Source organism: Pinus tabuliformis, chromosome 2_1, assembly GCF_031772625.1.
Source record: "Pinus tabuliformis cultivar Carrire ecotype Pingquan chromosome 2_1, CPIR1, whole genome shotgun sequence".
NCBI classification, from domain to species: Eukaryota; Viridiplantae; Streptophyta; class Pinopsida; order Pinales; family Pinaceae; genus Pinus; species Pinus tabuliformis.
Genome location: NC_142299.1, coordinates 112,756,119 through 112,900,297, shown reverse-complemented (window position 1 = coordinate 112,900,297; position 144,179 = coordinate 112,756,119). Strand labels below are relative to the sequence as shown.

General features: G+C 37.8%; 1 pseudogene; it reads left to right on the top strand.

Annotated features, from left to right (window-relative positions):
* The first annotated feature begins 89,374 nt into the window (after nt 1–89,374).
* Nucleotides 89,375–90,319, top strand: LOC149199036 (pentatricopeptide repeat-containing protein CRR2, chloroplastic pseudogene; annotated as a pseudogene).
* Nucleotides 90,320–144,179: the final 53,860 nt, after the last annotated feature.

The following is a 144,179-nucleotide window of genomic DNA, read 5'->3' as shown; positions in this document are numbered from 1 at the left end:
GAATAAAGATGAGGTATGTATGCATCAAAGTTTAGTCATGTTATCATTTGTATATTATTGAGTCATGGGAATAGTTCTATAACATGATCAAGTAGGAAATAATCTCTTTCACCAATGACAGGCTCGAAGGCATGTACTACAATGTAATAAAGGTCAACAAAAGGATATGCTCACATAAGGAGTATAAGTTGCTGACTAAGAAGCAAGAAGAAATGATGACTAGTCCAGGAAGCAAGCAATTAATAAGTGCTCTCACAAGGAGCATAAGGTGGTTGACCAATTTATCCAAAGAGAAGCAATTGAAGAAAGAGATCAAGCATGTGAAGAACACCATGATCACCAAGAATCACTATCTGACAAGATACTTTGAAGATAAGTCCTGAAAGAAGGCAAGACAACTCTGACAAAGGAAGGAAGGACCCTTGACACCTATGAAGGCCTTGGAGTTATGAAAGATGTAGATAACTAATTCTACTCTACTAAGATGTCATGATGAAGAGGCCATCCAACAAAAGCACCATCTACTGTTGAAGCAATATGAATATGAATTCATGATGGGCTACTAGGTCGAAGCATGTAAACAAGAAAGTATGACAAAGCATCCATGAGAAGGGTATTCTGAAGCATGGACAAATGACAAAGGAGTAGCTAGATGACAAGAAAACTTGATGTATGACAAGAAAGCCACTTTCCACGAAGGAAGAAATGACATGAGAAACCAGGAAGGAAAGTGATCGATGGATGGTGCCCTACCTAGAATAAGTTCAAACACAGACTTCATGACATCAAAGAAAGGAAGGAGATCAAGCAGTTGAAGGACCCACGAAGAAGAATTTTATGATGAATGAAAGAGTCCCTAGTTAAGAGGGATCTCTGACAAGTCCCTGATCAAGAGGGAGTTTTGGATCACCCCTGATTACAAATGAGTGACAATTGTGTTTTTCCATTTCATGTATAATGCACCAGACCAGGACTAACAACCGTAAGTCCAGATGAAGGCCATGAATGGAAATGTAGACACAAGATAGACACAACAGTCTTGCTTCACTTGGGAAGAAAGAATGGGAGGATTGGGTAATAATCTGGCATCTGATACTCTTTGAGGATGTGTAGGGCATCCAAGACAAGAGTAGGCAAGAGGATCGATATTGTTTGAGGGCTGGGAACCCAAGACAAGAATAGTCCTAGAAGGTCATACTTAGTGAACACCCGGGTGGGTATGTACCTTGAGAGACAATGACTAAGGTGTCTATAAGTCATTGGTCTTGCCAACATTGTGCTCTGGTCTATGAGAGATAGAGATGTCAGTCAAGGCTTTGTTGTGGAAACAAAGCCCTCCAAGAGATATGAGATGACATTAGCTCCGCAACTTACACTTCAAACTTTTGATAAATGGGTAGTATACTTTCTAGGTCTTATTACCCCATTAGAAAGGATATTCAACGCAAGATATATAATTAATTCAATATATTTTTGAGATGGGTCGAAGCAGCATCAATGAGGGATTGTTGTATAGAGACTGCTGCAATTTTTTTTTGATAATGTGGTGACTAGATTTGGTTGTCATTGAATCTTGATGAGCGACCAGGGTACACATTTCTTAAATAGGACAACTAAAGCATTGACCCGGGAGTTTGAGATTTATCACCAGAAGAGTGCACCATATCATCCTCGATCCAATGGTAGAGTGGAGGATTTTAATAAAATATTTGAGAATGCTCTAACAAAGGTTTGTAATGAAAATAGAGATGATTGGGACCTTAGAATACCTATAGTACTTTGGGCCTACAGGGAAACTTGTAAATGATTGTCTAGGTAGACACCATTTAGACTGGTGCACAGGAAGGAAGTCATGATGCATATGGAGTTTTTGATACCTAGCCTACAGAAAGATTCTTTTACATAGATGAATAAATTAGGTGCCTTGGAGTGTTGACTTGAAGAATTGATGTAGTTAAAGGAGGATCAAATGGTTGCAGGTTTTCATTAAAATGTGCAGAAGACTGGAGACAAATATTTCCATGATCGACGTATCAAGCAAAAACAATTTCAACTGGGGGACCTAGTTTTATTTATGACAATAAGTTTCTAAAGCACCTAGGAAAGCTTTAAATGCATTGGCTTTGCACATATATGATCAAAGAATATATAATATGTGGGCGCAATGCAAATGGATAAACTCAATGGTGAACCCTTATAAGGCTATGTAAATAGGAGTTAACTAAAATCATATAAGGACAACCAGTATTCCACACAATATTGAGTAGGAATATTTCAAACTTCTTATGTGTATATAAATGAAATGGTAGGAGTGTTAAATTTTATTTATGTTGCATATTATAACAACTTAACAGTTTGATGCAGAAGTAGTAGTTGGGTGTATAGTTTCCACCATTACATGAAGGATATTGTTGCGTACAAGGGGAGTGTAATGTGAAAGTATGGCGTAGTGGTGAACAAAACATAGTGTTAGGAGCGAATGTCATATCAAAATCTAGGTGCAAAGTACAAGGATGACTAAGGATTGGACCTAGAAAAATCATAAATTGAATTCATTGGCTATTGTAGCAGTTCATAGTGACCCACTAGTAGAAGTACAAGAAAGTAATAGTGTAAAATGTGTCACGAAGGTTTCCACGCTTGCTCGAGAAGGACACATCAATTCCTTATCCTTTCAATGAATGGATTTACAAATTGGTGGTATTTTGGGAGTGTGGATATGATAGTTATGAGCTTGGATGGGATGACTACCGAATCTAGGCACGCACTAATCAAACCATCACCCAGTGCCACTAATTCTCGTGCTAATATGTATCCAAGGTTATGTGATCGTGTCATGTTGCAGTCAGTTGGACCATCCATAGAGAAGGTATTATGGGATGCTATAGTGCATTGACTTATCTATATAATGTAGAAAAGTTGGTATCACTATTATATTATAACAATGAGCAATGGAGTGTGGTGTTAGTAGGAAGAGAGTTAGTGCTATCGAGTGATGATGTGTCAAGCATCACTAGAGGTTTCAAAGGCCTATAGTTGGGATATTGTGTCTAGGGATGTTAGGAGTTCTAATAAAAGGGTTTTTGTTTCACAAGGATTGTATGAATATGTTGGGCGAAGGTGAGACAAATCTGAGAGATATTCTGGATGGGAAGGTATCTTTGAGTTAAAAAATTTATCATGAGTTAGAAAATTTATCGTGGTGTTGCCTATAGCATATGTCTAAGAAAATAATTTGGACAACAATTCTACATTGAATGATTATATTTGGACAACAAAATCCGAAAGGAATTAACCCTACATGTTCTTAGAAGTGGCATGGATATCTTTGTGTAGGAGCAGGGGCTTCAGCCTCCGAAAAGGACCGTGTCATAGGAAGAATCAACAACAACAAATGTCTAAGGATGTGACATAGTCACAAGAGTTCAATTCACTAAGGGATGGGACTTTCTGAGACCACAACAATAACAAAAGGTTTGAGTGGCTCAGGACAAGCGACGAGTGTGTGTTGGGGTCTTTTTGGGGCAAGTTTTGGGTTGATGAGATTGAATACATTCTAAGGTAGTTTTGGGAGTGTCCACAATAGGATGGAGTAGAAACTCCACACTAGAGTAATGCATAATTATGTCAGAGTGCACAAAGATAGCATAGAATGGAGAACAACACAGTTAGAAATGATGTGGAATCATAAAGGCATGAATTCTTGAGTTTGACTGTGTCATCGAGTTAGTGTTTCGATTTGGTCTAGCTTAGAAAATGGCATGTATTCCCATGCTAATGCCCATGGTAATTGTATACTTGGATATTGCCCATGGTATTTCACTTTATGTAATCATGTATAAATTGACACAAGTTGAAGGGATTGAGGTTGGTTCATAGTTGGTTGGTTGGCTGGTTAGTTTTTAGTTAGTTTGGTAGTGATTAGTGGGTTTAATGGTGTTTTTATGTATCTATGTAATATTGAATTTAAACTGGTGATTCAAGCAGAAATATTGTGGTACAGTTGTACTTGGCACTCTTTTAGAAATAAAAAAATATGGTTGGAGTTCTCTTCATTCGTGTTTCCTATGATCCATAAAATAATTGTTTGATGTTTAGTTATATTTCTCCCTAAATATTTTAATGTGTGAATATATTGATTTTAGTAGTCTAAGAAAATGAGATGCCCATTTTAAATTTTGTTTCTATCTAGCGATGTCACTGCAAATGTTATCAATGTATGTTTTCAGGGTTAGTGTCTAAATCGAAAGTTGACTGTCATAGAATTCTTTCTCGTTGCAAATTCCCTCTCCCCTCACCGCTACAAACACTTGGTTCTCATAGCTCCCATCAGTGCCTTAGGTAAGACTTCACATTTTTTTGCAGGTGATATTGAATGGGTGAGTACTAGATGGGGTTTTGTTTGTCACAAGTTGTGTTATTATTTAGATCAGATCAAAAACAATGCCAACAAATGTGCTAGGGTAAAAAGTTGCAAAGATTTTTCATTTGTTGTTAGGAATTTGAAATGAAAAAATTTAGTAAATTTTAGATGAAGGCAACAGGCTGTGTTGAAAGAAACCAAGATTGACCTTTGGAAATCATGGTAACTATGTCAAACCATTTCTTGATGAGGTGACAGAGGCTCACAATCTGGCAGAGAGAATAATGCATTACAAGAGGGAACACTGAAGGAGAATAACACAGAGATAATAGTGTGTTAGAATAGGGCACATATTGTAGATTTTTACTATAGATTCAACAAATTATGTGATTTTCTAAAACACAAGACAAGAATCTACTCTACTTTTCTCAAAGGAAACCAAAATTGATCAATGAAAATAATAAGCAGAAAAGGAAGAACATCAATCGCACATAACATAATATTTCTTTGGGGGAAGCAACTTCTAAGAACCCTGACTATCTAAATTTCATTAACCAGAATATCTAAGAAGAAAATACAATGCTTGTTCATCCTAAACAATTCTTGCACTAGTACAATCTAACTCTCTGCCTCACAAGCCAGCTCAAGCCAACACTTAGCCAATTCTGCTACCTTCCAAGCCCCTACTTCCTTGCACAATTCTTAGATGAATCAACCATATTTAATTGGGAAATGCACTCTCCATAACTGTGCAATCCAAACATAGGTCCTCAACTAATTGGATGGACCATCTATACAACTCGGAAAATTATACAACTGATAGTACACTGTCCCTGAACTCTAATCTCAATTGGGTCTTCATCTAAACTAACATGCATGAATTATTTGTGATTGAATCTTCAGTTAACTGGTGTGGTACTGATGATGCATTGGTGCACTACTCCTGATCCGGATCTTGTGGGGAGTGCCCCAAGGTCTGAAAAATTGAAATACCGGAAGAAAAGAGGAGAACAAACAATAACAAAACCACAAAGAAACCTTTTTATTAAAACATATAATAATTATAAAGGTTGCATTGTGGTGGACAATCTCTCCTTTTACAATATGTGACTTGTTACTTATAGCCTTTTTTGGTCACAATACCATAGGTAAATTCCATGGGTGAGTAAATACCATGGGTGAATAAATACCATGGGTGGATGTCACTTATAATAACATGTGTAAATTCCATGAGTGGATAAATACCATGGGAGGATGAATATTGTAGGTTTTAACCCCGTATAGAAATTACCTGCATACGATTCTAGAACACAGAAAATAAACAATGCGAGAGCATAACACATACAACACATATACACAGAGATTTTCCCCTGGATCCCAAAACCAAGACTACCAACTTGCTTTTTCATTATGTTCCTTTCAATGTTACAATACATATTTATACATGCCGAAGCATCCAATACCATGGTCTGAAAAACCATCGCGTCCAAAACCATCAACGAAAATCCATCGCGTCCAAAACCATGTTCGAAAATCATGCACAAAACCATAGGTAGGTCTGCCCAACCTAACATAGGGTCCAAAAAACAAAATTATCCGGGGCGCTGCCCTGGACCCCATAGAGGGGGGTTACCTGCACCCCTCAAACCACCTGCGACCACCCCCCCCCCACCGCTACGCAATCGACAGAACGAAGCGGGGGCTCCACCCCCCCTCTAACCCCCCAGTTAACTACGTGGGCTAGTCGTGGAAAGAATATAACAGAACCCAACATTCTCCCACTTGTTGTTTTCTTTCCACAAGGGGCCACAAGAGAGCTTAGTCATTTATCCAGCCCTGCAATGCCCATTGTTTCTCTACACCAAGAGAACTTCTCAGAGCTCACAGATTTTGTCAATGCATCTGAAGTATTCTTCAAAGTGTCCACCTTTACTAGCAACACCTTTTTGTCTTCTATCATATCCCTCACAAAGTGATACTAAACATCAATGTGCTTTGTCTTTGAATGATATGCAAGGTTCTTTACCAAGAAAATTGCACTTTAGCTGTCACAATCTATCCTTATAGCTCCCTGTAATAACCCCATACTTGAACACAATCTCTGAAACCAAACTGCTTCCTTGCTTGCATGAGTGGCTGCCATGTATTCTATCTTTGTAGTTGATAGTGCCACTACAGATTGTTTCTTACTCATCCAATTGACTCCACCTCCAAATAGGTTAAACACATACCCACTTGTAGATATTCTCTGATCCAGATCTCCAACCCAGTCTGCATCAACAAAGCCACAATATCCAACACTCTATCCAATCCTGGTCTTCCTTGGTAGCACAAACCATAATCACTAGTGCCACACAAATACTTGAAAACTTGCTTCACTGTTGTCCAATGCTCCTTCCCTGGTTTTGACATAAACTTGCTCAATACTCCCACTACATGTGCAATGTCTAATCTAGTACATACCATTGCATACATCAGGCTACCAACTACACTTGCATATGGAACACGGGACATGTCCTCTTACTCTTCTTGTATCTTGGGACACTGTTCATTAGATAACTTCACACCTACAGGAATAGGAACCTTCACCAGTTTACTATCCTGCATATTAAACCTCTGCAGTATTGTTTCGACATATTTCCTCTGGTTTAACCAGAGCTTCCCCTTTGTCCAATCTCTTTTAATTTCCATGCCCAAAATATAGTTTGCAGCACCAAGATCTTTCATGTCGAATTTGGAGGACAATTGGGTCTTCAAATCCTGGATAATTTCTTTGTTATTTCCAACTAGCCACATATCATCCTGATAAAAGACCAAATAAATAACATGGTCACCAATTAATTTAAAATACACACAGTGATCTGCTTTGCTTCTGGTGAAGCCAAGTCCCCATATAAATGTATCAAATTTCAGATACCACATCCTTGGTGACTATTTTAACCCATACAAAGACTTCTTTAACTTGCATACTATCGAGCGATAAAAAGGTGTTTTTTTAACTCCTAATTCCCTTCACATTAATTGTCAACCCAAGGACGACTTTTTATTTCAAGAGTGTACATAGTCTAAGGCAGCTATTTACTCAAGAGTAATGTTTTGCAATATAGTGCTCAAAATACAAAAGTAAATGAATGCTTGAAAGAAAATCTACTTACAACAAAATACTTCAAAATATTAAACCACACATTCGGAAAACTAAGCAATTTATCAGTCAAGGGTTCAGTAGCAGTAACTCATCCCTTTGTAAACTGATGGAACTAAAGTAAATCAGAGAACAAATCGTGGATCTGGGAGCTGGACAGTAAATGTCAATGCTCACTACAACCTTGGATCGTTCTTCACACCAAAATAACAAATGACAGGAAATGGAACGGCAGATAAGAAATGGAACAACGAAATAAGAAATAGAACAACAAATTCGAAATGGAACAGCAAACAGGAAACTGTAACAGCAACCAAGTCTAACAAGCAGTAACACCTTAATCTACAAGATCAAATGCACGAATCGTGACCTACAGGAATCAAATGGCAATCCTTCACTCTTAAGGACGAATTGAACAACACACCAAAATGGAACAACACTAATTAATGATGAATTATAGAACAGCGCTTGAAAACCATATATACATGCACACGGCACACCTTAATAGTAATCTGATCTTGGTAATCCAGTTATCAATCTTAGTTATAAAGATTACGACTGTATTCAGAATGGAACAACAATGTCTATAAATTCAACAATCGCTAAGATGAATTCTGTAATACAAATGAAATAAGTGTACAGCAAAAATACTCTGTAATTAAACAGCAACAATATTCTGTAGAGACCGGCAGTATTAGATCAACACTTAAAAGAACAGCGATACGTTGCAGAGTTAATACAATAGTTCTGTCTTTAGAAACCTCAGTAAATTAAACATAACAGAGCGTGTGATGTAAACTAACAAAACATATCAGATTACCAAATAACGCTGATAAACAAACCACGCATAAACCAAACGTAATATACAGCAGCAGCAGTGTACTCCACCAGAGGCTGGGCCCTTAGCCACCAGCAGATGCTGCTGGGTTACTTCAGATGAACAGAATGAACAGCAACTCCCAAATCAGGTATTAACCATTAAATGGTGAAATCATTACAACAGCTGAAGCTTTGAGACTCACAGCATGAAACAATCCTTTCTCCCTCCTATCCTATCATGAATTCTTAATTCTAAATCTCTAATTCTAAATCCTCAATTCTCCATTCTCTTAGCCATCATTTTTCCATCCCCAAATCATCCCCATCTCTGATCTCTATTTTCATTTAAATAGAGAGAGATCAAAGAGAAGTTACAATAAAGATAAGTACAACATGATTCCTATTACAAAATTGAATTGTTTCCATCCAACTGATCAACAAGAAGATATATTTCCATCCATCTCTCAACAAGAGCAAGACGACTTTGGCTTTGCAGCTGAGATTTGGAGGACGGCCGCAACAACAAATCTGAGAAAATCATGCTCAAAGAACCCTGCGTCTCTCTCGATACAAGCCGAATTTGGGAAAACTGTTCTTCATTAAAGTTAATTGGGTCCGTTCTGGACAAAACCCATGTTCCAGATTTTCCATATTCATCTTCATTTACTCAGAATCTAAACTACAAAATTGTCACTTCTTATTCCAGCGAATTTCTGAGTTGGCACTTTTAATAGTCAAATCTTCAATCTAGAAATTATCTTGGAGGCTAAAAATGGTGAATAATGTTACAACCACTTTATTAAACTATCATTGATAAAATCATGCATAATCATCAATTTATTAGAAATAAAGGAAGATAAATAATATTCATCCATAAGAGCATAAATCATTTATAAAATGGATTTAACTGATAAATTATAACAAATGATATAATAGAGAAGAGTAAAAATGGATGAAATAAGTGTTACAAAGTGGTCGTATTCATGGCCCAACATACCCCCACATCGAATATATTGCATGTCCTCATGCAACAAAAACTGAATATGTTGCATGTCCTCATGCAACCCAAAGACAAAACCCATGTGTAAACCAAGCAATAAAAAATTTGTTCATCTCAGCTCATGAAATGGATAGAACAAATGAATGCTTCCTTAATTAATGAATATTCAATTTTGGCAATCTTGATGAAGGCATAACAATTTTTACATTGACGTTCAAGTTATGTGCATATGAAGTTGCAGCAAAATATGATATAGATAACAGCAAACTTCATTAACCATTTTCTCAAAACTACAAACCAGATTTTATTGAAATGTTGCAAGTAAATTTACAATATATGAATGCCTCTATGATCCAAAAATCAGATGGTTTTGATGCACGGATCACAAAATGGCTGTAGGTGAGAGTGCATGATTTCCAAAATTTTATGAACCAATATTACTTGAAATTGTCTGGGTTTGTATTAATGATACGTCTGTGTTTTCCAAAAATCACAAGAATTGAGTTCATAGTTTTAAAAATATTATGGAAATCAATTTCTTCACTGTGTAAAAATGAAATTGTATGCCTTAAATGAGGAAGAAAGTAGAAAACATCCATCATGCGTAGCAATTCCTCTCCCTCTCTGAAAAATTAGCATGGCCTCATGCGATGCTAGAAAACAAATTGAGGTGGTTGTTACCATATGTTGAATTCTATGCTTGGTGTAAAACAACATGGAATAAGGGAGGTGTTGAGAATGAATAAGAATAGCAATGGATGATAAAGACTATGAATGACATGGTTATAAGAAAGAAATGAACGAAAGCAGCACTCCCCCAAGATGATAGGCTGCTGAAAAAATGGGAAGTGGTAAAGATGTGGACTGAAGGATGATAAAGAATGCTCAATGGATTTTCATTAAATTCTCCTATATTCGTAATAAATCAGAAAACTATGCTATTTTACCTCAAGTTTTACCTCCAAAAAGAAAAATGTGGAAGGACATATATGTACTGGCATATGTTGAAGCTGGTGTAGGAAGAGTTGGTGCTGAAAGTGATGCAAAAGGTGGAATCCAGGTAAGCACATCATGTCTGAACAATTGTTCACATTCGTGAGCCTCTTCTATTAGTGGAAATAGTGTGGTCATGCTGCAAATAGAGTTCTGTCCATACTTGTTGTTCTCCTGTAAACAAATCACTATGTTGCATACAATGTTCTTGAATCCATAGTGTTAGTTTAGATAATATGCATGCAAAAATTTCAATCAGAAAAACTTATGTATACATGCAATACTAATATTTTGTCAGATCAACAAGTTATGGCAGAGTGTAGTAATCATATCGCATGCTATTCCATAATGCATGCATTCCCCCTCTAATTGGAAAAGGAATTCCATGACCATAACGCATATGAGAGGTGTTATGCTAACAACAAGGCAAGGGAATGAACAATATAGCAGTAAATGAAGCAGAATACACATATCAATGATAGGACGGCGAGAGTTATGGTTATAATGAGAGCAGAGTGTGTAAAGATAGTTATGAATAAGAGATAGGATGCTTTGGATTGATGATAGTTTATGCAAAATGAAAAAGGACAACAATATAAAAAGATGCTTTGCTGACAGTATTCTAGCTGAAAATGATGTGATTGATATGAAAACAATTTCTCATGCGTAAAGGTTCAAAACAGGGGAAAAAAATTAAGGAAATAACTTCTCCGATAAAAAAAAAGGGTATTACAGTAATAATTGACGATAAAATATAACTTCAATACCATAAGCAGAGCCTCTGCTGCCAGCAGGCGTCCATAGCCTCGGCAGGGTTTCTTTTTAACCCGTATGAGCCAGGATCCTTAATTTATAAATAGAGAGTTCCAATGTTGTTCTACAGAAGAGATCAGTGTGCTGGCATGGTAACCAGATAACCACATTGCCATTCACTGGGATGTAGCAAAAGTGATCAGGTCAGCTCGTGATGAGACCTCCTGTTCCAAGGATAATTTGGCTATCCAATGGATTACAACCCTGGTGTGGTGGCCATAATGGGAATGTCACTCTGTTACAACCTTATGAACATGGTAGGTTGGCTCGTAATGAGACCCCCTATCCTCCATCTGCGAACAAAATTTTGTTGATATTACACATTTTTATGATAAAAAGAGGGAGGCTCAGTACTCCTTAAGAGCAGGGATGGTGGAAGAAGTTGAACATGTTAATAGAAAAATATACCCATAATCTCATTTATTACAGACAGAGAAGATTATAACGAGGAATGGTGGAACCAACATGGTATTAAGATGATCAATCAATATCATGTACAATAGAAAATAATGCAGTAAAGTAGTATATAAATAATTGTGTCCCTTTTTAAAAGAATCTATCATCAAGGAGCTGTCCTGTTAAAGATCATAACGTGAATGATATTAACTCGCTTCAATAGAATCCATAATTCTTGTCCTCATAAAAGTAGTGTACTTCATGCCATGAAGGGGAATCAGTAAAGTGTGGTTGAGATGAACTAGGAATAAGCCCACAAGAGAAAGGAAGGGTTGCTCTCTAAAATACTCCCAAAGTGTTATTTCTTTGAAGGAACAGCAAAAACACTCAAAAATTGGTGTTCCGTTTAGGGAACAACAAAGGAAATGCACACCAAAAAGAAAAAATACACATAAAAAAGTGTGAAAACACAAATGTCGTTCCTTTGGAAAAAGAAACAGGAAAAATTAAAAGTGACGTTCCTTTGGAAAAGGAACAGCAAAAACGCAAGTGTCGTTCCTTTGGAAAAGGAACAACAAAAATGAAAAGTGTCATTCCTTTGGAAAAGGAACAGCAAAAATGCAAGTGTCGTTCCTTTGGAAAAGGAACAGCAAAATGAAAAGTGTCGTTCTTTTGGAAAAAGAACAGCAAAAACGCAAGTTCCGCAAAAATGAAAAGTGTCGTTCCTTTGGAAAAGGAACAGCAAAAACGCAAGTGCCGTTCCTTTGGAAAAGGAACAGCAAAATGAAAAGTGTCGTTCCTTTGGAAAATGAACAACAAAAACGCAAGTGTCTTTCCTTTGGAAAAGGAACAGCAAAAATGCAAGGTGTCGTTCCTTTGGAAAAGGAACAACAAAAATGCAAGTTTCGTTCCTTTGGAAAAGGAACTTCAAAAATGAAAAGTGTCGTTCCTTTGGAAAAGGAACAGTAAAAATGCAAGTGTCGTTCCTTTGGAAAAGGAACAGCAAAAATGAAAAGTGTCATTCCTTTGGAAAAGGAACAGCAAAAACGCAAGTGTCGTTCATTTGGAAAAGGAATAGCAAAATGAACTGTGGAAAGGGAACAACAAAATGAAAGTGAAAAAGGGATGGCTGACACAAAAGGTGTTGTTATTTTGAAAAAGGAACACCAGAAACAACAAAAGTGCACACAAATTTTGTCCCTTCAGAAAAAGGAACAGCAAAATGCACAAGCATAAAATGCAAGCATGCAAAGAATGAATTAGTTGTTCACTGTATTGATGCTGAGGATGTGTTACCGTTTGAATGAAGCAACACCTGAAACACAAAATATAAGAAAGATCCGAAAAGAAACAACATTTTATTTAAGAACAATATGTAATTAAGTTACAACAGCTATGATGTTATGTCAAAAGAAATGATCTCCTCGAAAAATGTTTTGGCAGCAAAGACATGACATGAATCTTCAAATGGAAATCAATTCTTCATTTCTTCTATTATGAATCCATTGGGTAATGAGTTGGATGAAATTCTTTTGTTGCATAAAATTTCTCTGAAAAATCACTCGTCCATAAATTGACCTTCTTTATTTTCCCAAGACCTGCAAAAAATGAGTGTCTACCTGCAATAAAACATTAAATCATGGAGAAAGAGAGGTGATCGAGCTCCCCTAATCCAAGAATTATGAAAAAAACAACAAGTAGTTACTCTGTATAACAAATCCACTGAGAAAGTAACAAAGTAAAAGTTATTTGTCATCTGCGGGAGAGCAGTGGTCGACCATACTAACCAGCAGTGTTTTAATCACAAGTTCTTTGTTTTTTGTTGAAATTGAGTGATTCCAAAGCCAAATGAGAGCTAATTCAAAGTTTTATCTCCAGTAGAAACAGGTTTTAAAGATTCAATGATATGATATGTCAATTTTAGTTAGAACAACCTGCATAACAAAGTCATTTTCGATTACCCAGCTTAAACCAAAGGTTGATATTTCAAGCATAAATTTTTCGTTTGATGTCGGATTCAAATTATTCAAATTGGAAATGAAAGTATATTCATTATTTTATATCCAATAGAAACATTTTTTGAAGACAAGAAGAATTGATAGGTAAAATACTCTAAGGAACAGCCAGAAAGACATAGTTTTAAGGGTGTTGATTTACGATAGACAGTCAGTATTTTGATCATAACTTCCCCATAGGATATCAAAAATGAGTGATTCAAATTTCATTGTAAACTATATTCATAGGGGAATCTACCATAGAAATACGTTTTAAAAATTCATTCATTTAGGCCTCCAAAAACGGACTGTCCCAACTCTGTTTCTGAGCTGCCCACTAGACACCCTGTCAATGTTTTGTTTCTAACTTTTTCGTTTCAAATCAAAATTGAGTGATTAAAATTGGGTTAGAAATTAGAAATAAAGGGCTACTTAAGGTAGAAACAGGTTTTAAAAATATTCACTTTTGGTCCCTCAAAACATGACTGTCCCGACTATTTTTCCAGAAAGTTCATCAAGCCCGCAAGCCAAAAAAAATGATATTCAAGCATTTTTTCAAATTGGTGATAAAAATGAAAATGAGTGTTTGTAGAACTATTTTTTCCATTATAATTCACCTTCATACAAAAATTAATTGAAACATTTATCACTGATGTTGATTTCGATAGCGTGTTGTAACAAAAAAACAACTAATTTTACAAAAATAAAAAATAAAATGTGTTTGTTTTATTTATTTATTTATTTTATTTTCTCCACTATCCTATTCTTCTTTGATAATCGAATATGTTTATGTATAAGAGTATTTCCAGTGGAACCATTTTAGAAATAAGGCCTCTAGTATGTACATACCCAAATTTGAAAAATGCATGTTGATAAAAATTAGGGTATGAGAAGCCAACTTCCCTTGAAAAGATGTTGTCAAAAATTGTTGAAGTATGGAGTGATGCTGCAAACAAGTGATGGAGTGAAACCAATCTTCAATATATCCTTTAATTTCTTGATTTCCCATAGCCATCATACCATGAAGTTCTTGAGCTTTTAAAATGGCTTGTTGATGCAAAAAAGAAACCTCATTTTCTTCCATAGCTTCTACAATTTTTGAATTTGAAACATTCTGAATCTCATTGTAAGTTTTCTCTAATGGCACATGTGAGATAGAATGGGTGGAAAGGGTGGGTGAATTTTGTAGTTCAACACTGTAAGCATGTTGTATTAGTTTATTGTGGTGAAGGTGTGGAATTAGTTGAGCAGGAAATCGTGTATAGAATGGAGCATTTTGATGATGTGGTTGGTTGGGTTGAGTGGATGAATTTGATATGCAAGCAGGATGTTGTGGAAGAGCTGGTGGAGAATATGGAGAATGTGTTTGTGCTACAAGGTGAGGGAGAGTAGTCATGCAATCATAAGGTGAACCATGCCCAACTTGTAGACAAGATTGGTGGTTATATTGAAATTGACATGGCTGCCCTAACACATTAGTATTCCATAATGGATTATGCAAGTAAGAGAATGAAGAGGAAGTGTTTTGAACCATACCTGTAGGCCATGTTGCAGCTTCCCCATCTCTTTGATATGCCACTTCCAAATTGGATAAGGAAGAACAACCATCTATGGTATGCTCCTTTCGGTCATGAGTAAAAAACACTTCATCAAATTCTTGATTTTTCTGAGCCTGCAAAACATCCAATTTTACATTTAGAGAGCTAATAAAATCAACTTTAAAATTTTCAAATAAAGCATTGATTTCAGCTCTTATGTCTCCTATTCTTGTAGCAGATTTGGAAAAGAAAGAACAAACATCTTTAGAATTCTTACCAACCTTGGAGATTCCTCTTGAATACCTTATGCACAATTTACAAACATAATCATATGACAACTGAAAAACATCACCTTTTCCTATCATATTTAAGAGTTCTAAAAATTCATCTTCGATTCCTTTAAGAAGAAGTGTTTTTAAGATTTCTTTTTCCAAATGCTTATATTTTGATTTTTGAAGGTTGTAATGAAATCAATCTACATAGTCCTCCAAGCTTTCATCTTCCCCTTGTATCATATTGAAAATATCTTCATTGGCCTTGCAATAGTCTTGGTACTTCTTCAAGAATATGTTCTTCATGTCCTCCCATGTTTGGATGCAATTCCCACCTAGACTCATAAACCATCGAAGAGCTGCTCCTTTTAGAGTAAGAGGAAACACTTTCAACCTTTGATCGTTAGTGTAATAATCATATCCTCTACAAAGTATTTCGAACTCAAATAAGAATGTATCTGGATCTTCATTTGTCAAGCCATGAAAATTTGGTAGAGAAGATGGGGGAATTATGTGCATTTGTGTCACTCCTCCTAGATCTTTGATAGGAAATTCAAAAGTAGAAATGTAAGCCATTTCTTACCATACTAGAAGATGTTCTTCATGTGTTTCTTTGAGGCTCCTTCTTCAAATGTTCCTATAAATTGGTTAGTGAAATGGGTGGTTCTTACATCACCACTTAAGTGAAATCATGAGATTTGTTCTTCAAAGTTTCTATTTTATTTCTAGTCATTCACACAAAAATTCAAACATCTATTTCTACCCCAAGTTCTTTAACAGTCCTGCTAGAAAGCGGGCGGGGGAGCAGGGCTTCTACATGCTCCGTACGCAGGTTCTTACCTTCCATTTTTAATACCCAATTCTTTCCTAACAGGCACTCATCAAATGCACACTACTCTTTTAAAAATGGCTACACTCTCCCCGGCAATGGCGCCAAAATGTCGAGCAATAAAAAGGTGTTTTTTTAACTCCTAATTACCTTCACATTAATTTTCAACCCAGGGACAACTTTTTATTTCAAGAGTGTACTCAGTCTGAGGCGGCTATTTACTCAAGAGTAATGTTTTGCAATATAGTGCTCAAAATACAAAAGTAAATGAATGCTTGAAAGAAAATCTACTTACAGCGAAATACTTCAAAAGATTAAACCACACATTCAGAAAACTAAGCAATTTATCAGTCAAGGTTTCAGTAGCAGTAACTCATCCCTTTGTAAACTGATGAAACTAAAGTAAATCAGAGAACAGATCGTGGATCTGGGAGCTAGACAGTAAATGCTTGTGCTCACTACAGCCTTGGATCGTTCTTCACACCAAAATAACAAATGACAGGAAATGGAATGGCAGATAAGAAATGGAACAGCGAAATAAGAAATAGAACAACAAATCTGAAATGGAACAGCAAACAGGAAACTGTAACAGCAACCAAGTCTAACAATCAGTAACACCTTAATCTACAAGATCAAATGCACGAATCGTGACCTGCAGGAATCAAATGGCAATCCTTCACTCTTAAGGACGAATTGAACAACACACCAAAATGGAACAACACTAATTAATGATGAATTATAGAACAACGCTTGAAAACCATATATACATGCACACGGCACACCTTAATAGTAATCTGATCTTGGTAATCCAGTTATCAATATTAGTTATAAAGTTTACAACTGTATTTCAGAATGGAACAACAATGTCTATAAATTCAACAATCGCAAAGACATAATCGCTAAGATGAATTCCGTAATACCAATGAAATAAGTGTACAACACAAATACTCTGTAATTAAACAGCAACAATATTCTGTAGAGACCAGCAGTATTAGATCAACACTTAAAAGAACAGTGATACGTTGCAGAGTTAATACAATAGTTCTGTCTTTAGAAACCTCAGTAAATTAAACATAACAGAGCATGTGATGTAAACTAACAAAACATATCAGATTACCAAATAACGCTGATAAACAAACCACGCATAAACCAAACGTAATATACAGCAGCAGCAGCATACTCCACCAGAGGCTGGGCCCTTAGCCGCTAGCGGATGCTGCTGGGTTACTTCAGATGAACAGAATGAACAGCAACTCCCAAATCAGGTATTAATCATTAAATGGTGAAATCATTACAACAGCTGAAGCTTTGAGACTCATAGCATGAAACAATCCTTTCTCCCTCCTGTTCTGTCATGAATTCTTAATTCTAAATCCTCAATTCTCCATTCTCTTAGCCATCATTTTTCCATCCCCAAATCATCCCCATCTCTGATCTCTGTTTTCATTTAAATAGAGAGAGATCAGAGAGAAGTTACAATAAAGATAAGTACAACATGATTCCTATTACAAAATTGGATTGTTTCCAACCAATTGATCAACAAGAAAATATATTTCCATCCATCTCTCAACAAGAGCAAGACGAATTTGGCTTTGAAGCTGAGATTTGGAGGATGACTGCAACAACAAATCTGAGAAAATTGTGCTCAAAGAACCCTGCGTTTCTCTTAATACAAGCCGAATTTGGGTAAACTGTTCTTTCCTACATTTAATTGGGTCCGTTCTGGACAAAACCCATGTTCCATATTTTCCATATTCATCTTCATTTGCTCAGAATCTCAACCGCAAAACTGTCACTTCTTATTCCAGCGAATTTCTGAATAGTCAAATCTTCAATCTAGAAATTATCTTGGAGTAAAAATGGTGGATAATGTTACAACCACTTTATTAAACTATCATTGATAAAATCATGCATAATCATCAATTTATTAGAAATAAAGGAAGATAAATAATATTCATTCATAAGAGCATAAATGATTTATAAAATGGATTTAAATGATAAATTATAACAAATGATATAATAGAGAAGAGTAAAAATGGATGAAATAAGTGTTACAAAGTGGTCATATTCATGGCCCAACACATACCAGTTCTTTCTTACCCTTCACTGCAAAGCCTTCAAGTTGCTTCATGTAGATCTCCTCTTCCTGATCCCCGTGAACAAATGTTGTCTTCACATCCATCTATTCTACCTCAAAATCAAAAGCAACAACAATAGATAAAAGTAATCTAATAGAAGTCACCTTGGTAACAGGAGAAAAAATATCACCAAAATCAATTCCTGACACCTGGGAATAACCTTTTGCTACAAACCGAGCTTTGTATTTATCCACCTTTCCTTCTGCATGTGTCTTCTTCTTGAACATGCATTTTCTGCCAATGGGTTTCCTTCCATCCGGCAACTCCACCAGATCCCAAGCCTCATTTTTGTGCAAAAATGTCATTTCATCAACCATGGCCTCTTTCCAGACTTTTCCATCCTCTAAATCTACTGCTTCCTTCACAGTTCTGGGATCATAATCAGTAACAGATAAAGAAAAATTTGAACAGAAAGCAGATAGACTATACCTTTCCGGCCGCCTTCTTTCTTGAACTGATCTTCTCACACCCAGAGTTTGTGGCTCTTCATCTTCTGATTCCTCCTCTGTTGTAGAGTTTGATTCTTCCCCCTTAAGCTCAAACTCTATCTTCTCAGGTTCCTTTGGATGGAATTCATGTTTAATAACATCTTTTACCTCTCTGAACACCACATCTCGGCTGTACACAACCTTCCTTGTTACTGGGTTCCAAAGCTTATAACCCTTTAAACCATCCTTATACCCAATAAAGATGCACTTTTCAGATTTACTATCCAACTTGGTTCGTTTCTCCTTTGGAACATGTACATATGCATCACATCTAAATACCCTCAGATGTGAAAGAGATGGTTTCTTACCAGTCCATATCTCTTGTGGAGTCTTATCCTCCAACGCTGATGAAGGTGATCTGTTGACCAAGTAACATGTTGTCTCCACCGCCACTGCCCAGAATTCCTATCTTAACCCGGCACCACTGAGCATGCTTCTTGCCATTTCCATCAACATCTTGTTCATTCTTTCTACAACTCCATTTTGTTCAGGTGTGTATGGAGTAGTCTTCTGCCATGCTATACCACACTTCTTACAGAATTCTTCAAATTCCTTACTAAAAAACTCTCCACCATTATCTGTCCTCAACAACTTTATCTTCTTCTCTGTCTGGTTTTCCACCAGAGCCTTAAATTCTTTAAAACTGTCAAAGACTTTAGATTTCTTCTTAAGGAAATATATCCATGTATTCCTTGAGAAGTCATCTATAAATGATACATAGTACATAGACTTACCCAGTGATGGAACCTTCACAGGTCCAAACACATCATTGTGCACAAGTTCTAATATTTGTTTCGCCCTCTTACCACTAGAGGGGAAACTCACCCGATTCTGCTTCCCATATACACAATTTTCACAGAAATCAAAATCCATAGAGCTATTACTCATACCTTCTACCATACATTTACCATGAAGTATTTGAAGGCCCTTCTCTCCAATATGTCCAAGCCTTTGATGCCACAACATGGTCTTCTCTCTAGAGACCACTAGATTTTCTGCTCCACTTTCAAGAACCACAGAGCTGTTGCACCCATCAATAACAGTGCTATCTTGCAGCTTGTACAGAGTTCCAATCTGAACTCCCCACATCAATACCAGTGCTCCCCAAACCATCTTGCAGGTATCCTTCTCGAACACTGTTTTTACATTTGCATCATCCAGCTTGGTTATGGAAATCAGATTTCTAGCCAATGCAGGAATATGCAGAACACCCGGAAGTGTTCTAACCCTTCCACCTTGCAACTTAACCTTTACTTTTCCACGACCAACGATTCTAGCCTTCCTGTCATCCCCTAAGAAGACATCACCACCATCATATTTCTCATACTCGCAGAACCACTCTCTATGGGGAGTGAAGTGAAAGGATGCACCTGAGTCAATCAACCATGCCTCATGATCTACATGTGTACTTGAAGAAGCCAAGTACACATCCCCACCTTCATCTGAGGTGGTTTTCGCCTCTGCAGAAGGAGCATCATCAGATCCCTTTCCTTTATCAGGAGCTTTATATTTACAGTCCCTTTTGTAATGCCCTTCCTTTCCGCATTTCCAGCAAACCACCTTTACAAGTTTTCCTGGAGATTTCGATCTCCCTCTAGATTTAGATCTCCCACTCGATGACTTATTTTTGTTTCTGTTCTGGGACTGTCCTTGTATAGACAAGGCATCACCATTCTGGCTCTCCATATTTTTCCGTCTCATCTCCTCTGTCAGCAAGGATGATTCTATTTCATCAAAATTCAAGGCAGGTGTATTGCTACCTATTTCAATAACTAGACTATCCCACGAATCTGGTAGAGAACACAACAAACTGATGCACTTATCTTCATATGAAATTTTAATATCAACAGATAATAACTAACTTACCACAGTATTAAATGCATTTAGATGCTTTTTCACCAAGTCTCCATCTTTCATCCTCATGTTATACAGCTTTTTCCGCAGGAACATTTTATTCACCAGAGACTTAGATTGGTACAAAGTCCCTAACTTGTCCCACAAAGCCTTCACCGTAGCTTCCCTTGATACATTCAACAATACTGAATCTGAGACACACAATCGTATTGTTCTCTTTGCCTTTCAATCCAACTTCTTCCATTCTTCATCGAACACTCCCGTTGGTTTAGTACCCAGATCTACCGCGATCCACTGCTCTTTATCCACCAACAGATCCTCCATCTTGAGTTTCCACAACTCAAAACTCTGACCATTAAATTTCTCGATCTCTATCTTTCCACTTCTTGCCATCTTCTTTCGCCACCAGAATCGATCTCACAGATCTCCCACTGAACAGGGTCTACCATAGGCCTGAGCGAAACCCCTCAGCAACAAAGGCGTCCCCTTGAAGCCAAAAATAGCTCTGATACCAAACGTAGGTTTTAACCCCATACAGAAATTACCTACATATGATTCTAGAACACGAAAAATAAACAATGCGAGAGCATAACACATAAAACACATATACATAGAGATTTTCCCCTGGATCCCAAAACCGGGACTACCAGCTTGATTTTTCATTATGTTCCTTTGAATGTTACAATACATATTTATACATGTTGAAGCATCCAATACCATGGACTGAAAAACCATCGCATCCAAAACCATGGACCGAAAACCATTGCGTCCAAAACCATGGACCGAAAACCATCGCGTCCAAATCCATTTATGAAAATCATGCACAAAACCATAGGTAGCTCCGCCCAACCTAATATACGGTCCAAAAAACAAAATTTTTCGAGGCATTGCCCCAGACCCCATAGAGGGCGGTTACCTACACCCCTCAAACCCCCTGCGACCCCCCCGTTACGTAATCGGCGCAACGAAGGGGGGGTTCCGTCCCCCCTCTAGCTCCCAAGTTAACTACGTGGGCTAATCGTGGAAAGAATATAACACAACCCAACAAATACCAAGGGTCGATGCTGAAAATACCATGGGTGGATGCCACTTACATTATCATGGGTAAATTCCATGGGTGGATAAATACCATGGCTAGATGAATACCATGGGTGGATAAATACCATGGGTGGATTCCACTTACAATGTCATGGGTAAATTCCATGGGTGAATGAATACTATGGGTGGATGAATGCCATGGATAGATGTCATTTTGCATTTGGATCAACTCCACTACTAGTTCCTCTAACAGTTAGAACTAGTTTAACTCACTATAACTCAGTTAGATTGAATTATCTAATTACAACTCAAAAGAACTCAACCTGGGACCCTAAAATTTAGGGTTCACTCTACATGACTCTAGATAGACTTCCAACTTGAATTTTCTAAGTCAATTAAGTCAATTTAACTTAATTAACTATTACAAGTTTCTATGAGAATAATATTACAATTTAATTCAAGGACAAATTAAATTGGAAATCCTTGTTGCTATTTTTAACACTCCCTCTCAACAAGAAAGGGATTATCAACTACCCCGATCCTGTCTTTGTGAAACTCGAATTTGCATCTTGACAATGCCTTTGTCAAAATATCTACGTCCTGCTCCTCTGTGGGAATGCACTCCAACAACATAATCCTCCTCTACACACAATCTCGAAGATGATGATACCAGATATCAATATGCTTGGATCGATCGTGAAAAATAGTTTTTTCAAATAGTTTTATACAACTCCAATTGTAATAGTAAATCACTGTTGGATCCATCTTTTGACCAAAAAAACTAACCAAAATCTTCATCATCCAGATAGCGTCACAAGCTGCTTGACTAGCAGCCATGTAGTCTGCCTCTATTGAAATGAGTGCACCTAATCTTTGTTTCTTGTTGTACCAAGAAACAGCTGTTAAGGCAATAGTAAAGATCCCTCTTGTTGTGATCTTCCTATCAGATGGAATCCCTACCCAATCTGTATCGGTGAAGCCTTGAAGCTTCACTCCCTTTGTCCGCCTATACCATAAACCATATTGAGTAGTGCCTATGAGGTATCTCAACACATGCTTGGTTGCCTTCAAATATAGCTTGGTCGGCTTAACCATCACTTGAATAAGCTGGTTAACTACATAGCACATGTCCGGTCGTGTGTTCACCAAATACATGAGTGAACCCACAAGCTTCATGTAAATAGTAGCTTCCACTAATTCACCAGAAGTAGCATTCTCCTTCCTCTAGTCACCTGCTAGAGGAGTCTCCATGGGTTTAATTCTCTCCATGTGGAACCTTTTCATAATATTGTTGGCATAATTTCCCTAAGAGACAAAAAGTTCCTCATCACCTTGCCATAGTTCCATGCCCAAAAAGTAGTGCATGAGCCCCAAGTCCTTCATTTTGAATTCTCTTGCAAGATCCCCTTTGCAAGACTTGATAAGCTTATCATCACATGTCAAAGTCAAATCATTACATATAAAACAATAATCAACAATTTACCTTCAACCACAATATGGTAAAGGTTCACATCTACTTCAATTTTTTTGAAGCCCAACCCGGTGAAGTAGATATCGATCATGGTGTACCAAGCGCAGGGTGCTTTCTTTAGCCCATACAACGCTCACTTGAATTGGCACACATGCGACTCTTGGTCGAAGGTCTCAAAACCTTCAGGTTTCTCAATATACACCTCTTAATCATGCCAATAAGGAAGGGTTTCTTTACATCCATCTGATGTATCTTCCATCCCATCTGCGTTGACAGTGACAATATCCATTTGATTGATGAGTACCGTGCAACAGGAGCAAAAGTCTCATCGCAATCAATCCCCTCTTCCTGAGAAAATCCTCAGGCCACAAACCTAGCCTTATCTTCCTCCACACTACCATCCGTTGCTTGCTTTACCTTGTAAAGCCATTGGGAACTCACCATTGACTTTTCCGCTGGTCTTGGGATGACATCCCAAACACTGTTCCTGACAATGGAGTCATACTCCTAAACCATGGCATCAACCCAAACTAGTTGTCGCACTGACTCCATAAAAGAAGATGGATTTATCTTAACAAATCTACTCATAAGATCCATGTATCCAGTGTACCTCTCAAGTGACCTCCTCTTCCTTCGCTGTGATATGGGTGCTCCCAAATTCTCTCTCGCATCATGAAATAACATGTCAGCCTCTCTGGTGCACTTTCTCCCATCTATGGAAGACTCTGCCTGAGTGGGTCTCTCCACTCCCTGATCCTTTGCATGTGGCTACTCGACTTCCACTTGAGGTTCCTCCTTAGGAGCTAAAGGCCCCTCAACTGCATGTAGCTGAAGCTCCCTCTCAAGGGAACATCTCATGGCCTTCTGTTCATCAAATTTTACATCCCTGCGAACCACTGTCATCTTGTTGGTCGACAAGTATACCCGATAGTTGTGAGGTGTATCATTGTACCCCACAAATATTGACAACTCTATTGTTACCTCAAGATTCTTTCATGCATCTTTGGTTACATGGTAGAAGGCTGATGAACCAAAAATCCTGAAGTGACCCACATCTTGTATCTTCCCTGAGAAAGCCTCCTCTGGTGTACTCATCCCAAGAATTCGATGAGGGATTTTGCTCTACAAATAAACAACTGTGTTGCATGCCTCTGCCCACAAGTGTATTGGTAGGCCCTAATCATGCAACATCGCTTGTGCTTCCCCTACTATGATTATATTCTTGCTTTCTGCCACCCCATTCTATTGTGGGATATGAGGTGTTGTTAACTCTCGTGGAATTCCTTCTGCCACATAGAAGTTTTAAACTCATTCAACACATGCTCTCCACCGTTATCACTCCTGGGAGATTTAACCTTCATTCCAATATATTTCTCGACCAATGATTTAAATTCACAAAACCTTCTCTGCTTTCGTGCTCAAGGCAACACAATCTTCTACCTCCAACTTGTAGAGATTCTTCACTCGAACCCCTATCCTCTTCACCTATCTCATGGCTATGTGATGAAGGAACACCTTTCCCTTACTAAAGATCACATCATAGCCTCTATCCTCCAACATGGAAACAAAGAACAAGTTCTTCAATACAGGAACATACATCACATCTCGCAAAGTGAGGGGAGCACCCGACTCCCTCTGAAAGGTAACTGTACCAAGCCCGATAGCACTATAACTCATGTCATCACCCATCTCGATATACATCTAGAGATCCTTCTCCTCCAAATTACTGAAGAGCTCTTTGTTACAAGTCATATGGAAAGAAGCTCCACTATCCAAGTACCATACACTACCTATCATCGATGACACCATACATGTGATGAGGGTAAAGTCTAGTTTGAATTGTGAGGAAAGTGCCAAACCTTCCGCTACTCCTAAGGGATTCTTACCAACCTTCTTGAGCGGACACTTTGTGGCAAAATGTCCCAATTCGTGACAATGAAAGAACTTGACTTTCGATATGTCCTTGTTCTTGCCTCCATGACAAGAATCCGATTTAGAATGGGATGTCTTCCCCTTCTATTTCTTTTCCTTACCTGCTACGGCACAATTTTCCTCATCATGTGTCTTTGATGAGGATCTGTCCTTGGTACTCCTCTGAATCACTTCTTGTACCAAATATGATCACAACCGTTCCCAATCTAGTAGCTTCTCCCTCCACACCATATTTTCCTCGACAACAGTAATCCTGACACTTCCAAGCTCATCCCGACAATGGGTGAACTTGGTCAAGTACTTCATAATAGAGTCGCCCTTTTCCATCTTGAAATTTCTGAGTTTTTCCTTCAGTGCCAATTTCCTATGGTCACCTCTATTTTGAAATAGGTATGTCAATGACTTCCACATTGAGTATGGAGTATCTTTTCCATGGAGACTCGAGACAATGTGGTCTCAAACTCCCTACAGGATAATCCTTCTTGCTTTTTCCACACACTTTCTCCATTCAGCCAGATATTTAGCACCCAATGTTGTAGACTTAGGAATCTCATGATCTATGAATTCCTTGAAGCCATTATCTTCCAACACTGCCTCCGTCATGTCCTTCCAAGCTATGTAATTCATATTACCCTCCAAGGCATACTCAAGTCACAACCTTAAAAATACATATTACTTCTCTGAAGTATGAACTTGCAAATTCGATTTTCACCTGCACAACAAAATCGAAATCCCCTCTTCTATATTCTCTTCAGCTCCGATACCATGTAGATTTTTACTGTAGATTCAACAACTTATGTGATTTTCTAAAACACAAGACAAGAATCTACTCTACTCTTCTAGGCGGAAACCAAAATTTATCAATAAAAAAAATAAGCAGAAAGTGAAGAAGATCAATCACACATAACACAATATTTCTCTGGGGAAAGAAACTTCTAAAAACCTTGACTATCTATATTTAATTAACCAGAAGATCTAAGAAGAAAATACAACTCTTGTTCGTCCTGAACAATTCCTGCACTAGTACAATCTAACTCTCTGCCTTAAAAGCCAGCTCAAGCCAACACTTAGCCAATTTTGCTGCCTGCCAAGCCCCTACTTCCTTGGGAAATTCCTATAGGAAACAACCAATATTTAATTGGGAAATGCACTCTCCATAACTGCACAATCCAAGTATAGGTCCTCAACTGATTTCATGCACCATCTATACAACTCGGAAAATTATACAAATAATAGTACACTATCCCTGAATTCTAATCTCAGCTGGGTCTTCATCTGAACTGATATGCATGAATTATTTTTGAGTGAATCTTCAGTTAACTGGTGTGGTACTAGTGATGCACTAGTGCACTACTCCACTACTAGACCTCTACTAGTTCCTCCAACAGTTAGAACTAGTTTAACTGGCTATAACTCAGTTAGACTGAGTTATCTAATTACAACTCAAAAGAACTCGACCTGGGTCGCTAAAATGTTATGTCCCTATACCACTAGTGTAGCCCCTTATTGTTATTAGTGCAACCCCTTATTATATTTTTGTGCCCATGTAGTCCCCATATTGTTATTATTGTGCCCCATAGAAGCCCACTGTTTTTATTATTGTGCCCTTACAATATTATTGTTATGTGGACTCTGATTATGTTGTGACCCCTTAAACTCCTATATATAGAAAGGAGGGCTTGTCATTTGTATCATCCAAGAATTTTTCATTTGTGTAATGTAAAGGAGGTTTCCCCCTCAAAGAGGCTTATTTTTAAGTCACTGATCTATCTCTTCTTCTATTTTGTGAGCTGGTTGCATAACATTTGGTATAAGAGCTTTTGATTCTAGGGTTTTGCTGCTTCAAACAGGCCATCGCGACATTTTGACTAGAATTTTTTTTTCGACAGCTTCACAAGCAAAAAAAATCCCATTTGAGATGAAATCCTGATGAACCTCGTGTCAGAATTTCAGATCTTGACTCGCTATATTTTCAAAGATATGATCTAATGAAGTTAGGGCTTTTGCAAGCGCCTGAATTCCATCTCAAACAGGTGACCTTGGTAAAATCGTCACAACTTTCTCTCTGAGCATCAAATTCAAATTTCGTAAGAAGTAATAGAAAAAAGACAGACTATGGTTTGTTGGGTATCATTTTCATGGCCAAAGGTTGAAACAGTGACATGTGGAACTTCGTACAAGTTCGATCTGTGGAACCAGTCTATAATCAAGACATCGTGGGAGATTGGGAATAACGCTTATTTAATAATCTAATCTCAATCAGATCTATGTGGTTGGAAAGAGGAATCAAAGGGATATCTGAAGACCAAATTTCAAAACTTGGAGATCCTAAATTATAGTGTTACATTCCTTTCAAGATCGAGCTCCTAAAATCAAGAAAAAGAGATATAACGAAGTTTGATGGCAAGGATCTGGTAACTTGGATACTACATATGGAGCAATATTTTAATATACATGATGTTCAATTGTTGCGAAAGGTAGGTACTGCAGCTTTATATTTAGAACCAAATCAGTTTGTATGGTATAGAGGGTTTTCTTCTCATAAACCACTTGTCTCCTGGTCAATTTTGCACGGAGGAAATGATAGCACATTATGAGGATACAAAGAGAAACACCTTCTTTAGCCAATTGATAAATCTCAAACAAAAGGGTTCAATGGCAGAGCACATTGAGAAATTCCAAAAATTGTATATTGTAGGTTTTAACCCTGTACAGAAATTACCTGCATACGAATTCTAAAACACAAAAAAAAAACAATGTGAGAGCATAACACATAAAACACATATACACAGAGATTTTCCCCTGGATCCCAAAACCAGGACTACCAGCTTGATTTTTCATTATGTTCCTTTCAATGTTACAATACATATTTATACATGTTGAAGCATCCAATACCATGGACCGAAAACCATCGCATCCAAAACCATGTGCGAAAATCATGCACAAAACCATAGGTAGGTCCGCCCAACCTAATATAGGGTCCAAAAAACAAAATTTTCCGGGGCACTGCCCTAGACCCCATATAGGGGGGTTACCTGCACCCCTCAAACCCCCTGTGACCCACCTGCTATGCAATCGGTGCAACGAACGGGGGCTTTGCCCCGCCTCTAACCCCCCGGTTAACTACGTGGGCTAGTCATGGAAAGAATATAACACAACCCAACATTCTCCCACTTGTTGTTTTCTTTCCACATGGGGGGCACAAGATAGATTAGTCATTTATCCAGCGCTACAACGCCCATTGTTTCTCTACACCAGGAGAACTTCTTAGAGCTCACAGATTTTTTCAATGCATCTGCAGTATTCTTCAAAGTGTCCACCTTTACCAGCAACACCTATTTGTCTTCTATCATATCCCTCACAAAGTGATACTGAACATCAATGTGATTTGTCTTTGAATGATATGCAGGGTTCTTTGCCAAAAAAAATTCACTTTGGCTATCACAGACTATCCTTATAGCTCCTTGTACTAACCCCATACTTGAACACAATCTTCACAACCAAACTGCTTCCTTGCTTGCATAAGTGGCTGCCATGTATTATGCCTCTGTAGTTGATAGTGCCACTATAGATTGTTTCTTACTCATCCAACTGACTCCACCTCCAAATAGGTTAAACACATACCCACTTGTAGATCTTCTCTGATCCAGATCTCCAACCCAGTCTGCATCAACAAAGCCGAGAATATCCAACACTCTGTCCAATCCTGCTCCTCCTTGGTAGCACAAACCATAATCACTAGTGCCACACAAATAACTGAAAACTCACTTCACTGTTGTCCAATTCTCCTTCCCTGGTTTTGACTTAAACCTACTGAATACTCCCAATGCATGTGCAATGTCTGGTCTAGTATAGAACATTGCATACATCAGGCTACCGACTGCACTTTCATATGGAACATGGGACATGTCCCCTTCCTCTTCTTGTGTCTTGGGACACTGTTCAACAGATAGCTTCACACCTACAGGAATAGGAACCTTCACCAGTTTACTATCCTGCATATTAAACCTCTGCAGTATTTTCTCGACATACTTCCTATGGTTTAACCAGAGCTTCCTCTTTGCCCGATCTCTTTTAATTTCCATGCCCAAAATATAGTTTGCAGCACCAAGATCTTTCATGTCAAATTTGGAGGACAATTGGGTCTTCAAATCCTGGATAATTTCTTTGTCATTTCCAACCAGCAACATATCATCCACATACAAGACCAGATAAATAACACGGTCACCAATTAATTTAAAATACACACAGTGATCTGCTTTACTTTTGGTGAAGCCAAGTCCCCGTATAAATGTATCAAATTTCTGATACCACATCCTTGGTGACTGTTTTAACCCATACAAAGACTTCTTTAACTTGTATACCAATTCTTTCTTACCCTTCACCGCAAAGCCTTCAGGTTGCTTCATGTAGGTTTCCTCTTCTAGATCCCCATGAAGAAATGTTGTCTTCACATCCATTTGTTCTACCTCAAAATCAAAAGCAACAGCAACAGATAAAAGTAATCTAATAGAAGTTACCTTGGCAACAAGAGAAAAAATATCACCAAAATCAATTCCCAGCAACTGGGAATAACCTTTTGCTACCAACAGAGCTTTGTATTTCTCCAACTTTCCTTTTGCATTTGTCTTCTTCTTGAACACCCATTTGTTTCCAATGGGTTTCCTTCCAGCTGGCAACTCCACCATATCCCAAGCCTCATATTTGTGCAAAGATGCCATTTCATCAACCATGGCCTCTTTCCAGAGTTTGCCATCCTCTGAATCTACTGCTTCCTTCACAGTTCTGGGATCATCGTCAGTAATAGATAAAGAAAAATTTGAACAGAAAGCAGATGGACTATAACTTTTTGGCTGCCTTCTTTCTCGAACTGATCTTCTCACACTCGGAGTTTGTGGCTCTTCATCTTTTGATTCCTCCTCTGTTGTAGAGTCTGATTCTTCCTCCTTAAGCTCAAACTCTATCTTCTCAGGTTCCTTTGGTTGGACTTCATGTTTAATAACATCTTTTACCTCTCTGAACACCACATCTCAGTTGTACACAACCTTCCTTGTTACTAGGTTCCAAAGCTTATAACCCTTTAAACCATCCTTATACCCAATAAAGATGCACTTTTCAGATTTACTATCCAACTTGGTTCATTTCTCCTTTGGAACATGTACATATGCATCACATCCAAATACCCTCAGATGTGAAAGAGAGGGTTTCTTACCAGTCCATACCTCTTGTGGAGTCTTATCCTCCAACGCTGATGAAGGTGATCTGTTGACCAGGTAACATGTTGTCTCCACCGCCTCTGCCCAGAATTCCTATCCTAACCCGGCACCACTGAGCATGCTTCTTGCCCTTTCCATCAACATCTTGTTCATTCTTTCTACAACTCCATTTTGCTCAGGTGTGTATGGAGTAGTCTTATGTCGTGCTATACCACACTTCTTACAGAATTCTTCAAATTCATTACTGCAAAACTCTACACCGTTATCTGTCCTCAACACCTTTATCTTCTTCTCTATCTGGTTTTCCACCATAGCCTTAAATTATTTAAATGTGTCAAAGACTTTAGATTTCTTCTTAAGGAAATATATCCATGTATTCCTTGAGAAGTCATCTATAAATGATACATAGTACATAGGCTTACCCAGTGATGGAACCTTCACAGGTCCAAACACATCACTGTGCACAAGTTCTACTATCTGTTTCGCCCTCTTACCGCCAAAGGGGAAACCCACCCGATTTTGCCTCCCATATACACAATTTTCACAGAAATCAAGATCCAAAGAGCTATTACTCATACCTTCTACCATAACTTTACCATGAAGTATTCGAAGGCCCTTCTCTCCAATATGTCCAAGCCTTTGATGCAACAACATGGTCTTCTCTCCAGAGACCACTAGATTTTCTGCTCCACTTTCAGGAACCACAAAGCTGTTGCACCCATCAACAACAGTGCTACATTGTAGCTTGTACAGAGTTCCAATTCGAACTCCCCACATCAATACTAGTACTTCCCAAACCATCTTGCAGGTATCCTTCTCGAACACTATTTTTACACCTGCATCATCCATCTTGCTTACATAAATCATATTTCTGGCCAATGCAGGAATATGCAGAATGCCCAGAAGTGTTCTAACCCTTCCACCTTGCAACTTCAACTTTACTTTTCCACGACCAACGATTCTAACCTTCCTATCATCCCCTAAGAATACATCACCACCATCGTATTTCTCATACTCGCAGAACCACTCTCTATGGGGAGTGAAGTGAAAGGATGCACCTAAGTCAATCAACCATGCCTCATGATCTACATGTGTACTTGAAGAAGCCAAGTACACATCCCCACCTTCATCTGAGGTGGTTTTCGCCTCTGCAGAAGGAGCATCATCAGATCCCTTTCTTTTATTAGGAGCTTTAGATTTACAGTCCCTTTTGTAGTGCCCTTCCTTTACGCATTTCCATCACACCACCTTTACAGGTTTTCCTAGAGATTTAGATCTCCCTCTAGATTTAGAGCTCCCACTCGATGACTTATTTTTGTTTCTGTTCTGGGACCATCCTCGTACAGACAAGGCATCACCATTCTAGCCCTCCATATTTTTTCGTCTCATCTCCTCTGTCAGCAAGGACAAGACTATTTCATCAAACTACAAGGAATTTGTATTGCTATCTATTGCAATAACCAGACTATCTCACGAATCTGGTAGAGAACACAACAAACTGATGCACTTATCTTCATCTGAAATTTTAATATCAAAAAATAATAACTGACTTACCACAGTATTAAATGCGTTCAGATGCTCTGTCACCGAGTCTCCATATTTCATCCTCAGGTTATACAGCTTTTTCCGCAGGAACAGTTTATTCACCAGAGACTTAGATTGGTACAAAGTCCCTAACTTGTCCCATAAAGCCTTCACTGTAGCTTCACCTGATACATTCAACAATATTGAATCTGAGACACACAATCGTATTGTGCTCTTTGCCTTCCGATCCAACTTCTTCCATACTTCATCGGACACTCCCGTTGGTTTAGTACTCGTATCTACCGTGATCCATTGATCTTTATCCACCAACAGATCCTCCATCTTGAGTTTCCACAACTCAAAACTCTGACCATTAAATTTCTTGATCTCTATCTTTCCACTGTTAACCATCTTCTTTCACCACCAGAATTGATCTCGCAAATCTCCCACTAAACAGGGTCTACCACAGGCCCGAGTGAAACCCATCAGCAACAAAGGCGTCCCCTTGAAGCCAAACCAACTCTGATACCAAATGTAGGTTTTAACCCTGTACAGAAATTACCTGCATACGAATTCTAAAACACAAAAAATAAACAATGCGAGAGCATAACACATAAAACACATATACACAAATATTTTCCCCTAGATCCCAAAACCGAGACTATCAGCTTGATTTTTCATTATGTTCCTTTCAATGCTACAATACATATTTATACATGCCAAAGAATTCAATACCATGGACTAAAAACCATCGCGTCCAAAACCATATGCGAAAATCATGCACAAAACCATAGGTAGGTCCGCCCAACCTAATATAGGGTCCAAAAAACAAAATTTTCTGTGGCGGTGCCCCGGACCCCATAGAGGGGGGTTACCTGCACCCCTCAAACCCCTTGTGACCCCCTCACTATGCAATCGTCACAACGAAGGGGGGGGGGGTCCACCCTCCCTCTAACCCCTCGATTAACTACGTGGGTTAGTCGTGGAAAGAATATAACACAACCCAACATATATAAGGGTAAATGATATTCCAGAGAAGCATAGGATTGATGTCTTCAATGGGACTTTAAAGGATAATATTCAACATGAGGTTCGTCTTTGTGAACCTGATTCATTGGAGAAGGCATTCAGGTTGGAAAGAAAAATTGAAAGCAAAATTATGGCAACAAGGAATCTTACCACTCACAACTATAAATATGGAAGTGTTGTTGCTCCTAGCCTTCCACAACCTACAAGGTTGACACCACAGCAATTGGAAGAAAAAAGAGAAAAATGGTTGTGTTATAGTTGTGATAGAAAATACACTAAAGGTCATAAGTGTGCTGAGAAGAAATTATTTTACATATATTGTGAATAGGAGGAAGGAAAGGATCAAAAAACATCAAAATAAGAGGATATACACCAAGAACCAACCCAAGAGAAAGAAGAAATGAATCCGATCATATGTTGTAGGGCATTGGCAGGAATTACCACTCCTCAAACTCTCAAGATAGATGGACAAACAAAGATAGTGAATAAATGTTTGGAAGGATATTTTCATTGCTTTGTATTTGGTAAACAAACATAATGGGTCAAGTGGTTACCTCTGGTTGAATGGTGGTATAACACTTCAACAAAAATGATCCCATTTATGACACTTTATGGATATCATACACCATCAATCACATCATCTTTAAGAGAAAATTCTAAGGTTCAAGCAATGGAAGATCACAACAAGCATCAACAACAAGTTCTCCAACTCCTAAAGGATAACCTCACTTTGGCGCAGAATCAAATGAAAAAACAGGCAAATCAACATCGCAGCGAAAGAAGTTTTGATGTAGGTGATTGGGTACTTTTACGACTACAACCATACAAACAAATGTCCCTCAAGAAAGCTAAGAATGATAATAAATTATAACCAAAGTACTATCATACTTACAAGGTGCTGCAAAATATTGGTACTATGGCATACAAATTGTAGCTTCCTGCATCTTCCTCAGTGCACCCAGTTTTCCATGTTTCATGCTTAAAGAAGGTTATAGGTGACAAGGTCCCAGTTCAAACAATATTGCCGAAACTTGACGAGGAAGGAAAAATCATAGTGGAACCTAAAGCAGTCACGGAAATAAGAACCAGACAGCTATGAAATCAATCAATTTTAGAGTATCTCGTTAAGTGGAAGAACTTACCCGCTAAAGATTTCACATGGGAGGATGAGAATTTTATACTGAATCATCGATAACTACTCAAGCATTGAGGACAATACTTTTTTAAGGAGAGGGGCATGTTATGTCCCTATACTACTAGTGTAGCCCCTTATTGTTATTAGTGTAACCCCCTTATTGTTATTAGTGTAACCCCCTTATTGTATTGTTGTGCCCATGCAGTCCCCATATTGTTATTATTGTGCCCCATAGAAGCCCACTATTTTTATTATTGTGCCCTTACAATATTATTGTTATGTGGGCTTTGATTATATTGTGACCCTTAAACTCCTATATATATAAAGGATGACTTGTCATTTGTATCATTGAATAATTGTTCATTTGTGTAATGTAAAGGAGGTTTCCGCCTCAAAGAGGCTTATTTTGAAATCGTTGATCTATCTCTTCTTCTGTTTTGTGAGTTGGTTGCATAACATAAAAGTTAGGGATCACTCTACATGATTCTAGATAGACTTTCAACTCGAATTTCCTAAGTCAATTAAGTCAATTTAACTTAATTAACTATTACAAGTTGCTATGACAATATAATTACAATTTAATTCAAGGACAAATTAAATTGAAATTTATTGTTTCTATTTTTAACACATATAAGGAGAATAATGTAGAGGAGTGGATGGCCATTACAGAGATGGACAGGCATCTTTTCACACTAGAAACTAGAATTGATAAGGCTCATAGAATATCCTGCACTTGGAGTCTCAGATAATGTAAAGTAATGAGCACAAGGTTGGCTAACATTACTACTGTGAGAAGCAAAGGCACAAAGAACTCAACAAAGAAATAAAGCTAACACACTAGAATGGTAGAAGAGTTGAACCTATTCTAATACCATGTCAGGGTACGATGTTTAACTCCCCAAATTATGGTTTACATTAATGTGAGAATCATTATATATATCAATAGGGGCGGCCTTTTGAATTCCTATTCGAAGGTATCTTCCCATTCTAACTATTCAAATTTATTTATTTACATATTTACACATTTCTATACAATCCCTGAGAATTAGATGTCTAACAACGGGACAAGATCTCGCTCATACTATCAACTCCATATTAACTCATGAAAGAACTACATATCTCCCTTATACTAAAATGTAAAGTAATTTTTTTTTTACTTTTAATGACTATATCTCTCTATATTAAGTTGATGTAAGATTAGGGTGGAAATTTTGGTATTTTATTTATGGAGAATATTGATTTTTTTTATATTCCCATTTTTTAATTTGTTAATATAAGTATTATTTTATTATTTTTAAATTTAGTGTTATGATACAACATCTCCCTCGTACTGGGTTGTAGAATGCCTCTTGACACATTACTTTTTTTTGCTTTCAATGCCTATACTTCTCTATATAAAGTCGATGTAAAATTAAAGTAGAAATTGAAGTATTTTATTTATGGTCGACATTGATTTTTTTGTTATTACTAAGTTTTAACTTGTTAACCTAAGTATTATTTTATTATTTTTTAAATGTAATGTACGGGGAAACAATTCCCTCATACTCGTCTAAAGTGTGCCTCTTCATACAACAATTATCAATAATTATTAAATGGATAGTAGGGATTCACTCTAATAGAATATTCTTTGTAGTATTCACAAATCGAAGGTTGACAATTATCAGCAAAGTAGTTATGACCCTTTTTCTCTTTTATTTAAATTTATTAATTAAAAAAATGTCATAAAAGCAAGTGTCATATGAAATTAGTAATGGTTTTTTTGACATATGATATTGATAACCCATGGTATTGACCTGTGGTATTATAACACATCTTATTTACAAATTTAGAATAGCCATGGTAAAGTGGGGGTGCACAGTTAAAAATCTTGTTATATGTTTTTTTAAATGTGTAAATGTTTAACTTATATAATAATACTAATAATAATTACATTGATAGATGTGTTTATTTTGGAAGAAAGCTTCCAAAATTTTAGTTTAATTATAATAAGTATTAGGTGGATGGTAGGGATATAATATCCAATAAATATGCTAGAATATTCATAGTAGTATTCATAAATCAAATGTGAGATTGATCTCGAAAGTAGTTATGTTCTTTTTCCCCTTTTAAATAAATTAATAAATTAAAAAAGATCATGTAAATAAGTGTTATATAACATGCACTTTTCTGTGTGTGTGGTATAATAAGCTATGGAATTGGCCCACTGTATTGCAATAAATCCTATTTACAAATTAAGAATCCCCATGGTAAAGTAAGGATCTTCATGGTTGAGGATATTGTTACATGTTTTACTAAATTCATATATGTTTAACTTATATATTAATTCTTTTTATAATAAATACTAGCACAACCATATAAATTAATGTTGATGATGATTAACATCCACGAAGACCAATATGGTCTATCATACCTTAAGAAAGGAAGAGATTAATTGAGACTCTTTAATGTTTTATTTCTATGATCAAAAATAAGGGATAGAAGCGTTCCTATATCACTATAGTTTCGTTGACTTAACAAGTCAAGAAATTTGGAAATGTGGCAAAGGTTTTGGAAATGAGAATGGATGTGAGAAAGAGCCAAACAATCCAAGAGAAAGTGTTTTTCATCTTCAACCCTCTTAGTATCACAAAGGTGACAGAATCTTTTGTCTCAAGGTGTTTTGGGAATTTACCAACACCCGATTTCACTTCATAACGTATAAGAATTATTTCTTATCATTACAATGTTCATTTTCTTCTTAGCACTCATCAGGAAAGAAAGATAATTCTGGTTGGCAAGGTTGGGGCTTATCACCTCCTTATAATACCTTAGCTTCCTTTTTCTCTCTAACTCCTTATTATCCCACAACTTATCTTTAAATTTGGAAGTAATAGTATTTTTAATGTTATTGTTATTCTCTAAGATGATCACCTCCCTTATCCCCCAATGGTCGAGCCAAGATTGCATCCTTATAATAATGTCGCTTGAGCTAGAAGTGGGGTTTTTACTAGAGTTAGAAGAAATTTTGCAGTACCTCTTGGCTTCATTGTTGTAAATATTCTTCTTATACATCAAATACATAAACATAGTCATGCTTTCAATGGGGGAAAGGCTAGATTCAATCAAGAGGATGGGGTAGGGAGTATTTCCTTTAATCTTGAGGTTGTGAGCTATAAATTATTTTTGGATAAGCTCGATCTTCCTCCATGATTCTCTAGATATATTGTAACCCCAAGTGTCACATCCTTATAAAATAACAGAGGTGACGAGAGTCTCAAAGAGGAATTGTTTTTTACTCCATGCTCAAAGATCTCTTGAATTACAATTGTTTTCAAGATCATAATAAGATTTTCGGCTTCCTATTATTCTTTTATCAATGCTATAATTCCAATTAAGCTAATGATGGTTGTTAATACTTAAATATTTGTATGAAGAAACCTTATCCAAGTAATTTTTATCATAAATGAAATTATCATAGTTTATCTTTTCGGATTTAATTATCATGACTTTAGTCTTGTTGGTATTAACAATCATACCCATCTTGGAGCAGTAATCATGGAGGACTCTAAGTTGTTTTTCAAGATCATCATAGCTTCTGGCTGTGAGAACGATATTGTTAGCATAAAGGAGAAAAGTAATGACCATATCAGAGAGCTTAGGGCCATCGCAACCTACAACTTCAAAACACTCTTTTAGCTTATCAATGTAAATTCCAAAAAGGGCAGGGGATAGAGGCCACCCTTGCTTAACTCTGATATTGCATTTAATTTCTTCAGGCCAACCCTCATTGGTCTTAAGCTTGGCAATAAAATCCTTGTATAACTGAGTCACAACAACCCTCAACTAGAGATGAACCATTATCTCTTCAAGTCTCTGCCATAGCTTATCCCAAGGAATTGTGTCAAAATATTTTCTAAAGTCAACAAAACAATAGAAGAGCTACATTTTATTATTGCGACATTCCTCGACAATGATCCTACGAGTAGCAAGATGGTCTATAACTGAGTGACGTCTCCTAAAATCAACTTGCCCTCTAGCTCTTTTACAATGGATTTCAAGCCAGAAGCTGATTTTCTTTTCCAAAATGAGCTCATACAAGTTGGCTAGAATGTTCCTAGTCATAATGATCTCATAGTTAGAGGGAACATTTTTATCCTCACTTTTAAAGATAGGCACAATAAGGCTTTCCATCCAAGGCTTAGGACATATATACATTTAAAAAAACATGTAACAAGATTTTTAACCATGGAGATTCACCCCCATTTTATCATGAAGATTTTTAATATGTAAATAGCCTTTGTTACAATACCATACCATATGCCCAAAAAATCATAAGTCATTTCGTATGATATTTTTTTAATTAATGAATTTAATTAAAAAAAAATGTCTTTGGAAATAAATCTCAACCTTCGATTTGTGTAAACTACTAAGAATATTCTAAAGAAGTTAAATTCCTACCACCCACTTAATAAATATTGATATTTAAATTAAAATTTTAAAAACCTTAATTGAAAATAGACATGCCCATCCCCATAAATAATAATAATAATAATTTAAAATAAAATTATAATTTAGTTAATTTTTATTACTATTTTAACTTTAACAACTATAAAATATAGCATAAAATAAATGCTTTGATCCTTATCATAAATAGAATTCTATAAACATTTTACCAACTATTAACTATGTTTGATATTATTAGATGTAACTTCACTTTCAAAATGTTAATTTTAAATTTGTTAAACAATTATAGTTTCATTTTCAAAGTGTTACTAAACTCTAAACTGTCTCTGTATATATGTATCAAAAATTAAATAATTTTAAATTTACTATACCATTAATGTCGCTTCACTTTGAACATGTTAGTAGACTTTTTAAAAATAAAAAAACTAATTGTTAAAAATAACTTAATACAAAAACACATATACTCATATACTCTTTAACCTTACTGACAAACACCTTGCGCTAATCTCATGGTTTTAGATTACGAATTAAAGCAATGTAGATTAAAAGAACTCTCTTTCATCCATGTGGTACCATCATTGCTACCTCTAATGTCAATTTCATAAGGCACAGCCCAAATTTGATTCGACAACTTCCACTACACAACAGGAATTTGTGGGTGTATTCTAACGAATCGACAATATCGATTTCGTTTTTGCACCCTACCTTGTCGGTGACCCTCCTCCGACGTGTTTTCTGTCTCGAGTACTCCGATCGGCCCCCTTCGTCTCCGGTACTCCCCCGGCTCCATCTCCGTTACTCCTCACTCTGTTTGGCCCTGTCTCTTGTCTCACGTACTGCCACCCTCTACTTCCAGCTCATGCATTTAATGTCACCTCTGTGCCCAAGACTTCAAAGCCGACAGTGGCTCACAATTTTTTTTTGAATGAAATGATATGTGGAAGGGGTGACTATTGTTGAGTGCTTCATTGAGTAAGGACTCTGCGACTGAGCTTCAATTGGGAATCATCCCAGCTTAAACCAGAAACAACATTTGAGGAATGAATCATGATAATTGCTCTGGGTTTTATATCATTCATGGTATTATTTTCATTTATATATATGTACTATGAATTTCATGTTTTTACATAAATAACTGAGCTATTTTTAGGGTGATCTACCATGTTTTACATAAATTTACCGTTTGTAAAAATGTATGAAATTTTAAAAAATTCAAAAATTATGGATGAAATTTACTGAGTTTATCTGTGTTTTACATAAATTTCTAGTTTACTATTTGTAAAAATGTAAAAATGTTTCAATGAAATTTATTGAGCTTTAAAAAATTCAATATATATATATAGATGATTTTTGGAAAAAATTGTATTTTATTAATGACAACAAAATTACATGTTGTATATGATCGCGGAGCATTCAGTCAAACCAGTCGAAACTGGTGCTCACGAAGACAGTTATAATAAAAACAAATAAAAATAAACTACTCCTAGAGGGAAGAAATTGGTTACCTTTTTCTTCCTTTCTTCTTTTCTACCTTCCGCCATCCTCCTTGATTTGGAGTGGTCATTACAAGTGCTAGCTAGTTCTCTTCATTCATCCTTGGATTTTCCTTATCTAAATCTGAACGCTCAGAAACATGATGTCGTTTGAAACCTCCCGTCTCCTTTTTGTCAAGGATCTTATCCTACTGCATATTTGGGACCGGGGTTCTTGATGATTCATGATTAACTCCTCCATTTGCTATGCTTTCTAGTGGATTTTGGGTTTCTTCATTGATAAGGAGACCTATTTCCTCATCATCCTCTTCGTCTTCAGATTGTTGCTCTGGAAATTGTCATCCCTTAGGTTTCTTCACTTGTTTCTTTTTCCTTCTGGGATATTTCTTGGTTGTAGGACATGTTCTTTTTAGATATTTTGTTTGTCGACATATTCGCCACCTAAATGCCATGTTTTCAAAGTCTATCAATTGTGTCTAGCACTGCTTGTTATGTGTCAAGAGGATGTGATTCAACAATCCTTTCTTGAGGTCCACCTCCACACAAATTGTGGTGAAAGTGTAGATTCCTTCTTCGATTCTTGTGTATCTTTCTTTATGTACCTCCCTAATAGATTCCCAATTCATTTTAGCACTTTATGGTGCCATAAATGAAGAAGGAGATTATGCAATCTAACCCAAACCGACATTCTGGAAACCACCATTAAATTGTCATAAAATTATGGGAACCATGGGGTGAGAAAAAGTCCCACATTACCCCAGAACCATGGGCCCTCTTGTAAGATATACTCTCTTTCCTTCGATGATTCAAACTTTACTATGAAGAAGCCCCTAGAGCATAGACGAATCTCACAATTAATTGTCCGTGATGTGAAAATCCACTGAAATATATCCACTAGTTTTGGCTAGAAAATGTTGAATCTGCATATGACTGTCTAGGATTCAAAGGTTGTACGTAGATCATTTGTCTCTGATAGATCTACTGCTATTGCTGGGAATTGATTCAGTTGCTCCACAATATAGGGGTTGGGTATATTAAGAGTCTAATTTTTTTTGGATGAGCTCAAGAAACAAACTTCCCTTTAAGGGTGTCTTTGAATGAAGTACCTCCATTTACTTGTCCCTTATTCGACTCTGATCCTTTGGGGAAATTATATCTCCAAGAAAACCCCCCCTCAACCTCAAATTGATAAAGATTTAGAAGTTTCATTCAAATCCTTGGTTTGGTAGCAGCATTTTATCTTGCATAGATCAAGTTCCTGCACCGATCAAACTTCGCATCTCCATTGGAATATTTGTTCTTTTATAGATCTCATGTTTCAGAGCCCACACCGAAAATTCCTTTCGAACCCCTATAAGAAGTGATCTACCATTTGGAGTCTTTGCAAAAAATTGAAAGGAAGCTTCTTCCAACATTGTTGAAAGACTATTATTCTTACACCTCTATGTCATATCTGAGGGTATATAAGGTAGATTTGTAACTATTGGGGATTCAGCAAGTCTACTCATTTCCCAATCTATGTTGAAGAAGAATTGAAACCATGCAGGAAATATATTGAGAGCTCCTACGAAGAGATCTCTTGAGATCTGCCTTTCCCATACCAATTATGTGAGGAATATATGTAGAAACACCTACCTTGAACCCCATAACCCTGATCTATATAAACAACAACAAATCTCCAGATATCACCGCCCATAGGGAGGAGAAGATCCAAAACGATGTTGTTTAAAGATGGATACTTTGAACCTGTCCTTGTGTAAACCATGAATCCACCATGATCAGAAAAATCGATCTGGGATTCCACCCATTCCTGCTTCTGCACTGAGCGTTGGGCTGCAACGAGTAGTTGGAGATCATCGACTGCGACGAAAAAACTTATGTAGGTGAAAACCTTAGCGATTTTCCTCTTTGCTAAGACCTTCGTAGAGTTATCTAATGCAAAGCTAAAGATTATACATATAGATGATTATGTATAATTTGTAGCTTTAAAAGTTTTGGTTCTTTAAAGCCCACATATGTATGGGATTTAAATTCATATGTATATGTATGAAATTTACTAGGATTTTTAAAATTTGGTGATCTCATTACATTATCAAATTATTAATTGGGTTATTGAGTTTGCTTGAAGCTCCACAATCTATAAAAAAATTTCATGTATGGCTTTAACTCTCTTTTTTTTAATGTAAACCTAAAGTTTATATTTTTTAAGGTCTTAGTTTTTAATGGAATTCAGCCATTAATTTTTAAAAGATGTTATTATATATTCTATCAAACCTATTTGGTCCTTGAACTTAGACAATTTACACATTGTTGTCCTGTGATAATCAATAATTGCATTATGCTTTGATGTTGTGTTCTAATACTAATGCTGAAATGTTGATTTATTTAAACAAGGGGCTTTATAGTCTAAATTCATAGTTCTATCCAACATTCTCTCTATTTTTTCCTTAGTGGCCTTTTCATATGATTGATATACCCTATATTTTGTGGGTGCTTGACTTGTGTATCTTTTGGAATTGTTTGTTATTACTTATTGACAAATTAATTGTAGGGAGATGTGTATGGAGTTTGAGCATTCCCTTCTATCCCTTCTTGTTGTAGAAAATTTTGTCAGTTTTACTATTCTCCTCATGTAGTCTCAAGTTAAAATCATACAATAATAAAAAAATATAATAAAAAATGGTTAATATATGAAACAATGAGTTAACTAGGGATGTCCACAATAATAGGAGGGTGTTGGTTGTTTTCATTGATGGCCTTGTCTTAAGTATGAAAGAAAGAGGGAACAACGCATGCCGACCTTCTAAACAAATATAAAAAACTACACATAGCAACAATAAAATTTGTAGCATGTCAAAACACATATTTCAATAAAAAACAATACATTGTTTCAACAACAAGCTACACACCATTTGCCACCACTAGAGTGGAATTGTTGCAACTATAATAGGGAAATGGGGGAGTTTCCACCACTATAACAGGGAGTTGTCGCCATTAGAAAAGGAGAGTTTCCTAGTTTCAATTGCGATAAACTACAACTGAATTGGGGCAATTAACAACTTCAACTAATAAAACACAATGTAAGTATACTTTGTCTCTACATTCATATATATACAAATCTTCAAGTTGGTTACATGGAAAAATTATATTTTTAACTTTAATTTTTTTATTTTTTTTATTTTTATTTTTATTTTTTTTAAATTCTGATTTGTTAAAAACTGAAATAAGAATTTATTTAATTAAATTTTTATGTTTTCTCTAATAAGTCTCTTTCGTTCGACTCTTATATATGAGAAGTAGAGTAGGGTTGGGGGACTTTTATGTTTTTTCTAATATTTCTCACTACCTCCATCCTCTCTCACTCACATACACTTAAATTTATCAGTGTAAGCCTAAGGTGCCAATATGTAAATCAATAAGTACAAAATAAATTCATGAGTATTAGTGTGAGGTGTCAATGTGTAAATCGATAACTACCAATGTAGTTAGTACCTAAAACACGCAAATTCTATCTAATTTTAAACAAATAACTTTAAAAAATGAAAAACATATTTTTATCATTAGATAAGCTATGGGAGAGGCTTGAAGAGATCATGGTTCCTCCTAAACTGAGGATTGTTTTGATTCACCTCTACGAGACTATCATTTTCAAGCTTAAGACCAACGAAGGTTGGTCTAAAGATATTAAATTTAATATCGGGATTAAGAAAGGTTGTCCCCTTTCACCTACTCTTTTTTGTATTTACATCGATAAACTAGAGGAGTGTTTGGAAACTGCGGGCTGCAAAGGCACTGAGCTCACTGGTATTATCATTACTCTTCTCCTTTATGCTGATGATATCGTTCTTCTTGCAAGGAGACATGATGACCTAGACGAGAAGCTTAATACTCTTCATGTCTACTGCTCCAAGATGGGTATGATTGTTAATGCCGACAAGACTAAAGTCATGATCATTAAATCCAAAAATATCACCCATGGTAGTTTCTTCTATGATAGCCATTGTCTTGAGCAGGTTTCATCTTATAAATATTTGGGTATTGACTTTCCTCATCAGCTCAACTAGAATTACAACATTAAGAAAATAATTATTGGAGGTTGGAAAGCTTATCATGAGCTTGAAAACAACTGTAAGTCTGCTTATTTGTACATTTGGAGTAAAAAAAGGTTCCTCTTTGAGACTCTCGTCACCCCCCTATCTTATAAAGATGTGAAGTTTGGGGGTGCAGTTTATTTAGGGAATCGTGGAGAAAGATTGAGATGATGCAAAAGAAATTCATAACCTATAACCTTAAGATCAAGGGAAATACTCCCTATCATATCCTCTTGATCAAAGCTGGTCTGGCCCATTGAAAGTGTGGCTATGTTTGGATATATGATGTATAAGAAGAAGTTTCACAATATGGAATCCAAGAGGCTCCCAAAAATTTCTTCTAACTTTAGTAAAAAACCCCACCTATGCCTCAAGCACGGGTGGAATCAAGATGCTCAATCTTGGCTCAACCTTTGGGGGATTAAGGAGGAGATCATCATGGGAAGAGAGGATAGTATCAAAGATAATATTACCTCGTATTTTAACAACAAGATGTGGGACGCTAAGGAGCTGGAGGGTAAAAGGAAGCTAAGTTACTATAAGGAGGTGACAACCCCACCCTTGATAACCAAAATTATCTCTCTATGTTGACTAGCACTAAGAAGAAAATGAACATCGCTAGGATCATAACTAACTCTCATGAGCTTCAGAGTGAGACCAGGTAGTGGTCTACTCCAAAGACTCCCCGGGACAATAGAATTTGTCATATTTGTGATACTAAGAAGGTGAAAGATGAAAAGAACTTCGTTTTAGACTGCCCTACTCTTGTCCACATCTACTCTCAATTCACTATCATAAACCAGACCTCCAATCTTCTTGACTTATTAAGCCAACCCAACTATAGCAATCTTGTAACGCTTCTTTCCCTGCTCCATGATCACAGAAACAAGTTTTTGAAGAATGACAACTAGAATCTCTTTTCTTGAGGTCCGCTAGACCACATTGGTCTTAGTGGATGTTAATCATCATCATCATCATCAATTCAATAAGGAAATAAAAATTGTAGCATGTAAACACACATATTTCAATAAAAATGCAATACTTTGTTTGTTTTAGCAAGAAGCTATAGGTGAGTTTCCATCACTACAGGGGACTTGTCGCAACTGTAACAAGGAAACAAGGAAATTTCCACCACTATAATAGGGAGTTTCCACCACTAGAACAGGGGACTTGCATAGTTTCAACAAAAAATGTGTTACAACTGAGTTGCCACAATTGAGTTACAACTGAGTTGCATATCTACAACTAGTTGCAACAATTGATAACTTTAGCTAATAAAACAATGTGTGAAGCTATTTTTTCTGTGCATCTGTATTTATACAAAACTTCAAGTTCGCTACATCGAAAAATTTACTTTTAAATTTAAATTTAAATTTTAGAATATTTTTATTTTTAATTTCAAATTAATTTCAAAATTTTTAAAATTGTGATTTGTTAAAAAATAATATAAGAATTTATTTAATTCTTTTTTTTATGTTTTCTCTAATAATTCTCTTCATTCGACTCTTCTTTTATATATATATATATATATATATATATATATATATATATGAAATAGAGTAAGGTTAGGGAGGTTTTTATGTCTTTTCTAATATTTCCCACTACCATCAACCTCTCTCACTCACATACACTTAAATTATTCATTGTCACCTTGAGGTGGCAATGTGTAAATGTATAAAAACAAAGTAAATTTGTAAGTATTAGTATGAAGTGCCATTATATAAATCAATAACTATCAATGTAGTTAATACCTACCACTTATAATTTCTATTTAATTTTAAACAAATAACTTTCAAAAATGAAAAACATATTTTTACCATTACTAAATTAATTCAATCTCTACAAAAATATGCTGAATTATAAAAATTATATAAAAACTTTAACAATTCAACACTTAAAAATTAATTCCTATAAACTAACTCGTTTAGACTTTTAGAAAATAAATCCACAACCCAAAAAGAGTAAGAGAAAATATAACAATAAGGTGTATTTTTAAAAATATTTTATATTTCCATTAAAATATAGCAAAACTTTATATTTATACATTTCCTTATCATAATTAGATATAGAAGGAAATTTAATAATAAAAAAATCATAAATAAAACATGAAAGAAAAGAAAACATAAAAATAAAGTACACTTTTAAAAATACTTTACATTCCGATTAAAGTATGGTAAAAATTGTTAATAAAAGACCAGAGAGGTAATTAAACTGGAAAATAAAATTTCACCACAATAGAAATGATTTAAGTAGAAATTTTATTCATATATAAAATATTAGCTTTATGTGGAAAATTTTATTTGGGGAAAAACCAGGAGGAAATGGTTTAGTATATTTTTTCACCGAAAGGCACTTTCCAGGGAAGTGTGGGAGAAATGTTGTAATGTAATGTTTAACCTTTTGACTAAGTCAAATTATATAAAAAATAAAAAAAAATAATATAATGTAATGTTAATATTTTAACTCGATCAAAATAAAATAAAAATAATTCTATAAAAATAAAATAATAATAAAAGTAAAAATGGACCATCATATTGAGAACCCATGGTATTAACCCTTGGTATTCATGTGGAATGTAACAATTTAAAGGGGGGAATTAAACTAGCCTAGATGGACCATCATATTGAGAACCCATGGTATTAACCCTTGGTATTCATGTGGAATGTAACAATTTAAAGGGGGGAATTAAACTAGCCTAGATCCATCTTAACTCCAGATATACTAAGCCCCATGACGGATCAAATCTCTTGATATGCAAACCTCTTTTAGAGTGAACAACGATTTGATCACTCTTGGCACTTGGTGACAATGCAAACCTTATTACGTTTCACTCCTTCATCTTTCTCACCCACGATTCCTTTTTACCCACACCCCTATATATATAAATCATTACAAAACCATGGGCCCAATACCATCTGCAATACCATAGGTTGCAAATACCATGGACACTAAAAAATTTACTTGATTTGGTCTAACGCCTAACAACCTCCCTCTTGAGATCAAATAGAAGCTTGAGTAAAAATTTTTGAAATTGTTTTCTCTTTTCGCTACTAACCCTTTCCCAAGATTCATTTTTATCACATTTACATTACTCCACCCAAGGTTCTACAAAGTTTTTCCTCGACAAAGTCTTCGTTAACATATCAACTAGATTGTTTGTAGTATGTATTTTCTCCAATTGTAGCATCCCATTATTTAACACTTCACGGATCCATTAATATTGAACATCAATGTGCTTTCTCTTAGAATGATATGTTGGGTTTTTTGCTAAATGAATAGCACTCTGACTATCACAATGTAACAATTATTTATCTTGTTTTATTCCCAACTCTCCTAAAAATTGTTGCATCCACAACATCTCTTTCCAAGCTTTTGTGGCAGCTATGTGTTTTGCCTCTATTGCTGAAAGGGTTGCTACATTATGCAATATGGACATCCAAAATACTACTACACCCGCAAAAATTAGTTCGACATAACTAAGAGCCTCAACTTGCAGAGGTATCTAGAGCTCCTTCCCACAATGCACATAACCAATTTACATAATAAATCATGCTGCCATACCACAAAAGGATTGAGGTTAAGGTAATTAATCACTGTTACTGCATGAGAACAAATGCCAATCCTCGCAATATGGTGCATGGGGGGAAGGCAATGCCACCCCCATTAATCATCTCAGGATTTGGTGGTGTCGCTGGCATTCCCCTTCAACCTGCCGCCTTCCCCTCCCCAAGTTCCATCAACCTTTGATTCTCCACCCCATCGAAGTATATTTTGAAAACTACTTTTAAACATATTAACCTATAATATTTGTTTTAATAAAATCAAATTTACATTATCTATATATAATAATTTATTCCATTAAGATGTTCTCTCCAATCCCAACATGGTAGAGATGTTGTAATGTAGTGTTTAATATTAAGTCAAATTAGACAAAAATAAAATAAAATAAAATAAAAAAATAATATAATGTAAACATTTTAGCTCAGTGAACATAAAATTATTATTATTATCCAATTTTAAGGTCACGACCAAGCTAGACAACAAATTGGTGTATGAGACCCCCTTGTTTGTGGGACAAGGGACCCACCTCCGCGCAACAATTTGATTGCTAAGTCTATGAAGACATACATATTCTACCCCTTCGTGTATGAGACCCCCTTGTTTGTGGGACAAGGGATCCATTTGTGCGCAACAATTTGTCTGTTAAGTCTACGAAGGCGTACATATTCTATCCCCTCTCGTTTTGAATCTGTGACAAATTAGGAGGAAACACATGCTCTTAACCATTAGGCCCACTAAAAATAATAATAAAAATAATAGCCATATAATTAAAATAATAATAAAAATAAAAATGGTCCATGGTATTGACCCATAGTATTGAGAACCCATGGCATTGACTCATGGTATTCATGTGGTACTGATATGCAAACCTCTTTTAGAGTGCAAAGAGATTTGATCTCTGATGCGTATTCATGTGGTACTGAAATGCAAACCTTTTTTAGAATGAAAAGGGATGTGATCTCTCTGAACGCTTGATAGATTCGAAATTAAAATAAATCTAAAATGATTTTAAAAATATAATAATATTATTATAACCTTTGGTTTTGCATAGATACATAATCTCTCCTAAATTCAATGACAATTTCAAATCTAAATCACCATGTGAAAAAAAATCCTTCTAAATCAATTGTAGAAACAAAATTTAAATATTAAATATATCTTAATACTATTAGATGTTCACTTTCCAAAATGGAAAAAATTCCTTCTAAATCAATTGTAGAAACAAAATTTAAATATTAAATATATATAATATTCTTAATAAATAAAATATCAAGTATGTTTAATATTATTAGATATTCATTTTCCAACCTGTTAATTTAAGTTTACTAAACCATTATAAAGAAATGTCGTTTCACTTTTGAAATGTTACTAAATATATTTATGTATATGGAATTTTAAATTTAATGTGGCAGTCAATTTGAAATTGTTACGAGACTTTTTAAAAATAAAAACTTATATTTAAAAATTAATTTATTATTCTATGAATGCCAATATCTCGAGAAACGACACATAAGGGGTACAGTGCTTTTACAATCATACGGATGATCCAAATATTGGATGGCGTGGTATCACTCGTGGCATCACCCGCCTATCTTCGGAGTCTATTGCTTGCAATGGTTCGCAATTAATTTTTTTAATTTTAGTAGTTTTTATTGCGTTGAGAGGCGTTCTCCAACCGAGTGTGTTAGAGATGTTGTAATGTAATGTTTAATATTTTGACTAAATTAAATTAGATAAAAATAAAAAATAAATTAAATTAAATAACAAAATTAATGTAATATAAACATTTCAACTCGGTCAAAATAAAATAAACTCCAACCCAGCGTGTTACAGATGTCGTAATGTAATGTTTAATATTTTGACTAAGTCAAATTAGATAAAAATAAAAATAAATTAAATTAAATAACAAAATTAATGTAATATAAACATTTCAACTCGGTCAAAATAAAATAAAAATGGTCCATGGTATTGACTCATGGTAGTTGATAAAAAACAGAGTTAATTATTTAAACGGCTCTCCAAGTGAGACACATGGAGAGTGTCCAAAACACTCACACACAATACACAATTGTTAGGGATAGTAAATCAAATCCCTAAATGATAGGAACTAAACACTCGTACACACAATACACAACTGTTAGGGATAGTAAATCAAATCCCTAAATGATAAGAATATCCAAAAAAAGCACAATCATAACTACGTAACAATAATCACCTAATCTCCATTAATTATAACACTCCCCCTTAATGGAAAAAGGGTTCTTAAACACACCTAACATGTCCCTAAACAAATCAAACTTCAGTCTTCCTAGAGGCTTAGTAAATATATCAACCATATTATCACAAGAATTACAATATTCAACACAAATCTCTTTGGATTGCACCTTCTCCCTGACAAAATGAAATTGAGTGTCTATGTGCTTAGTGTTTTTATGAAACACAGGATTGTAGGCCAATTTGATGGAACTTTGATTATCGCAATTGATAACCGTAGCTTCTGTTTGTTCTTCTCGTGTATCTTGGAGAAGTCTGCGCAGCCAAACTGCCTCGCATGTTGTTGCGCACATAGCTTGATATTCTGCTTCTGCTGAGGATAAGGCTACAGTACGCTGCTTCTTGTTGGACCAAGAGATGACCCCGGACCCAATGCTGAAGGTGTAACCTGTAATTGATCTTCTATCATCTAAATTTCTGTGATAACCGCTGATTGATTTCTTCAATGAGATTGTCTGCACTCCCTGTCATGATCAGATCATCTACATATAAAGAAATCAACAACATCTGTCCCTCATCATTAAACACAATGTACAAATTGGGATCATTTTTGCTCTGTTTATAACCATGCATGAGGAAAAATGAATCAATTTTTTCGTACCAGGATCTAGGAGCCTGCTTTAAACCATATAAAGCTTTCTTTAATCTACATACTAAGTGCTCTTCTCCCTTCTTAACAAACCACTTAGGATGTAGTAAGTATACTTCTTCTTTTAAATCATCATTTAAGAAAGCAGATTTAACACCTAATTGATGTATTTTCCTATGATGCTTAGTGGCTAAAGAAATAATTAGTCTAATGGTATTTAGTTTTGCAACAGGGGCAAATGTTTCCTCAAAATCAATACCTTCTTTTTGCGAATACCCCTTTGCCACCAACCTTGCTTTATGCTTATCAATAGACCTATCTGCTTTAAATTTCAACTTAAATAACCATCTGCAACTTATGGGTTGCTTACCATTAGGAAGCTTTACTAGATCCCAAGTATTATTCTTAATAATAGATTCATATTCCTCTTTTATTGCTTCCTTCCATTCAGAACTCTTACTAGCTTCATAAAAATTAGAAGGTTCTGCAATGTTTAACATACCAGTCATGAGTGCACAATCCCTATATCGAGCTGGTAACTGTTTCGGCCTGCTAGATCTCCTGAGCGGTGGGGGTTCAATTATTCTGTTGCGTTCTTCTCTTTGTGGACTGAACTCGATTTCTTCCTCTTTATCCTGCTACTGTTGTTGACTGATCCCTGTTTCACTATCCTCATCTGAAAGTAAGGGTACATGCCATTCTTCATTATTTTGAACAGGATTTCCATCATCAACCTGTTCATGGAATACTACGTCTCTACTAACAAACACCTTGTGAGTAGAAGGATCAAACATTTTATAAGCCTTATACTCACTGTAGTATCCAATGAAGGTACATTTAATGGCCTTTGAATCTAACTTCTTCCTATTCTCTTTGGGAACATGCGCAAAAGCTTTACAACCAAATACTCTAAGGTGACTTACTGCAGGCTTGAAGCCAAACAATGCTTCAAAAGGAGTTTTATAATCAAGACTTTTAGTGGGACTCCTATTCTTCAAATACACTGCAGTATTAATAGCTTCTACCCAAAAACCATTAGTTAGATTCTTACCTTTCAACATACTGCGAGCACACTCCACCAGTGTTCTGTTTTTCCTCTCAGCTACTCCATTCTGCTGAGGAGTGTAAGGTGTTGTAAATTGCTGTTGTATCCCATGCTCGTTGCAGTATTTGATGAAAACCCCTTTCTTGAATTCTCCACCTTGATCTGATCGAAGAATCCTGATGAACTTTCCTGTCTGCTTCTCAATCATGTTTCTGAATTGCTTGAAATATTCAAAAGCATGACTCTTCTGTTTAAGAAAATATACCCATGTGAATCTTGTACAGTCATCAACAAAGATTAAAAAATAGTAGGCCCCACCTAACGATCTTGTCTGCATCGGGCCACATAAGTCAGTGTGTACAAGTTCGAGTATATCCCTCTGTTTCCTATCTTTAATAGCAGGAAATTCATCTCTATGCTGTTTACCGAATGCACATGCTTCACAATCAATATGCAACTTTTTCAAAATAGGAAGACCATCTACCATACCTTTGTTCTGCAACAGAAGAAGGTCACTGAAATTGATATGCCCAAGTCGCTGATGCCACAAATTTTCAGCAGACTTATTCGATGACATCAAGGCTTGCTATGGTGTACTCTTCACATCTAGTTTGTAGAGTCCTCCTATGTGAATACATGTAGCAATAGGCTTCATCTGGTCCAACAAGTCTTTAATAATACAATGAGATTTAAAGAATTCTACCTTGAGATCCTGATCTGTAATCTTTGATACAGAAATCAGGTTCTTCTTAATACCAGGAACATACCACACATCAGATATATTCCTGATCTTTCCATCAGGCAGAGTAACAAGAACATCACCATGTCCCTTGATCTCATACCCTCTATTATCTCCAAGGTATACTTTTACTCCAGTGTTGGATTCTCTAAAATTTCTGAACCATTGCTTTTTACCTGTCATATGTGAGGAGGCTCCAGAATCTACGAACCAAATATCTTATTCATCCTCCTCAGTAGCTAAAGCAGTCTCAGCCTCAACCATAAACAATCTGACATCCTGATTTTGATCTGCATCTGCATCAGCCAAATGACCTGCATGTCTTCTCTGCTTGTACCTCTCCTCATTTGCCTTTTTCTTATGGCAAAATTTAGCAATATGGCCTATCTTACCACAATAAAAGCATTTAGGAGCATATTCATGTTTATGCGAGGTCATACCTTGTGGTGTCCTTTTTCTTGATGCGCTGCCTCTCCTGTGATCAGCCACTACTTTCCCTTTTGGCTTGAACTTTGTCATCAATGCAAGATTTGGATTTTTAGGTTTGAGAGACAACCTCCTTTCCTCTTCTTGTAGCAAAATCCCAGTGAGCTCTTCAAAGCCTGGAGGCTTTTCTCTTGCATTCAATTCGGTTATAAACATATGATAATCATCCGTCATGCCGTTCATGGTAATTGTCACCAGATCATCATTTGCCATGGTCTGACAGATATTAGTTAGTTTATCTTTAACTTCCTTTATCCGGGATATGAACGAAGAAACAGACTCATTCTCCTCCATCTTGATTGATAGAATCTTCTTCCTGAGGTACAAGGTTCGACTTCTTGATCTCATACATCTCTTTGAGAATTGTCCAGATATCATTCGCTGTCTTGCAATCCCGAATGTGAGGGATGATGCAATCTTTGATTGATAACTTAAGTTCTAGGAAAGAGTGGAAGTAGGCTTGTCGGTCTTTCCATCATTAATTTTTGGAAGGTTCCTATGGGTGTGTCACCTTGTGGATCCTCTATTTTGTCTACTCGACAGGAAGAGTTGCTTTAGTGTGTGGAAAATGGTAAAAATCTTGTCCTATTTCCTCTGAGCATTAAATGGTTTCTATTGTGGGTTATACATGTTAAGTTTAAGTTTGGGTGGCTCGCTGGCAGTGCTTAGGTCTTTTATGTTTTATTAATTTCTCCTTTGTGGTACTCTGAGACTGTGAGCAGGTTTTCACTTAGTTGTTGTGGCTCAACAACTTGTTCTAGTATTCTAGCTTGTAGGTTGGTGTTTTGGTCTATGTGTTGTAAAGGGTTACTGGTTTTGTTGCATTTTTTGGTGGTCATTTCTCTTGGTTCTCTATTCTTTTTCCATTCCTGGTGGCCCCCCGTCCCTGGAGTTTCAAGGGAGGACTGTGTGCTGGAGTTGGGTGGTTATGGCTTGTTGGGTAAGGTTCTCTCTGCCTTTATCTTGTGGCATCGGGGTGGTGTAATGGTTTAAGGATGACTCCTATGTTGTATTTAATGATGGCTCCTCGAGCCTGATGTATTGTGGGTGGGTCATTGGTTAGACTTGGGAGTTGTTAGTTGTGTGGAACAATGTCCCCTTGATATTATCCCCTGGCCTCGGGGTGGTTTAGTGGTCTGATGAAAGGTTTTCTATGGTGTTGGTGTTGTCTTGCCTCAATAGTGTCCACCTGTGACAAGATGCCCTGCCGGCGTGGAGGTCGTTGTGATTAAGGATTGCGGGGAGGGTGGAGGGTTTTCTCTTATCATAGCTCCATGAGATGAAGAGGACCCTCCGTCCCACCCTCTTCTCAGCTAACGTCGAGTGTTTCAGGTGTTTCTCATTCAAAAGCTTCTTTAGAGGTGTTGGTTTAATCTTTGCTTATAAATTTGGATCAATTAAATTGTGCGAATCAGGAGGATTAGGTGGAATTCATGAAGATCTTTGGTCATATCCAGCATAACCATTGGTAGTTGCATGATCGTATGGTGAGTCTCTGGCATGGTCAGTGTCACACTCTAGAAAAAATAGAGAGACTGGATGCAAGGTTGGCCCATGTGCACCGTGACTACAAACCACCCCTTTCTTCGAGAGTATGTTCGGACAACCCTACTCTAGTTAATTCTGTTGATTAAAGATGACCGTAGGAATTGTTTTGATTTTATATGTATTTTGGAACTTTTGGCCTGTGAATCTTTGGAGTTTTGTAATATGTCTAAGTATATGGCTTTTTACTTACTAGCCAACAAATCAAATTAGTGACGCTGGTGGAATGCTAGAAATGTACATTATAAATTAACAAAAAAAATTAATATAAAAATAATGTATACTCTTAAGTGTGTCACACAAACTTCTTACCATAGTTTCATAATTTTCGATTATAGAATCAAAGAAATGTACAAAATAATTCTCTTCCATCCATGTGGTACCGCCAACGATATCTATAATGTTAATTCCATGTACTCAACAAATAGTGGTAATAATACATTATGTCAATTCCATTTACTCAGCGAACGATGTTATTTTCATTGAAGAAGCATGCATGTTGGTGAATTTTAATAAATAAATTTTTGGTTTTTGTTTAGTTTTAGTAATATATTTTTGAGTGAGACTATATATTTTTAAAAATAACTTAGATTTTTTGATATTTTTAAAATTATATAAATAAATATAAAAATTATAGAAAACACTACCAAATTAAAAATTAAAAAAGAAAAAGACAAACTAAAATTTTAATGTAAACATTATTTATATATATATATATATATATATATCAACTTTGCTACATGTCAACCAAGGTTTAGGTGGACTTTCTACTGGTTTAAGGACATTGAAAAGCTTTGAAATGAATGAAGGTAAGGTATTTGTGGATCTTATTCAAGCTAAGACATTGAATTTTTTTGAAATGAACGAATGAATGAATTTTAATGACGTCCACGATACCAAGTGGTCTAAGGGACCTAGGACTCCAACAGATCACAACTTCAAACTTTTCTCTAAGTCTAGTCTCTTGTCATAAATCTTGACCAAGAAGCTCGCAGTTTTGATAAGCCTCGCTTCCTCGAACAACGTGTTCAAAAAAGCCACCTTCAGAATGTTACTAAACTAATTACGGATATTCTCATAAGTCGGACAATCCATGATTTAGTGCCATTCTATTTCAACCTATACTTTCCTACAAAAGATGCAGATTCTTTCTTCCTACTCTTCTTTTGGAGTTGTCCATCTACCTGTTTCACATTTGAGATTATGAGACCTGGTCCTCAACTGTGTTATTAATAATCTAGCCTTTCCAGTGACTTTGGCACCCAAATATATTGTCTCATCATGAGCCCATGCTGCGTTGAAGTATTTGACATATATAGATTTTTTTCGACCAATCTGGTTGTCCCACATGGTAGTCTTGAATTTTTCAAGCTTCCATTTTTTAACTTCCTCTTTTGAGTTAGTACAATCCTGCCACTTTATGACCCAGTTACCCAACCACTTGTCAATTTGTTTCCTCCAAGTTTTCTTCCTCCTCTTTAACTCCTCTACAACAACTATTTTAGTTCAATGATGCCCATCCATGCCTTCAACCTTTTTTAAGTAACTTAACAAGCCAAAGACCACCTCAGCCTCCATCAGAAACAAACACGCCTCAGTGTCAGTCTAATTTATGGAGTTGAATTAGGGCATCTATTTTACTTGTCAATCCGAGCTGATAAGCTTAGAAGCAAACCAAAGTATATGGAATCTTAGATTAAACTATTGTAGGAAGTAGTTGTTTAAACCAAAATGGAAGTGCATATTATTTGATAAAATTACTGAAAAGAAAGCATTGAAATTTTAATCTAGAAGCAAGAGTGCAATGAGTCTTTGTGGAGCATAGTCAATGAGGAAGAGGCTCTAACTTAGAGGTCCTGGTTGTTCTTCCTCATTATCCTTATTCCAACAAGATCAGTTCCATCATAAAGCATAACATAACCAAATCAAGAAAGTAGTAAAGGCACAATTTCCAGTTCATTTCTTAATCTAGAGGGAAGAGGATCTAACTTAGATGCCTTGGTTGACCTTCCCTAATTAAACCAATTACTAAAAGGAAATAATAACCAGATCAAGAAAGCAGTAAATATTAAATGCATAAACACAATTTCCAATTCAGTTCTTAATCAAGAAGGAAGAGGATCTAACTTAGATGCCTTGGTTGACCTTCCTTACTTAAACCAATTACTGAAAGGAAATAATTCAAAAACATAAATGTACGTGGCATATAATGAATCTCTTTAGAAAATATTCACAAGAAATTATAAAGGAAACAACAATCTAAAATATTCACAATTATACACAAAATTACACTGCAATGTACTTAGCTCAGAATGGGGGCCCTCCACCTTTTCTTGGTACACTTGAAACTATAAGCTACAGTATATCAACAATCACATCCCACGGCAAGAAAAACAAGAAAATAGAAGACAAGTTCTCTAAATTATATTCAGAAATAGAGAAGTCTCAATAGTTATTATACATGTTCATAAGTGTTGAATGTTGTGCTTAAATAAGCGAAAAATATAACAAACTTAGCTAAAATAGCTAGAATAGCCTATAAGAGTCTTAATCCATCTACTCAGGTCGAACTCATCCTTTTTGTTGCATAAAATATGGCAAAATCCAACTAAATCACAAAATTGCCCGTTTTAGTTAAGGATTTTTGGGTGACTGGTCAAGTTTGACCAGCGTTGACCAAGCCTGTTCTGACTCATTTGGATTGTGCCAATAGGATTCTATCAATCCTTAGTTCCCAATATTCTCTAATATAGCTTCCATTTCTACCTGGGTGTCTTGCACATACGACTTCAAAGGAGCCATTACGGGAAATTCTGTTCTAGTCAAAATAATTTTTAATACAAAATTTTTACTAAAATTTCTACAATTTAAAAGACAACTATTTTTACCTTAAAGTGCAATAGGAGGAAAAAATTTGGGAAAATTACCATGATATGATAGAAAAGGATGATGGATAGATGGAAAATGTATGTGGAGAAAGACCAAAAATGGAGAGCCAACATCTCCCCCTTGCTAAGTCTCAAGCATGTCATCATGCTTGCCTCTATCTCTTTGACTTTCTACCTCTGTATGATGACTGTCCTGCTAATGTACCTATGCCTCTGCCCCATGATGTTGAATCTTCCTTCAATGTCTTCATAGCTTGAATCTTTCTCTAACTCTGGAAGTTTTTCTTATGCCTCATTTTCAAGTTTTTCAATGATTTCCTGAGGTGATTGTTCATGTGTACTAGGAGACACTTCTTCTAGGATCTCTACTTCAACATTCTCATATGATTCTTCCATTGTTTTCCTTATTGGCTTCCTTGGAATGGATATGAGAGATCTTTCCTTCTCAATGGCTATTTCTTCTTGTTTCTTCTTAGACCTTGTTCTTGGATAAAAGGGTGATTGCATAAGGTTCTTTAAAATATGAAATCTCTCAAGTGTTTCCTCATTTTCGGTTGATTGTTCTTCCTTATAGATTTCTACAAATCGGTGTTTGTCCAAGAAACTATCCCATGTTTCTCCCCTATTCTTCAACTGATACTCAATCAACATCTTAATTAGCCCCTGATGGTAGTAACTAACTTCTCTGTTCTTTGTTTTACCTTTCAGTCCTTCAACCATTTTTATCAAACTTTTTGCAATGAAATAGGGAAGATTTATTATGGAATCTCCTTTGATGTGTTGAAGAAATTTAATGTGATATAAGTGTACAACACTATATCTCCCATCACATGTAAGGTAGTTTTTAGCAATAAGGGCCAATTCTGCCCAAGATTCTTTGATCCAATCCCTAGGAATTCCCTTAGACTTATCAAATGTTCCTTTTCTCTGTTTTTCTAAAAAGAAATTCCACCCTTTCTCTCTAAAATGTTTCCCCTTGTGGTACTCTTCTCCTGTGAGTGGAAAATTTGTGGCTTGGGCAATGTATTCTAGAGTAATAGGAACACAAATATCTCCTACTCTGGTATTCTTATTGTCAAAGTTAGCTATAAATTCCTTTGTTTCCACTGTGCCCATTAAATTTTCTTAGGAATTCTAATAGCCTTACTTGGTAGAGTCTTTCTATTGTTTCTCTACTCCAATTTTCTAATTGAAACCCATTTGGTTCAATCCTACTTCCTATGGCAAAATCTGGGTGTCTTTGTTCCTTTTGGTTTCAACACTTGATCTGGACTTTTGAATACTTTTTGTGATGAGAGAAAGGAAAAATATTTTGAGTTTGGCTTTGAAAATACCCTTTCTGGAAGATACTCTGTCAAAATGCCTTTGAGAACCAACTTTTGGACACCTTTAGGTTTGTTTTTAACCTTCTATGCCTTTAATCAACACCACACTTGCGAATCGAATCTTGCTCTACCTTCAGAGATCCTCAAATTCTGAAATGAACAATCCTCTCTGTTTCTTTAAAAAGCAATTTTGGAAAATACTGCTCTCTTTCCTTCAAAATCGATTTTTTTTTTTTTTTATAATAAGCGTTTCTCTGTCCTCCAAAATCAATTTTAGAAATGCACTCTTCTCTGTCCCTTAAAATCGAAATTGATTTTTTTAATAAACTATTCTCTCTCCTTCAAAATCTATTTTAGAAATTAATCTCTATTCTTCAACATCGATTTTAGAAATAAATCTCTGTTCCTCAAAATCGATTTTAGAAAAAAAAATATGACTTGGAGAAATCGAAATTGCGAAAGATATTCCGACCTGGAGAAATCAAAATTGGAAAAGCTGAACTGGAGAAATCGAAATTGGAAAAGATTTTCCGACCTGGATAAATCAGAATTGGAAAAGCTCACCTGGAGAAATCAAAATTGGAAATGCATTGTATGCAACAGAACCATTCATTTACTGCCTTTGAGAAATGAATTTTGGAGATAGAAATGAAAATAACTCATAGGTCGATTACAGTTTTTCTCAACTGTATAATCCTCCTCAAAGTTGAAATTGGAAAAATAATAATCAACCTTCTTTGCCTTCTTTAGAAATCAAAAATCGAATTCTGGAAATAAACCTGAACAATTTCTTTCAATTTTACCTTATTTTCTTCCTCAGGAATTGAAATTGATTTCCCTGTGTCTCCTCAAAATCTAAAATCGAATTCTGGAAATGATTAATTAACTCTCTATTCATCTACAAATCAAAATCGATTTCTACTTTGTCTTCTTAGCACTTGAAATCGAATTCAATAATCACTTGCATGAACTTATTGATTGTTTAGAAGTTGAGTTTTTAGATGTGAAACAAATTCCTGGGTGCTATACAACGGTCACCGGAGCTGTCTAAGATTTCACTGAACTTGAGAAATCAAAGCTTGGAAGAAATCGATGATTTGATGTTGAGTGTAATTAATATCACTAAAGTTTAATGTGTAACAACTTCACACCTAAAGTTTGAATGTAGACTTCCACTGCGTAGTTGGAAACTCAAATTTGCCACCAACCTTTTGCTTGGAGTTTGTAGCGTCGTTTAACTGGAGTTTTATTCACACCTGGAGCTTGAATAATGCCACCACATAATCAAAATTTGAATTGCCTCCAACCTTTTGCTACCAGAGTTTAATTTAACTACCACACTTTTTTCCATCATTTAACTCAATCTTAAACTCAAGATCCGAACTACTTGCAATGAAATCTTACTCGTACTGACTGCGGAATTCTTGGGATATAGTTGGAGATCTCAACGTTTTTCTTGGCAGGATTCTAATCACTCGGCGTTCTTCTATTAAAAACTCATGCATACCCTATTCCTCTGTTTCTATTTCACTGGGTTGTGTTCTTACCTGAGCCAAGGTGTCAAAATCTCGTTGAGTTCTGTGTGAAGGTACTCTCCGTATATGTTATTCCCTTCTGCGCAGATGATGAATTGCTTCTCCCCTTTGTGTGAAAGTGTTGGCTCTGTATCTCTACTTGATGATGATCGTTGTTTATGTTCTTTCATGGACATTTGACCGATTTTTGAATCATGTAACGTACGTTGGAGTCTCACACTCGTTTCTTCCACTTTGTCATTTTATACTCCCATCGCGTTGCATCATTTGTATGCCCAAATTGATATTTGAAATGAAATCGATTTGTATGCCACTCCTTTGTATACGTGTTGCATGATATATTCTTTTAGTCAAAAGATTTTGAATTATGGGTCCACCATGGTTTGAATCATATGCGCCCTTTTTTTCTTTTTTTGGTATATTACATTATGTGCATACTTTATGTTTTTCATGATTTGAAACCATTGCATGTATTATGCACCCTTATTACATACTCATATAATATTCATGCATATTTCATTTAATGATTTTTTTTTCAAAGTCTCTTTGTCTTTGTCCATGCATATAATTAATTCTTCCTCCTTGTCCTTTAGGGTCATTATTCTTCCTCATTCCTCCATGTTCTCTTTAACATGATGCATTTGTTCCTCTTTCAAAATGACCATTTAAGGTCATTTCAAATCAAATATCATAGATATATTATTGAACCATGCATCCTTTTCTTTCATGATACTAACCCATGTTTGTTTGCTTTGTAGGTAAAGAGATAAGACTTGAATATGGTCATAGGGTTTATGTTTTTTATTTTTATTTTATGAAAGAGATAATATACATGGAATGAAAGGGATATAGGTTTTTTTATGATAGAGAGGATATGCATGGAATGAAGGGTTTTATAGGAAATATATATGAAATGAAAGGTTTTCTCTCTTATACATTTAAGGTTTAATTAGTCTTCTAAATTAGGGGTTTTTTCAAAATCAATTGGTATTAAAAATAATTTGTAACTTACAACTCTTTCCTTGATTGGATATCTCTTTTCAGTTGATCATGATCTTGAATAGTCTTGAATAGTGAGTCTTGATTAGTACAGTTCCCTTTTTGAATAATGAACTTTGAATGAATACAAGTTCCTTCTGATGTTGAGCTTTGTATATAAGTCCATTCTGACAAAAAATTATATGTTGATTCTTAGGTCCCTTTGTATGTTGTTCATATGCTGCTACTCCTATTCAGGTCCCTTCTGACAATTTTGATGTTTGAATTTTCAGGTCCTTCTGAAGTAAAATATTTAATTCCCACAAGTCCTTCATGTTTTCAGTTTCTTCCATATCAAGTTGGGCAGTTTTTTGAGTTGTTCAACCATGTTAAGTGGCTCAATTTTTTTAAAACAAATACACTTGTTTTATTCTGTCTTCCCCCCTTGCTTATTTGGAGACTTGTCTTCAAGTCTGGAAATTGGAGGATAGAATGTCAACATGAAACATAAACTTCATTAAAAAGAAAGGAATTCATATTATCCAAGTGACTTGGTTTTCCAATATGAATTCATATTTGTACTATGCCAGAAGTCTGGATTTTCACAACCAAATATTTTTATTATTTTTTATCTTTTTCTATTATTTTTAATTCTTTTCTTTTCTGGATGGAGGCGGGGTATACTGGGGTCGGTAAGTATAGAAAGCTTATGAAAGTAATATAGGTTGAAATCATGATCAAGGAGTAGATCGATAGAAAGATAATAGATATGGACTTCAACATGGTAGATATGAATGATTGTTAAGCTTAGCATACAATATGGTAGATGAATGAAATCATGAACAATATGGCTTATGAAAGGCTTCTTTGGAAATGGATGTGACTTTTCATGGTACAAAACTTGATTTCTTCTTCTGATGATTAGCCTCATGTCCCTTGATCTCAATCCAGCTTGTAGGTTTGTCAGTGTTGTTGGTCAGCAACTGAAAGCAAGCTTCACGAGTTTTGAGTTCCATTGGATGAGCTCAACATCAGGTGAATTCCACTTTACTTTGACTTGGATATTTTCATTTCATATTCTCATATATAAATTTTTAAAGATTGATTTTGAAAATCCTTCCTCCATGGATTGACCCCTCAAATCTTCTTGGGACCTACAAAAACATAGCACTTGCCTGCAATACAATATTAGATGATGGAGGAAGAGAGGTGTATACTATCTCTTCTTCCAATAAATGTGTAAAATAATTACAAGCAATGTTTCAAAATAAATTCCAAAGATGATATAAAAATAAAATGCATTTGTTTACCCCTTGAGGAATGGTTGCTAGCCTAGACCTCATAATGGTGTTTTGTTCAAAAAATATTTGTTTTATGTCCAATTAGAGTGATTACAAATTAAATTTGAATTGAATTCATATGACTACTTCCATTATAAACATGTTTTTAAAATAATTTAAAATGATATGTTAAATATATGAGAAGTACAATGTTTGATAGAGCTGCTTGTGAATTTTTTACTAGACCAACAATCACTATTTGGAGTGTAACATTTTCGTTAAAAATCGGATCGATGTGATTCCACTTGGGGATTAAAGTAGATTCATTTTTTCTATCCATTATAAACAAGTTTTTAAAATTTTTAGTTTTGATATCACAAAATTGATGACGAACAAACCTAGGAGGTAGAGTTTCACTATGCTGATTTTAAGACATGCAGTCACTAATGTGGCATAACATTTTCACCTAGACTTCAAATGAGATGATTAAAATTATTTCATAAACTTTAGTTGTATATATATCTCCCTTAGAAACAACTTTTGAGAATAAGATTATTTAATATGTGAAATATGTCAATAAACAGTCAAGACCTAAAATTGTCACCATGCAGATTTTTCGACAAGCAGTTAGTATTTTGAGCACAACTTTTTCATATGATGTCGGATTGAGGTAGTTCGAATTGATTTAGAAACTATATTACAAGGGCTATCTTCCCTATGAATATAGTGTAAAAATGTTTCCATTAGACCCCTTGAATCAATGTTGTACTAACTCTGTCTTCAAAATTTCACTTGAGACCTAGTGATTGTTTTGATCATATTTTTTATTTGTGATCCAAATTGAAAAATTCAAAATGGGTTTAAAAACTATATTTTAAGATATTATTTGTTTAAAAATATCGTTTGAAAATGATCCTATATGTTTACCCAAAATAGGATTGTTCTTACTGCATTTTGCATAAAATCTTTCCAAATGAGTATTGAAAAATGATTTGAAGAATTATTCATAAGAGTTTGAACCAAAAGTCTTATTGTGAACTCATTTTACCTATTATTTATTTATTATATTCTATCCTACTCTATTGTAGAAAAATAAGTCATTATCTCATGATAAGATAATTTCCAATGCATGCATTTGCGTAACAAGATCATAAGTAGACTCATATCTAAGTTTGAAAAATATACCTTAATGAATGTTTGGACACGAAAAGTTAGTTGATCATAAAGATTGGATGCTAAGGAATGTTGAAAAATGGAGTGGTGTTGTGGCCTAATGACTAGTTGAAACAAAGTTTAAATGTGATCTTTAATTCTTTGATTCTCCTAAATTATCATAACACAAAAGTCTTCTTGTTGAACTTGTTCAAAATCATGAATGCACAAGGGATATTGTGATACATATGCTAGATATTCTTCAATTTCTAGCTCTATTGTTTTTACTTCATCATATTTGATCCATAACTAATTGATCTCCTTACAAAGATAACTAGAAAATGATTCTATGTTCTCTTCTTGTGGATCCTCTTCATGGATGCTTTATTGCTCTTTTATCTTTTGAAATGAAGATTCATCTCTGTTACAAAAAATTTTGTCATTGTCCCTGTACTCCCCGTCTACGATCCTGGAGCACCTCTATAGTGTACCTGACATGATTTCCTCTCATGAAGACACTCCCATTGTGTACCTCTTCATGAGAAGAACAATTCCCTTTTGCATCATTTCCCAAAAATCTTCTGTTTATCCCAGTTTACAAGACCGATGCCAATGACCCATGTACTCCTCGTGCCGATATGTAGGGATTACAATTGTCCCTAGCGCCGATCGGATCGACTGAGCCCTTTCTCAGTCACGCTGATCCTCTTTTGGAAGGTTTTTAAATATGGAGCCGAAGCTTCCAACTCTAGAAGCTTTGTAACGAAAGTATGGTATATGGTTAGGTCGGATGGAGTCGAGGAGGTCAGTTTGGGCTCCTTTCCCCTATTAGGATGGAACTAATCCAAGAGATAAGGCCTTCTCCCATGAGAATAGGAACCATCTCCCCTCCATCCAATCTATATAAACCTCTCTTCTTTCGAAGCACAAATTAGTCCTAACTAAGTTCTGGGTGTAGTTTTGATTTTGGAGTAATCAACAAGTTACCCATAGTTTGTAGCTCTCTAGTTCGTGTTTAAGGGAGAATTGTGAGTTTGGTTTAGTGTGAAGACTAAAGGGAAGAGCCTTGAGACTACCTTTGTTGGGTCCATCCATGAGATTCTAGCAGAAGTGTGTGGGAACCTGAATATGTCGAAGGAGAAAAGAAACGTCAAGACATCAGTTGTAATCTCTTCTTGAACTAATATAGATGAAACTATCGATTGATTTCCTACATGAAATGTCATCTTGCATATTTATGGCTTAATGTTTCTTGACTTATTAAGTAGGCTGAATGCAATTTGTATGTTATCACGTTTGTTGTTTGCTTTTGTTTACTTGTTTCAGGTGTTCGAAGGAAGAAAATGAAAGATAGCTGGAGCAAGGAAGCAAGATCGTCACCAAGAGGAATAACGTACTAAGAGGTAAGCCCTCTTATTTGATTCTAGATTAAGGAGATCTTCCATATATTGTTCGTTTGTGGCTAGACCCACTCTCTCGGGCTAGAGGAATTATTTGTGTCCGCACTTAGAATTTACCTGCACCACAAATTGTCGACCATACTGGGGAGCCAATCCTTTTGTTTGATTGTTTGTAATTTCATGGTTTTGTGTGAACTTTTCTAGTATCACCATTTCCCTCTAGTCCTGTCTTCTTTGCATGGTTCACTGCTCTGGGTCTAAAATTTACAGTAGCAAGCCTGGTCTTAGCCTTAGAATTTTTTTTATTTTTTCCTTTCATCCTCGGTCAGCACATTTATTTTCTTGAAAATCGCGCCGATCAGCGCAAATTGCTCAGAAACAGTCGTGTCGACCCCCTTTTTGCACTTGTTGTCATTTAGGCAATCGCACCAATGCCTGTAGGTAAATATTACGGTTTGCCCTAGATCTCAACTAGTGTGTCTTGCTCTCTTGATTTCTGCCTCTAAGCTTGTTTAGGTTGTGTTCTCCCTGACTGGAAAGCTTCATTTGGTTTGGTTTATGTGCTTGTTGATTTGCCTTCTTTTTACTTGATTTCTTGAGTCCTTGGATGGTTGGTGGCCCTAGGGCATCTAGGTTGTCATCCATTCAGCTGATTGTGAACTTAGTGAGTCAAGTGATTGGTGAATTTACTCCTTGCATTTCGTTTGTAGTCCTCTTGTTGCTTTGATCTCCATCACACAAGTTTGAAAGGTTTCGTTTGCTTAAGCGTCTCTTTTCTAGCATAGATCACATTTCTTGTCTTGTTTTTGATAGAGTCATTGCGTCATTGGTTTAGAAGAAAATCTCTTTTGTGTCTTTTCATTTGCTTGAGGATTGATTGTCTCGAAAACTTTTTCATTGAAGTGTTTTATGAAAGATTCATTTTGTCATTTCATGAAAAGTACATAATTCTAGTTTGTTGCGTCAATATGTTATGTTAGTTAGCATCATTGACAACTAGAGTTGCATTTGCATTTGAAAAGAAAAAATAATTCTCTTTACTTGCGAAAGGACTGCTTGAAGTGCATTTATTAGGAAAATAGGAATTGGAAAGAGCTTTTCATTATTTTATTTTCAAAAAGTAATGTAGTGAAAAAATAATTTTTCTTTTAGTTGCTTGATTTTTTGCATTTGATTGTGTTTTCTACTCTCTCTAGTGTAAACAATTCATCGAATTGAAAGAGTCTTCTCTCATTTAGCTGCATATAGGATTTTTCGAGTCACGTCGCTAAGGCTTGAAAAACCAAGACATAATTCAAGATAAACTTTAAAATGACCTCAATTAACCTAAGGTGCATTTAAAACCTAACGATCACATCTAGAAGGTCTAGGCTAGAGACGTGTTTCGACATCTTTAAACCTAGCAGTTGTCATTAGCTTCGGCACTAGACAACGATAGTATGGACTTGTACTCCCGTATCGTCGCGTATATAAAGGGAGACCCTATTAGGTTACAATACTTTATCCATAGGAAGCCAAGTATGCCACCTTGTAAACTTGATACACCAAACACAACATTCAGGGAGATTGCCTACCCATGCTTCTCGTTTCACATGGAGGTATTCTACAGTTCACGGTTACCTGGCAATCCTTTTTACCTAGATCATCTAGAGTAGTCATTTGATCTTTTCGACTCATTAAACTTAAAACATCATCCGAGTGCTTGTCCTTCCGAGCTCGTTTCAAATCAAAAGTGATAGAGTCATCTTTGTTTCTTTCTTGACTCTTAAAACATGAAAGAACACCAGTTTGTTTATGCATCTTAAATTTTTTTTTTTGCCACCCACGATCTCATAACATCCCTGTTAGTCTTTTCTAGACCAAATCATGAGTATCCCTTAAAGTAAATTTTAAAGCCTTGAAATTTATCTCTCTTTTCCTGTTATTTGAGATGAAGTCATCGTGGCTAAACCATTTGGTTCACCTAGTTCCTCTTCCTCTGCTCCTTCTGAAAGATTGTCTGAGGAGCCATTTACTGAATTACCGCAGTCACTTGAGGACCAAGGTGTTGAACTCAGAATTGTTCTGAGAATTCAAGCCTTTTCATCTCGTCCTCCACCTCCCTTAGATACTGGTTCACTTTCTGAGATTGGCCTGGAATCTTCGGACAATCCTGTCTAGACTCCTGAGAGTTCATCGACTACTAAAGGTCAGCTTGGACTGGTTGTTTATCCTCTGAATCCTTTGTTCCATCCTATTGTGATATCACCGCAGCATCCTTACAGTCCCTACGATCAGCCAAGTATTCCTTTGGAATTATCCCCTCGAATATCTTTGATCGTTCGTTGTTGCTCGTTTCCACCTATGGAATCCGAAGGCGAAATTCCAGTCTCCTCTCCGGTCACTTGGAGGTCTCCACTCCACACACTGTCGAAGAGGAAGAATATCCTTTTCCACCAGAAGGTTTCCCCTACATGGGAAGCATTCCCATCAATGTTTATCGATATTTGCCACCTAATTATGTGATTTTGGCACAATTGGTCTCAGGCACACCTAGTGCCTCATCGCTTTATCATAACCTTGTTTGGGCATCTAGCGCTATGCCTACCACATGTCTGTTCATTCAGAACTTGACCTCCCAATAGACAGTGATTTCTGTAGTTACTTTAGTCCCAGTCCAACCCACCATTCCTATTGGCTTATATGGGCCTGACCTAGGTTCGGAAGAATTATTTAGCCAAGCAAATCTCGCAGCTACCAACCCTTTCGGAAATAGCCCATGAAGTGGACTGAGGTCTCACCCAAGGTAGCAGGGGAGGGTGTTGGAACCAGGTTTCCGCACCCTTGGGATGTCTGGATGTGGTTTGGAGGTTTCGCGCTCCGTTCTGCAGCTTCGCGCTGTGCTGTATTCGCGTGGATCCTGAATACCTCATGCAGTCTACAGATCTAATCTAGTGGATGAAGTATTGCAACTCAAATCTAATTTAAAGAGGTCTTTAAGCAAACATTTATCACTTTTATTCAGTTCGCATATTAAGATTAAAACCCAATTCACAAGTATTCAATAATCAATGCGCATAGACCAAAACAACCTTATTAACCATACAAAATGCCAGATTCGCGATAATTCAGAGATCACACATAATTTTCAGAATGAACTTATCTTTATTTCCACTTAACACCAGTACATCCAGATCCGCCCTGCGCACTCAGCTATAGGGGTCCGCGCACACAGCTGTGGACTCTCCCAGGCCTTTGCGCACATAGCTGCAGAGCCTCTATCCTCTACCCAAGCCCCTGACTCGGACTTACAGACGCTTCCCGAATGCTCTTCTCAGACACCCATTACATATCAGATCTTCAAAATCATGCCCAGAAAAGAACTTCCTTTCCCTCATAGAGCCGCACTCTATTTATACCTATCTATAGTCTGTGGACCGACTTAATTCTTATTATTTTATATTATTTTTTGGGCAGACAACCCTTTGACTCGGTCTTTTACATTTCGCGCTCCACATATTACGGAGGTTTACAATATTTTTATCCTAATTTCTAGACTATCAGACCCAAAACTATTACGCGGGACCTTCGCTACCCAACAGTCCCCCAACACAATTATCGTGACTTGTCCCTAGTCACTTGTTGGTGCGGCGAGATGCGCTGCTGTGGCTTCGCGGTTCACCTCTCTTTGAGTGACACTTGTCGTCCTACTGCTTCTTCGTTGTCTCCTACAATGCTTCGTCCAACTCCTACTTCAATGTTTTTGCCACTTCTTGCAATTGATGTTGCTCATTCTGCTCTGCTCAGTTAACACAAAACACCCCCTCATCAGATTTTAGCTTGAGCGAGGGAGCTGCGTACGAAACCTCCTTGTACCATCACAGCCACTTCCAACCTTCGTATCTGCTCTTCGCCCTGTCTGCTACAGCTTGTGTTGCAATTTTGCAAGACTGTTGCTGCTGTCTGTGAGATCCCACTTCTTAAGGTCTTTCAGAGACGCCTTAGTAACTTTGTTTCCACCCGTGGTCTCCGTTTTTCCATTCTTTTGCTGAATTGTTGTGGTTCGCCGACCTGCCCGCGGGCGGGGCGATGGCATCTGGACCAATTCTACTTCGTGTCTCCCTTTTTCTAGTACATCCCCTACTATCGAGGCAGCCGGCTGCGGAACGCCCGCGACTGTCAACACCATGCTCCTTAGATAGTCCTGCTACTCCATCGGCCATATCACCACCCTCGGGCTTATTCCTTGTGCAGAGATACTAACTAGCTCCATATCAATACTTAGCATACGCTTGGCGGAAGTATAGTTCGCCCGGTGGATGCCCCTTAGTGATTTATAAGCGATTCGAAATTCAAATTCCCTGATTCCCGCCTGTTCCAGCGTCCCCGTGGAGATTCTGTGGTAGCTCGTGCCATGTCTGGCTCATACTCTTCCTCTTAATTGCCCATCGCCTACTCCCTTTCACCATAATGTAGACATCTTGTCGTGAATAGTGACATGAACGGTCACCTCTGCTCAGAGTAACACAGCAGTGTGCTTCTGACCGCGCGATCACGATCTTGATGATGAGCCAGATCAACGCGTATCCTAGAACTCACGCCTCTTTCTCCCAGACTGCTTTACCATCTCGCGCTCTCTTTCAACTGGCTGGAGCGGTGAGACTATCCCTCGAACAGTTAGTCAGGCGGCCAACCCGCCCGTATAGAGCTTCAGGCGACTGCCATTCACTCGGCCCGGGAAGGGGTCCCCATTGAGTTTGGCAAGCTGAACCGCGCCCCCATCGGTAACTTCTTTGATGACATAGGGTCCCAACCAATGCATTCGGAGTTTGCTAGGGAATTTCTCGAATTTACTGTTGTATAGCAATACTAAATCATTCTCCTTGAAAGTGCGCACCTTGATATGGTGATCATGCCACGCTTTTTCACGCTGTTTCTGTACTTGCTGATGGAATCCAACCAAAAACCGTTCCTCCTCCAGTTCTTCGAGCTGCGTGAGCCTTTCCTCCAAAGCCCCGCAGTCTACCATACTTGTGATTGTCGCGATCCGCAGACTAGGTACAATATATTCCATAGGCATAATGACCTCCTTGCCATAGACTAACCGAAAAGGTGTCTGGCCTGTCAACTTCTTGCATGTGGTTCGGTATGCCCATAGCACAGCAGGGATGCGTAAGTCCCAGTCATTTTGTCGCACATTACAGACCTTGGTCAATGCAGTCTCTAAGATTTTGTTGAATGCCTCAACGGTCCCATTCGCTTGCGGGTGGTACGACGTACTTTGTTGGTGATATATCTGGAATTCCTCAGTGAGTGCGCTGATTGTTTCGTTCAGAAAATGCATTCCCCAGTTGCCCATGAGAATTTTGGGACATCCAAACCTTGTTAGTACGTTCTCGAACAAAAACTTCGCAGTTGTTGCAGCCGTGCAATCCTTAACCGGCTGTGCTTCATCCCATCGGGTCAAATACTCTGTCGCGGTGATGATGTAGCGCGTGCCCGTTTTCCCTCGAGGCTCGATAGGTCCTATGAAGTTGATTGCCCACTTTTCAAAGGGCTGTAGCGTCATCTGTGGCTGGAGCGGCATTTCATCTCTCTGCTATGGTTTCCCCATTCGTTGACATATGTCGCAGGCTCGGTAGTGTGCTTTCGAATCCTGATGCAGAGTGTGCCACCATAATATTGCGTGAAGTATCTTCTGGGCTGTGGTGTGACCCGCATAATACCCACCAGCAACCCCCCCATGTGCTTTGGCCAGGATCTATCCTCGCTCGAACTCCGGGACATATCGACGCAAGATCTCATCATTGCCCATTTTGTAGAGGTGTCCTGCAATCATGGTGAAGTCTATTGCGCGTATCACCAATTCCTTCTTCTGCTGAATGGAGTATCCCTGCGATGCGGTTCCTATAGTTAAGAAATGGATTATATCTTCAAAGTGACCATCCGCGACACGCACCGCATATAGCTGAGCATCCAGAAGTCCATCCTCGAGATTTGTGGGTTCTTCGTCGGTCTCAATTCAGGATAGGTGATCTGGACCTACATTTAGACATCCCGGTTTGACGACGACCTCAAAGTCATACTCCTGGAACAACAACAACCATCTACAGATACGCCCCCCCAACATAGGCTTATTCACTAGGTATTTTAATGCCGAGTGATCGGTATACATCTTAAAGTGACCTCCAAGCAGATAGTGGCAGAATTTTTGAAGCGCGTATACCATCGCTAATCCCTCGCGCTCAGTAGTGGAGTAATTCTTCTCAGCTTTTGACAACCGACGACTTGCAAACGCAATCGGGTGGTCAATTCCCTCCACTCCTGGTTGTGTAAGTACCACCCCTAATGCGATACATGACGCGTCGACATGCACATGAAATTCGACGTCCCATTTCGGAAAGACCAATATAGGGGCTGATGCCATCTTTTCCTTAAGCGTCTCCAAACTTTTGTTACATTCCTCATTCTAGTAATAAGTAGCATCCTTCTTCAGCAACTGTTCCATCGGAGCCGTGATTTGAGCATAGCTTTTGATGAACTTTCAATAGTAGCCCGTGTGTCCTAGTGTGGAGTGTAATTGCTTGACACTTCGCGGCGCTTGCAGATTGAGTATGACGACGATCTTTGCCGGATCCACCATCAGGCCTTGCTTACAGACCACGTGGCCCAGTAGGTTCCGAATGGGACCAGGAAAGTACACTTCTTCAAGTTTAGGGCAATCTGATGTTGGGTGGCAAGTATCCAGCGTTAACCGTAAGCTCGCTACATGCTTCTTAACCAGTCCAAACACGGTCTAGTCATCAAGGTAGACTTCCAAGAACTTGTGGATAAATTCTTTGAATGCCGCGACTACTATTCGTGAAAAAATTGCCGGCGCATTCTTCAGTCCGAAGGGCATCACTGTGTACTGAAAACAACCCCATTCAGTAGCAAACGTTGTCTTACTCCTGTCCTCTGGTGCGATCTTGATCTGGTGGTATCTTGAGAACCCATCCATGAAAGAGTAGGCTTCCTACCCCCCACATTTTCCAACACCTCATCTGTAAATGGTGTTGGAAATGGATCGTTGACGCAGGCATCATTGAGCTTCCTAAGATCCATGCAGATGCGAATCTCGCCCTTCTGTTTCTTCTCCTGCACAACCATTGGACTTACCCAGTCAGATTCCTCGACTGGTTCAATGATCCCTGCTGCCAACATCTTGTCCAATTCTTCATGGACCTTTGCTTTATATTTTGGATTCAATTAGTAGGGTCACTGCTTCACTAGTTTCGTGTCTGGCTTTAATGTTATCTTCATCATTCCTAAGTCTCCTAGGATCCCTTTTAGCTCCGTGATCTTCGTTGGGAACAAATCTCGGTATTCCCGAAGCAATTCGACGACCTTCTCCACTGTGGCATCATCCCAGTAGTCCCCAAGTGTTGCATACTTCGGCTCTTCTTCAGTTCCAATATTAACTTGTTTTGTTTTCAATGGCATCGTGATATCTAGATCTTCGATTTCGAGTCTGCGCACCTCTTGACTCCCCTCTAATTTTGGAATATTGATGTTTCACGGATTGTCCTCATCATCTTCTACCTGGACAGTATAACATTCGAGGGCCTGTCTCAGCTGCCGCGACTAGTCAAGCTGCACAGTTTCCTCTGGCTCTAATGGTGTCTTGAATATGGCGGCCTTTACCAGCTGTAACGCTTCATCCATGGGATCCATCCATTGATCTTTGAACAGGAATGTCGACAAAAACCCTGCACGCAAGATATCCCACTCGCTTGTGTCGTGCCGGAGCTCCGCTTCCGTGTACCAGTTTTTGGGAATGACGTCTAGGGTGTGATAAAATAAGTGCACCCATTCTGGCTGAGGTTCCTCTCCGTATGCTTTGATCCACCTGGTCAGGTGCATGCGCAGATCATCACGTCCATCGTATTTCTCTGCTATGCATAGTTCCGGCTTCCCAAATATGATCTTCATCATGCGCCTACAGGTGCGCCAATCTTTGAACGTTCCTTCATGTGTGCCCCACCATCACACAGGCGTCACACGCAGCACCCATCTCATCGCATCAAACCATTGGTGCTCTGGTACTGCGATTTCAAATTTGGTCAGGAATTCATCTACCATTGTCAACCCATCATACTTCGGCAATTCGCGATCCTGGGCCCTTACGCAGTACAACGATTTCATCACCATGTTGCAGTGTAGCATGGTTACTCTGTTCAACCTGTTGCGCCACCGCTCGTCTTCCTCATCTGAATCAGAAGTGTAGGATTCTCCATCACCCCATGATATTCTTCTATCCTCCGATGTCTTGACCCATCCTCGCTCTTGGGCAGACATTCTGTAGCTACAATCTACATCATCATCGCGTTCTCTGTCATGCACCGGTTTGATGTAGCGCGGTCCTTCAACCGGATCTAGCGGAATGACGATGCGGAGCACCTTTGTTTCAAATATCATTGTCCTCTTCCTTAGATTAATAACTCCGTTCATGTCGGTGGCCCAATCTATTCCTAACAACGCAGGATAGGGCATATTTTCATCCATGAGCTCAATAACTTCAAAGTCCATGCAGGTACTTGTGCCGTCAAGGTCTATCGTAACCCCTTGTAGCCTTCCCATGGGTAGCACCTTCTGTTGATTTGCCATTCGTAATTGGATAGGGGACCATTGCAGTGTAGGCTTACCCATTCTCTCCCACGTCTATTTTGGCAATATGTTGGCATCTGAGCCCAGATCCAAAATGACCTGCTCCATCTCATAATCGCTGATCTGCGCTGTTAACCGCATTTCCCTTCCAGTTTGTGATGCATGTCTTCCCAACTTTCGAATGACGCGAGGTTCACTCCATCCTGCGCATCTATTTATCAACTCCTATAAGCCTTTAACCGCCCTGTTGTCGTGAAGCAATTTTATACATGTCTCTAAAAAGGTAGTTATCATTGAGGGATCCTTGTCCGACTCAGGCTGATCCCTATTACCTGGGGTAGAGACCTCTGCGAAGCTCTCCCGAGCTTCCCGATATGTCTCCTTATCACCCCCTGAGTTCTGTCCATCCGCTCCTATGGTCGTGCCACTCCTCAGCACCATGTTGACCTTGGGATCTTCCTCGCAGGGTTCAGACCTCATCATCTGCACATTCTGGGTCATTGTTGGTTGCGCTGCTTTTCTTTCATGAATTTGTGCTATCAGTGTAGGACAATCTATTAGCTCATGATCGAACTGCTCACAATAACTGCACAAAATTCTAGTTGGGTTGGTACAATCCTATGCGTAATGTCCTGGTCCTCTGCAGTTGTAGCAGATTAGCTGCCTGTGACCCCTTCCTGGCCCCATTCTGCCCCGTCCTCGTCCATGGCCCTGGAACCCACCGCGCGTGATCGTCGTGGCTGGATCCTGACCTCGCACCTCAGTCTACATTCTATAGGCAGGTGACTGGTCCATTAATAATTGGTAGCTATGACAGTCTCTTTCCTCGTGGCCTACCGACCTACAAAAGTTACAGAATAGCTGCTGGGGGGTCTGGTTGTATTTTGGTAATAGATGACAGTTATCAGTGTTGTGCTTTCCTCCCACCTAACAGATTGCGCACCAGAGCGGAGCTGTGGTGCTCGGTCCTGTCTGTGCCTTTGGTCGCAATAGCGTTGGTCCCCCCATTTCCACAAAATTTACTACGACCGGGCAGTGATCTTTATCGTGTCCCTGGCTTCTGCACTTTATACACCATACTTCCTCCCAAACTTCTGCTCGCGGTATTTGTTCTTGTTTTAGCTTCTTCATTTCAACACACAAATCTTGGATCTGCACTTGTATTTGCTGAACTCCCAACCCCAGGTCTTGCAATGGAGTTTCGTGTAACCTCATTGCCATCTCTAGCACTTCAGCCTGGGTTGAGATCTTCTGTTGTGATAGAGCTACCCTTAGATGTGGTGTTAAGGATGCCATAAACCAAGCGCAGTGCTGCGCATCCGTCAATGTCATGTTAGCCTCGTGAATAGTACTCTTCAGTCTTTGGTCCAAATCCCATGGGGTTTCTCCAGGCATCATCGTGATTTCTTTGAACCCTATAATCGACTGCGTTTCTGACTTCGGCCAGCTAAACTCCTTCTTCAATTCAGTCTAAATTTTCGCTGTCCCTGTCGTTGGGTGCTTGCCTGAATATTTTATGTACCATGTCAGTGCTCGGTCCTGCAGCGCATTGACTAAGGTAGCCTTTCTAATATTATCATCTATGATTTTTTGCTCATTCCATACTGATGTTAGCACAAACCAGAATTGATCGGGTCTTCACCTCCTGCTCCTTTGAACAATGGTAATTGAATCGCACTCGCCATAGTTACCCTTGATCCCTTCGATCCTTCAACGATCTTCTTTACAATGTCCCCGCGTTTCGCACTAGACACCCCTTAGGTAGATCCCGGTGTCGGCAATGGAACCATTTGTTGGCTTATATGGGCCTGACCCAGGTTCAGAAGAATTATTTAGCCAAGCAAATCCCACAGCTACCGGCCCTTTCGGCAATAGCTCGCGAAGCGCGGACTGAGGTCTCACCCGAGGTAGCAGGGGAGGGTGCTGGAACTAGGTTTTCACACCCTTGGGATGTCTGGATGTGGTTTGGAGGTTTCGCGCTTCGTTCTACAGCTTCGCGCTGCGTTGTATTCACGTGGATCCTGAATACCTCGCACAGTCTACAGATCTAATCTAGTGGATGAAGTATTGCAACTCAGATCTACTTTAAAGAGGTCTTTAAGCAAACATTTATCACTTTTATTCAGTTCACGTATTAAGATTAAAACCCGATTCACAAGTATTCAATAATCAATGCGCATAGACCAAAACAACCTTATTAACCATACAAAAAATTCTAGATTCATGATAATTCAGATATCACACATAATTTTCAGAATGAACTTATCTTTATTTCCACTTAACACCAGTACATCCAGATCCGCCCTACGCACTCAGCTGCAGGGGTCCGCGCACACAGCTGCAGACTCTTCCAGGCTTCTGCGCACACAGCTGCAGAGCCTCTATCCTCTACCCAAACCCTCGACTCGGACTTACAGATGCTTCTCGAATGCTCTTCTCGGACACCCATTACATATCAGATCTTCAAAATCATTCCCCAAAAAGAACTGCCTTTCCCTCATAGTGCCGTACTCTATTTATACCTATCTATGGTCCGTGGACCGACTTACTTCCTATTATTTTATATTATTTTTCGGGTGGACAACCCTTTGACTCGGTCTTTTACATTTCGCTCTCCGCATATTTCGGAGGTTTACAATATTTTTATCCTAATTTCTAAACTATTAGACCCAAAACTGTTACGCAGGACCTCCGCTACCCAATAGTTCTGAATCCTCTTGTCTCGTTGATTCAAGTAACTTGTCCGGTTCAACTAACAGTCTCGAGTCATGCCTCTATATGTTCATCAATCCCTCCAGTAAGTGGATAGGTTGTGCTTTCTGGGGGGAAGAACCCGAATGTTTCTATGGTGTCAGGCACAACCAACGTGAGTGGCTCACAATCTCACATGGTTGGGATGAACCAACCTTCCTCTGGTGCTATTCAACACCCTCCTAGTCCTGCTGGATCAAGCAATGTTCAGTACCAACAGGTCCAAACTCCCGTTGGTCTGTCTGGGTCAAGCAATTTCCAGTATCGGTAGCCTTATGAGGCTCAAGTTTAGTACCAAACTTCTTATGTTCCATATGGTTCCCAAGGAATGGTCAATCTACCTTACGTCGTTCACCTTGGACAGTATGTTCAACTTGGTCCATCCACCATTCTGGGTGGCTATGGCCACATACAGTTCGGAAAATTTCAAGGTATAAATCCGAGACCTGTTCAAGTACCCTTACAATAGCAAGGACAACCTTTGCAACAACAAGGGAAACCTTTGTTGCAGCAAGGGTCATCCATGCAACAACAGGGGCAGGTGATGCCGTAGCAAGGACAACTGCAATAGCCACGGGGTCAACCCTTGCAACAGTTGCAGCAAACCATGCAGCCGCATATGCAATATGTTCAACAAACATCCTAGCCTATGTCTTCGCAAGGCCAACCTTTGCAGTCGCAGGGACAACCTTTGCAGCCTGAAGGTTAACCCTTGTCGCAGCGAGGCCAACTCAGGCAGCAACAACCCTTATACTCATATCAACAGGGGAAACCCTTGCAAGGACAAGGTCAGGGTCAAGTCTTGCAGCAGCAAGCCCAAAATCCTAATGTCCAAGGGCAACAGGTTCAAAATCCTTTTTTCTAGGGGAAGAAAGTCCAACATCCCTATGTCCAAGGGAAGCAAGTGCAAAATCCTTATGTCCAAGGGTAGCAGGTCTTAAATCCTTATGTCCAGGGGCAACAAGTTCAAAACCCATATGTATAAGGACAACAGGTGAAACATCCATATGTCCAAGGTCAACAGGCTCAACAACCTTTTAACCCTTATGTTGATTATCAACAACCTATGGTTGGACAGTTTAAAGGCTTTCAAGGTCAAAATCCACCCTATAGGTAAGGTAACCTACAGTGGGGGAAAAATCAAATGCCATATGGACAAAACCCTCCACTATGCGGAAAAAAATCCTTACCAGCAGGGATGGGCTCCTCCTGTTGGACCCGCTTATCGACCCCCAATGCCTTTTAATACTCAATTATTGTTCTTGGCTACACTAGAGTTGCCAGATGTGTCTCGACTCACGAATGATCCAATTCTTCATTCGCCATACTGGCCTCCAGACCCTTCCAAGATACTGAGTGATTTTCCAAAGTTTGAAGGAAAAGAGAAAGAGGATCCACAAGCCCATGTGATGACATATCACCTCTGGTGTTCCTTGAATTCTTACGTTGATGATTCCATTCGTCTTCTTCTTTTCCAACGAACTCTTACAGGCGATGCAGCCAAGTGGTATATCGAGCTACCTTGAAATACCTATCATGACTTTAACACTCTCGCCATGGCCTTTCTCACACATTTCCAATTGTGGGTTCGCTATGAAACCAACACCCATTTCCTAACATTGCTCAAGCAAGACACTGCGACCCACATCTCTGATCATATCTGAATGGAGGTGTCGACGTTGCCTAACTAAGTTTGAGATTTCTGATCAGTTGTTGAGCGAATGGTTCACCAAATCCTTTGTCAACAAAATTGCTGAGGACATAGCTATGGGAGGATGTGTCACCGAGGAATAAGCTATCGCGCGTGCCCAATATCTAGACCTTGTCTATTCACATTCTGGCACGTTATATGACGTGATACCTGATGCACCCAAACCACCATCTGATCTGATGTCATCTAAGTCTCCTGTTACACCTCCTGTTGATGGAGTAATTGGTTCAGTGACACAGACCCCTGCAAAGTCTTCTTCCAAACAGAATTCGTTCTCCAACACTGCTTCCAATGAGTCTTCTCGTAATCCTCCTAGCCTTGGTAAAACCTCAGAGGTCCACGTTGTTCAGTCTACCATAGCAGACAAATCCTCGAAAGGTAAGAAGAAATTCAAAGGCAAGGGTAAAGTTGATGCCCCAAAACAGGGTCCTCCTAAGTCATCTGCTGGTGATGCTTCTCAACGGAAGCCTAAGTATCCATGCCTCATTTGTGAGGAGGATCACTATACTAAGGATTGTCCTAGATGATCCAAAGTTAGTCATTTGCTCAAAGGGACCCCAACTGTCCTAAAAGAGTCGTTTCTGTCCCAGCAGACCCAAATGGTAGACCAGCCTCAATCGTCTACTTCCTCAGGTTCACAAGTGTTCATGATGAGTACGCCCATCCAGGTGGCTACTAGATCAAAAAATTATCGAACTCCTACCTTGACAACAAGGAAAGAAAAAGAAGTTGCCCTTCTTCTTCTACCCCGTCAAGTTCTGGTCCTCTTCATATAGAGCGACCTAACCCTAATTCCGTCGTTCGACCACCTTCTCGAGGTGTGCTACAAAATTCCTCGTACAATCCCAACGCTGTTATAGACATTTTTGGGCATTGAAACCCCAATCATAAATGTCAATAAAACAAGGGCTCTTAAGTCCCTAAAAGTGTTGTTCCAACCCCTAAAAGAACAAGGTCAACTGATTACATCTTCTCCCAAATGGCAGGGTCAAATCCGCAAGGTGGAGGAGCATGGAATCTTCCAGAAACCTCTCCTGTGACACTTGCCTCTCTGAATTTGACCAGGGATGAGTAAGAGATCATCAACCTCCAAGTGGAATCAAGAACTATCAGAGGGAAGAAACTAATCAAATCTCAAAAGCTGACTCACCTCCCTTGTAGACATCTATATATGGATCCCTCATCCCAGAGATCCAGGAGGCTGGAATTTTGTATCTTGTAAGGAAGTGCTGCTGGTTTCTTGGTGCAATATCATAGTGTTGGGTGATCTAATCTTGTCATGAGGTGAAGAAGGGCTTCTTGCTGAGAGGATGATGCTGGGTCAGAACAGTTGGTTGTAACTCTCTTGGCTCTTTCTTGATTATCAATAAAGCTATTCAATTTTTCCTCCATACACTTGTGTGATTGATGTTTTATGCATTTTTGTGGTTAATATACATCTGATCCTATATTGCTTATGATAATAGATCTATGTTCTCGTATAGTGTTATGTTGCTTTGATTCTACAGGTACTTTGTGAAGCTGGGTATACAAGAAAGTGAGTAGCAAAGGACTATCAGAAGAGAGAGGAATCGAGCAAGGAACCAAGTGAAAGACAGAGGTTGGTCTCCTTTATTCTTCTCTCATCTATCTCTCATAAAGGAAAACAAAAGTAGTTTTTAGTTAGTTTGTTTCTAAGGTAGCTACCAGCCTTAGTGGGATTAGCAGCTCTGCATAGACACTTTTCCCTGTAACAAAATGGCGACTCCGCTGGGGAGCGAGTAGATTGTTTGTTCATCTAAATTTGTTTACTTTATAAACTTACAGACGGAGCCTGAAGTCAAGCCATCTAGCCTTTGAACTACATTTGCTATGCAAGTGCAAAGTAGATCAACGCTGCTTCAGTCAATCTCCGGGTTTTGTTTATGAATTAAAAAATTGATTTACAAGCTCTCTAATTGCCCTTTTGGTGGCTCTAGTAACCTCCTTAGATCTACCCCCGTGATTGATTTACTGATTACCACTTGCTCAACCAAAATCCCTGAATTGAATTGCAAACTGTGACCTGGAACCCGATCAAAGTCTCGTCCCTGGTCCAGCGCATTGTCTGTACTGTGAACTTCAAATGCAGCACACTTCTCGAGTGTAGTAGGTGCGTTGCATTTCAGTTTCACTATGTTACAGGTGCGCTGATCAGACAAGGCCTTGTTCCTAAATTTTGGTTTCTGTGTTCATTCTTTTCAGCTCTATTCAGGAGTTTTGCTGCCTGTAGTTAGTACACCTCTGTTTGAAACCCCTTTCCTTGCTGTTATTCCACCTCCATTGTGCAAAGAACTGTAAATGTTTTTATGTATTCTTTGAGTCATTTTCAGTTCTCCTTTACAAAGAAGTAGCGTAATTGTACTGTTGTTTCTTGATTTGAAAGTGTCGTAAGTGTCGTTTTCAATCATAGAAGAGAATCTGATTGTTCTTGATAGTCGATTACCCCGTTACTCTTGTATTTGATCTGAATTAGTAGTTTTTTCTAGTGTCGAAAGCAAGTTTTCAATTCCAAATCGCAAAGTGTTGTCATTGTCCTCATTTTGTCTTGAAAAGAAACTTGTTAGTAATTGTCGCTTTGAAAAAATAATTCAGATTTGTGCTTAGCTTTCTTTTTATCATTTACACATTAAGAAGGCTGAAAACAAATACATGCATGTGCATTTGCATTTAGACTGTTTGTTGGTTTGATTTAGGACAGTGCATATAGTGTGTGCTCCTCGCGCTAATATGCATGGATTAGAACTGTCCCTAGCATCGATTGGATCGACTGAGCCCTTTCTCAGTCGCACCGATCCTCTTTTGGAAGGTCTTTAAAATATGGAGTCGAAGCTTCCAGCTCTAGAAACTTCATAACGTAAGTCTGGTAAATGGTTAGGTCAGATGGAGTCGAGGAGGTTAGTTTGGGCTCCTTTCCCCTATTAGGATGGAACTAATCTAAGAGATAAGGCCTTCTCCCATGAGAAGAGGAACCATCTCCCCTCCATCCAAGCTATATAAACGTCTCTTCTTCCTAAGCACAAGTTATTCCTAATTAAGTTCTGGCTGAAGTTTTGATTTTGGAGTAATCAACAAGTTACCCATAGTTTGTAGCTCTCTAGTTTGTGTTTAAGGGACAATTGTGAGTTTGGTTTGGTGTGAAGACTAAAGGGAAGAGCCTTGAGACTACCTTTTTTGGGGCTATGATGTAGGGTTACCCCCGCTTACACCCACCGTATTCATATAAAATGCATAAGCACACTTGTCCCAAGAATTAACTCTCCAAGGAGTCAAAATCTTCACCCTTCAATGGTTAAGGCCCCTATTAATCAACATAGGCTAACTCCTAGCCATATATAATTATCGAGACTTTAAAACCCTTCACAACCTTCAAATATGACTTTATTAAAGCCTTTCTTTAATATCCTTCCTATCGGGACTTTCAAACCCTCATAACCTTCATTACCCCTTAACCACGTATATATAACTATTTCCCTTTTTAACATTGGTTATATATAATTAACACATAAAAACATTCCATCGGTGCTATTTCCTTTATAACACGTTTACAAAGGAAACACACACATAAACATACCTTTTTTCCTTTATACAGCCTCTGCACACTTCCCGAGGTCACCTTTATCGCAATCGGGGTATCACTCCTCCACGGTTCATTAACACATACATGCCTCCTCCGCATCTGATATGCGATTGAACTGTCGGACTTCAAACTTTATAAAGTTGCACTTATAAACTGCTTCAGGTCTGCTTCTTATCGCTCCTTCGTAATTTAACGCAATACAAAGGAAAACATGAGAAACCGACTGAACGCTTAAGGTCAGACTTCAAATACATTACACTCACATTCATAAATATCGACGGGTCCACACTCTATCACCATCGGCGTTGTCCTTCATTATCTTTGACTTGCGATCAGTGATTATATTGCGACCATCCATCACATCCTCCAATCCAACGGTCGACATTCACTCCAAATGTCCAAACTGGCGCGTCAATCCTCCATCGTCGATCTACACTTAGTAGATCCGACGGTCCACAACGATTTCAGACTGTTAACCTACGCACTCCAAATCAACCTAAAAAGTGGTTTTCCTCTCTCTCCTCCGCTGCTACGTGTTAGATGGGGAGTGAATCGGGCACTCACTCTTCCATACCACTTACCATTTAAACCTTACCTGAAATACCACTTCTGCTTATAGCCGCCTTTCTTCTTGGTTAACGTCCACCGTTCATTCCTTGATCTTAATCCTCGCGATTTAATCTTAGCTGCTATTCATCTGACACCCTCGTCCGTTGATCTCCAAGATTCAACGGTTCTTGTACGTCGATACCTCACTTCTCTGCTCTTCCCTTTTACTTAGAATTTACGCTGTTTCCAGTGTTTTCTCTGTGGTTTTGGGGTTTTCTTCAGGAATTTGACTTCCACTACTCAACCTTCTCACTGAGCTTAACTTTTGTGAATGCTCACTTCACTACTTCTCTCCAGAGCTCCACTCTGATCTTCAACTGGATTCAATGACCCATTTATGATTCCTCTGAATCATTCTGTGCCTCTGCGTATCCTTCCGAATTCTGCCTGCAACCCTGTTATAGAACCTACGAATTCACATGTAATTCATTCATAAATACTCATTTACACACAGTTACACAGCTAGGAATAAACCTCTGTATACATAAATATAAACAAATGATTACATTCGAGACTTTGTGTCTTGCACAGGCCTAATCTTCAACTATCAGTGGCCTCTACCTCTACTATGCACGTAGGCTTACATTTATATCAAAAAGCTCTATTTAACTAATTCTAGTTCCATTCCTAAATCTATTGAACTGACTCCTAAATCCTCTTTGTCCTCTATGTCCACTTCTAATCTCCATTTAATTCCTAAGATCTCTCCTTAGTTCCTCGAATCATGGAACTGCTTTAAGATTCCTAATTGACTTTTAAGTCTTTAGTCATTAATAACCACTCATGTTCTCATTTATTCGAGAGCATTTACAAAACATCTCACTTATCTTATTAATTCCTATTCTATGCACTCAAAAGCCTAAATATTATATTAATTCATCACTTAGTAATCCAACTTCCTTAAAATACATGACCCCCTATGTCTACTTAATTACAATGATTTTCTCTTGGGTTGAATGCTCCTGCATCAGGCTATCCATGAGATTCTAGCAGAAGTTTGTGGGAACCCAGATATGTCGGAGGAGAACGACAATGTCAAGACATCGTTTGTAATATCTTCTTGAACTAATATAGATGCAACTATTGATTGATTTCCTACATAAAATGTCATCTCGCATATTTATGGCTTAATGTTTCTTAACTTATTAAGTAGGCTGAATGCAATTTGCATTTTATCACGTTTGTTGTTTGCTGTTGTTTACTTGTTTCAGGTGTTCGAAGGAAGGAAATGAAAGATAGCTAGAGAAAGGAAGCAAGATCGTCACCAAGCAGAATAGCGTACTAAGAGGTAGGCCCTCTTATTTTATTCTAACTTAAGGAGATCTTCCATAGATTGTTTGTTTGTGGCTAGACCCGCTCTCTCGGGCTAGAGGAATTGTTTGTGTATGCACTTAGAATTTACCTGCACCACAATCCCTAGTGACCATTCTAAATTGTGGATAAGGGTTTAAGAAGATCCTTGTGGTGGCATACCCTCCTTCTCTAAATGACTTATTTAACATCACGTTTTGTAGATATTTGTTTTGGAAATGGATTTTGTAGGTAGTTAGTTTTTGTTAATGGTTGGGGGTTTTGTTTTGGGGTTCTACCTTTATAATTTCTATGTACAAGCATGAATAACCATAAAGAAAAGTGTTTTTGTCTTTATATTTTGTTGTTGTTTTATTTTATATGTTTTCTACACAATCTTCCTAACCAATTCTATCTAAGTGTGCTTCCTCGACAATGGCGCAAAAAATGTCAGTCTAATTTATGGAGTTGAATTAGAGCATATATTTTACTTATCAATTCAGGTTGGTAAACTTAGAAGAAAACCAAAGTATATGGAATCTTAGATTAAACTAGTGTAGGAAGTAGTTGTTTAGATGAAAATAATGGAAATGCATATGACAAATATAAAATTACTGAAAATAAAGCATTGAAATTTTAATCTAGAAGCAAGAGTGCAATGAGTATTTTTGAAGCATAACCAAAGAGGAAGATGCTCTAACTTAGAGCTCTTGGTTGTCCTTCCTCATTATCCTTATTACAACAAGATCATTCCCACCATAAAGCATAACATAACCAAATCAAGAAAGAAGTTAAGACATAATTTCCAGTTTCGTTCTTAATATAGAGGGAAGAGTACCTAACTTAGATGCCTTCATTGACCTTCCCTACTTAAACCAATTATTGAAAGGAAATAATAACCGGATCAATAAAGAAGTAAAGATTAAATGCATAAACACAATTTCCAGTTCAGTTCTTAATCAAGAGGGAGGAGGATCTAACTTAAATGCCTTGGTTGACCTTCCTTAAACTAATTCCTGAAAGGAAATCATTCAAAAATATAAATGAACATGGCATATAATGAATCTCTTCAGAAATTATTCACAAGAAATTATAAAGGAAACAACAATCTAAAATATTCACAATTATACACAAAATTACAATGCAGTGTAGTTAGCTCAGAATGGGGGCCCTCCACCTTTGCTTGGTACACTTGAAACTATCAGTTATAGTATATAAAAAATCACATCCCACAGCAAGAACAACAAGAAAATAGAATACAATTTCTTCAAATTATATTCAGAAATAGAGAAGTCTCAATAGCTATTATACATGTTCATAAGTGTTGAATGTTGTGCTTAAATAAGCCAAAAATATAAGAAACTTAGCTAAAATATCTATAAAAACTATAAGAGTCCTAATCCATCTACTTAGGTCGAACTCATCCTTTTTGTTGCACAAAATATGGCAAAACCCCACTAAATCACAAAACTGCCTCTTTTAGTTAGGGATTTCTAAGTGACTGATCAAGTTTGACCATCGTTGACCAAGCCTGTTCTGACTCATTTGGATTATGCCAATAGGAGTCCGTCAATCCTTGGTTCCAAATCTTCTTGAATATAGCTTCAGTTTCTACCCAGGTGTCCTACACATACGACTTCAAAGGAACCATTATAGGAAATTTTGTTCTAGTAAAAATAATTTTGAATACCAATTTTTTACTCAGATTTGTAAAATTTAAAAGACAACTATTTTTACCTTAAAGTGCAATAAGAGGCAAAAATGTGGGAACATGACCATGATATGATAGAAAAGGATGATGGATAGATGGAAAATGTATGTGGAAAAAGACCAAAAATGGAGAGCCAAGACTTAGCTAGCAGGATCTCATAAGGAACCGTTGATTTGACTTTGGAATTATTAGTGATCAAGTCGTTTTTAATTCTTTCTAATTGCCTCCATTTGTGGCTTGACATACTACTCCCCCAAACCTCACATCCATAGTATGTTATCACTCTTTCAGATCTCCAAGGCTAAGGAAGAGTCCAGCTGAGGTAACCATAGACCAATCTTTTAGCTTGGTAGCTAGCCCTACCAAGCCGGAGAGGGCTCTCTCCAAGGGATCATAGCCAAGAGGGCTGGATAGATTAGGGTTTTAGGCTAGATGTAAAGTGCAAAGGGTTGTTTGATTTGATTTTGGTTGGGTTGTTGGAAGAGGATTTGGTCAAAAGACTAGGTCAGGGCAAATGAGGGTATGATTGCAGACATCTAATGGAGCAAGGTAGGTAGGAACTCGAACACTTTAAGGCTATGAGATGAGATAGATAAGACTGGTGAGGTGCTAGAAAGAGAAATATGAGCATGTATTCTTCCTAAACTAAAGAAATTGGACAAACTATGTAGATTTCCCCAAAACAGAGCATATAAAATGTATTCTGCTTATCAACTTGAAAATCAACATATCATAGAAGTGAAATGCATTATGGGAGTAAAAAAAATTCAAACATATGAAACATAAGAAGAAACTAAGTCAAAAATCCATACCACAGGTATTCCACCAAAATAGCTGCAACTCATTCATTAATTTTTGCCAAATACTAATTACACTAGTGTCTTTGATCAATAGCCAAACATCCAACTGATTCCAACATGTGAAATGACTAAGAAAATACATAATATAGGCCTCAAAACAACTCATCCTAGCCTCAGGGGTCAAATCCATGAGAGGAGGAGCAGTTACAAGAAATGTTGAACTGATAGCTGGAGTATAGGGTGGTCAAAGTGACTCATCCCTAACTTATGCAAATTGATTCATTACATGCCTTGTAGGCCATTTAACTAATGTATTTACCCTAGATAATAGTAAAAAAACATAATAATTACATCATATTGATTAGTTAGATGTGTAAAACATTAATTTCCCCAAGGTGAAAGTCAATTTAGAGTGAAACAGTGAAAAATGTAGAAGGCTGTCAAACACGCCCTTGAACTGTCAAACACGCCCTTTTAGTGTCAAATGCGCCCTTCAACTTCAGGGCTGCTTTTGGATGCCTTCCCGGTGTCCAAATTTGCTCCAAGATAGCTCGTTGGAAATCCCTTCAAGTCTACTTTCCAAATATGCCTTCAGTTTTCCATTTGGAGGTCATTTTCCCTATCAAAATTTCAATCTCCCAAGACTGGTAAATGCGTAGTGACTAGGCCAAAAAAGAGGCAGAAAGGTGTTTTTTTTTAATGGTTTTTGACCCTTTTGGCTGACCAGTTTTCCTCCAAATGCTTAGAAAATTCACAGGGTGCATGTCCTCATCACTCTGAATCCAAAAATTCTGACCATTTTCTCATTGGATGCTCCAAAAAATATTGCAACGTCCAAGGTGTTGCACGTTTGACCATTTCACTATGTTAAAAATACTTCAAAAAACAAAGAAAATCACGACTTGAAAAAATTGTTCAAAAATGGTCAAAATTGGTGGGCTGATAGCTGATCATATGTTTGAGGCATGGAGTGATGCCCCGGTAAGAATATCTAGCCTCCTTTTCTCCTCTTGCTCGGTCAAGGCTTCAATTTTTGCATGGGCTCTTTTGAGTTTGGCTCTTGCAATTTTGTTTCTCATGGCATAGTACTTTGCCATCCTTCTCTGAATCTCAACATCCCTATTGGCCTTGTCTAAGAGGCTCTCAAGATGACCATTTACCCTCTCGAGCCAATGTTCCCAGTTCTCATTTACCATTTTGGAAAATTGCTCATTCAAGGTGAGCTCATTGGCTAGTTCTACCTCCTTTTGCCTTTCTAGCTCCAAGACTCTCTTTAGGCCTCTAGTCCTTGGAATTCTTCTCGGTACCTACTCATCAAGATGTTCACCATACTATCCATATGCCTCATCAAGTAAGGCCTTATCCTTTTCAACCTCTCTCTTTTCTTTTCTGAGCTGAATCTCCATGAGCTCATGTTTGACCTCAAACTGCCTGTTCTCCTCCTCATAGTAGGAAATAATGTATTTGGCCCTTTGCAAGTTGACCTGGAGCTCTCCTATTTGTGCATTCTTCTCTCTGAGGACAATAGATGTGCTCTCACTGTCATCATGCCCATCTGAGTCAACTAACTGAAAATCATGCTCTATCTCATGGAGGTCTTCCTCCTGCTATTGGATCTCTACCTCTTTAACCTTTTCCTTACCCTTATGTACCTGCTTTGCCGATGAATAAGGCAAGACCCCTCCCACAATTAGTGGGGCAAACACCTGCCTATGCCCTCTCTGATAGGTATGTTCCAAGGTACCTAAACTAGCCCCTTTGGGCTTGCTGCTCTCATCATGATCAATATGCTCTTGCCCACTGCCTTCATCCCTGCCAGGTGAATGAATAGGCTCATGAAATGGTGATGATGGAGGTGATGGTGTGGCTAACTCATCAGATGAAGATGGATGATGTATGGGATAAGCTGGAGGAATGGAGGTGGATGGGTGAGAAGATGAAGGTGCTTCTTGGCCATGTTGAATAGGTGGGACTGTGAAAATCTCATTGGATATGAAAGTGTCCCATGCAATGTTAAGGTGATCAATGTAGTGTAGAAATATCATCTTGATGAGAGAGTGGTGAAAGATGCTATGCATTTGATGATCATAATTCTTTCTTCGGGCAATGAATGACATCTTGTCAATGTCCCAGTAAAGATAGTGGGGTAGATTGAGCATTTTGACTCTTGTGAAATGCATGAGTAACAGGATATAATAGGAATAGAGTCTAGAAAACCTACCCTCACATGTGAAGTACTTGATGATGAATTTCATCATGGGAACATATCTGTCTAGGAGGTAAGAGAAAGGAAAAATCCTCTTTCTCTCATTCTTGTACCTTGGTTTAAGATGTGGCTCATAATAGTAATGATCCAATTCTCCTTGTTTAAACCATTTTTCTCCAATATTTGGGATCCCAGTGGCATTTGATATAATAGTAGGAGATATAGTGAAGGTGACACCAACAAGTGTTTCCTGGTTTTCATGGAGGTTGGTGATGAATAATCTGGCCAACTTAGGATGATGTTGGATCCTTTCCACTTTCTCACAAAACTGAAAACAACCCATATGTTTAAAGCTTGCCACAGTGATGGGAGATGCCATGAGTTCTCTGATGTTGGTTGGCTCATGTCTGATGATTCTTCCTGTTATCACTGAAGAAAAATTTCTAAATTGTTCACATCAGTTCGTTTGCCAAAGGGTTGGTGTCAATTTTGGGTCTAGTCTTTTCATCTGGTTTTAGAGTCTAAATAGTTTGAATAGGAGTCTTGTTAAGAGTATTGTTGGTATGTATAAAGGGGTCAATTCTCTGTCTTAGTCTATCATTGGTCTCACATCTCACATGGATATCATATGTCCAAACTCGTTTCAAAGCTGAAATTGTCTAGGTGATTTCGTAGCGCCTGTAATCATTTTAAAGTGGTTTCGCAGCACATAAATCCTTTTTTATCAGTTTCGCAGCGCAACATGTTTTAAGTGATTTCGTAGCGCATAATTCATATTTTGTACTCGCTGCGCTATGAAATTGGGGATTTGTCCTAATCCCTAGCCAATCTTACACAGCTGTCATATCCATCAAAATCCATTATCAGTGATCAGCTTATACCCTTTGCCTGTCAATTCGACCGCTTATCCTTATCATTAGGTCATTAGGTGTCGTCGTAAGCTCAGATTGCAAGTTTCAAAAGAAGATATAGAATCTCGAAGCCTCAAAGTTCATGTAGCTGTGAGTACATGCTCACACGTTGGTGGTCAGAGCACGATATGCAGATGTTGAACTAAATGTATACAATTACGCTAAATGATAAGTTTCATTACTTCAAATGGGAATCCAGGAAGGTGATTGACTGAGTTTCAGAACAAGGGGTATAGAATTCAGGTAAGCAATGAATTTGACTGCAGAGCGAGGGGACAGATACGGTGGTTGAGACGGACAGGTATGATGTTGCACAAACATGAGGATTGCCATCTGCATAACACATGGGATACCATGATTGCAAGATATGCCCGGCTGCGCCACTGCGAGGAGGCTTTGAATCTATTCATGCAAATGCAACAGGCTAGCGTGAAACCCAGTAAGTTTACATATGCGAATGCACTATCTGCATGTGCTCACCTTACAGCTCTAGAATGGGGTATGCAAATCCATGCTCATATCATTCAAACTGGGTTCCAGTCTAATGTAATTGTTGGGAGTGGCCTTGTTGACATGTATTCTAAGTGTGGGAGTATAGAGGAAGGTTTCCAAGTGTTTGATGGAATGCCAGAGAGAGATGTAGTTGCCTGGAATGCAATGGTTGCAGGTTATGCTCAGAGTTCTCGAGGTAGGGAGGCCATAGAAATATTTCGCCAAATGCTGCCGGTGTACAATAACTTGGACCACATCACCTACAGTAGAATTCTTAGTGCTTGTGCTAGCTTAGAAGCTCTTGAATATGGAAAGCAGGTACATGCTTGCATCATGAATGTTGGCCTAAAATCGAATGTCTTTATAGGGAGTGCCCTTGTTGACATGTATTCCAAATGCGGCAATGTAAATTTTGCACGCCGAGTGTTTGACGAAATGGTTGAACAAGATGTGGTTTTGTGGAATGCTATAATAGCTGGATATGCCCTAAATGGGAGTAGCGAAGAAGCCCTCGAACTGTTTGAACACATGCTACAAGCTGGAAAGAGGCCAGACTACATTACATTCATCGCTGTCCTTAATGGCTGCATCAAAGAAGGCCTCGTTCATGCAGGCTGCCGCTATTTTGAGTCAATGGATAGAGATCATTATATCACCCCAAGAGTGGAACATTATGCCTGTATGATTAACCTCCTTGGTAGTACTGGGCAAATGGGTGAGGTAGAGAAATTCATCGACAACATGCCATTTGAACCCAATGCTATTATGTGGAAGTCACTGCTTAATGCTTGCAGAATTCATGGTTGAATAAAGCGGCTGAGGTGATCAAAATGATGAATCAGAGGACGTAAAAAGGTACAAAGAATGCAGCTTGGTTAAAGTTTAAGGAAAGGGAGCTTGCATTTGAAGTGAAAAGATCACACTTACAGCCAACCGAGGTCCATGTAGTGCCTGAAATGCGTGCCACAGGTCCTAATGATGGTTTTGACAATTGTAACAGTTACATTGTCTCTGTATGGCATTTTGGCAGAAGAAACATTACACACTTTTCTCAAGTGTGATGGTTCAGTGAATTCCAACTTTGGACCTAGAACAACAAAATGAAGTGGCCCAGATTCTGGCATGTTTGGCTCACTGAGAAATGGTTGTTGGTTCTAAATATGTATATTTTGTGATGATGATACCTCTAGAATGGAACCTTGGACAGGAACTATGTCAGCCATTGTATTTTTCTATGAAGATTAACTGCAATACCTTTGACGTGTGTTTCTACTCGTATATCTCCTACAAGAAGCTCAAAAGAATTCACAAATTGAACACTCCAGAGGAGATTTCATTTCCAGGTAACGTTACAGAATGTAAAAACAGTCAAGGTTCAGGGAAAAACAACTGAATTTTGACTCTGATATAAGAGACCATGTCCAATGGGCAGGGAGTGATTCACCTAGGCAGGTTTCTGGAATTTGGGAAATGTCATATGCTGACCACAAGTTTACTCTCAAAGGGCACCACAAACAGGTGGAGGAAACATATATTCAAAACCAACTCTAGACTTTTGTTCTAAAGTGATCACATTTACTACAGTTCAAAATATGTCAAAACAGCTTAAAAGAGTTTTTGCCCTTACACATAAAGGAGGTGGACAACACATCAAGGACGTGGCCATCTGTTACATTTTGGATAATCAAAGATAAAGGACATGCCTCTTTGGATTCGAAAATTGTAAGGCAAACTAAAAACCGATGAGCAAGGGTAGTTTCCTATGTTTCAGGACATTGGAAAACATGTGCCATTGAAGACAACCATGGAGCCTTGAAGACCATCACAGCTAAACTAGAAGGGAACCAGGTGTCAAAGAACGAGGATGATTGTAGACCAAGGCTGTTATGGAATTAGAGTCCCACTTGATTTAGATGTCTAGAAAGGTCTGGTGGAAGTTTGTTACATTAAATAGGCAGTTGAAAGCATAGAACAGAGGCAGTTTCCTGTTTCTCAGCAAAGGTAAAAGGATACGACATCAAAGTCCAGCAAGCAGCTACAAACACCTACCACATCCAAACTAAAAGGGACCACTTGTCAGGGAATAAATCTTGATTGTAATAAATGCTATTGTTCAGCATCATGTAGAATTAGAATCCTAATTGTTTTAGGTTTCTAGAGCTGTCAATTAGTACTCAGTTGTATTTATTAGTTAGTTAAAAGGTAAATAGGTGTCATTAGAAGTAGTTTTCGAATTCCCCTCATGCTTGAGGAGGAATATCGATCAGTTAGAATAAGAGCCCTATATATAGCTAAAACAGTAATGTAAAGAGGGGTTGGAAAACTTTATGACAGAGCATTGTATTTGGCTTATGTGAAGACACAGTTTCAGTAATATAATTTGGCTTTACTTCTCAGGATTCATGAAGGATTTCTATGTTCAGAATGTGTGATCTTATCCTTTCCTTAATGTTTTTTACAGTCGTATAGATGTATAATCACTCAGAATTCACTGATTGTGCTCTGATTTCCTGTATGCATTTATAAACTGTGGTTCCCTATGAGTTATGTTCTGAATATTCAAATGCTGAATGCCCTGACTTCTATGTAAAGTCAAGATCATTGTTTATTGAGGTGTTGTTGACTCCATAGGCCCAATGGAAACTTGTTTAATGTTTTTCCAGCATCCATATTTGTCACAGTTATTTCACAAAGAGTTAGCCATCTTATCTTAATCAAAATCATTAACTCATCTAGAGAGAGCCCTCTCAGGTTGAGGAGGCTAAGCCTCAGCCTAAAGTAGGTTTGAAATAGTTACTTGAAGTCTTCCTGGTCTGTAGCCTTCCAGGGCCTGATTTTGAGATAACACTTCCTTCTTTATTATATCGCCTCCTCTCTTGTCTTTCTTCCTCACTCTGACTTCTGTGCTCTTCTTCTTCCATGAGTTATTGCTATCAAAACCCTAGGGAGATGATAAAATGGACTGTGGGTGTGGGAAATATGGAATGATGTGAGGAGATTTGATGAGGAGGGAATGGGGATGTGTGGTATGAGGGAGGTGATAGTGGATAGTCTTTAAGTGATAGGAGGTGATAGTTGATAGTCTTTAAGTGATAGGATTGGTAACGAAATGCTAAGAGGAGGTTTTGAAAGTGTAGGAGTGCAAATGGAGTTTGCATAGATGTCTTGAGGGCTTTTATACTTGAATGAGTTTGATTTATGAGTTGCACACCCACTTTGTAATGTTTCATGTCACTTTTCAAACTTTCATACTAATGCTTTTTTGACTTTCTGACCCTTTTTTCTTTTGACAGGTGGATGATGCTTTTGGAAATCTTGATGACCTTTGTTTGGATACTATTGGCAAATGGAATTGAGTATACAACTGAAATAGTGACTTATTACATATAATAGACATAAAATTACATAGATGAAAATAAAAATTATTACATCTGTTTTGAAGTAAAAATTTACAAATTGGAATAAATTCCCTTTTGAAATCAAATTTGGGGCTTTCAATAACCATGGTTACATGCTTGTAAACCTTTATTTAACTGAAAAAGATATTATTTGCTTCACTCTCATATTTTGCTGACCTTATGCAGTGAGATGGTGATTTATTGGACCTTGGGAAAATAAAACCTAGGTGACCTAATGGAACCTTAAATGACTGAATTTCAGGTGAATTTGACTGATATAAAACATGATGAAATGAGCCTTCATGGTCAATGGATGCTCAGCAAGACACATGAAGGTGGGCTAGCAAATACAAATTTTTGCATGATGGCCTAAGTGGAAAGCAAAAAAAAAAAAATTCAACGGGACACTAATATGATATAAAAGAGGGATTTTGATCACTGACGACAGTATGCAAATACTAACTCTAACATTGGAATTATTTGGGGATGGCAGCTCCTTGGAGGTGCCAAGAACACCGTAGACCAAGTAGCCTTACCATATGGGCCAATATAGTCAAAAACTCAAAACTGACTCAAAACTAACTTGAAATTGACTTAAAACTGACTTACATGACTAAGGACTGAATATTAAAAGAGCAGAAAATTAGTGAAGCTCCATGGCCTTCACTTCGGGCTCCGAACTCCAATGATATTCAGCTTCACACTTGCAAAAAATTTCAAATGTATGTACAACGATACCAGGAAAATTCAAAAAAGATAATTCTTCAGGAGCTTACCATTGACTGGTCCTCCTAAGCATGGTTATCCATTCATCTCCTCCAACAAGAAAACATTTTGTCCCCGGAAAGCTAAAATATGATAAGGACCTTTCCATAAATTCTCGAATTTTCCATGCTTACCCTTGTCCTCATTTATAGCATCCCAACGAAGTACCACAACTTCGATTTTGAAATCATCTTCCTTTGTTTTCCGGTCATAGATCCTCTTTATCTTCTCATGAAGCTTGGAGGTGTTCTGAAATACCTCTTCTCATGTCTGTTCTAAGTGAATCATTTGATTGATTCGGCGCTGCATATCATTCTCTTCACTTCCCGCTTCTTGTAACAATTTGATGACTGGGACTACTAATGATGTAGGAAAAATAGTATCTACTCCATAGACAATCTAAAAAGGAGAAAGCCCAAGAGATTTATTACTACTCACCCGATCTGCCCACAATGCATTGATCAGGTTTTTGTGCCAATTCTTTTTGTTGGCCTCCAACAATTTCTTGATGATGTTGATTAAGGATTTATTGGAGGACTCTGCCAAACCATTTCCTTGCAAATAGTATGTTGTAGAATGTCCCAACTTTATGTTGTACTTGTCACAAAACTCAGTCATCTTTTTGGACTTGAATGCTGTTGCGTTGTCTGTGATAATCTTATGAGGACAACCAAAATGGGACAAGATATTAGTTTCTAAAAACTGAATGATAACTAAATCAGTTGCTTGCCTGGTTGGGATCGCTTCGATCCACTTTGTGAAGTAGTTCGTAGTTGTCAATATCCACTTGTGTTGTGCGGATGATGATGCATTGATCTCACTTATGAAATCTAGACCCCACTGTTGAAAAGGTGCATTAACTGATATAGGTTGTAGAGGCAAAGGAAGAAGCTTTCTTTTACCTTGGAAAACTTGACATTTGTGACAACTCATCACTACCTTGTAGATATCTACAAAAAGTGTAGGCCAATAGTAACCCACTCTCAGTACTTTGTTGGCTGTAGTCTTCCAATACAAGTGACCCCCACAATATCCTTTGTGGAAGTCATTTATTACTTCTTTGGACTCATCTTCTGTCAAACAATTTAGTAATACACCTCCTGGATCTTTCCAATAAAGTGCACTGTTCATGATACAATATTTGGAAGCCTTCAACTTCAATGACCTGGTCTTAGCCTTAGACATGCCTGGAGGGGGATTTAGATGCTGAAGTACATAAATAATATCAGAATATCATGGAGACAAGAGAAATATATCAGATACCTGAATGAGATCCACTTCTTCTTGATTGTCTGACAATGCTGCCACAAGGTTGATGTCTAGAGCATGAAGGTTTGACTCGGCCATGAGTTTGGCTAAGCCTTGACCCTTGATAAGCTTTGTAGGCCTGATCTCAAGATCATATTCTAATAGTGCTGCTATCCATCTTCCTCTCCTACCTTCCGGGTCATTCTGCACAAGGACTTCTTTTACCGCTGCATTAGGCACATAAGCAAGAGTGTGTGAATGTAAGATGTAAACTCTGAAATATTTGATTGCCTTTACCAAAGCTAATGCCTGTTTCTCAATGATATTGTACTTAAGAGCTGCATCCCTAATGTTGCGACTGAAAAATGCAATTGGCAGCTCGATTTTATCCCTTTTTTGCATTAGCACCACTGCCATAGTATGCTCGGAAGAAAATGAAAATATGATAAAATCATCAGTATAATCAGGACTAATCAAAACAGGGGCAGTAGTTAAGGCAATCTTGACCGCATGAAAGGACTTATGAGCTTCTTCGGACCATTTTATCTCATTATCATTTTTCAACATATTGGTCATTTCTCTAAGATGCTCAGCCAAATTAGGAATAAATCTTCGTAAGAAATTCATCTTACCATTGAAAGCTTGGATTTCCTTTTTGTTGCGAGGAAAATCAATTTGCTGAATGGCTTCTACTCTTGAAGGGTCGATCCGGATGCCGTCTTTCGAAATGATGTGGCCGAGGAGTTTGCCTTCCTCCATAGCAAACAAACTTTTCTTTGGATTGAGAGAGATTTCGAACTTTCTACACTTCTGAAAAATGATTCTTAAATGATGCAAATGTTCATCATTTGAATGTGAAAATATGGTTACATCATCTAAGTATACAACTAGGAAAACATATTTTTCATATAAAAATGCTATGTCCATGGCACACTGAAAAGTGGCCCCTGCATTTTTGAGACCAAATGGCATCTTTGCATATTTGAATGTGCCCCAAGGTGTGGTGAATGCCGTCTTAGCCTGATCGTCCTCATGCACTAAAACTTGATTGTAACTAGAATAACCATCCAAAAGTGAAAGCCTAGAAGCACCAACAACTCTTTGAAGAATATGGTCCATTTTTGGAAGTGGGTAATTGTCTTTTAGAGACACTTTGTTCAAGTTTCTGAAGTCTATGCAAAGCCTTATCTCCCCGGTCTTCTTTCTCACCGGAACTAGATTTGATATCCAGTTGGAAAATCTGATGGGAACAATGATGCCCACCTTGTAAAGTCTATTAACTTCTTTTTCTATGGATGGCAGCAATCTTGGATTGATCCTTCTTAGTTTTTTCCTAAAGGGCTTTTGATCAGGCTTAATTGGAATTGTGTGCTGAATTATCTTCTTATCATACTCCTTCAAATCTGCATAATCCCAAGCAAAGACATCAGAAAATTCAGACAGTAAACGAATGTATTTCTCTTTTGCTTCGGGAGATAATGATTTGGACAGCTTGATCATTTTTGGTTTGTCTGCTGTTCCAATGTTCACGTCTTCGACACCTTTCTCTGTAGGAACCAATGTAGGCTTCCTTGCTACATCATCTTGATCAAACAAGTCTTCCAAAGGTATGAGACCTTTCAGAATATTGTTATCTTTCAGCTGTAGTATATCAACCTGAGCTGCCTCGATGACTTGATCATCTTCATCATAGACTTCGTCCATAGAACAATTTTCAAACTCTCCTTCACTCTGAAGAAAGTTATTCAGTTGTTTGTCATCCCAGAATACTTGCCAATATCGCAAGTTATCAGGAACTGAGGGCTGATGCTTGACATGAATCTCGAATTTCTTGTTAGAAAAAATTGGAATTTTAAAATTACTTGCAGCTATAGCCAATGAATCCGCCATAAGATTTTGAGTCCTTGGTACAACTGAAAGTGTATATTCGGGAAACATTCTAAGAATATCTAAAACTACATTTCTATATTGTTTCATTCATGGATGGTGAGCTTGATATTCACCTTTAACTTGCTTGATTACAAGTTCTGAATCACCATACATGGAAATTCTATGGGCACCTAACCTCTTCAAGATCTTCAAACCTGTGATCAATGCTTCATACTCTGCCTCATTGTTAGTGCAATCAAAAGCTAACTTATATGAGCACAATCTAACATGTTGAGGGAGATTAGCTTGTTGATGATGATGTGGACTTCAAATCCAAATACCAATACCTACTCCGTCTTTCCCAAGGGCACCATCAAAGTCCATGGTCCAAAGGCCATTTTCCTCCTCCAAGAGTTGTCCATCTTTTTGTTGTTTTGGGTCAATTTTCTGAACTTTCACTTCAGATTCTTCGAAAGTTTCCATTACCTTTTCAGATGACTGATATGAACCTTTTTCTGCCTTGTCTGACGGCTTTTCGGATGAGTTTGGCAGCACTTCTCTTTCTTGGTCTGAAACTGTCCTTATAGTGTTGAAAATATCCGGTACATCTTTAATCTCTACAAGCTGACTATCTACATCGTTCAGTCCACTATCATTATACAAAATAAATGATTCTAAATCTGTATGTACAACATTTATGGGATGATTGTTGGGTTTCTCCTTGCTAGTTATCATAAACTTCATTTTGTTTTCTCGGTACAACTTTCTCAATTGCCCGAAAACTAGGATGGTAGCATAGGAGAAGTCTAATTGCAGTGTGCCTCTTAATTTTTCTCCCCAGGATCTCGACAATAACATGCCAAACCGTGGTGGTATATCAGCTACCACCACATCCATTAAAACATTCTTGGCAGGGATTTGATCTAGAGATACTACCAAGTCTTTAATTAGACCAAGACAGTGGACCTTTCCGGAATCAAAAGAATACAAGTCATGATACTCACGAGTTATATCTAGACCCAACCTTTCCATGATGGCTTTTGGAATTAAGTTATGAGAGGCTTCGGAGTCAAGCATGGAGTTGTGAAGAATAAATTGGTGAATTCTTAAACTGAGATAAAATGAAGGAACATCACTATCACCTGACTGACCATCTATGGTTGGACCAAAAATCAATTCAGGTTGGTCATCTTCAATATTAACCATGTCATACGTAGGATCAAATTTAAGCATTTTAATTATATCAGACTTGTAATGGTTATTTTTGACAATTTTAGTGAGAGAGATTGATACTTTCAACTTTGAAATTTCAATTTCTAGATTGAAAAAGCTAGTTTTATCTACCTCTTTTTGGACATTGTCTCTCTTCTCAGGCAGATCTCTCGGTATCTGATCCTTCCTTTGGCTATCATGATCCTTGTTCAGACTACTTGTAGATTGTTGTTTCGCTCTGCTTTGATCGGTTGCTGCCAGCTCCTTACCTTTGCTTTGACTTCCTTGAGGATTTGATTTCTATTGGGTGTCTTTCTGCTGTGATGTCCTTTTCTGAGTGATTGGGACATCTCTATTCCTCAAAGAATATTGATTCTGCTGAGAACTGAGAGCATTCAAATATCCTCTTTGCTAATCATTGGTTTGGGTTTCCAATGCATTTTCACTTGCCAATATGTAGTCGTCATCTTTAGGATCCTCTACCTTCTTGACATATTTATCATCTTCAGTCAAGAAAAAGGGATGGTAATGTTCTCTAAAGAAGTGATTTTCCTCAACAATCGGTTTCGTTTCATCATCATATTCTCCTTGAGCATAATTCTGCTACAAGGGTGTCCGAATAGGCTGCTAAGATGTTGATGCTTCAGAAGCCTTCTTCTCTCTTTGTTTTATCCTGTACTGAGGTTATTGTTGATTTCTGAAGTTAGGATTTCTAACTTGTGGCTTTGGAGATCTAGCTGAATTTATCATCAGGTCAGCCATTCTATCCATGGTTTTGATTAATGCATCTAGTTTCAGATTGGTGGAAGTAGAAGGTTCTTCTTTGATTGTCACTCTCTTTTCCGGTTTCTCATGTTTCAATTGAGACTTCTTGATCATCAAGTTTGCTTCCACACTTACCGCATTGTTCTGCATATCTTCGAGAGTTGTGGGATCCCTTTCCCTCAACTGATAGGCCATCTCTGGATCAAAAGCATCTGGGTAATGTTGAAGTGCCAAATTAGGTGGAGGTTTCATGTTGTCCGGAATAGAATTGTAGACTTGATTGAATCTTATAGTGAATTCCTGAACTGTCTCATTAGGATTCCTCTTCAAGGTGTTGTATTTCACAAAGATCTGCAATGGATTCTTCTTTTCCCGCCGTCTGGCTAAAAAAAACTCATTAAGGCTAGCTAAAGAATTAATAGAGCCTACTGCCAAACCATGGAACCATTTTTTCATGTCTCCCGAAAAACTTTGAGCTATCAGTCTCATTTTAGCATCATCTTCATTGGCTTCCTCTAAGTCAATGAAATCAAGCATCTTATCAATATGTTGTTGCACTGTTACTCTTGGGCTGCCATCAAATAGAGGGAGCCTCTAGCCATATGTCTGAGGTAATGCCACCAACTAACCAGGTAACACCAAAGGTGCAAATCTCGCCATAACTCCTGGGGAATGGTGGATGGGAACTGCAATGGGTTTTGTTGGTTGAGATGAAGATGGAGGGGGTGAGGTGGATGTTTTTGGAGGCGTAGTAGAGGGTGTGGCGGAAGATAAGAGCTCAAGTTGATACTGAATATAATCCTTTTCAGCAGTGATCTGTAACTGATCCGCTAGGCTTTGAAGTTTGTCAAAATTTGACCAAACCTCGTGCTCGAGTTTTAAAGACTGAGAAGCAGCAGAAGGTCGGTTAAACAATGACTTTGAGTCAGAAAGATATGAGTCAAACTTTATAGGATCAAAAACTTCTTCAGTAAGACTAGACTTAGACTTTGATCAGAACAAGGATAACTCAAATTTAATGTCGAAAGGTATATCCTCAATACTATGCAGTTTATCTGGCAAGGAAGTGGTCCTTTCCAATTTAGGGGTTTCGGTCTCGGGGATAGGGACTTTAGGCTTTCTCAAAAACCTCTCAAGGTTATCAACTGGAGAAGAAGGATTAGAGTCAGGTTTGACCTGGTGTATCTCTTAGAACCCAGTATCTTAACAGGGTCAGACTCAATAGGATTAGAGATCTAAGACTTTGAGCTGAACATAGATTATTTTCAAAGGAAAGTATTCAATAGCGAAATCTAAAATTGGTAATGATTGAGAGCTTACCAATGGGAGGAAGTCTAATCAAACTTGTGATATGTACCTGTCTTTGCTTTTGAACAAGCTCTGATTGTCTTCAACCGAATCAATTGGACCAGGATGCAAAATTTGCCTCGTTGTCTCCTTGAGGCCAGCTTCTACAATCTAGGCATTGCAATCACTGAATCAACCTTAGTGAAGCTTAGTCCTATCATCCAGAGGACCAAAATCCAATGTGAACTAGTTGTACACCCAAGGAAAATGAACCTTTCATTCCTCAACAATGGTGCTAGTATGTTATCACTGCTCCGGATCTCCAAGACTGAGGAAGAGTCTAGCTGAGATAACCACAAACCAATCTTTTATCTTGGTAGCTAGCCCTACCAATCCGGAGAGGGCTCTCTCCAAGGGATCACAGCCAAGAGGGCTGGATAAATTAGGGTTTTAGGCTAGATGTAAAGTGTAGAGGGTTGTTTGATTTTATTTTGGTAGGGTTGTTGGAAGAGGATTAGGTCAAAAGACTAGGTCAGGGCAAATGAGGGTATGATTGCATACATCTAATGGAGCAAGGTAGGGAGGCACCTAAACACTTTAAGGTTACGATGTGAGATGGATAAGACTAGTGAGGTGCTATAAAGATCAAGACAATCATGTATTCTTTCTAAACTGAATAAATTGGACAAACTATGTAGATTTCCCCAAAACAGAGCATATAAAATGTATTATGCTTATCAACTTGAAAATCAACATATCATAGGAGTGAAATGAAATATGGGAGTTCAAAACATTCAAAAATATGCAACATAAGAAGAAACTAAGTCAAAATTCCATACTACAGGTATTCCACCAAAATAGCTGCAACTCATTCATTAGTTTCTGCCAAATACTGATTACACTAGTGTCTATGATCAATAGGCAAACATCCAACTGATTCCAACCTATGAAATGACTAAGAAAATACATAATATAGTCCTCAAAACAACTCATCCTAGCCTCGGGGGTCAAATCCATGAGAGGAGGAGCAGTTACAAGAAAGGATGAACTAATAGCTGGAGTATAGGGTGGTCAAAGTGACTCATCCCTAACTTAAGAAAACTGATTCATTACATGCCTTGTAGGCCATTTAACTAATGTATTTACCCTAGATAACAATAAAAAACATAATAATTACATCATCTTGATCAATTACATGAGTAAAACATCAATTTCCCCAAGGTGAAAGTCAATTTAGAGTGAAACAATGAAAAATGTAGAAGGCTGTCAAACACATCCTTTTAGTGTCAAACACGCCCTTCAAATTCAGGGCTGCTTTTGGATGTCTTCTCAGTGCCCAAATTTGCTCCAAGATAGCTCGTTTGAAAGCCCTTTGAGTCTACTTTCCAAATATAAATTCAGTTTTCCATTTGGAGGTCATTTTCCCTGTAAAAATTCCAATTTCCTAACACTGGTAAATGCGCAGCAACGAGGCCAAAAAAGAAGCAGAAAAATGGTTTTTTGATGGTTTTGACCCTTTCGGCTGACCAATTTTCCTCCAAATGCTTAGAAAATGCATAGGGTGCATGTACTCATCACTCTGGATCCAAAAATTCTTACCATTTTCTCATTGGATGCTCCAAAAAAGAGCGCAGCATCCAAGGTGTTGCATGTTTGACCGTTTCACTGTGCTAAAAATACTTCAAGAAACACAGAAAATCATGACTTGCAAAATTTGTTCAAAAATGGTCAAAATTTGTGGGCTGATAGCTGATCATATGTTTGAGGCATGGAGTGATGCCTCAACAAGAATACTTAGCCTCGTTTTCTCCTCTTGCTCGGTCAAGGCTTCAATTTTTGCATGGGCTCTTTTGCGTTTGGCTCTTGCAATTTTGTTTCTCATGGCACAATACTTTTCCATTCTTCTCTAAATCTCAACATCCCTATTTGACTTGTCTAATAGGCTCTCAATATGACCATTTACCTTCTCAAGCCAATGTTCTCGGTTCTCATTTACCATTTTGGAAAATTGCTCATTGGCTAGTTCTGCCTCCTTTTGCCTTTCTAGCTCCAAAGCTCTCTTTAGGCCTCTAGTCCTTGGCCTTCTTCTCGGTACCTGCTCATCAAGATGTTCACCATAATGTCCATATGTCTCATCAAGTAAGGCCTTAGCCTTTTCATCCTCTCTCTTTGCTTTTCTGAGCTGAATCTCCATGAGCTCATGTTTGACCTCAAACTGCCTGTTCTCCTACTCATACTAGGAAATAATGTATTTGGCCCTTTGAAAGTTGACCTGGAGCTCTCCTATGAGTGAATTCTTCTCCTTGATGACAATAGTTGTGCTTTAATTGTCATCATGCCCATCTAAGTCAACTAACTGAAAATAATTCTCTATCTCATGGAGGTCTTCCTCCTGCTGCTGGATCTCTGCCTCTTTAACCTTTTCCTTACCCTTCTGCACCTGCTTTTCCAATGCTGAAGGAAAGGCCCCTCCCACAATCAGTGGGGCAAACACTTGCCTATTCACTCTCTCATAGGTATGTGCCAAGGTACCTAAACCAGCCCCTTTGGGCTTGCTTCTCTCACCATGATCAATATGCTCTTCCCCACTGCCTCCATCCCTGCCAGGTGAATGAATAAGCTCATGAAATGGTGATGATGGAGGTGATGGTGTGGTTGACTCATCAGATGAATATGGATGATGCATGGGCTGAGGTGGAGGAATGGAGGTGGATGGGTGAGAAGATGAAGGTGCTTCTTGGCCATGTTGAATAGGTGGGACTGTGAAATATCATTGGATATGAAAGTGTCCCATGCAATGTTAAGCTGATCAAGGTGGTGTAGGACTATCATATTGATGAGAGAGTGGTGAAATATGTTATGCATTTGATGATCATAATCCTTTCTTCAGGCAATGAATGACATCTTGTCAATGTCCTAGTAAAGATAATGCAGTAGATTGAGTATTTTGACTCTTGTGAAATGCATGAGTAACCGGATATTATAGGAATAGAGTCTAGAAAACCTACCCTCACATGTGAAGTACTTCATGATGATTTTCATCATGGGAACATATCTGTCTAAGAGGTAAGAGAAAGGAAAAATCCTCTTTCTCTCATTCTTGTACCTTGGTTTAAGATATGGCTCATAATAGTAATGATCCAATTCTCCTTGTTTAAACCATTTTTCTCCAATATTTGGGATCCCAGTGGTAGCTGATATAATAGAAGGAGATATAGTGAAGGTGACACCAGCAAGGGTTGCTTGGTTGTCATGGAGGTTGGTGATGAATAATCTGGTCAACTCAGGATGATGCTGGATCCTTTCCACTTTCTCACAAAACTCAAAACAACCCATATGTTTAAAGCTTGCCATAGTGATGGGAGATGCCATGAGTTCTCTGGTGTTGGTTGGCTCATGTCTGATGATTCTTCCTCCTTTCTTATATCGCCTCCTCTCTTGTCTTTCTTCCTCACTCTGACTTCTGTGCTCTTCTTCTGCCATGAGTTATTGCTGTCAAAACCCTAGGGAGATGATAAAATGGACTGTGGGTGTGGGAAATATGGAATGATGTGAGGAGATTTGATGAGGAGGGAATGGGGATGTGTGGTATGAGGGAGGTGATAGTGGATAGTCTTTAAGTGATAGGAGTGGTAATGAAATGCTAAGAAATGTGATTTAAGAGTGAAAATATGTTACTAGGGTTTTGAGTTTAGAAATGATATCAAATGACTATGAAACCCTATGTAGATCAACAATGGAGGGGAGGGCTAAATGTATTTCCCACCTACCTCATTTACTGAAGTGTGTGATAATGAATTTCGAAGCTTGGTGGTGATGGAGGACGTTCTGGCATGTTTTTGGTCCTCCCAGGCAAACGCGCAGCAACCCAGTCAAATGCGCCCTTCAGCTACATGAGCGCAACATCGTTTAAAAATGATCTGAAATTTCTGGAAAACATGCAGCGACCCAGTCAAATGTTCCCTTCAGCTACAAGAGTGCAACATCGTTCAAAAATGCACTGAAATTTATGGAAAACGGGCAGCGACACGGTCAAACGCGCCCTCTAGCTCTGTTTTGCCCAATTTCGCCTTAAATTCGAAAATATTCTTTTGCTAAGGAGGTTTGAAAGTGTAGGAGTGCAAATGGAGTTTGCATAGATGTATTGAGGGCTTTTATACTTGAATGAGTTTGATTTATGAGTTGCACACCCACTTTGTAATGTTTCATGTCACTTTTCAAACTTTCATACTAATGTTTTTTTGACTTTCTCACCCTTTTTTCTTTTGACAGGTGGATGATGCTTTTGGCAATCTTGATGACCTTTGTTTGGATACTATTGGAAAATGGAATTGAGTATACAACTAAAATAGTGACTTATTACATATAATAGACATAAAATTACATAGATGAAAATAAAAATTATTACATTTGTTTTGAAGTAAAAATTTACAAATTGGAATAAATTCCCTTTTGAAATCAAATTTGGGGCTTTCAGTAACCATGGTTACATGCTTGTAAACCTTTATTTAACTGAAAAAGATATTATTTGCTTCACTCTCATATTTTGCTGACCTTATGCAGTGAGATGGTGATTTATTGGACCTTGGGAAAATAAAACCTAGGTGACCTAATGGAACCTTAAATGACTGAATTTCAGGTGAATTTGACTTATATAAAACATGATGAAATGAGCCTTTATGGTCAATGGATGCTCAGGAAGACACATGAAGGTGGGCTAGAAAATACAAATTTTTGCATGATGACCTAAGTGGAATGCAAAAAATTTCAACGGGACACTAATATGATATAAAATAGGGATTTTGATCATTGATGGCAGTATGCAAATACTGACTCTAACAGAGTACAACTGGCGTAACCAACAACCCAAAAGAGTTTTCCTGGTCTTTCGGTCCCATAATTTTTCTTTCCTACATCTATTCTGTAGAAGGTAAAAATATCTCCATCTGCCTTGAATCCTTTTAGCTCTACATGTCTCCCAATTGAGTCGGTTGTGAAAAAAAATTCATAGATACTTGTATTCTTCCACTATTTCCAAGGGTTTCCCCTAAAAAATAAAATTAACCTGCTGCTTTTTCTTCTTCAAGGAGAATATCAAGATCTTGGTTTTTCTATTGTTTAATGGCATCCCAACCTATTGAAAAAAGAGCTCTAAGGCCTTCAAATGCTTTCTCAAACCATGAACCAATTTTGCAATTAGAATAAGTCTATCAACATACAAAATAAGCCTCACCGCATAATCTGCTAACTAAATACCCTCTCCAATGTTACTACTTAACCATTCTTCCATATTATCAATATATAAGCTAAACAATGTGTGGGAAAGAGGGCACTCCTACTTGAACCCAATGTCACTACCAAAGTATTCAAGAAGGTCCTCCTTAGTTCTGATTTTAGCTCTAACTTTCTTGTAGAGCTTATGAGCAACTGATTTATATTCGCTTGGAATTTCAATCTCTTCCATCCTTCTACAAATATTTTCTCTAAGAACAGTGAACATTGAAAGCTTTCTTGAAATCAACAGAGAAACAAAATGCCTCCTCACCCTGTATGTCCCATACTTTTTCTATGAAATGCCTAAGAGTGATACAATGATCAATGGGAGAGTGTCGCGGCCTCAAACCAGCCTTCCCTTTTACTCTTTTACCTTCCTTTTCTACCCAACTGTTGATTCTACACTCCATCATGCTTCCAAATAGCTTTCCAAAAAGGAGATTAACCATAATAGTGCAGTAATTGGAGGGAATATTAATGTCTCCACTTTTGTAAAGAGGGATAGTAACACTAGTTGTCCATTTAGTAGGAGAATTGCTTTGTGTGACGCTAATGAAGATCCTTTTGATAATCAGAGCCAAGGTTTCAACCCCCCACTTAAAAAATTCTTCTTGCAATCCATCAATGTCTTGAGCTTCACCATTTGCTAACTTTTTTATACCACGCTTGACATATTCTAATGAAAATAACTCAGTTGAAGTGCTAATTATGGGAGGGCTACTTCTCTCTTGTTCTATCTCATATAGAATCTTCACATACTCTAACCATTGAGTAGCCAAGATATTATTATCCATTTTCTTTTTCTTTTGTTGTAATTCCCTCCAAAATATTTTGGGATTAAGTTTTCCCAAAGAAATTAATTCATTCCTTCTTGAAGTCACATACTTTTCCTTTTTTGTCTTTACCATATTTTTGTACTTTTTCATGCTTTCACTATTTACCTCCTTCTCTTTAAGTGATCTTTTTGTAGCATTACACGCCTCATCAAACCAGGGATTGGTTGGAAAAGTGTTCGAAATTATCTTCATTGGCAGAGATCTTTTGCACACCTTTAAGGCCTTGTGGATTAAAGGGATCACCATAGTGTTACCAATGTTCTCTATTACTGCAGTGTCCTTTTCACTCTTTGAGTGGATTTTTGCCACCTGAAATTGACGTTCCAAAGTAGCAACAAAGAGCTCTTGATTTTCCTGATTCATAATGACTCTACCATTTGCATGAAATTTCTTATGTAAATGTTGGTTTTTCTCTACCTACATCTCACTTGTTTGCATTCCCAACTTAATAAAGAGAGGCATATGATCTTATTTCAACTCAATAGGACTAGCTCCAATATTGAACTATGAAAAATTAGAAATAAAGCTCTGAGAGCAAATCACATAATCCACCACACTTTGACCATTGTAAGTTTTACATGTAATGTCACCAGATCTAGGCCAAGCTTTCATGCCATTGCAAATGAGCATGTCATAGAGGCTACATAAGCCTAACAATTCAGCACCAAAGTGTGAAACACTCCATTTTCCATCTTAAGAAGACATTTTCCACATGTGATCCTCACTCTCATTTACCCAAAGAGGATTGTTTTCCATATTCTCATCACTACCTAACTGCATAGACTGATTGTTTCCTGCTATTACATTAAAATCACTCATCAAAAATATATCTCCTAGAGTATTGAAGGCATAAATGTCTTTTTTTAGAGAAACATAAGGGTTTTCACTATCTATGTTTCCCTTCTTGTAGAACTTCGTATTTTTTGGAGAAAAGTAACAAGCAACCAACCTGATTGTTGCATTGTTGCATGTTATATTAAGCCTTATAAATTGCTTACTTGGGTCCTGTTTTTCCACTTTTACAATTCCACTCCAACTTTCTCTTATTATAATTTTTATCCTTTCATGCCCATTACCTATTCTAGTCTCTTTATTCCATACTGAAATTTCGTTGTATCCCTCGAATTCTGGAACCTAGCAACCATCATTATCATGAGTTTCCATAAGAAAAATGATGCTTTTCTCTTTTGCTATGGGTCCCAAAACTGTTCCTCTCCTACATGGATAACCTCTACAATTCAAACTTACCATGTTTAGATACTCTCTGGGGGCCCCAAATCCCTATTTTTGATTTGTTAAATGCTCGTTGATTTGGGCTTTCCCATTTTTTAGCCATGCCTGTTTTCCTGCCTCCCTTGTTGATTTCACTTTCTCCCATTCCTTCCTTCACTCTTCTTGTTGTTCAAATGTCAAGTCATCATCTAGGTAAATATGAGTACCTCTAAGCATCCCCCTATTCTTTAGAATAGCCATCTTATATTCTATACTTCTCAAAATAGCTCTCACATGTCTGCTACTTCCATTCTTTGTTTTCCTGTTGAATATAGCCTGACCATTTCAACTCATCCTTGAGAAAGTCCTTGACTAAAATATATGTCCTTTCTTTATTTCCAAAGTCCTTCAAACCTTTGATAATTACATTTGTAGCCTTGAATTTCCTGCCTTTTTCTTCTCTTACTTACCTCTCCATGATTTCCTTTTTCTCGACTGATGGTTCCTTTACTGCTTGTGCCCAAGATTTAGCCTCTTCCATTTGTTGTCTTAGCTTGCTTTCTCTCAAATCCATGCTTGCTGAAGCTAATTGAAACTCTTTTATCTATTTTGTGTTGCTAATGTTCCCTTCCTTCGAGCCCTTTTTTTCAAATACCCTAGTTTGCTCTAATTCCTGTCTCAAAGCGATAAACTCTTGTTTCCCTCTTTCCATATTGTTTTGCAAATTTATTATCTACTTTTTGAGAACCTTGTTTTCCCTTTCAAGTTTTTAACTAACTACTAATATTTATTTTATCTTTGAATATTCATGATGCTCCTTTGATTCAATAAGCTCAAATATTCTTTTCATGTTCATGAGCTCGCTTACATAAAGCTCTGACAACCACAAAAGCAAAGTGGTTGTGGGGCTATATGTGTTCTTATTTCTTTCTTCTTTGTTTGCTGATAAAATTTCACTTTCTCCTTGCTTTCGCCCATATTCCTCTTACTTAGACTGCACCCCTTCATATTTTTAACCACCTGTTGATATGCCTACTCTTCCTCTAATGAGTGCATTTTGAAGATGAAAATTTCCTTGTTATTGGTTGATTTTGGTAAGATCCATGTGAGATTTCTTCTATGTGCCTGTTTCATTTGTTTAGCTTATCTACGCCTTAAAATCCCTTTGTATTGCTTTACATTCACAAATATCAACCTTTCACTCGTACCAAATGTATCAGCTGGAACACACCCTATCCCTCTTACATTCTCTATCAGAATGCTAGGATAAGACTCTGTAAGACCTATAATTTGAAGAGGATGAATCCAAGGAATGCTCCAACTTTCCTCACAAAGCCCCTTAAAACAGAACCTAGTACTTGGTTTTGAAAAATGTTTGATGCTTTACATCCAGTTGAGATAAATTTCCTTAACTCTAAGTTACGTGGGTACTTGTTTTCCACTAAGATAAGTCCCCTTGTCCCCATGCTTTAAGACATATAGACAAGCACAATATATATAAAATAAAGAGAAAAAGATGTAAGTCTAACCTATTTCTCGACGTGCCTGTAAATCTCGGTCTTTACCCTGCTCCTCACAATCTCCTACGGTTTACCTGACCATTACCTGTAGTGAACGCAGCTACTTGGACCTGTCGCTGCCTGCTATTGTTGTTGTTTCCTTTGCTGTCGTTGCTTGCTAGTAATCTTGTCGATCTCTTGCAGCAAATACTGATAGGGTATATTTTTGGAGCTTTCTGTAAAACACACGAGACTAGAAACCAAATCAAATGTATATTAATCAATCTCAGAGAATTATGTACATGTTGTACATATAAATACATATAGGAAACAATTGAATAAGTTCCCAGGATTTCTTGGACTCCAATAACTACCCAAACTGGCCCAAGGTTAATCACGAGGATAAGTTGTCCAACATTCCCCAACATTCCCCCCTTAGTCTGAAGGGATGTACCAAAGTCCAAGAATGAGAGCTCAAAATGCATAAATGCATCTTAGCCAAGAGTTGAATGTCTCTCAAGAAAATGGTTTTTAAGGATGACCACAAACCAATATGGGAGAACTCAAGGTCTCAACCAACACTAACTTTGGAACCTTCATAGCAGTTCTCAGAATAGTTTTAAAGTGACCACAAACTCTGGAACTATCACAGCAGTTCCTCAAACACTTCCAAACATGGAAGTGCTCAATCAACGCAACTTTGTCTCAGGACCACTTGACATCTCTAACTTGAACGTGTAGTAGACCATCAACAATTCCCCCCTTGTCAGATACAAGGTGAGAAGTACTCTTCATCACTACAAGGGTGGTCATAACTCTCAAACATATCCTTCGGTATGCCATGTAAATCTTCTTGGATGTTTTCGTCCAATCCCAAGAAGCAATCCATCTGAAATTTACCTTCTCTGTTGTAGTAGTCTTCTTTTTGGAACATTTATTTGTATGATGATTTTGCTTCCCACAATACTCACAGGGGTGAAGATCAAAACACTGATCCTTCACATGTCCAACCCTGTTACACTGTTGGAATCTATCAACTTGTTCTGGAACAACACCGTCCAGAAATCCAGCACTTCGGAATTGTATTGGTTTAGATCTGAAAAGATACATCCATAATATCCTTGTTGTAGCCCAATCCAATTCTAGGTTTATTGTGTGTAATCTCTTCCTATGGTCTTATGAAAGTTTTGGGAATAACAGGCTTCTCATAAGAACTTTCAGTTGCATCCAAATTTGCTTTTGAAACCACTGCATTACTCTAATCATTTTCTAACTGATGATCAGGCTCAACAAACTGTTATTCTGAACAAGAACAGGTTCAAAATTCTTCTTTTGCAGTTCTTCTCGCTGAAACTGGGACTCTACCTCCAAGAATTCAACTTTGTTTTTCACATTTTGCAAACATCTTTGGATGTCAAAGAGCGTGTCCTTGCTGAGTTGGACAATGTTATGAACATTGGATGACATTAAATTGCGTAATAACTGCAACAAATCATCGACTTTGGCCATTTTCTCGAGCAATCAATTTTGAAAACAAAATGGGTATCGACTACCATCGAAAATGAACACAATACAAACAAATTTATGATGATTTAACCGGGTGTTAGGTTCAACTGATCATGCACCCATATACAACATTGATGATACACTTTTAAACTTTGAAACCACCATACTTTTAACTTCGAATCTTCAATTCAGACTTTGACTTTTGAATTCAACTTTAACAATTTTAGTGCTAAAACGCACAAAATTTTCTTCCAAAAGATTTGAACTTGTGACCTTGTTATCTTTAAGATACCAAATGAGTTTTTCTAACCAGAATGCCTTCCCTTCAACTTCAATTTTACCTTGCATGCCAAATTCTCTAATTCGCTTGTCATAAATAATCAAAACATTTATAGACTCACAAAAACACATTCACCATAATATAACCCTTCTGCTTTCCCATTTTCAACTTTTTCAATTTTATTTGGATTTACCTCTTTTCTCTTTGTGGTCAACCATGATCATCAAAACTGTAGGACGACTTCAGACAATCAGTACTGCAATTTTTCCTTAGCGGCTCTCCTTCGATCATACATATGGTTGACTTTAACAGACTAATCAAAATTCGAGCAGATAGGTCTTACTGTTACGCAGATCCTCCTCTGTCACGTGTGGGTGGGATTAGTGCAAGTCAATCAACAATGGAAAGATTGAATTCTACGCTAATGACTCTATTTAGATCTCCAGTGCCTCACGATCTTTCCTTTGCAATGTGTAGAGAGGTCAGGTTGACCACGACTGCATCAAAAGAGTGAAGATGGCTTCATAACAATGGATTGACTACGCTCTGCAAACAAATACTTAGCCGGGACAAGTCCCTCTTTTCATCCACAACATCAAACAATGTCTTTGAAATGCTTCAAAATGCTCAGAGAACAGAGTACAACAGACTACGTTAACGGTGAGAGTGTGCAATCTAAAGAATTTAACTGGTTTTAACTTCAAACAAATACCACTGTACACAATTTTAGCCTTCACAACGAGACTGCAGCATATAATAATATCAGTTCCACTCCTCCTCAACAACACGATATTTCGATCACGCGTCCTCCTCTTTGCAAGAAGGAAAACCCTCAAACTTCTTCATGCTGACCACTCAATTGCTTCTCCGCTCGATGGGATGGTTGGGCGATTCATAATCATTACAACGCTGACAACAACGAACTCTTATTTACGACTGCAATTCACAGACTCGTTGCTCTTATCTCTTATCTTTTAGAAGGGAAATCCATAGGCTATACCGACTTCAAACAACGCCTCCTTTGGTGTTGCAGGTTCTAATGAAACATGTAAAGGATTTCAAAAAAATAGTAGCCACGACTTTCACGCAGTACCTAACATACATTATCAAAATACAATCTTCATCTTTCGAACCAGCTGAAATGTCTTGGGAATTTTCAAGAAAACAAAAATAGGCAACACACAAGGGACCAGTTTGGACAATGAACACGTGCATGCTTACTTACACTTCAGAAACTCATATCCATATTCAAAATTCAATCATCACGCAGACAGTATTTTGAGAAAATAACTCGATTTTATCCTTCCTGTTGGTCATATACATCGACAGTGTCTTCAAATAGACAGGGAAGTCATTTCGTCTCTTGCTATATCGAGCAGCATCAATGCACATGCAAAAAATACAAACTGGCATACCTTTTGTATATAGGTTTGAAAACTCTCCATTCAATGAAATTGCAAAGATGCGCAGTCAAAATTAGCACAAGAATTTGTCAATAATAATAGAAGAATCCGACTTCCGCTTGTTCCTTGGTTTCAACACCAGTCCAACGCTACCAAACATACCTTTAAACAATGCTTTAATCAACAGCCAACAGTCTCTTCAATCAACTTAGTTCTAATGGCAATCCAACTTGAAATCACAACAACAAGCATTGCATGAGAGTTAGGCATTGTGTGACGTAGAGATTGTCTGCAAGAAGGCGCACACCTAGCTTCTTTGTAAAAAATAACTCTATTAGTTTATGGCTCAATTCAACCGGTTGTCTCTTCAAACCACGAATTGAAGGGGTACAGGCAGAATAACACATCAATGCTACTTTGACATGTTTATCAGACGTTCTCACACCAACAGGATCGAAAGTCCAAGTATGCTTACTCTCAAGTTTCGAAACAATGTGATTAATAACCAAAGAAACCAGGTCATACGAAAAAATGACCAGAACATTCTTCCAGGGAGAGGTCGAGGCAACGACCCCCTTCAAATGTTAAATATTTCAAATTTTCAAATATATCTATAGGTACCTCTTACAAGCAACATAACACACAGTCTTTCGCAGGCGCAACATGGTGGAGGTCTTTTAACATGCTTTATGTTATCCTAGCAGACACACTACGAACCTCTGGTACGTCAAATCCAATGTTGATGGTCTCACCACGTTCGCGAGGCTCCAACACTCTCGGTGGGTTTGAGGATCTCTGTTAGGTTCACAACTCATCCACCATCTCTTTATCTCTGTTATAGCAATGCGGATAACCACCACAGTCACATCATCCTCACAAAGTGATACTGATTTACTTGCCAGACGATCTGATAATTGCCAGAAGATATTTTGCATTGGGGGCTCACATTCAACAAAACAAATCAACCGTGCTCTGATACCACTATAAAGCACACGAGACTGGAAACCAAATCAAATGTATATTAATCAATCTCAAAGAATTATGTACATGTTGTACATATAAATACATGTATTTAAGAAGCAGTTGACTTAGTTCCCGTGAGTTCTTGGACTCCAATAACTACCCAAACTGACCCAAAGTTAATCTGAGGATTAGTTGTCCAACACTTTTGTACTCTGAAAGTAAGGTGCTTGTGGATCCTAATCAAACGAACAAGTGAATAGAAACAATGATTTTGTATACAGTGAATATTGATACAGAAGGCTCAGTCCATATTTGATTTGATAGTGTGAATACACAACAAGTATTTATGAGGTTGTCAATAATCAATCTATTGACTTGTTACATTTACATTCAGTTTGTGTTTAGTGTAAAATTTTCTAAGAAGGTAATAAATATAGGAATATGGTAATTTAAAAAAAAAAAATTATCGAGTGATTAAATCATGTTTTTGATAGTAAAAATAGATTTAGCTCATCAAAAACTTTGGGCTCTTATAATCTTGAAGTTTCATAGCTATAACCTAGATTTACAAAATTTCTGGTATAAACTCTTGTTCTTATTAAATAAAAATAAAGCGATATTCAATTAACAGGCACTAACTTGATATATTGCAGGAAATAAGAACCGCTGCTGTCACCCATAAATTCCAACACGGTAGAAGGACTTTCTCTGTCAAAATACTCAAAAAGTTTATTCACTATGTGGGCAACTTATAACGGGAAGAAAACAAAGCGAGGGCGTGTATTCATAGGCTCCAGTTGTACTTGGTTGGCAAGGCTTGAAAACATAAACTTCAACGAAGGTTGGAGCTCAATAGTTGATACTTCACAAAGTCGGAGATAAAATCAGACTTTGAATTAAATGAAGGAGTTGCAGCTCACAGATGTGTACAACACCTGGAGACTGCACTCAAACAAAGAGGAGACTCTCTCTCACGTTCACTCTACATTAAATCAAATGAATATTACAATATTAAATACATCACTGAAAATTAGGTAGTTGTAAACAACCTCCTAAACTCTAGGAACAAATCCTAAACTAAGGAGATGCGTTACAACCATGTAACCATTTCTCCATTATTTTTAACTCCCCCCCTTAATGGAGAAAGGGTTATTCTGCACTCCTAACATCCCTCTAAATAACTCAAACTTTACTCACCCTAAAGGCCTAGTAAAAATATCAGCTAAATTATCACAAGTGTTACAATACTCCACACATATTTCTTTAGACTGTATCTTTTCTCGAACAAAATGAAACTGAGTGTCAATATGTTTAGTATTTTTATGGAAAACTGGATTGTATGCGAGCTTTATTGTGCTCTGGTTGTCAGTTTTGATGTTGGTTGCTTCTTTTGTCCTTCGCCTGCATCGCTAAGCAATCTCCTCAACCAGATGGCTTCGCATGTAGTTGCACACAACGCCTGGTACCCAGCTTCACATGATGATAATGCTACAATAATTTGCTTTTTGCTACTCCACGAAATAACCCTGGATCCAATACTAAATGCATAACCTATGATGGATCTACGATCATCCAGGTCACTTGCCTAATCAAAATCTGAATAACCTGCTAAAGTAACATCAGAAATGTCAGTGTATAAAATACCATAATTACAAGTACCACTAAGGTACCTCAACACACATTTTGCTGCAATCCAGTGACTTTCAAGTGGTTTGGACATAAACTGGCTCAACACACTAATAGAATATGCCAGATCAGGTCTAGTTGTCGTGAGATATATCAAAATTCCCACTAGCTGTCGATACAAAGTGGCATCCACCTGTTTTGTGCCATCGTCACTGCTTAACTTGAGATTCTGCTGCAATGGTGTTGCTGTTGTTTTGCACTACTCCATTCTGAATCTTTCCAACAGGGTTCTGGCATACTTCCCTTGAGTAAGAAAAGTTTGACCAGAATCTTCCCATACCTCCAATCTAAGGCAATAATGAAGATCTCCAAGGTCTTTCATTTCAAATACTTGTGACATTTGCTGCTTGATTTCTTTGATCAAATTATTTGCATTTCCTATTATGATCATGTCATCCACATACAAAGAAATCAAAATGATTTGCCTATATTTATTTATCTTGGTATATAGGTTTGGATCGTTGAGGCTCCTATGAAAGCCATGTTGTATAAAAAATGAATCAATTTTCTCATACCATGACCTGGGTGCTTGTTTCAAACCATAAAGTGCCTTATGCAATTTACACACTAAATGCTCCTGCCCCTTTTTCACAAAACCAGGAGGCTGTACTAAATAGATTTCTTCCTTTAATTCACCATTCAGAAATGCAGACTTAACATCTAGCTGGTGTAGCTTCCATTTATGTTTTGTTGCTAAAGAAATTAGCATTCTAATTGTATTTAATTTAGCTATAGGGGCAAAGGTGTCATCGAAATCTATGCCTTCTTGCTGTGAGTAACCCTTTGCTACTAGTCTAGCTTTAAATTTTTCTACACTCCCATCTGCATTTATCTTAGGTTTATACAGCCACTTACATCCTATGGGGGTTTTTCCTTCAGGCAACTCCACTAAATCCCAAGTATGGTTTCTATATATTGATTCAATTTCCTCATGCATTGCAGCCCTCCATGCATTTGATTTACTTGCTCCTTCATAGTTTAAAGGTTCTACAATGTTTAAAATTTTAGACATTAAAGCATAGCCTTTCAATCTTTCAGGTAGTCTAGTCTTCCTACTTGATATTCTAGGTAGAGGACTTACCTCAAGTCTATCTGTTTCAACACTTTCTGGGCTTGCATCATCACTTATTACACTATCTGCTGCTACTTCTTCCTGTTTCTGCTCCTGCTCCTGCTCCTGCTCTTCATCTTCGTCACTGTTCATTTCTATCAGCAATGGAATGTGGCTATCACTGTTAGAGTCTTCCTTTCCATCTTCAGCCTGTTCATGAAAAATAACATCTCTGCTTGCAAAAACTTTATGAGTCACAGGATTATATAACTTGTATGCCTTATACTCTGTGCCATATCCAACAAATATACATTTCAAGGCTTTGGGGTCTAACTTCTTTCTATCTGCTTTTGGTATATGAGCATAAGCTTTAGATCCAAATATTCTTAAATGACTAACTACTGGTTTGAGTCCAAACAATGCTTCAAAGGGGGTTTTGAAGCCTAGACATTTAGTAGGACTCCTATTCTTTAAATAAACAACAGTATTAATGGCTTCTGCCCAAAGACCATTCGATAGACCTTTACCTTGAAGCATACTTCTCGCGCACTCCACAAGAGTTTTGTTCTTGCGTTCTGCTACTCCATTCTGCTGTGGAGTGTGTGGCACTGTGAATTGCTGCATAATCCCATGCTACTTGCAGAAGTTCATGAACTCTCCTAACCTGTATTCTCCCCCTTGGTCCGAGCGAAGAATCTTTATCCTTTTTCCTGTTTGGTTCTCTATCATAGATTTAAACTCTTTAAAGTACCGAAAGCCTTGATTCTTTTTACTTAGAAAGTACACCCATGAAAATCTAGTGCAATCATCTGTAAACAACAGAAAGTAATATGCTCCTCCTAAAGACCTAGTTTGCATAGTTCCACAAATATCTGTATGCACTAGTTCTAGAATGTCTCTTTCCTTTCTGTTGACATGCAAAGGGAACTCTTCTCTATTCATTTTCCCTAATGCACATCCATCACATTCTAGCTTGACATTATGAAAAATAGGGAGTCCATTGACCATACCTTTCTTCTGAAGTAAGATGAGGTCTTGCAAATTGAGATGGCCGAATATCTGATGCCAGAGATTTTTGACTGTTGATCCAGCTGCAACCATTGCTTGTCGTGGCATACTCTTTGCATCCAATCTATACAAATTCCCCACGCGCACTCTTGTTGCAACTGTTTCCATCTGGCTATCCTTAATGACACAACCATTCCTAAAGAATTGCACTTGCATGTCCTCGTCTGTAATCATTGAGATAGAGATCAAGTTTTTCTTAATTCCTGGAACATATAATACATTTTTAAGATGTTTAATGTCGCCACTAGGTAGCTTCACTGGAATATCTCCATATCCTTTGATCTCATACCCACTGTCATCTCCTAGATAAATTTTTGATCCACATGCAGATTCTTCAAGAAATTCAAAATAGTCCTTCTTACCAGTCATATGTGAGGATGCGCGAGAGTCGACATACCATATGTCGTCCTCATCTCCCTTTGATGCTGAAAGAGCACAATCGACTGTGAATAGTCGAAGATCATGGCTGTGGTCCTCCTCTTCTCCAGAAAAACACCCCTGATGTTTCCTCTGTTTGCTTCTTCTTTCATCCGCCTACCTCTTATAACATTCTTTAATCTGATGACCAGGTTTTCCACAATAAAAACATCTCTTAACATAATTATCAGTCATACCTCTGAATGATCTCTTTTGAAAAGAGTTGTCTCCTTTCTGCTGTTGCTGTTGCGGTTGCTGGTGTTGGTGTTGGTGTTGGTGCTGGTGCTACTTTCCTCTGTACTGTCGCCTCTTCGCCATCAGAGCAAGGTCATTGCTCTGAGTTTTCAGATTCTGTCGTCGCTCCTCCTCCTGGAGCAGAATCGCTGTCAGCTCATCAAATGAAGGGGCTTTCTCCCTCGCTGACAGCCCTGAGATAAATGTCTGATATTCATCAGTCATTTTGTTCAATGTGAGTGTGACTAGATCTGAGTCGGACACCTTTTCTCCAATAGCTCCCAGTTTGTCACTCAGATCCTTGACTCTGGCCATGAATCCAGCAATGGGCTCATTCTCGTCCATCCTCAATGCAAACAGTTTTCCCTTGAGTGCCAGAACACGATTTGTATTCTAAGTCTCGTACAAGTTCTTGATCGTTGTCCATATATCAGTGGTCGACTTAGAATCTCTGATATGTGGGATAATATTGTCCTTAACGGACATCTTCAGTATAACTTTTGCTTTTGTTTCTCTTTTATCCCAGACTTGTTCTTGGGTCACTGTTCCAGATCTCGGCTCATTTCCCTCAATGATCGCCCATGCATTTGCGCTCTCCAGCAAAGTTTGCATTTTGAATTTCCAGTTGGAGAAATTCGTTCCATCGAGTTTTCCAGACTCGTGGAGGTATGATTCTAAACTGTTGTTCATTTTCGCCCAACTGAACACTCCAATCGGCCATCACCAGGCAAGTCCGATCTGCTCCCACTAAACAGATCAGAAACTTCACTGTGCCACCACCGGGCAAGTACGATTTGCTTCCACCGAACAGATCAGGGACTTCACTGTGCCACCACTGGGCAAAACCAATCTGCTACCACTGAACAGATCAACAAACAAGTTCTAACACGCGACCACCAGGCAAAGGCGATTTGCTTCCACCAAACAGATCGAGGAGCTGCACTGCGCCACCACCGGGCAAAAAACCGATTTGCTTCCACCAAGCAGATCACAGAGCTCTGATTCGCCACCACTGGGCAGGTCCGATCTGCTACCTCTGAGCGGATCAAGGAACCTCAATTCACCACCACCGGGCAAATCAAATCTGCTGCCACCGAGCAGAAATCTCCACGTGCCACCATCGGGCAACTCCGATCTGCAACAAAAAATTGCAGATTTTCAGAGAGAAAGAGGTTGGCTCTTTGGCGCTCTGAACAGCCACAAATCCACGCCAATTGCGGAAAAGAAAAATTTATGATGTGCACGGAAATTGGCGCGCTTAACAGCCACGAATCCGCGCCAATTCATTCACGATTTTGTTGGCACGCTTATCAGCCTCAAAACCGCGCCAATGGGCGCGTCTGTTCACAAAAAAATCGCGCCAACTGCTACAACCCTTTCTTCGGCTCAGAGATGATCAGTCATCTGAGACCCTTTGCTCCAGGTGTTATTGCAGTTCCACCTGATCACACAGATACATTTACATGCTCTCCTACCACTACAGATATGTAATTTAATGATGCATCCCTAAAAAAAATAAGGCTATCTCTACCCTAAGCTCTGATACCAAGATAAAAATCAGACTTTGAATTAAATGAAGGAGTTGCAGCTCATAGGTGTGTACAGCACCTAGAGACTACACTCAAACAAAGAGGAGACTCTCTCTCATGTTCACTCTACATTACATCAAATGAATATTACAATATTAAATACATCACTGAAAATTAGGTAGTTGTAAACAACCTCCTAAACTCTAGGAACAAATCCTAAACTAAGGAGATGTGTTACAACCATGTAACCATTTCTCCATTATTTTTAACTGTCGGTGGGAAGAAAGGGCCAAAGCTAACGAGCCTGCCATAGGGCATTAAATTCCTACTTACATGCGCCCTTTATAGCCCAATAACACGCTTGCGCGGTGACTAGATAAATAAAAAATAATGGCAGTGTGTTATCGGGCTATCGAGGGCGCATGTAAGCTGGCATTTAATGCCCTATGGCAGGCTCGTTAGCTCTTGCCGGAAGAAAGTTGGTAGATATGTAACACCACGGAGGAACATCGAATATGACTTTGTTTCGGTCTTTAAAATTTCTGTCGTACTCTAGGATATTTTAAAAGAACCAGTACATTTTGTTTCACTCACTCTCGCCCCTTTCTGTGTAATTTCAGCAGTTGCATATCACTATATGATAAATCGTCAGTCTATAAAAACTGAGAAAGCAATTTCAAAGACTAAATGATGTGAAACGTTGAATTTAATTTAATTTAATGTGATGAATATGATTGAATTTAATTTAATGTTACATTGTTACCTTAACAAAACAAAGGTTAATCTATTGTTACCCATAGAATCATAGTCACTTGAACATTTTGGTGGTTACTATTGGTCTATGGTAGAAGCCTTGAACCAAAGTCTAGTGAAAGCCTTCATGCCATGCAGTGATCAAAGAAGCATAGCCTCAACCTCAATCAATTTGGTAGATTTAGTTTACTTAGATATCAACCTTCAAAGGAGCACCAAAAAAAGAGTTCGTAGTGACAAAGTATTAGCAATCTTGGTTTTTATTGACATGGTTATTAATGCATTATTGGTTACTTAACGTGTGCAATTACATTGAGAGGATGACATACCTCTAATCCTAAAAAAAATTACCCTCAAAATTGAATTGAGAATAGAAAGTTTATAATCATTTGAGAAAGATAAATTTATATATAAGTTAGAGAAACAAAAATTTAAAAATTAATTTCATGAATTACATAAGTTCTTAAATGGAAACCTTATCTACACAAAATAACTATATGCTAAAACCTTGTTTTGTGTACTTTCTTTAATTGCATAAATTGAAAGATTCACAAAGGATAATGATATCAACCAGGAATAGTAAGAGGTTTATACTAATTATGAATTTGCAACCATTGTGATCTTTCACATTTATTGTATATATATGTAGTGTGTTAACATTATACCATTAATATGATATAAATATTTCAAAAATAATGATTTTATCTCTAGATTTAAATAACATATTTATAATTGCTGTAAATATGGTTCTTACATTTTCCCTCGATGGGGTGACTAGCCTAGCCGAGGGGGCCTAGGGAACCCCACCCCCAGCCACTTGTATGCCATGTGATGGTCAAAGTGCGTAGGTGTGGGGCACTCCACTTGATGATCAATGTTTCTAGAGACTAAAGGTGTATATAGTGTGCTCTGATTGGGGATGGTGAATGTTTGGAGGTGTTGGGAAATGAGAAGGGACATTGTGCAAGATGGTAACAATTTTGCTTATTGTTCAGACTTGCGACGAAAGTCGAAAGGCCGAGGTAGTGAGGAGTTAAATGCTAAATTCGACCCCTATGTGTGGTTTTGTGCTCTTGTCTTTGTGTGAGATCTGGGGGCATTGAGGTTAGGAGTATCTGCTTTGCTGAGTAACTTTCTCCTCTCTAGGTTTTTTCTCCTCCATCAGCTAGAGTCCTTCTTTCTATGCTGGTGGCAACCATTAGGTCGATGAGTCTGGATAATGTTCTGTGTCTTAGGCTGGTGTTTGCTAGTTGTATGTAATTATTTTCTTGTTGAATTTGTTATGCCCATTGCCCCTATGAATGGGTGGCATGACTGGATTAGGTTAGTCTTTCTCAGAGAATTTTGGGCTGGGAATCGAACCAGTGGTCTTGTGGGTTTTTAGGGGGGTGAACCAATTTTTGATACCTGCCTAGCACCTCGGGTCACTGATAGGATAAATATGAACTTCCCTTCGTGAAATTATGGTCAATTTCTCCCTTCCTTGTTGGATGAGGCCTCATTCTCTCTTGGGCTTGAGTTAGAGTAGGTTCTTGAGTGGAAAAGAGAGTTTGTCTTCCTGTTTCATAAGGTATTTACATTCAGGATAGATTGTCTCTAGTGTCCTAAGAGGTCCTCACTGTTGTTCAATGAGATTTATAGTGTTAAATCTTGGGGCTTGTTTTCATGTTCTGGGTGGAACTATCTTTGTCATGGCAAGGAGATTGGGGGAGTGTGGTCCTAATGCAGTGGTGTTTTAGACTCGAAACCCTGTTGTTGTGTCATCTTGTGGTGGGCTAGTTGGGTATTGTTGTGTCGTGGTAATTTTGAGTGTTTGCAGGATTGGGGTTCTGGTCTGCCTAAGTTTCTTCCTTTGCCTGCAGGTATGCTGGACAATGTGGAAGACCTTGTAGAGGGGTTGGGCACCACGGCCACCCAAATGTTCATTGGGGTGGCGCCTTATCCTCCAGCGAGGACTGGTTAGGCAGTTTGGATAGAGAGGAGGAGCTAGGAAAAACCCTACTCCGTCTCCTAGTCGTGTTGTTCAAACTACCTCTTTGGAATGGATTATCGTGAAATTATGAAGGATCCATGCAAACCTGGATATCCTCCATGATCATAGATACGAGGATATAAATGAGAATGTGTCTTAATGGAATTATATCCAGTTCTCTCAAGCGGAAATTCTGGAACAATTAGTGGGCATTCGAAGAAGCCAGTGGCGAACAAATGAATGCTTACAAGAGTTAGAAGCCCGAATGGAGCATATTAAATATCATCAACATGAATAGAGAGGGCATCTAACTTCTGTGTCTATGGACCAACTGCGTCCACCACCCTGATACGCCTTCGACTGGTTGTTTACTTATTTTTTTACTTATTGTGTTTTTGATCGACAAAAAAAAAATATGGTTCTTGCATTTTTAATAGGATTTTGATTGTTCCTAAAGGCACATTCTTATGAGGGAGATGTGTAATTCCTTTCATGCTCAATCTTGAGTTGACAAGTGTCTCTTTAAAAATATAAAATAAATTTTTCTCTAAATAAAAGGGATAACACCTACTATAATAAAAAATGTCCTAGTCTATTTGTTAGACTTTCTGGAGGTTTTTGGAGGTTTTCCCAACCTCTTTTCTAGTCTAAAATATGCATAATATGATAGTGATTTGTTGGAATCACAAGTTTTAGTTGTGAAATCTCTACAATCCAAGTACCCCAAGGTTTTTCAAGGCATTGAATACATATATGCAGTGAAAAAATTAATTTAAATGACACAATTCAAGATTTGACTAAAACAATTTCATAAGATTCCAGCCAAGAACTCGAAAATGAATATATATGTTTGGTATGAAGGACATGTGCACATATTTCACTTTCACTCTCAACCATAAATAAAATATTTGGATATCCATATGAAGTAACATAATTTTATATTAACTTTTAAAGAGAGATATAAATTAATCGAAAGTAAAAAAAGCTTATGTTTTCACTTTTTACTATGAGAAAGATGTAAAATTCTTATACTTTCTAAAAATATTTCAATGCTTAAAAAGGAAGTAATTGAATGTAAAAAAATTCAAATATTTTCGAATAAGAATATTGATGGTGGTGATGATGATGATGATGGTGGTCATGATGATGATGATGGTGATGATGAATGTCCACAAAGACCAATGTGGTCTATTAGACCTTAATAAAGTAAGATATTCATTGTATCTCTTTAATATTTTATTATTATGATAAAAAGAAGGGAAATAAGCACTCATAGGTCACTATAGTTTTGTTGTCTTAATAAGTCAAGAAGGTTGGTATTGTGGCAAATGTTTGGGAAATGAGTCTGGATCTTAGTAAGAGCAGGACAATCCAAGAGAAAGTGTTTTTCATGTTCAACCCTATTATTATGTCAAAGGTGATAGATTCTTTCGTCCTAGGGTGTTTTGGGAATAGGCCAAAGTCTAATTTCACATTGAAGCTCAAAATTAGTTCTTATCTTTGCAATGTTCATTTTCTTCTTAGCATTAGTCAAGATAGATAATTCTAGTAAGCAAGAGTGGGGTTGATCACCTCCTTATAATACCTTAGCTTCCTTTTTCCTTCTAGTTCTTTATCCTCCCACAAATTATCCTTAAATTTGGAGGTAATAGTATTTTCAATATTATCCTTATTCTCCAATATTGTCTCCTCCTTTATCCCCTAATGGTCGAGCCAATATTGGGCATCCTTATGCCATCCTCACTTAAGTTAGAGGTGGGGGTTTTGGCTAGAGTTAGAAGCAATTTTGGGAAACCTCTTGGAATCCATGTTGTAAATCTTCTTCTTATACATTAGATACCTAAACATATCCATGCTTTCAATGGGGGAAGGGCTAGCTTCAATCAAGAGGATATGATGGAGAGTATTTCCTTTAATATTAAGGTTGTAGGTTATAAATTACTTTTGGATTAGCTTGATTTTCCTCCAGGATACAACCCCAAACCTCACAACCATATAAAATAATAGGGGAGATGGATAACTCATTCTATTATTAATATAAAACTAATATGTAACATTTAAAAAATATTAAATAGATAAAGTATTTCAATGCCATTTTTTAAAAAACTATGTGTATATTATATAAAGTAATTCATAAAAATAAAAACTTATGGTTATAACATTTCAAGTAGTCCCACTAATCTATATTTTAACTCATATATTTTTCTATCAATTTTTGTATAAAATCTAGCAAACATTATTTGAAAGTGCTAATTTAAGTTGTGAAGTCTATACAATACAAGTGGTCAGGGATATTTTTAAGGCATTCATTATATTTATGCATTAAACAATGAATATATGTATATATTAACCATGAATCTATTAGGCTATAAGGGGGCCAAATTTCTTGAGTTCAAAGCATTTATTCAAGTTTTTCACTCTAAAAGAAGTTTGCACCTCTCAAAATTTGATCCTTCTCTGCACTCGCTAAATTTGTGGTTAAGATGGATCTATACTGGTTTAAATAACAAAATTATCCTTTTATTTGTCTTTTTGATGTAAATAGCACTAGCACAATCATAAAAATTAAATGATTGGTAAATTTCATAGACAACAATCCATAAGAAGTATCAAAACCCTTCAACATACATCTCAAGTAACTTAAAAAAAAACTAAAGTATAACCTTATTTAAAATTATTATTATTATTATTAACAAAAATAATTAATATCTACGTTAAACATATATATTTAAGAAAACATGCAAAAAGATTCTTAACCAAGGAGATTCGCCCCCGCTTTATCATGAATATTTTTAATATATTAAAAGGCTTTGTTACAATACCATGGGTCAATTCCATGTATCATTAATATAACAGACCCAGAAAATCATAACTCATTTCATATGACACTTGTTCATATGACATTTTTTTTTAATTAATGAATTTAATTAAGAGGGAAAAAATACATAACTAATTTGTAAATAATTCCTTGTCTTTGATTTGTGGATATGACCAAAAATATTCTAGAATATTTTATGAAGGTTAAATCCCTACCATCGACCTAATAATTATTGATAACTAAATTAAAATTGTGGAAGCCCTATTCCAAAATAGACACGCCTATCAACATTAAAAAATATGTTTTTATTTGCTCATTATCCTTCAAGTAGCTGGACTGGAATTGGCTATGTAGCCTTGTTGATTCATGATCTTTGATTTACTAGCATTAACCAAGATATTTTATTCGGTTGATGTTAGTAGAATTGCATGAAAGAGCATGCAAAAACCATTTATGCAAACACTTAAAGAATAAGAAAAATAAAGGATATCATAAGAAAATGCACACAAAAGTCTGATAACGAAGTTCCTCTAGTGTGGACTACGTCTCTAGGCCTTGCTTCAATAGTGGGGAGGCCACTTCATTCATATCACCAAAAAGAAAGACAAGTACATGGAAAAATACATCATTATGCCTCCAATCCTGGGAGTGGCTTGAAATTCGGCTGCTCAAATCACAAGAATCATAGCACTAGCGAATCCATCTTGTCCTTCTAAGACTTTTGACTGTTAACTTGACCCACTTTTGAAAGGCACATTGTTGTCTCAAACTCTGGCCTATTTTTTCCCTAACCCCTGAAATCCAATGCTCAGATGAAAAGAATGATTGCACCATTGTGATCCTTGTGAAAGTTTGTTTGAAATGAGTATAAAGTCGACCACATTCTGACACTATCAATTCTGGCCCCATAGAGAATTTTTTAGATTCCTCATAGCATCTAAAAAGGAATATTCTCATAGTATTCCCTAGGAATATTCCCTAGAATATAATTCCTCGCAAAACATGCTACGACAAGGTTTCACTCTCTTGTCATGATTCCATAGCCTCTGTATTTTGTCTTCGCTCACAACACCACTCCCTCTCAGCCCTAGTCAAAATGCAAATGACATTGCATATATATAAATGCATTGAAATTGTAACCAAGGTTCCGCCCATTGGACTGTTGGCTGGAGCACAGTATATAGAGCACTGACCCTAGTGGGGTCGTAGGTTCAAAACACCTCCATGTTGTATTTACTTTTTTGTAAGAAAGAATATCTACATTATATTATGATGGCAAAAATACATAGTTTACATCCTTGAGAGTACCCTCTGCCTTTGTGCGAGGAAACCAAAGAGGAAAGCCAAAAAATATTTTCCCTAGGAAGGGGAAACCATAGTCCAAGTTTTTGAGATTGTTTACTTTTAAAAATAGATTAACAATGATTAAAATTTAGAATAGTTAACCTAGAGGTACTCTGTCACTTGCTAGTGAACTAGTGTTGACTAGGAACAAAAATTGAGAGAGTGAGCCTAGTGGCTCTATACCAAATGCTCATGAACCAAAAATCCATTGCAGTTTTTTGGTGGTTTCTAGTGAACCAAGACAAGCTGAAGATTACCAACCTATTACTTGCCATGGTGCTTGATAGGTTAGCACTTTCTAGTAGAAGGACCGCACTAGAGGTACATTGAAGCCATGTTGGAGTTGCCATGAACTTGAGCGATGTTGTGAGCTTGCACATTGTCAGTGTCTACTGGGATTTATTCTAGAATGTAATATTGATAGGAACGCAGACAAAGAGGTGAAGGGGGGTGGAGTGTTAGCTATCAGATGGGATAGGATATGCATAGATAGGGGAGGGGCCATTGGAACTCGGTTAATAGGAAAAGAAGACAAGCCAACTGGAGGGGAGTGCGAGGGTGACAGAGAAGGAGAGGAGGGGAAGGAATGTTAGGGGGGAATCAATTTTCATATCTCTAACCAGGTGTTTAAGGGAGGAGTAGAAGTATCTTTGGAAGGTAGAGAAATTTGTTATCCATCTCGTGGCCTTCGATTTCTCTTGCTCCCTGGCCTTGAGCTAGTGAGGAAGGAGTTTGCAGAGGGCCCAGAATGTTGGACAACCTTTGCGAGTTTCTTCCTCCTCTAAAGCAAGCACCTGCCCCCTAATGTGAACATGAATTCCATAAGAAAAAAGAGAAGTTACATAGGCTTCATCGAAGGTGGGGGAGGGGCGTCCATGATCTCTACCTCTGCGTGGGTGACGTCCCCTACCTCTGTCATGGTTCATGGTTGGATGGAAGAAGTTGAATGATGCAAAGCAGGAATCAGAGGAAGTGGAGGGAGCCATGATAAAAATGACCATGGGAAGAAAATGCCTGGAGTCCATGTCTCTTGGAGTTTTATTGCCGAAATTGACAAGCGGGAGAGTAGGGTATGGGGCGAGAGTGTGCCTGTAGAGGAATTTATGGTTCATGAATGCCACTTGTTGGGAGACCCATGCCATGTGGTGAATGTCGCTAATTGAGTTGGGGGTCGTATCAACTCTTCATCAGACACCCAAATCAGGGGGCCGTGTTACATTTTATATTAAATAACAAACTGTCACTCATTACGTAGGTTGTTATATGATAATCCATCCATCCAATGTTATATACAATATTTATATATATAAATCATTTTTTTTTTGTTACAACTGAACCATAATCGAATATAGTATATAGTTACAACAAACCTTTTGCACTATATAACAAATATTCCTTGGTGTTTTAATATGGTGTATGGTTTTATAACCATATTATTTTTATTTTATATACATTTGTTAAATAATATTATAACCATATTTATATGGTTATTATATCTATATCTATATCTATATCTATATCTATATCTATATATATATATCTATATATATATATATATATATATATATATATATATATATATATATATATATATATATATATATATATATTTATATATATATATATATATATATATATATATATATATATATATATATATATATATATATATATATATATATATATATATATATATAATGGCTTTTATAACCATCCAATGATAAATTCCCTTGGTTGGTTGGGCCTTATTGGCCACTAACTAGTCGCCACGTCAGTTGTGGGTCCCACTAGCCTACTTACTGGGATGCCATGTGGCACACTATGGGCCCCATTTTTCTACCTGTCCTGTCAACTTCAAACTGCGTTAAGTCAGTCATACAAACTCAGATTTGAGTGTTGTATACGCCACCAGAATTGTGAGGACAAGAGATACAACTTAGACTTGGTTTCAATGAGTACTAAAGAATATGATTTTTGAGGTTTCCCACAGCCACCTGGATCATTCCTCCCCACTGAAGAACTTTTGGTCCTCCAAAAGTGTCAATAATATTGCAGTCTTGATCTACATTACAAATGTCTTTGACGTGCCATGTTTTCTTCTCCTTCACCTTTGTACTTCAAAGACAAAAGTGATGAAACCAAAACATATATCAATATGCAATTTTTAAGCTGCCAATACATGTTCAACTTGCAAGATTCCAAGCAAGACTATACTTTCCTAGAGTTTATAACACAGTCATGGTTAAGTTTACAACATAAACGACACCTCATGTTATCAAATTAAAGTACAAAATATCACGATGTTGCATATACAAGTGATGTTATATATTCATCACTTTTACAAGTTTTCAAAAGAAACATGTGATTTACAATGGTGGCCTTGCTCAACTACTTAAAAAGGATACTCATCTCTTACCTAACCAAACTAATGGGATTTCTTCCTGTAACTGGTTTCCTTGTCGAATTGCTTCATTGGTTGGTTCCTTCACAGGTGCTTTCAGATGCTCCCAATTATTCTTTGGTCGTAGCTCTAGATGGAGCTTCCAACATGTGGATTTCTAATTTACACTCTTATTGTAATTGCTACAATGGTTCTTCTTTTTCCATAATTTCTTGACCTTCCTTGAACAATTGTCTTTGGTGCAACTCTGGTGAAGAGATATTTCCATATCTCTTCCTTTCGAATGCTCACTATCACTAGAAGGTGGTGATGTGCTTTTCCCTGTCTTAGACTTGTCGCTTGAAGTCTCTCCTATCTCTTCCTTTCTGACATAGCCCAATCTTGCATATCGAGGTAATTCTACCACTTGTATGGGATTCACAATCCCCTTGCCATTAACTCCTAGGCTCTTTCCTTCATATCCCATCTTCTTCATGAGCTTCAAACTAATGCTTGTAGTGTTATTTTCAAAAGCATCAAAATCATCATCATAATGAGAACATGAAACTGAAGAATCACTGACACTTTCTACCTCAGTTGCCGATTCTAAAGCTAGTGAAGATGGGTTCCCTAAGCCTTTGCTGCAATTCAAATTTTCCAAGGCATATTTTGTGCCTTGTAACTGAAGCTGCAATCCATGCTTCTCCTCTTCTACTTTTTATAGAAGTATTCTCAGTTCAACATTAATTGGGATCTCTGATTTATCGACATTAATTACCAAGATCTTTTCTTCAGTTGATGTTAGCATAATCGCATGAAAGAGCATGTAAAAACCTTGTATGCAAATGCTTAATGAATAATCAAAATAAATGAGATCATAAGAAAATTCACACAAAAGTTTGATAATGGAGTTCATCCATTGTGGGCTACATCTTCGGGCCCTTCTTCAATAATGGGGAGGCCACTCCATTCATCTCATAAAAAATAAATGTAAGTACATGGAAAAATACATCATTATGCATCTAATCCTGAGAGTGAATTGAAATTCGACTACTCAAATCACAACAATCACAACACCAATGAGGATGTCTCATCCTCTTGAGACTTTTGACTTTAAACATAACCCATCTCTGAAAGGCACATTTCTATATTGAACTTTGTGCCCAACAATTAATGATGAAGGTAGGTTTCTACCCTGGCCCCTAAAATCCATTGCTCATATGCAAAATTACACTGCCCCATTATGAAATTTTGGTTAAAATGAATATAAATTCATCCCCATTATGAGATTATCAATTATGGCCCCACGCGGAATATTTGTTGGCATTATGATTCAAGTGTTGTCCTTGATGGCAACTCACTCAGAGGTTGGTACAGATGCTCAGAAGGTGGTACAGGAGATGGCAACTTAATCAGAAGACAGATCCTAGTACAGCTTGCCAAGGAAGTTCATACACGCAGGTTTGTTAAGACCAAGTCGCGTGTACACGCAGGTTGGCTTCAGAAAAAGCGCGTGTATGTGGAAAAGTACCTTTGGTCCATGGCGGTTAGTCCTTGGAAGTTGTGCCTATGGTTTCGGACCATTATGTCTCGACGGACGTGTTGATCCCTAGTTTCGAGGTTGATGGTATTGTGTTTCTATGGTTTTGGCTCTTGGTATTGAACAAGGCCTAAGGCTATATAAGGAGAAGATCACTAGGCAAAGGAGGATGGATTGTGGGTGTCTGACGCAGTGAGAAGATCTGGTATTGCTGGTTTTCTGTTCGGGACGCTTGGCAAGGGTCGGATCTGACAGCAAAGGCAGAAGTAATCATTTCTAGATCTGCACGCGGGTTGCCTTTGGAGAAAGCGCGTATACACGCGGTTTTGGTACAGTGAAGTAGCGTATGCATGATAAGTGTTAATATTTCAGGTTGCTGCTGATTCTGGTGGTTGTTACAGAGTTCTAGATTCTGGTTTGGGTTCTGTGTTCTTGATGACAGGGTTTCAGTGATTCGGTATTGGGTTGTTTAATGAATTATGATGCAAGTATGAGTTGATGATTATATTGCGGTAATGTTTGCTTTGTACTCTTGGATCCAGTATGAAAATGTATGAAACGTGGTCCCTGAAGGTTGTAGGGTCAGCACCTACGTACTAGTAAATGGATCAGCTAGTACAAGAGCTGAGGGGGTTGTAGCTCCCTTCCAAAAGTAGTTGGAAAACGAGAGAGGGTTGTAGCCCTCTGCAGGTTGTAGCCTGCGTGCTGGTAAAGGACTGCACCAGTACATTGTAAAAGAAGTTTCTCATTAAAGAAGAAAGAGACAAATTGCAGCAGGTAGTTTTCACCCACATTGGGTTTCCACCTTATATCATGGTGTTCATGTGTGTGGCTTTTGTGTGATGATCTATTCTGTTATACTGCATCTGTTTACTGTTAATATGCTTAATAATATCCTGATGCATTTACTGAAGATAAGATTAACTGAATCATAAGATCTCTGCATATACGCTAGTTGCTTTAGACACAGTCGCGTGTACACGCGGGTTCACTTAACTGAAGTCGCGTATATGTTTCTGAGTATGAAATTGAAAAGTTTTATCTGATCTGATAATACTGATTCACCCCCCCCTCTCAGTATTATTTCCAACAATTGGTATCGGAGCAGGTCCTTCAAAGAAAGCTTGATCGCTTGAAGGAAAAGATCCATCAAATGGCTAATCCAGAAAGAGAGGCACACATCAGGCCACCAGTCTTTGACGGGAACAATTTTACTCACTGGAAGATAAGAACCACTGCATATCTACAGTCGCTTGGAGCAGAAGTTTGGGGAATCGTAGAAGGAGGATACAAATTCCCATCAGCAACTCCTACATATCCAGCAGAGAAAAAGCAATATGAGCTCAATGCCAAAGTAGTTACTGTCCTATTGAGTACTTTGACTCAATCAGAATTTATGAAGATCATGCATCTCAAATCAGCTAAGGAAATATGGGACAAAATCGTTACAAGCTACGAAGGAGATGATCAGGTAAAAATAGCAAAGCTTCAAACTCTCAGAATCCGATATGAAACTCTTAAGATGCGAAGTAATGAAAGCGTAGCTAATTATTTCCTGCGTATGGATGAGATTGTGAATTGTATGAGGGATCTGGGTGAAGAATTTGAGGAAGTTGTCTTAGTTCAAAAGGTTTTGAGATCTCTGTCTACTAAATTTGATTCTAAAGTATCTGCCATAGAAGAAAAGGAGAATGTGCGGAAAATTACCATGTCACAGCTTCACGGGATCTTAACTGCTTTTGAAATGCGACAAGAGGTACCACCAGAGGCCGCATTCGAAGTGTCAGAGGAAGAAGATGAGGTAAATTTTGTCAAGAATCTTGAACGGGGATCTGGATGGTTCAAAGATAAGCTACCTTTCAAATGTTTTCTATGTGGTAGAGTTGGTCACTATGCTGCTAGATGTCCTCATAACAAAGAAAAGATATATGAAGAAGATGGTAGAAGCTATTATACCCATATTAAAAGTTCATTAAATGATAGTGAGGATATTAGAAGTCTCATGGCACATAAGAAGAAGAATGCTTCATCCAATAATAGCGAGGATATTAAAAGTCTCATGGCACATGAAGAGACGAATGCAGAAACTGAAGAAGTTGCCAAACTAAAAGAACTATTGGAGACAGAAACCAGGGTAAGGGAGAAATTGCAGGATATAGCAAAAGATCAGAGCACAACTATTCATAGACTTGAATCAAAGATCCTCTCTCTAAAAGAAGATCTTGAAGATCAAGAACATGAAGTGATCAAACTAAAGCGACAAGTGGAAGAAGGGAGAAAAGTTGAAGAAGACCTAAGGAAGAAGTATCTGAAAAAGGAAGAACAACATCAAGTTGAGGTAAATATCTTGAAAGGTAAACTAGAAGAAAAGGATAAGCTTTTACGATTTCAAGATAGTTCTAAAGTCTTGGATGATATTCTTAATAGTCAAAGATCTCCTGCTATCAAGACTGGTCTTGGTTTTCATGAATATGTTGAAGGTGAATCTAGTTCACAAGGTGAGACAAGAAACTCTAATGAGAAATCTGAAATGCTCAAGGAACAACCAAGGAAAGAAATTCCTCAAGGAAGATCCTTTACTCCTAACTATGGACGTGATAGACGATTATTTCCTCCGCTGAATAATGTTGAATGTTATGTATGTCATAATCTTGGACATGTTGCAGCCAGATGCAGAAGTAGAATGGTTCAAGAAAGATCATCGCATCCCAGGTACTTCAGAGGGTATTGCTTTGCCTGCAATGCATATGGACACAAAGCAATTGATTGTGATAGAAGGAACATGAAAAATATAAGGTGCTATACATGCAACAACTATGGGCATAAAGCAAGGGAATGCAGGAGCAGATTTCAAAATTCAAGACAAAAGGACCATACATCATCACAGTTGCAGGAATTGAAGAAGACAGAGACAGAAAGGTGTGGGATAACTCAGTCAGCTGACATAACAGACACAGGGGAATCTGAAAGTGAAATTCAGTATTCCATCCTGCATACGCTTATATAATGAAGACAAGTCGCGTATATACGCGAGTTACAGGCTGCAAAGTCGCGTATATGGAGAAAGGGCAGTAGAACAGACCCAGGTTCAGTCATGGTTGGCTCAGGCTCAGGGGGAGCAGAACTGAGTCAGGAAATGGTTCAGACATGGTTGGCTTACACTCAGGGGGAGAATATTCTTCAAATAATGCATTGTTGGCATTATGGTTAGAAGGTGTTGATAAAGTCTATGAAGCTAAATGATACATCTTACTGTTTAGGAATGGTATTGCAGGCTGATGCTTATGGTACAGATCATGATGCTGTTGGTGGCTTTCATAAGTCTTGGTCTAGATATTTCATCACTATGTCATGTATCTCTTTTATGATGTCAAGGTCATGTAACGGCCTATGTTGGTTTCCCCACTATGCCTGGGATGAATGATGAAATGTTCATGTATTATCATGTATCTTCACATGGTTAGGTGGATGAGTCAATATTGGTATATCCCCACTAGGTTGGGTGATGAATGTATGTTGAGTCTTTTGGTGATAGGAAGGTCTTCTATGATGTATAAGTCTTTGTTCTTCTTGAAGAACATCTTTTGCAGATCTTGCCTACAGTCAAGGGGAGCATGAACAGCACAATTCAGCAAGAGCAGGATGGATAGATTGGTACACTTTGGCATACACAAAGGGGGAGCACATTTGGAGATTTCAGCATGTACTCAGGGGGAGTATGGACAGCAGTATGGACAGCAGAAGGTATACCAAAGAAGAGAATATCTTGGTCCACCCTTTGCCCTTGATGTCAAAGGGGGAGAGTGACTTGGTGTGGTGGTTGCCATCAAGTCCAAAGGGGGAGATTGTTGGCATTATGATTCAAGTGTTGTCCTTGATGGCAACTCACTCAGAGGTTGGTACAGATGCTCAGAAGGTGGTACAGGAGATGGCAACTTAATCAGAAGACAGATCCTAGTACAGCTTGCCAAGGAAGTTCATACACGCAGGTTTGTTAAGACCAAGTCGCGTGTACACGCAGGTTGGCTTCAGAAAAAGCGCGTGTATGTGGAAAAGTACCTTTGGTCCATGGCGGTTAGTCCTTGGAAGTTGTGCCTATGGTTTCGGACCATTATGTCTCGACGGACGTGTTGATCCCTAGTTTCGAGGTTGATGGTATTGTGTTTCTATGGTTTTGGCTCTTGGTATTGAACAAGGCCTAAGGCTATATAAGGAGAAGATCACTAGGCAAAGGAGGATGGATTGTGGGTGTCTGACGCAGTGAGAAGATCTGGTATTGCTGGTTTTCTGTTCGGGACGCTTGGCAAGGGTCGGATCTGACAGCAAAGACAGAAGTAATCATTTCTAGATCTGCACGCGGGTTGCCTTTGGAGAAAGCGCGTATACACGCGGTTTTGGTACAGTGAAGTAGCGTATGCATGATAAGTGTTAATATTTCAGGTTGCTGCTGATTCTGGTGGTTGTTACAGAGTTCTAGATTCTGGTTTGGGTTCTGTGTTCTTGATGACAGGGTTTCAGTGATTCGGTATTGGGTTGTTTAATGAATTATGATGCAAGTATGAGTTGATGATTATATTGCGGTAATGTTTGCTTTGTACTCTTGGATCCAGTATGAAAATGTATGAAACGTGGTCCCTGAAGGTTGAAGGGTCAGCACCTACGTACTAGTAAATGGATCAGCTAGTACAAGAGCTGAGGGGGTTGTAGCTCCCTTCCAAAAGTAGTTGGAAAACGAGATAGGGTTGTAGCCCTCTGCAGGTTGTAGCCTGCGTGCTGGTAAAGGACTGCACCAGTACATTGTAAAAGAAGTTTCTCATTAAAGAAGAAAGAGACAAATTGCAGCAGGTGGTTTTCACCCACATTGGGTTTCCACCTTATATCATGGTGTTCATGTGTGTGGCTTTTGTGTGATGATCTATTCTGTTATACTGCATCTGTTTACTGTTAATATGCTTAATAATATCCTGATGCATTTACTGAAGATAAGATTAACTGAATCATAAGATCTCTGCATATACGCTAGTTGCTTTAGACACAGTCGCGTGTACACGCGGGTTCACTTAACTGAAGTCGCGTATATGTTTCTGAGTATGAAATTGAAAAGTTTTATCTGATCTGATAATACTGATTCACCCCCCCCTCTCAGTATTATTTCCAACAATATTTTAGATTCCTCATTTCATCTAAAAAGGAATATTCTTAGAATATTCCTTAAAATATTATATAGAATATACTGCCTCAAAAAATGTGTTGCAACAAGGTTTCGATCTCTTGTCATAGTTCCACGGCCTACGAATTCTGGCTCCACTCACGGCTCCGCTCCCTCTCGGCCTTGGTCGAAATGAAAGGGACATTTTTTAAATATAAATGCATTAGTGTTTTAATGAAGCTTTCACCCATTGGACAATTGGCTAGTACACTGTATATAAATCATTTACCCTGGTGGGATCACGGGTTCAAAACACCTTCGTGTTACATTTTGTATTAAACAACAAACCACTACTCATTATTTAGGCCATTATATAATAATCCGTCCATCCAATGTTATGTACAATTTATATATAAAACAAATGTTGTTGTTACAACAGAACCATAATCGAATATGCTATATAGTTACAACAAACCTTTTACATCGTATAACAAAGATTCCTTGGTGTTTTAATATAGTGTATGATTTTATAACCATATTATTTTTTGTTTTATATAGATTTGTTTAAATAACATTATAACCATATTTGTTTTCGTATGGTTTATATTTTGATTTTTGTTTTAATAATGGTTTTTATAAAGATCTAATGATAAATGCCCTTGGTTGGCTAGTCATTATTGGCCACTAGCTATTCGCCACATCAAATGTGGATCCCACTAGCTCGCTGACTGAGATGTCGTGTGGGGCATTCTGGGCCCCATTTTTCTCCATGTCTTATCAACATAAAACTACGATAAGTTGGTCATACAGACTCGGATTTGAACGTCGTTTACACCACTAGAATCATAATGATGAGAACCAAAACTTAGACTTGGCCTTATTGAGTTATGAAGACTTTGATTTTTGAGTTTTTCCAAAGTCACCTAGATCATTTGCTTAAGTGAGATCATTGTCAGTTCATAAGTTCTTTCATTCTTATGTGTTAGCTTGGAGTTATCAGTTCAACAAGCCAGTCCTTTTATTCATCTTTCCTAGTCTTTTAATGGCCGCTCTCCTATTTCTGTGGTCCGTGAGTACATTTGTTGAATTGAGGACAATCTGTCATAGTACCCATGGTGTTTTTCCTCTAAGGGTTTCTTTATTGGTTTCTTATATGTTTGGTTCCTCGTTAATTTTCTAGTTCACATTGTTCAATTTGGTCATAATTTGGTGCCTATCGCCATTGTTCAAAGTTCTGGGTGTAGTCATAGCCTTCTTGTCTTCAGATTTTTCTTTGACAAATCTTGCTTCTAGTTGTGGGGCATGTCTTTGAGTTGTAGGGAAATTGAAAATTTGCTTTCATATGCTCTTATTTTTTGGCATTTGGGGGATGATTTGGTAGTTCTTAGGTCTGGAACATGGGGGTGTTTTTTATTGCCCCTTTTCTAGTTTTATAGGAAGAGGTTCCTGTCTTTATTGTTTTCAGTGTTCTCTGGCCATTATACTCATGAATCCTAGGCAGAGGATGAGCAGTAGAAGAGGTGCATGAGGCAAAGTTGGATCTAAAATAAGTCGAACTTTTTCCTATTATTATGTTGCCACATTTTTTGATGTTGGCTTTGGAAGTTCAAAAGGAAATTCTACTGCTAGAAAGTTAAGAGTTTGGTGATCACCCATATCACTTAGATTCAAGGGTGATAGGGGAGGATATGCAGCAGGCACTAGACCCTAGAAGGTTCCAGAAAAAATGGCTTCATTTTATGAAATCTTTGGCCTTGCAGCAGCAAATGGCCACTCTTTTACGACTAAATTTTAAGGACAAACAAGTTGAGAATTATAAGATATTTTCCTCATTGGAGGATTTCAAATGAATGGTTTGTAATATCAGGTTCTATTTGGATAGTGTGGATTCTCTCTTAGCTCGTGTTGAAGGTTTCTTGGTGAGCGACTCTACCTATGGAGACCTCACTGACCCTCCTGGAGACATAATGGATACTCCAGTTGATCAAGGGCAAACCTTTACCATAATTTCTTCAGATTAAGATCAAGAATGGTGGCATTCTAAAGTTTTTGCTGTGAAATTTTTGTTTATGTGCTCTTCAACTACATTATTTATGGGAAGTTATGCTTATTGTCCACAAAATGTGATTTTGAGCATTTGGGCTTTTATTTCCTCTATTCTAGATGTGTGAGTGGTAAATTTGTGTTTTTGGTATTCTTCATGAACTCTAGAGGATATCTGTGTATGCACATCATGGTTATGCGAAGGTGGAAGGCTCTCATTAGGGTATATTGATAAGATGCTTTCAAAAATATTTGTGGTTTATGGTGTTTCTTCCAAGTTGATTTTGTGGACAATACCCTGTTTTGAAGCTTTTGATGCTTTGTCTGGGTTTGTACATTTGCTATTCCGTTTATCAAAATTGGATTGCTACATATGTTAAATTCGTAGGATATGCTGAAGAATTTTTTTGGTACTGGTAAAATCACACCATGCTTGCGTTGTTGATTTTGATGTTTTCTTTACTTCTTCCTCCTCGCAATTTTGGAATCTATATGTTCACTTTTTGCTGAATTTATAAAGCTAATAGTAGATGGGAGTTGTATGGAGTCTGGAACCTGGATGAATTTGGTGCCTGATGTGGAGAATATGTTAAATCATCCATTCACTGTTTTTCCTAGTTTCATTGTGGTTTCTCATTTTTTTCATGATATACACTTGATATTGTAATGAGCTATCACTCAATCTTTGTAGTTTATTCCATCATATTTTGATGAGTTGTTGTTGTGTAGTCTGATGTATTAGAGATAAATTTATGTTCAATGGTTGATGTTATGGAGGTATTTTAAGGAGTATTGGGAGATTTGATATTTTAATGAACTCATGTAAATTTTTATCTTGATTATGAATAAAGAATGTGTTATATACCTAGGGGGGATAATATGGGGTACTACAGATCTGACCTGCAAAGTCGCCACCCCAGAAACCCTGTAAAAAAAAAAAAAAAAACTCCACTTTTGTGCCCAAGGAAGTGCTCTGATACCAATTGTTGTAACTCTGATACCACTTGTTGTAAACCTAACCCAGAAATATATGATAATGGAATTAACCCAAGAAATAACAAGATAAAAATAGATATAAATGCTTCTTTATTGATCAAACCCTTAAGGTAGGGCAACACCATACATTCACTCCTTAAGGAAGGAGAACACTCCACAAGCCATATGCCTGTTCATACAATAATCCTTCACTCTCTCCCAAGTGGAGTCTCTAGCCTCTATATAGGCCTCATACATACAATACCATGGGTCATTACCATGGTTCCCTCATACCATCAACTAATACCATTGGCCCATTACATTATTATTAACTACTTGTGGTCCCTTACATGACATGGGTTAACCACCTTATTTATTACTATGGCCCATCCCATTATTACATTATTACCTTGGGTACCTCCCTTGGTACCCCATATTATCCCCCCTAGGTATATAACATTCCACCCCCCTAAGTATGTTTCGTCCCTGAAACATGGGAAGAACATAAATAATAAGATCTACTCAAAAGAGTAGTCCACTGGTACCATGCACGTGCATCTAGCCATCCAAGAGAAAGGTGAACCCTCGATCTCGATGGGGCCTCGCTCACTTGAGATGGAAGTTGATCGTTGTAGCTCTTCAGTGTTGATGTGTAGTAGGTGGATCTAGGCTCCTTGCTATCCATCATATGGGGGTTGTTGTCCTTGTGGCTAGTTGGTTGCCATCGTGTTGGTTGTTTTCTTGCGGGGTGATGTGGGTGATGATATGTTGAAGTTTTAACCCACGGTGTCTTTTTCTTTAATTCACCCTGTTGTGGTGCCTGTTGTCGTGTCTTATTGTCCAATATGACTTCAACCACTGAGCCGTCCTCGGATGTATTAGCACCTGTAGCCTTTTCTGCTTCAGCCTCTGTTTGTGTTTGATTATCTATCATTACTAGCTCATCATCAAACTCTGGAACATCTTCTGCTTCAGCCTCCTTGGACTCTACCTGCTTATTAATGGAAATATCCTGTAATGTAATTTTCTTCTTTTTATACCAGAGCTTCAGGAATTTCTTCTACACATTAATATTTATGGTACCCACTGATTCCATCCAAGGGTATCCCAAAACAACATCCATGTTATCCATATCTGAAGCATAAAAATCACCGTGCAACACATATTTATCCATAGAAATCTTCAAATCCTTGTACACTTGAACATCCTCATTATCAACTTGTGCAGTTTCAATGAGTTTTTCTGGAACTTGCAATCTTTTTGCCAAATTAACACTTATAAGATTTTGCTTGCAACTAGGATTTATAGAAACAATGATTTTCTCTTTCTGAACCAATCCATGAACCTGCAATAAATATATATCAGTAGGAAATAACCCCACATGTTTCCCCTTATCTTGTTTTCTAGTCTGAGACCATTTGTCCATAAGGAGTTTTTCCATTTCTTCATTCGAGAATTTGGACAAGGCTATATGGCCCAGTGAGTTTCACCATATAACAACCTCTTCTTTAAAAAAAAGTGGTACCATAAACTTCCATCTCTCCTCAAATATTTTCTTTATGTTTTGTATGAATTCTTCAATAGTAGGGCTATCATCTTTTCCAGTAAAAGATTCCATGAAGAGGGTTTGAAAAAATTTCACTTACTTGGCGAAAATTTGAAATTGTCACAGTTTCGTCAATATTGCTCAGAATCTCTATTATAACCTGTTTTTAGAAATGGAACAATCATTCTGCATCTGCCCATGTGGTAGAAATCTTGATCCAGGCACTTGAAATTTTAGATCTGTGCTGCTACTCTCCCGCCGTCACCAAAATTTCTGCAAAAAGAGCTGATTTTAAATCAGCGATATCTCCCTCATCCGGACTCCGATTCGACTGATTTTTTTTTTGAAATTGGGTATTTTTTCCCAAAGAATTCAGATCTGCAATTAGATTTTACATATCTTGTACCAGGACGTCTAGATCTGCGCCGCAAAATCGCTACCCTGAAAATTGTCTGCAACCCCACTGATTTTTAGATCAGTGATATCTCCTTCATCCGGACTCCGATTCAACTGATTTTTTTTTTTGAATTCGACTATTTTTGCACAAAGAATCCAGATATGTAATTATATTTTATAGATATTGCACCAAAATGTACATATCTGACCTGCAAAGTCGCCGCCCCGAAACCCTGCAAAAAATAAAAAAAATCTCCACTTTTGTGCCCAAGAAAGTGCTCTGATACCAATTGTTGTAACTCTAACCCAGAAATATATGATAATGGAATTAACCCAAGAAATAACAAGATAAAAATAGATATAAATGCTTCTTTATTGATCAAACCCTTAAGGTAGGGCAACACCATACATTCACTCCTTAAGGAAGGAGAACACTCCACAAGCCATATGCCTGTTCATACAATAATCCTTCACTCTCTCCCAAGTGGAGTCTCTAGCCTCTATATAGGCCTCATACATACAATACCATGGGTCATTACCATGGTTCCCTCATACCATCAACTAATACCATGGGCCCATTACATTATTATTAACTACTTGTGGTCCCTTACATGACATGGGTTAACCACCTTATTTATTACTATGGCCCATCCCATTATTACATTATTACCTTGGGTACCTCCCTTGGTACCCCATATTATCCCCCCTAGGTATATAACAGAATGTGTCAGACCAGGAGGTAACTTCTCAAATGTAATCATATTATTCATTCAGGTTGTTCATTATTATATACAAGAGGGAGTGACTTTTTAGTTCATCTCTTGATGGCTCTCCATTCTCTCTATTATTTATTTACACTAATTACAGGTGTTCACCCAATCCCTATGATTAGGTGTCAACATTCTCCCCCATTAATCTGAAGGGATGTTGGTGAGTCCAAGCATCGTTCTGAATCTTTCAAGCTTTTCTCTCCCAAGCGCTTTGGTGAAGATGTCTACAATCTGCTCATTAGTGGAGCAATGGCGAAGATGGATTGTTTTGGCCTCAACATGATGTCAAATGAGATGATATTTTGTATTGATGTGCTTCGTTTGATCTTGGAACTTTGAGTTCTTGGAAAAATTTATTGTCGAGGTATTGCCAATCATGAGTGGAGTTGATTGTACTTGTTTTACATGCAAATCTTTCGGAATTTTCCTGAGCCACACAATTTCTTTTGTTGCCTCAGTTGCTGCCACATATTCTACCTCTTTTGTGGAATCTGCTGGAATTGATTTTTTGCGTGATCTCCAAGAGACAACTCCTGATCCAAGACTCATAGCATAACCCGAAGTAGATACCCCAGTTTCTTTGTCTCCATAGAAGTCTGAATCAGAGTATCCAATCAAGCTGAAGTCGCCCACCTATGTATACTTGATTCCAAAGTCTTGAGTTCCCTTCAAGTAATTTAGAACTGTTTTTGTAGTAGACCAATGTCCCTCACAAGGCTTTTGCATAAATCTGGAGAGGATTCCAACAACAAACGAAATGTTTGGTCTGGTAGTAATTAGGTAGTTGAGACTTCCTACAAGTTGTCTATACTTTATTGCATCCTCAAATTATTTTCCTTCAATGGATGTGAGCTTTAAGTTTTGTTCCATTGGAGTAGTTAGAGGATTGCATTCAGTCATGCCAAACCTATTCAACAGATCCCCAATGTACTTCTTTTGAGAAAGGAATATGGACTTCTGATGTTGAGTTACTTCGATACCAAGATAGTAATGAACATAGCCCAAATCGGTCATTTCAAAACCTTTCCTCAATTTCTTCTTTATGGATGCAATGTAACTCTCATTGTTCCCTGTCATCAAAAGATCATCTCCATATACCACAAGATATACAACTATTTTTCCAATCTTCTTGACAAACAAAGTTGCATCATCAAGATCATAATGTTTGAAATTGAGTTTCAGAAGATGCTCAGTTAGTTTTTCAGACCAGGCTATCGGTTCTTGCTTGAGGCCATACAAGGATTTCACAAGTTTGCATACTTTATGTTCATGTCCTTTTACAACAAATCCTTCATGCTGGGACATAAAAACATTCTCTTTTAAATCTCCATTCAAGAAAGCAGTTTTTACATCCATTTGATGGACTTTCCAACCGTTCTGAGCTGCTAGGGCAAAGAGTGTCCGGATGGTAGCCCATTTTTCTGTGGGGGCAAAAGTCTCCTCATAATCGACCCCTTCCTTCTGTGAAAAACCTTTTGCCACAAGCCTGGCTTTGTGCTTGTCAAGTGAGCCATCAGCTTTATACTTGTTCTTGTAGACCCACTTGCAACCAATTGGTTTGGTTCCCAATGGAGGATCAACCAGCTTCCAAGTGCCATTCTTTATCAAGGCATCATACTCCTTTTGCATTGCTTCTTTCCATTCATCATGAGAAGCAGCTTCTTTGAAGGAAGTTGGTTCAAAATCTATAGACAAATTCAATTCACAATCATAAGAACATCCATATCAACAGGTGAATCAGAGTCATCTACATCACCTCCATTTTGCCGGATTGAATTTCTAGTTCCTGTCTTTCCAACCTCATCAGGATGAACACTTTCAAGTGTCTTTGTCAACCACTTTGGGGGACCTTTCTGAGATGATCTAGGCTGCTCCGTTGATTGAGTTGGGACTGAATCATGATTGAGTCTCCCAATTCTGTCAATCACATCACTCAAAGTATCATCCATTGTAAGAGTTTCATGCGGGGGAGAGAGTGATTCAAAAGAAGATTCCACAGGTATAGGATTGCCCCCTTCAAGATGTGCAATCTGTTAGGTCCCTATAATACTAGTGATTCCCCCATTACTATTGTCGTTGTATCCCTTATTGTTATTTTTGTGCCCCTATTGTCCCCATATTGTTATTATTATGCCTCATAGAATTCCTCTATTGTTATTTTTATGCCTTCTTATTATTATTGTTAGGTTGGCTTAGTTACATTGTGACCCCTTAGACTCCTATATATAGAAAGGAGGTTTTGTCATTGGAATCATCAAAGGATTATTCATTTGTTTAATGTAAAGGAGGTTTCCCCCTGGAAGAGGCTGAATTATAAGGTGTTGATCTATCTTTTCTATCTTTTTGTGAGTTGGTTTCATAACATTTGGTATCAGAGCTTTGGATTCTAGGGTTTTGATGCTCCAAATGGGTCATCGTGGAATTGTCACTATAACTTTTTTTCTGCGGCGTTTCAGAAGCTAAAAACAAAACCCATTTGAGACTAAATCGTGCTAAACTTTGGGTCTGAATTTTAGATCTTGTCTCGCTATATTTTAAGCGATATGATCTGAGAAAGTTAAGGTTTTTGCAAACTCCAGAATTTCATCTAAAACAGGTCACTGCGGAATTTTCACTATAATGCTTTCGCTACAAAGTTTCAGAACCAAAAAACAAAACCCATTTGAGAAGAAATCGATCTGAACCTCGGCTCTGAATTTTAGATCTTCTCTCGTTGTATTTTCAGAGATATAATCTGAGGAAGTTAGGGTTGTTGCAGACCCCTGAATTACATTCCAAACAGGTCACCTTGGAAAAATCGTCATAACTTTCGCTCTGAGCATCAGATTGAATTTTCATAAGAAGTTGTAGAAAGAGGACAGACTACAGTTTTTTGGATATCATTTTTAGAACCTAAGGTTGAAACAGTGACCCGCGGCACGTCGTAAAATTTCGCTCTACTGAACCAGTCTATACTTAGGTCATCGTGGGAGATTTGGCATAACGCTTCATTGGAGAATCCAATCTTGATCAGACTTGTGAGGTTAGAAATATTACTCAGAGGTTTACTGCAGGAAGCAATTTCAGACTTGGGAGATCCAAAATTACAGAGATACATCAGATTCAATATTGAGCTCCTACAAAGTGAAAAAAAGGTGTGTAGTTTTTAATTTTTTTTTTCATATGTTCGATTTGAAAAATTAGTTTGAAGGAATTCAAAGGGAATAATGAAGCATTATTATCGGTAATTCATGCCCCGAAGAAAGGAAATGGAAACACCTAGTAAGCAATCTGAAATCTCTAGCATGACTCATGAAGAAGATGAAGAAATGCAACATGATATATCAAAATTACAAGACGAAGTGCAACGAATTTCACTCGCACAAAAATGAACAAAAGCTAAGATGGATGGTTTAAAGAAAGACGTAGAAGCTAAGATGGATGGTTTAAAGAAAGGCGTGGAAGCTAAGATGGATGCTTTAAAGAAAGGCGTAGAAGCT